A 140,147-nucleotide genomic window follows, 5' to 3' on the forward strand; every position below is an offset into this window, starting at 1 on the left:
CTCTAGCCCCGCCGCCGGCGCCATCATCTTCGCCGTCCCCGGATTCCCCAACTCCCGCCCCTTTCGCGTCTCTGAGATTCCCCAACGAGTGGTCGAGATTCCTCCAATTATACCAAACGCCCCGTCTGGTGCGTCGAACCGCCACGCCACCGCCACCATCTTCCTCTCGCCTCATCTCTCTCCACGTGTCACCATCTCACAGTGCACACACACACACACACAGAAATCATACCACCCCAAGCGTCGCCTCCTCAATTTTCAAACGACCGCAGTGGCAGCGCCGCCGCCATCGCCCTGAGCCCCCTCATCTCTCGTTAAGGATTATCTCTCTGTTTCTCCCTCAAAACAAGCCAACCTCCGTTGCTTTCCTCTCCCGGCCCCTCTCTCTCTCTCTGACTCAACAACAGACACCCAAACCCACCGCAAACTTCATCCTAATTCCTCCTACGAAACCCTAGATCCCCTTTTCTGACTCCTCCATCTTACGATTTTCAACGACCTCAGCAGCCTCCATGGAGCTCTTGACTTAATTAAAACTCAAGAAAGTTGGCAACCTAAATGAGTTTAGAGATACAAGGGGAGGCTGCAACGGAGTGAGAGAGAGAGAGAGAGAGAGAGAGGCGGAGGAAGTAGCGGCGGTGGGAGATGGGGGAAGAGGAAGCGTCCGAAAGAGGTGGAGAAAGGGGGAGAGCCGACGGAGGTCGAGATTCTGGGCGGCTGTGACGGCGGTGGAGGAAGTGAGAGAGATGGTGAGAGCCGACGGGGAAAGGGGGAAGAGGCAGAGAGAGGGCGACGCGGGAGGGGGGAAGAGAGAGAGAGGGTGACATGGGGGGAGGGTGGGTGTGATTTGGCATTTCTGATGCCACGTTGGCACTCCGGCTGCCAACTTAGATTTAATTTAGCCGGAAAATTTATTCAGACGTACATTGCAACAAATTGAAAGCTTGTTGAAATTTTTGCAACAATTAAAAAGATTGTCAAAAAAATAAATTTGGATTAAAGTAGGGTATTTCCATGCAATTTGCCCTTTATTTTATATAAATTTTTAGTGCAACATGCCAACAACAACGCAGTATGTAAATATAAAAATTGAAAAATAATGGCAATGCACAACAAACAATTACTTAAAATCACTACATGCACAATAAATATTTTATAACCTCACGATCAGTTACTTATACAAGCATCATATAAAATAACTATATAAAATAACTACATGCATGACAGCCATTTTATAATACCTAGATCCAATTATTACTTATACAAGCTCCGTGTAAAATAACATGCACAAATATTTTCTATTGGCATGCTCGATATACAATATTGATACAAATTCAGACATCCTACCCTTCTTCCCTTTCTCTAATTTGACTTTGACTTCATTAGAGTCTCACTAGGCAAGCCAACCACTCATCCTCGTGAATACAATGAGGCCTCGCCTTTTTCTGGACTGATGTTGTATAACACTATAAGAAAACACGCGTTTAACGACTGAAATTAACGACCGAAAATTTCGGTCGTTAATTTTTCGGCCTTAACGACCGATTTACGACCGCTTAACGACCGATTTTATTTTTTATTTATTTTTATTTTTTAACGACCGAAAATTCGATCGCTAATTATTTTTTTAATATTTTAATATTTAATTTTTCTTAACGACCGAATTTTCGGTCGTAAAAATTATTTTTTTATATTTTAATTATTTTTTTAATTTTAACGACCGAAAATTCGGTCGTTAATATATATTTTTTTATTTTTTTTTATTAAAAAATTATTTTTTTAAAAAAAAATATTTTTTTTTTAAAAAAATAATTTTTTTTAACGACCGAATTATTCGGTCGTTAATATTATTTTTTAATTTTTTTTTAATATTTTTTAAATAAAAAAATATTTTTTTAATTATTTTTTTTAAAGACCGAATTTTTCGGTCGTTAAAATTATTTTTATTTATTTTTAATTTTTTTATTTATTTTTTATTTATTTTAATTTTTTTATTTATTTATTTTATTTATTAACGACCGAATAATCGGTCGTTAATTTTATTTTTTCAATTTTAAAAATTTTAAATTTCGTTTTTATTTTTATTTATTTTTATTTTTTGATTATATATATATTTAATTATTTTTTATTAATTTTCTATTTAATTATTATTTTCAAATTATAGAGAATATTTTAAAAATGATTGTTATTTTCATAATATTATTCTATAAAAATAGATAATATTGATTATTAATAAAAATGTGATATTATTTGCAAATAATAATAAATTATTAGATTTATTATAATAAATTATTAGACTTATTATAATAAATTATTAGACTTATTAGATTTTCTAAATTATTAGATTCATTATTTTCAAAATATTAATAATTTTATTATTTTAAAATAATAAAATTATTTTTCAAATATTAATTTTATTAATATTGATTATTTGAGTTAATATTGATTTTGTTGTATATTTGATTGTTATTTTTCATACTCATATTTTCTTTTCTTTTTTTAATTACGATAATATTAATTTTTTATTATTTTAAATTCGATCGTATATTTATCGTCAATGTTTCGCCGACACCACAAATCTTAGTTATTATCTCGACATATTATAAGGTTATGAATGATTAATGATATTTTATATTGAATTAGAGTTTAAATGAATTAATAGGTACTATATATATCAATAATACGAGTGTTCTGTACTGGTGACTACTCGAAAAGAACTTCAAGGTTAAGCGTGCTTGACTTAGAGCACAAGTGAGATGGGTGACCTACTGGGAAGTTCGTCAAATGGTATGCAATTAAAGTCAAAATACATTAGAAATACACTAAAAATACTTGTGGGATACAAAGATAAAAAAAAAAAATCGAAAAAAAAAATATTTTTTTTTATTAATTTTTAACGACCGAAAATTCGGTCGTTAAAAATAAAATTTCGGTCGTTAAAAATAAAAAATCGGTCGTTAAATTTAACGACTGAAAAAACGGTCGTTAAAACTCGGGCGACGATGCAAACAACGACCGAAAAAAACGGTCGTTAAATCGGTCGTTAAAAATATTAACGACCGATTTTTGGGTTTTAACGACCGAAATTTCGGTCGTTAGAGCCGCATTTTCTTGTAGTGTAAGTAATCTTTCTACCTCCACGCAACAACCTGTAACAACGCCTTGTAGACATTATCCTCGATCGTCTCATCCCACGTGAAATGTTTCTGTTTAAACAACAAAATATAATACTCCCTTCGTCCCAACTTTTAGTATCCATATTTTCTTTTTTGAATGTTTCATATTTTTGTATCCATTTCTATGTTTAGTAAAAGTAAGTGAGATCCTTACTTCAATTTAATTATTTTAACACTCACATAAAAGGTGAGACCCTTATTTTACTCACAATACATTCAACCACTTTATTAAAACTCGTGTCGCTTTCAATTGGATACAAAAAGCTAGGAGGGAGTACATTTCTATAAACAATAATGTATATTTGAATTGTGAAATAACTTTGGTGGAAGTCGTTTTCCACCAAATAATTCCTGCAATGATTGAACACGATTTTCTGAGAATATATTTATAAAAAAAAATAAGAGAAAAAAATGAAGATATTTTTTAAAATGAGAATAGAGGTCATTATGGTGGGCCATGCACGATGTAAATAATGAATACTGTAAAGTTATTTTTTATGTATTAACTTTTTATTTTGAGAAGTACTAGTTTATTGAATTGAGATGTACAAATAAGAAAATGTGACCTATCGAATTGGGGCATGGGAATATATGATTTAAAACTACTAATATGTGATGACATTAGGGTAGTTTCACAATAATTTTGTAAGGAATTTATATTTTATGTTATTCTTTATATTTGTTTATCAATTATATAAATATAATTAGTGTTATAACTTAATACTATGAACTATGACATGTTGCCCGATGCACGGGAGACGTATATTAGTAAGTTGAAGATCAAGAGACCAAAATCTTCAGAAAGGGGCAAGCTATAAAGAAGTTATTTTTGGTCCTAAGTAATGAAACTTTGCAAATGATTTCAGTCGCAAATGGATGCTGCTAAAACAGATCTGTACCCCTTATACAATAAAAACACTCTATATTCGAATTCTTTTATAAATTTACATCACTAGTTAAATTAATTTATGTTATAAATTTATATATTTAAGCTTATTGTGTATAGAACTCTCTTGCATAATAATAATAGAAATAAGAAAAATCAAAACCCCCAAATACCGCCATAGGAAATTCCACCGTCCAATCCATTGACCTGGAAATTTCATCAAACACTTTGCATTAAATCCCAACATCAACTGAATTACTTGATTAGATTTCAGTTTAATTTAGCAAAGAACCATTTCCGATCCGCCGCCGTCAACGATGGCGGTCCCGTCGTCCACTACCACCTCGAATATCATGCTCGCGATCTTCGAGAAGAAAACCAACTCCGTCGACCTCTACAGGCCTCTGCGCAATTTCATAGTGATCAATTATTCCGAGCGCGAGGCCCAGAATTTGGAAGACGATCTCCGGACGCTGAAGCAGCTGCGTTCTGAAGTCGAGTGCGGCGGCGCTGCGGATTCGCCGCCGGCACGGCGTGATCTGCTCCAGAACTACTACAGAGCGCTCTGCGTGGTGGAGTCTAGGTTTCCTATCTCGCCGGACAAGGATCACGTCAATGCGGTGTCCTTTACATGGTATGATGCTTTCAAGAATAAGCAGAAGGCTACCATATTATTTTAAAAAATTCACTTTGAAATTTAAAATTCACTCCTATCGTGTTTGAAATTCACGCTAATAACCTAGAATTAAGGATAAACATGATAGAATATGGTACGAAACGAAGTCATTTTTTCCATGTCATTTTTAAAAAATAGAATATAAATTATATTTTGGCATCCGACGAGCCACATCACGTTTTTGGAAAACGAAAAATAAATGAAAAATATATTTGATAAAAATCTGATAGTTTGAGGGTTTAGAGAACATTTCAAAAGTTTTAAGATATTTTTGATAAAGTGAATATAGTTTAGAGGTTTTCATGATATTTATCCTATATAGAAACTTTAAAACTTTAAAGGTGTTAGGAAGAGCTTTTGTTGGTGGACGAAAAAAGAAAATTAGTAGTATGAGTTTTCGTGGGCGGAGGGTGTATTAAAAATTAGAAAAGTATTATTTTGATCATCTCATTTGAATTGACCTATATGATGTTTGGATAATTACTTTACCATTACATTTAATATGACTCACGCACCTTTATGCTATAAATTTACTCTCGTGAATAATTGTGCCAAAAAAATTAGTCAAGTCGCTGCAACATAATGTTCTAATAGCGACCTAATTTTTGAAGTATTATGACATTTATAATATGACTAGTTAAATAATATTGTCATATTTTGAGGTGGTTAGTCATGTAGGAATATTAAACTTAATTAATATTCAATTTGTCTGAGGATCGTTTCTTGGATTATCTTAATTCATCATATATCGATTAAATCTAGCATGCTCCTATTAATTTAAATACAGCACCGAGGAGTTCAAAATTACCTAAAGAATTCCTAAGACTTCATCAATTCGTCGCTGAACATGTCAACCATCTTCAACCCTTCGTTTGAAGCCTCAAACGTCCTTCAATTGTATTTTTCCCAGAAATACGATTTCTTCGTCTTCGAAAGAGCTTTCCGTGGTCGCCTGTTTCGCCTTAATCCAAGCTTTGTACAGGAAGTTATGGTTGTTCTTCAGAGACTGCCAGAACTTAATTTCCTGCGAAAATCTGACTCCAGCTCTGATCTTCTGGACTGTATCCCGCTCAATCCTCAACGTCGGATGGACGATGCTCTTTGAGGATGCCCCGGAGAAAACACCCACTCAACAGGCGCCGCTCAACTCTCACAGAAAACCTAATTTCTGTAATCTGAAATTACGTGAATCTTATTCATGTTCTAAGAGCTATTGTGTATTTATAATTTTAAAATACAGGATATATACCAGACTTATGAGTTGGCCTATTTTTCTCCTACTGGGCTCATGAGTCTTTGAGCCAGCCAGGGATCAAATACAAGGAATAAAGATGGGTTCTCAAATGAATTAATTCTTATGATCAGCCTAGATCACAATTACTTTATAAATATTAATTCATTCCACTAGAGAATCAATATTGACTTACCACTTTATTGCCAATGATTAGTCGAGGCTTATATTGAGACTTATCGAACCCCCATATTTAAGATATCCAACATCCATTAATTAATTAAAGCTTCTGACAGCTTATATTAATTAATTTCTTATTAATCCTTAAATAGTACCACTCAACCTTATTATTGCACTTGAACTTAATCAACCTGCAGGGTTTAATTCAATAAACCTTTTGAGCTCTTTAAGGGAATGTTATCATCCTACACCGGATACGGTCACCTAATACAGATTACCAAATGTCATATATAAATTGCTATCACCCAAGATACAGAGTACTCAAGTTAATATGCAACTCTCACCCATAAGTCAAAGTGATACACAAATTTAGGGTTGGGAATCGGGTCGGGATCGGGTACCCTACCCGAAAAAATCAGGTACCCGATCCCGAATAAGACCAAAACCCTAAACCCGACCCTGAACTCAAAAAAAAATCGGGTACCCTAAATTGCCCGATGAAGCAAATTCAATTTGAAGCAACCAATTCAGCCTAAAGGTAATTCTTAAAAAATCGATGCATCAAATTTTACCAAGAATAGGAGGAAATCAAATTTTTAACAACAAGTTATAGTATATAGGTTAATTCTAACAAATCCTCTCTAACCACATTGACATGGAAATCGAAATCTGTATGAAAAAAGAAGAAGAAGAAGAAGCTCAGATGTCGTCGGAGCTCGGAGGCGGCACAGCTACTGTGGGGCGACAAGCTCGGCAGCAGAACGACGACGCGACTGTGCGAGGCGGTGGGACTGGCGGTCTGTGAACGACGGCGACGGCCGAGGAGAACGGCGGCTGGGGGACGGCCGAGCGGGAGTTAGGGCTGGGATTGGGATTTGGGATTGGTTTCAATTCAAAATTAAATGGGAACTTGGGAAATGGGAAGGGCCGAAGGGAAGGGATTCAAGGGAACAGGACAGCTGTAGCAGCAGGCAGCAGCTTAATTAAATTTAATTTTAGTTTCATATTAAATTTAATTAAATAATTTAAAATATATTAAATAAATTAATTCTGGTATTTCAGGTATACCTGATACCCGATTTTCTAACACCCTAAATACCCGATCCCGACCCCGAACCCGAATTTTTTCGGGTCGGGTAATCGGGTACCCGATACCCGATCCCGAACTTCCGATCCCTACACAAATTTATATATACACCTGAAATCTTATTAGGATTTAGGTCTCATTAAGTCACCGAAATCTTGATTCTTCACTTAGGTCAGACAGAAGAATATATCTCTCTGTGATCCTATCAATACGTTTACACGCACCAGTATAGACAAGTAGCCAAGACAAACTACTTTCATCTATACTGCAGCCTAAACCAACAACTCGTCCTAGAGTCATCTCGGTTGTGATCAATTTTATATCTCATAAGGTTATTCCAATTGTATGGTCTTCTGTGATCTACAACACACCATAAAATCTACTTATGTAGAGATAATTGGACATACATATGTAATTACGAACAATTCAGATAGGAGATTAGATAGTGAACTCGAGAATAATTGTATACAAGCATAAAAGTTCTTACTTTTAGTATACAAATCCAACAAGTTATAAATGTCACTAAAGGATGTCACAAAGTTTTGTGACATTTGAGGGTGCATCTAATTTTGTGACATGTAAATAGTGTAGTCATTTTTGTGGCATGTGAACGTGAAATTATTTGACGATGGTCGCCCAGTCAAATGATCTGGCCGCCCAAGACGCTAGATCATCAAGTCGTCCACTGATTAGATGAACCCTTGACTGCTAATTGTCAAGTTGTTCTTTTTTTTTTTCAAAATTTTTCTAACACATTTATGACTGATAGTTGTCAGATCGGCTAAATGTTTAAGATTTTCACAAAAAAATCACACAAAAAATCATCCAAGCATAGGATGTTTGTGTTTATAAAAGAAAACATTTTTTATATACAACTTAAAGAGTATGGTACTTTAAATTTTCACTCAAAATACTTTATTATATCTTTAGATGTAACAATCTTCCGTCGCGCGGTATTTGAATTTCTTTATTTACTTATGTAATTTATCAAAAAAAAAATAGATGTAACAAATTGAGTTATATTGATCAATGTCACAAAAAAATTGTTATACTTTTAAATGTAACAAAATTTATATTGTATTTTATTTGTATTAAAAGTATATAGATACATTGATATAGCTAAATTGTACTTACACTATAACAAATTTTGTGATCCGTTTTTTAATATAACTGAAAGTATTAAGCATATTTATCGTAGTATCGTTGGGACGGAGGAGTATAAATTAGGGTTATTAGCGCCTATATATACCAACTTTTGGGGTAGTTTGATTTTGCACATGAACTTTAAAATATGTAAAAAAAATACATGAATTTTAATGTTGTAGCAATTTTATCACAAATTCAAATATTAGATATTCGAACTCCATAAAAATTTTACGATTTACGAGTTCAGATATGTCTTATATGATATCTTTTAGAGATGTACTATACGATGTCACAAATTCAATTTTTGCTCAAATTAAAGATGACGTGACAAGTCGAAATATCGATGTGTATTCATTGGACATTTTAGAAAATGACATCGTATAGGACATACATCTCTAAAAAATATCATATAAGACATCTCTAAACCCGTAAATCGTAAGATTTTTATAGAGTTTGAATATTTAATAGTATTTGAATTTATAACAAAATTTTGTTACAATATTAAAGTTCATGTATTTTTTACACTTTTTAAAATTCATGTGCAAAATCAAACTACCCAAAATTAGTGTATTTAGGCGCTAATAACCCTATAAATTATTGTAAACTTCAGTTTTATATGTAGGTTTGCAAGTAGAAGTAATAGGTTTTTGGAAAATTCAGGAACAATTGAATTGGTTTACCTTTTCTAAAAGTATATAGTTGACTTACGTGAACCGAAAAGCGACTTTGGGGTAAAAATATCTTATACGTGTTAGTGTACAAAGAAATCGTCACAAATCAGGAACTACAAATAGGGATGACAATCGTGTATGACGGATACGGATAGTGACTATCCATACTCATTCTCATGAACTAAATGGATAGTAGTTTTTAACCACGAAACTATCCATGGATATCAAATGGTATCCAAATCCGCCACCCGCAGATACCCACTACCCATCGGATATCCACGAACCCGTTACCCGTCGGGTATTCGTCACCTGCTATCCGTTGAATACCCGCCACCCACTATCCGCTGGATACCCGCTATCCACTATCCATTGAATACCCGCGAAATAAAATTAAATTATAAATTTACAACAAATTTAACGGGTATTTCACGGATAATTGACGGGTATTTTCGCGGATATTTTTCGCGGGTATGGATAGTAAGTATCCAAACCCATGCTCACAAACTAAATAGATAGTGAATTGCAATCACGAAACTATCCGTGGATATCAAATGCCTCTCAAATCCACCCTATTAGTTTGAATTTTCGCGGGTATCCATTACCCGTGGGTAAATTGCCATACGTAACTATATTGTTAAATAACTAGTATTAACTGTAATATATAGCTGAATTTGGAAATTCTTAACATTTAAGAAAATCTAAACCAAGTTTATACTACACATGGGTCCTCCGTCTCATTTAATGGCTCACTTTATATTTTACTTTTAATTTTTTTTACTTTTTAATTATTCTTCCTTTAGTTTCAATTTAATATAATTTTAAAATAATTAACTTGGCTTTACAAATTCAATCAAGGTTAATTTGTAATTATTCTTTTATAGTCATATTGTAGTTTTTATTCTTGAGTTTTTATTGTACTCCATCTGTCTCATTAGGCTTGTTCTATTTCTTTTGGGCACGATTATTAAGGAGAGTATAATTAGTATAATAAAAATGTGTAAAAGTGTGTGGTCATATTGTTTGTAGTATAAAATCATTAACGAATATAGAAATAGGACAAGATCAATGAGGCAATCCAAAAAAAAAAATATGACAAGATCAATGGGACAGATAAAGTATTTAACTTGGGGAGCGTTCCAATGAGATCCTTCATCCCTCATATATGGTGAGATTTTACATTGCATTGTAGGTGTTGATTTAATTTATTATATGATTAATATTTATTTGAAGGGAGAAATTTTTACCTGGATTCGAATCATGAATGGAGCAAAAATTTTACTGATTTTCTTAATATCGTTATTCAACATTATATACTGCCTTATTCATTATTCTCATATCTCACGAATAATAACAATCTCTCTAGAACCTAACCCTAGTGACATTGCTATTTCTCGTAAGATATAAGAGTAATGAATAAAATCAATAAATTCTACGAACAAGCCAATATAACTGATGAACAGACATATCTATTTAATCTATTGCAAAATTTTGCCACCTCCAGAATTTGAACCCCATACCAAAATATTTGGTCATAAAAATTATTGACTTGTTCATCAAAATAAAATGACTTGTTTGCAACTGTTCAGACGAATTCTCAATTCTCACATTATTTATGAATTCTCAATTTGATAATCTCTCCCTCTCTGTCTCTTAATTGTATTTTTTACCCATTCTCAAAGACAAAAACAAAAAAAATATTCATGCAAACTAAAATATATAAATAATACCCACTTTTTAAAAAACTTGACATTTATATATATCCTTAATAAAATTATAATTAAAAATAACTTAAATTCAAAAAAGAAAAAAATCAATATTAATTGTAATTAAAAATAAACCCATCTCTCTCTCTCTCCAGCATTGTGCCACCCCTTTGTCTCGCTTCATCACTACATCGAGCCTCTTCATCGTCGTGTTTCACCTTGCCTTGCCATGTTGCTGTCGCGCTGATTCTCACACATATATTTGTAGGTAAATTAATGTTCTATGATTTATATACCCACATTTGCCACATTATTTCCACTTTGAGATTTTCCCTTCGGGGTTTTTTCTCAAAGCTGATTTTAACAAGGCTCGGCCCTTAGTTTGTTCCTCTGTGCTCTCAAGGGTTCCTTTGGTTTTTTCTTCTTTTTTTATTTTAATCGTTATTTCATTAATTATTTCTACATCATCATTATACTCTACAAAAATATTTTATGCAGCCTATAAAAAATATATTTAGCGTGACATGTATGTATGTGTTTATGTTCGATATTTTACGTGTCGGTAAAACACTTTCTTCCCTTGAATATATTCACACTTGTTGACATTTCAATTATGTATGGATAAAAAATTATATTGGCTCAAAAATATATTTCAACCACACATATATAGATGTGTGGCCGTGTGGGTAAAATCCTTAATTTCTTGTAGTGATATCTATGCTTGATGCTCGACGTGCAACCAATTAACTCGATTTGTACGATAATTAACTCAGATATAACGTACGAAAATAGAACTATACATTGAACCAAATTAAACAGTAAGTAGTTCTCATTTCAAATAACTCAAACAGACAACCAATTAACTCATTTCAAATTAAAATTTTATTTTTATTTTTTATAAAATATATCCGTACATTTTATTTGTATAGGAAAGAAAAATGTATTTTTCATATCTAAAAACTTTATTTGTTTAAGTTTCGTCAATAATAATAATAATAATAATAATAATAGATAAATTATGAAATTAGTAATGCATAGATGAAGAATTTAGATAAAGAACAATAGAGGATATAATGTTAAAATACATTAGAAATCTTTAATTATGTATTAAATTTATAATAATTTAAATCGAGTGAAGAATTCATATAAATCACCTCATTTCACATTGATTTTTTTATAAGGTTTCACTAAAATAAAACTTATACAAGAAGCTCGTGCTCTCCAAATTAAAAATCTATATTTGATTGGCGGAATGATTGAGACTAATACAGTTTATATTGCTCTACGCGAGATGATTCTCGAAACCCAATTAAATGATGATATTCACAAGTTAAATTTGTTCTTTCAAACTCCAAACGAGATGATTCTTGGAAACCAATTATAATATTTGAAGATAATAATGCATAAAAGTTTGATGCATAAAAGTTCATTTTTTTGTATTTTAAGGTCTAAACGAGATAATGCTCAAAAGTCTGGTGTTCAAACATTAGATGTCATGCATCTTCCGGGCTTTAGATGCTGATATGATCCTACAGGGTGGTTCAGACGAGATGATGCTCAGATGAAATAAAATTTTCAATATTGACATTTTTTCAAAATATTACTCCCTCCGTCCATGAAAGAACTTCCTAGGAGGGAGTGGCACGGGTTTTAAGAAAAAATATTGTTGAGTGTATTAAGAGTGGATAAAAGGTAGTTGAGTGTATTGGGAGTGGTGAAAAGGTGTTATAATTAATATTGAGAGTTGTGAAAAAATGAAAAGTAAGAGGATTATAAGTGGTGAGGTATAGTCCAAACATAGGTAGAAAGTTCTTTTGTGGACGTCCCAAAAAGGAAAGATAGGAAGTTCTTTCGTGGACGGAGGGAGTATTAAATAAAAATTTATATAAAAAGGATATTTATTATTCTAACAAAAGGTTAACATTTAATTGAGGAATATGATTCACATTAATATAATTTCAACTATATTACCTTAAATTAAATTTAAAAATAATTTATATATAAATAATTATTTATACAAAAATAATACTCCTCTGTCCTCCAAAATTATGCATGGAAGTTTGTAGTAATGATAGTGGAGAAAAGGTCCCACAGTGAATGTATTGTTAAATAGATTATGAGTAAATAGTGTAAGTTAAAATGGTAAAATTGTAAGAATTATATGTAGGGTAGTGTCTAAAATAGAGTATGCATAATTTTGGAGGTTATACTAAAAAGAAAAGGTATGCAAAATTTTGGAGTATGGAGAGAGTATCATATAATTTAAAATAATTTTTTATCAAATTACAACAGGTTGCGCTCTAATTTAATATATATGAATTGTTGTCTAAAGTAAAGACCCTATCACCAATTTAATTGAATTGTAGGAAAATTAGCTTAGAAATTGCGAACTCAAAATTCAAAATATCTAGATCCCACCAATATTTATTTTTTTGCTTAGGAATCGTTACTATTTGTAAAGGATTTATTACTTGTGTCTTGTATTTTTTCGACACAATTATTTAAGAAGATGTTAATTAGATTATTATTTGGTGTGACGTAGAGTTTAAAAAGTGATGTGGACCCCAAAGAGTCTCACTTTTTGAGGTTAATTTTTTCCATAAAGAAAAACAAGACATTTAAAGTGGGACAATCCAAAAAGATAAATAAGACACCTGAAGTGAGACGGACGAAGTATCATTTATATATATTTTTTAAAAAGATTATTTGTCAAAAAAAAAAATCATTTATAACATACTTTATGTGCATGATTTTCTTTATTATTAATAAAAGTATCATTTGCTACTAGTTAAAGAATCATTTACATAATATAACCAAATAATGAAGCGAGGCGAGCCAAGCCGACCATGATGGACCGGGCCAAATTAGCTCACCGAGCATCGATCCGCACAGCTGTGGTGTCCACTTGCCCTCCTAGAAAAAGCATTCTCCAACCCTCTTCTTTTCTTTTTGTTTTTTTTTCTTTAGAAATATCTGCAATCGTTAACTCTACTTCTACGTGTGCGCAAATCATTCCTGCTTGACAATAAATGACAACCCTCTTTTTTTAGATAAATTATGCAAATAAATTAAAAAAAATTAAAAAGAGCATAATAGTAGACTCGAACCCAAAATCTCAATACTTGAACATTAATCTCATACCACTTGATTAACAAGCGCACACCTTGCCAACCCTCTTTGACTACAAGTGACGTGAATTAGATTTGATAAATTGCTAGGTAACTCAAACTCTATAATTCAGTGGTATTTTTTGTTATACGTGTGAGTCACTAAAATTTGAATCTTAATTTTCTCACAACTCAAAAGTAAAAATAAAATAAAATTGTGAGGGTATCATATACTCCATTCGTCTCACTTCAAATGACTCAAGTCAAATTTATAAATAAAATTAGGTATTTAACACTACTTTGTAGGTTATTTATTAATTTTTGTGCCTAATTTTTCTGGATCATTTAAAGCGGGGCGGAGATAGCAATATATAAGGGAAACAAATACGTTGTGAAGTAAATAGTTTAAAAGAAAAAATCACCAAAATCTATTCGACTCAAATGGGGGGGAGGTTCCTCCGAAGAGTCAAAGACTTCTTATGGGCGGCAACAGAATTAACTTCCCCACTCCGTTACTTCACTTGCAATTGGCTTATGCTCCCTTCCTCTTATTGCAAATCTCTCATTATTTTTGAGTTTATGAAAATTATTTAAATATTAGATATGAAGTGAGAATTTATTGTCAAAAAAGAAATGATACATTTGTAATGTGACATCCTATTATAAAAAGTGATACATTTGTAATGGAACGGAGGGAGTATATATTTTACATCAATTATAAATTTCAAAGTGGTAGCTAAAAAAAATAAACTCTTAACAATAACAGTCATTTCGTTTTATTAATTTATAATATAAAGCCGCATTATTTTCCACGCTCACACAAGGCTAAAATTACCAAACGTAAATAACTAATAAATAAATAAAAGCAAAAAAAAAAAAAAAAACTCAATACTCACCAACAATCCTTCAATCATCACTATGGCCACATCAACAAGATTTATGCTAATACAACGCTGAAAACTGAAATATGAAGCATGTTGTTTGTCACAGTGGAATTCTGACTTGTTATAATACTACGAGGACATTGTCGACTACGTTGGAATATAAGTGAAGCATGTGGTTTGCAGATGACATCCCATTTGTGTTGTTTGTGATACTGGAATTCAACTTGTTATAACACTAATACTGGTGCTGGTGAGCACGCATAAACTATATACTTCTATCAAATAAATTTACACTATGTAACGTGCAATATGTGCATGTTGTAACCATCACTACTAGAAAATACGACTTTAACGATCGAAAATGTGCATACTTCAGTTTTCCAATGTTGTATTAGCATAGGCCTTGATGATGTGGGAATATTGACATCATCAAGGCTTATGCTAATACAACACAGGAAAATTGAACTATGAATTCCAAGAATCCACTTTCTAATATCAATATGTGGTCACACAGAGACAAACCGGCCATCTTTATACTTTCTTGCTTAAATTTGTTTTCCAAGTTTCTACAAATTGAGCAGTTATGGCTATCTTGCAGGCAAATTCAAACATGCTAAAGCCTGCAACTGACAAACAGAGGAGCAACTGATTCAATAAAACCCCCTCCAAACAATAACAGATCAAAGGCCTAGTGAAAGAATCAGCCCCAAACAAAATTGATAAACATTCAAGTTTGGACAATCATGGCAAAAGAGCTTACAGGAGTGGTAGGGAAACTAGAATTGCTGCAAATAAGGAGTCACAAATACATATCAGAAAGGATAGTCAAGACAACAACAGATCATTAAATATTCAACAACTCAAAACCATAAAGACGGAAAGATGAAAACCAAAACTAGAAAGCCATGTTCAGACTAGCCAGCCAAACTCTTCATCCATTCTTTTCCAAGTTCTTTTTGTTTTTCAATTTTTTCGACCTATAAAAGCTTGTCCAGACTTACTAAAGGGCGAGCTGATCATTTGGCCATCATCACCTTGACAAACTCTTCGTAGTTGATCTGTCCATCACCATCAACATCGGCCTCCCTGATCATCTCATCGACTTCCTCATCAGTTAGCTTCTCCCCGAGGTTTGTCATCACATGGCGCAGCTCAGCAGCAGAGATGAAACCGTTCTGATCCTTGTCAAACACGCGGAATGCCTCTTTTAGCTCCTCCTCTGAGTCAGTGTCCTTCATTTTCCTCGCCATGAGGTTCAAGAACTCAGGGAAGTCAATGGTTCCATTACCATCAGCATCCACCTCGTTTATCATGTCTTGGAGCTCAGCCTCAGTGGGGTTCTGCCCCAGGGACCTCATGACGGTTCCAAGCTCCTTCGTGGTGATGCAACCTGTCCGATGAAAGTAACAATGAGACTCTAGAATGATGATATGAGCAAATCCTAAGTTGGGAGATTCAGATTCTACATTGAGATTATTTCATTCAGCAAGGGATATGTCAACAGATACCATCTTAGATATTGCACATCCTGTGTGGACCAACAGCTACAATGGAATCCACAATCAAGAAATCAAGCTAACTCCCATAAATAAAGAGACGTAGATCTAATCTTGAGCTAAAGGAATAACACGACCACGTTTCCAGATGGATCAATCACAAGGTAAAAGTTGAGCAGTATGGTAGAGCTCAATCACAAATTCACAATCTACGATCAGAATTAAGAACCAACAAAAGATGAACTCTGAAACCATAAACATTCATTTCCCAACACCGCAACTTTCTTAGGGCTTACGCAGCAAACTATAAAAACATCAAAATGCATTAATGCGATGCCTTAATAGCCTCGAATTCGCCATTTTGACCGAAGATTCGCAATCAATTTAACCTAATTCGCAGCCGTACTTCGGATCAACCAAACCAGACATACACAATAACCAATCAGATCCGTGAAAGAAATCAAATCCACATAAGAAGAGCAGGGAGGAAAATGACGAAAAAAGATCATGAATAATCACAGAAACACACAACACGAAGTGAATAACAACGAGAGCAAGGATGTACGAGATCACGAAAAAAAATTAGGGGAAAAGAAGAAGAGGAGCTACGCACCATCGCCATCCTTGTCGAAAAGGCTGAAAGCCTCCTTAAACTCAGAGATCTGTTCATCAGTCAACTGATCCGCCATTACTCCGCCTGTAAATGCTAAATAATTTCAAGGATTCTTTTCCTTTTTCCTTCTCTTGATTTGTGGGTTTTGAAATGGATGAAATGAAAGCGGAGATGATGTGCAAAAACGAGATGGCCTCCTATTTGTAGGAAACAAAAGTAGAAGACAGCGTTATTTACTAATCAGCTAAATTGGAGATTTATTATTTTGAAGGGGGAAGCTAAATTAACGACTTTAAAACGGCAAAAGAAAGAGAGTAATGCTAAACAGCCACGCCGTCCATAATTTACCTAAATATAAAATAATTTAATTTATTTAACTTATTTTTTAAAATAAAAATAAGATTTAGTTATTTTTATCATATTCTCTATATTGTACTAGTTATTTTTTGCAATTTTTTTATAACTTTTTTATTTTTATTAAAAAATGCAAAAAAAAATAAAAAAGTAATAATAAGTACAATGTAAACAATATAATAAAATAACTAAATCCAATTTTTTATTTTAAAAAATAAATTAAATAAATCAAGATTTTCCTTATTATATTATTTTGTGGGTGGCCACAATGTGGCTACATAAATTTATTGAAAGAAAAAAGAAAAACATTAAGATATATAATCCGGTAATTTCGTTAGTTATTCATTATCATATATTCATACAATTTTCATTTTTTAAGGGCATTTCATATAAATAGTCACTCTCCTTTCTTTTCATTATCATATATTCATACAATTTTCATTTTTAAGGGCATTTCATATAAATAGTCACTCTCCTTTCTTTTTTCCACTTCTGCAAAATTTAAATAAAATAGATCGATTATCACGAAAGGGCAGTTGATGATATTTGAAAAGCAAAATTAAAACTTAAATCATTTTTATGTTTCTTGAATTTCTTATGCTTTTCTGTTCTCTTTCCTGCGTGCTTCCATGTTACGTACTATTATTATTACATTTGAAGATTACATTTTCAGTCGTGAGACTTTGAAAATTCTAAGTTCGAAACTTATGTATTTCTACTAATAGTGACAGGATTTGTTGAGAGTTACAACTCACGCACCATTCTTTTAAATAATTCGAGACTTCAATTTATTGGATGAAACAAATATATCTTATTAATTAAACTGCATTTCGTCGTCAATAACAATAGTCAATATTATAAATTCAACACAATTCTATTATAATCAAATATTAATTATGTGTATCCTATAATTATTGGAGTATGGAGTCTGAAGTAACTAAACGCTAGAATCTCATCTCGAGTTCAACTTGTAAATAGATTTAAGATTTAAATTGTTCGTACAATTTATTTTTGAGCATGGATATAATTCTAATGGACTTAAGATTTAAAGCTTAGGTAATTGCTTATAACTTATAAGTAGTTCTGTCATTATATTTTGTATTCGAGAAGCATAATAAAAAGTTTATGGCTTGATATTGCTTCAAACATAATCTTATATAGACGAACTAAGTAACCAATTCTTCTATTCTTTTAATTTCATGATTGTGTGTTTTCTAGCAATAACAGCCATAGCATTTTTTTGAGTTTAGTAACCTTTAAAAGTTCGAAATAGAACAACCCGCATATTGACCTTAAAACTTTCATTCAATATGTTATTAATTTTTATAAATTTAAGATTTAAGATTTAAAAAAAAAAAAAAAAACTGTTGGAAGCTAAAGCCATAATTTATTTTTTTTGTTTTTTTACAATTTGAAGTACACTAGGAAATGGTTAATTCGATTTCCCTCCTCCAATTCTTGTTATCACTTTAGCGCATTATTCTCCTATTTTGGTCATAGTCTCCTTCAAATTGTTTGTCTTTAGAACATACAGTTAAGAGTACATAATTATAGTTTAATATGAATATGTTAGTAATAATTTAGTGATTATCTATCATGGAGGATGGTTTTTATGCAATCATCCCCACGATATACATTATTCACATATTTTAATAAGACATTAATAAATATTTTATTAATATGTGTGACTTAGGAAAATTTGTCTTTTATGTTCTCATGACTAAATTGAATTCAAGTTATTAATTAATCTAGTAGGCGTTTTACTTTGAGGTAATGTCATTGATGTTGTATCTAAATTTATGGGATATATATAGAGATGATTCAATGAAAATACTATCTTTCGTGAGAATGATAATTTATATGAATAAATTAGTATATAAATTAAATTAGTTATTTGTAATGCACGAATAATCATTTAAATTTAGGTTTGAATCCTAAACAATTTTTTTGGGCCCCAAAATTGTTCTGAGATGTAATTTTTTGGGCCTCATTATTTTTTCCAATGCTAGTAGTATACACACACACAAAAATTGGGCTAATAATAATAATAATAATAGGATATAAAATTTTTTGGGCCCCTGAAAATGATGGGCCCTAGGTGGTCGTCCATGCTGGCCCGCTCTCAGAGACGGCCCTGAATGAGACGAAACTTTCGTTAATTAATTGATCAATTACTGTTATTCATGCATTACAAACAATTTAATCAATCCTATTTATCGGTTGCTGTCATTTTAAATGAAAATAATCTATCTATATATATATTTGAGACTATGGTTTATATTATATTAAAATATAATTGTAAGTTGATTGTTAGCAAATATTTTAAAATTGGAAATGAAAAAGCATATTCTTTACTCTTGCACGAGCGTTACGCGTTTTACGCGGTTCCAACGCGGAACCTTCCTGTTGACTTTCTGCGCCCGCCACGTCGGTACTACTCTGAGCTTGCTTCACTTTGATCGGATTGGGCTTCTTCCACATTTTGTTTATGGGCCCAATTTCAGGCAATAAGATATTTTTCTTTATTTTATTTATTGGAATTAGGGTGAGAGAGCTATGTGGATTTAACTCGATTACTCATGCAACTTACAACGCGAACAAGAGAACCATGTGATTTTTAAAATTTTATTTATCCCAAAAAAAAAAACCCAGTCCCATTGATGATTCGTAAAATACCGGAAAGATGTAGTAATTGATAGGGAAAAAACCCCTATCAACCGACCCACAAAGTTTGCAAACAAGACTGAAGGAAATTCGAACTAGGAAATCATAAATAACATAAATAAAAGAAAACTCTTAGACTACCTTTATTGATGATCGATCATGACAAGTCAAAGACGTTAAAAAAATGTTGAAATTGCAAAAAAAGTAACAAATCGATTATTAAAAAGATTGCAGATCAACTTTAACAACCTTTTTTCTTGCTTTGACATGTAGCACAACTTGCCTCATGTGCAGTGGCAGAGCCAGGAATTAATTTGGGAGGGGGCTGAACTTACACGGGGTTCAGGGGTGGTAGCCCCTGAGAATTTATTTTTGACATTCCGTATATTTAAGGTATTATTTTATTAAAAGATAAGCATAATAGTAATAATAAAGAACAACATTTTCATAGATTATATAGTTTAAATATATAACAAATTAGTTTCAATACATTACAATTTTTTTTGGGACATTCTGTATTTTTAAAGCATTTTTTATTAAAAGACGAGCATAATAGTAATTATAAAGAACAACATTTTCATATATTATATAGTTTCAATATATTACAAATTAATTTCAATACATTACAAACTTTTTTTTTGGTCATTTCTTACATTTTAGGCATTTTTTATTAATAGACAAGCATAATAACAATAATAACGAACAATATTTTCATAAATTATATATTTTCAATAAATTACAAGCTAGAATCAATAATAATAAAAGACAAGCATAGTAATAATAGCAAACAAATTTTTTTTGGGCATTCCATCCATTTTAGGCATTTTCTATTAAAAGACAAACATAATAGTGATAATAATGTATAATATTTTTATAGATTATATAGTTTTAAATAACACAATTATCCTTAAATTAATTATAAATGGAAGAATATAACAAGCTAATCAACTTTTGTAAAACAAATTTCTTTTATAATATAAACATATATCTATATATATTTTAAAAAAAACTCAAAATTGGGAGGGGCCGGGGCTTCAGCCCCGGCTACGCCCCTGCTCATGTGTCATCATTTAATAATAGTATAAGTAAATATATTTTAGGTTGAAAGAGGTAGTTAAAATATAGATTGTGTATGTAAAAGAGAAATAAATAATTTTTTTATTAAAAAATTGAATTGGTATAAATTATTGATAAACATAGTCTTAAAGCATGCAACCTTTCACTATGTTATGCGTAACGTGAAGAGATGATGAATGGCCAAGAAAGTAACTGCAACTTGAGACAATGCCTTATATGCTTGGCCAAGAAGGTAACTGCAACTCGAGACAATGCCCAACCATGGTCTCCTCACCTAACAACGTATGGAGATGGAAGGCTTTCATTTTCAGGTTTCATCGGTGAAAGTATATTCGTTAATATCGAATTCTCATCCTTTTCTCTAAGGCCGTCTAAACGGTGAAAATATATTCGTTAATATCGAATTGAATCGTAATCGGATTGAATTTAGTTATTCAATAACTGAATTTTCGGTATTCGATTCGATATCAGTTAATGCTTTAAAAGATATTTTGGGCATTGGTTAACCCAAATAATCAAATAAGTTAATTGATTAACCGAATTTATATGTATAAATAATTCTAATTTTTTAATAATACGACTAAATTTAAAATCAATATTCAAAAGTAAAATAAATAAACAATTCTATTTCTAAAATCTAAATCCTAACGTCTAAGTTCTAACTAATGTTGATGATAGCAGTAGGTAAATATAATTTTTTTTATACGATCATTGATTTGTAATTTTAGAGTATTATTGTGCTCACTATTGTTATTTTTAGGATTTAAATAACTAAGTTGGAAAACAAATGCAAAAAGTTCTTTTTTTCTTCAGTTATTCATGATAACCAGAATCGAATCGAAATAACCGTAATCAATTATCAGATAATCAAATAACCAATTCATTCAGTATGGGTTATTGGATTTAGGGGAATTTCATATTCGGATAACCAAAATTTTTGTATGTGTACTCGAACTTGACCCGCTCGACCCTAATTTTCTCTGTTAAAAATAGTAATGCCTTAATATGTAGGCTATGTTTCCTTTGATGGAAAATGAAAGTAAAAATATATTTTTATTTTTTTTCTCATCATTTTCACATGTTTACTATAATAATAATAATAATAAGAAGAAGGGTGTAAACCAGGGGCGGAGCCAGGGGGGTGCCCGGGGGGGCTAGAGCCCCCCCCCCAAATTTTGAAAAAAAAAAAAAAACTTTTTTTTTTTAATAATATGTCTAAAAATGTTGTTATTATTATTATTATATTTGTATTTTAATAAAAAAAATGTCTAAAATGTATTGAATGCCCCCAAAAAAAATTTTAGCAAATGTTTTGAACTATATTATCTATGAAAATGTTGTTATTATTATTATTATTATATTTGTATTTTAGTAAAAAATGTCTAAAATGTATTGAATGCCCCCAAAAAAATTTTTAGTAAATGTTTTGAACTATATTATCTATGAAAATGTTGTTATTATTATTATTATTATTATTATATTTGTATTTTAGTAAAAAATGTCTAAAATGTATTGAATGCCTCCAAAAAAAATTTTAGTAAATGTTTTGAACTATATTATCTATGAAAATGTTGTTATTATTATTATTATATTTGTATTTTAGTAAAAAATGTCTAAAATGTATTGAATGCCCCCAAAAAAAATTTTAGTAAATGTTTTGAACTATATTATCTATGAAAATGTTGTTATTATTATTATTATATTTGTATTTTAGTAAAAAATGTCTAAAATGTATTGAATGACCCCCAAAAAAAAAAAAATCGGGGGCGGCAGTTCAGCCCCCCCCAAAAAAAATCCTGGCTCCGCCACTGGTGTAAACGCACCCGTAGGATAACATAGTAATATTGAAACACATATAACTCCTGTAGTACATAATGCATAGAATCAGTGTATGATTTTGTGAACTGATGCTTCTATAATACAGAACAGGAAATGGTAAAATGCAAGAATTCTATCTAATTCGTGCATGAAATTACCTTGATGAAACAAATACGAGTCACAAAATACACAACACAAGGATAGTGAGCATATCACAACCATTACACAGAAATCGTTTAAGCATTCAAGGGCTTAAAAGTTAATGGTCTAAAATAAAATGATAAAAAAGAAGAAACCATTGCATTTTTTTTTTAATTAATAAATTCTATGTTTGCAAAGGTTTTCTAGGATGGTAACAGAAAGATACATTATTTGGCCATCATAACCTTCACAAACTCTTCGTAGTTAATCTGTCCATCACCATCAACATCGGCCTCCCTGATCATCTCGTCCACTTCCTCATCAGTCAGCTTCTCTCCTAGGTTTGTCATCACATGTCGCAACTCAGCAGCTGAAATGAAACCATTCTGATCCTTGTCGAAAACGCGGAAGGCCTCTTTCAGCTCCTCCTCAGAGTCGGTATCCTTCATCTTCCTAGCCATGAGGTTCAGAAACTCGGGGAAGTCGATGGTTCCATTACCATCGGCATCCACCTCATTTATCATATCCTGGAGCTCGGCCTCAGTGGGATTCTGCCCCAGGGATCTCATAACAGTTCCGAGCTCCTTGGTGGTGATGCAACCTGTAAATGATGTCCAATGCGCGTTATGTTCAAAAGATCTCAGTAGTAAATTCCCACATAGAGATTTTTATTTTACCCCTATTACAGGTAATTCCCTGTTTGAGCATAGTAAAAATATTGAACCAATAATCAAGAAATTAAACTTTAAACTAAATGCATCAAATTCATAAAAATGAAAGGGTGGTTAGAAAATGTTGGATATGACAAATAAGAAATATAGGTTATGTATGTACTTTGATGTACAAACAAGAAAACAGATGAATAAGGCATACCACCAAGTTGCAGAAAGACTAATCCTTATATATGATAAGATTCAAGCACCAACTAAAATTAACTCTGAAATCTTAATCAGATTTAAGATCAACCATTCCATTTCCCAACACATAAATTCACTTAGGTTGCATTTGGATGGAACAATTCTGAGGATGTGTTTGAAACCAATATTGACAAATTCACTAAGGCTGGTTCGATGAGCTCGTTCTGTAACAGATTTGTCATTGTTTACCTTTAATTTAGTTTTCGAGGAACCCCCAAATCCACATGTAAGGAGTATTTAGAATCATCATCTCAATTCTCTCCCTACATAAAATCCTTCAATTTTCAGGCAATCTAATCATTTTTTTATCTATAGACTGAATCGTAAACCATCATATGATCCAGTCATGAATTTAGTTCTGTTAATTAGAGTTTAAGTCTGCTAGACCACAGTTTTAATCCCCATAACATGCAACATCTATGTCCAATCGCCAATCTTTACCAGACAAAGAATAGATTAAGACAACGACAAAACTACCATTCAAGGATGCTTTCAGTGTTTCTACAATCAATTCGACCTATTTCCAAACATTTTCAAGACAGAAGCAAAACAAACTGTGCATTCCTTTTAAAGACTCCTATCATCATCCTAATCCAATGATGAAGGCATTCAATTTGCTCCAACCCATGATATGCTAATTTCCACATGTAATCAATTAATCACGTATGTCTTTTCGGTAGACGAGTTCGCAACAATCTTCGAATAATCCGTCAACAACAAATCATCAACTCCACAAAAAGAATGCATAAGTATCGCGTAACAGAGCTAAAACATATAGTCAAATTCAACCAACAGCATCCGTTTAAGACAAACAAGAAAACTCGTGCTGAAACACACTCACGAAAAACACATCGGATCTGACGAAGTAACAGAAATCAAATCCAATACACTTAAATATGCGCAGAAAAATTTGCAAAAAATATCACATAAGAATGGCGAAATAAAGAAGAGCTTCGCACCATCGCCATCCTTATCGAAAAGGCTGAAAGCCTCCTTAAACTCGGAGATCTGTTCATCAGTCAACTGATCCGCCATATCTGCTTCTCAAAATTGATAGACAATAATTTATCGGATTTTGTACTAGTCTACTCTTGATTGAGGATGGGTTTTGAAATGGAAGAATTGAAAGGGTATTATTCAGGAAATAAGACTCGTTAGTTGTCAGCGAAATAATTGACACTTCGTTACTGGTTGGGTCCGGCTTTCAAATCAGAATAGTATAAACATTTCTAAATTAGACCAAATTATTTTCAATTTTATTACACTTCAAAACTAGACAAGAAAAATGCGATATCTAGTCTTTGATTGAAGAGCTTGTTACTTTAGACATTGAACCGATAATATTTTCTTGTTTACATATTTACAATTGATATACATAATTTACTTTTCTAACTCTACATCAATTAAGCTAAAAATATTAAAAAATTCAAAGAACATAACTATTCATACATCGATAGTGTTCAACTCAATATTTCCTGATATATTTTTCATATTTCGTTCCGATAATAAGCAATACTGCACATACACATAACACATCAATTATTATGATAATATATTATACTTTAAATGTGATTTCGAAAACAATACAAAAACTACTTGAGGCACTCTCAACTGATTTTTAAATGACACTACTTCAACATACAAATGACACTTGAAGATTTTCAAGTGTCATTTAGAAATATTCAAGTGTCATTTCTCGAATGTGTATCATTCTGAAAACCAATTGCACGGTGCAACTGATTGCACATGAGTATTTGTGAAACTACTTCATGATATATATCAGTCAGGATAAGTAGTAAATTGTTAATGAAACATATGCAAAAAAGAAATACTTATATCAGTAATATATCAGATATTTATTTTAGCTAATCATATAATTATTTTTTAAAATAAGAAATTTTATACTCCCTCCGTCCCATAAAAATATTGACATGTTTTCCTTTTTGGGTTGTCCCATATATAATGGCATGTTTCTAATTTTAGACATAATTAGGACTCAATTAACATTCACACTAATCAACCTATAAATACCTAAAAAAATAATCTAACCTTAAATCTCAAATATCATAACACGCCACTCTTTTTCTCTCTTCAACTTCAGCATCTCCCTTTCGCCGCCTCCATCCTCCCGCCGCCCATGTATCGCCTCCGCGCTCCCACCTCCGCTGCCCTCATGTCGCCTCCAGCCTCTGCCCTCCAGCCTCGCTGCTTTCACCCACCGGTTCGCTCGACTCCAGCCTCCCCTTTAATCTTCAGAAATGTGCCGCCTCCGCGCTCCCACCTCCGCCGCCCTGTCACCTCCGACCTCCGCCGTCTAGCCTCGCCGCTTCCACCCACCGCCTCCGCCTTTCTCTTTCCTTCTCCAGTTCGCTCGCCTCCACCCTCCCCTTTAATCTTCAGAAATTAGGTTGCTTGACAGAGTAGGGGGAGGGAGAGAGCTTAGGACGGAAATTAGGGCTACTCCAGTTCGCTCGCCTTCGGATCTGCGACGTCTCCTCCACCTCCGTCGGATCTTCGCCGCCTCTTCCACCTCCTCCGGCTCTATGAAAAATCAAAGAACAAAGGATTTTGTTAATTTTTTAATTTTTTCTTGCGTGAAAGATGGATTTCTTGAATCAATTGCTCTGTTGATTTTTTTTTATTTTTTGATTTGTCTTCTGTGAATCGATCCATTTTTGTTCGGATCTGTGGATGGATCCATTGTTATTTGAAATATTTGTAGATGGATTTGGGGGTGGAGGGAGACGACGAGGTGAAGGGAAGGCGGCGGCGCCGCCGGCCTCGTCGGTGATGAGAGCGCCGGCGGCAACAACATAATTTTATATGAAAAGATTTTTTTATTAACAATATTTAAAACTAATTAACCATAACATTAAAGATGTGGGTCATACAACTTATCTCTTAATATAACTCTCCTTAATACCCGTGCCGAAAAGAAACGGACCATTAATTGTGGGACGGATGGAGTGCTTAAAAGTACGAAAGAAAAACCTGATAAACTATTAACATTGTTAGTCAGAATATCTAAAAAATATTGTTAGTCCGATTAACTACTTTCCAAAAATAGAAGTTAGTGAGAGGAAGGTCGTAAAGGTCATAGTTAAGATTTTTTCTTTTTTTTTTTTCAGAATTACAGGAGGGTATCTAATATAATCTAATAATGAAGATATGAGATAATTGTTAAAAAAAAAAGATATGAGATAATTTTAAAGATTAAAAATTGATCAATATATGTTAGGGGTTAATAGTATTTTATGTCTCGAACTTTCAGCATTTTTCACAAAATATTCCGAACTTTCATTTTCTCCTAAAAAATGATGAACTTTCAGTTTTTTCCATAAAATGTGCCGCTGTACAAAATTCGATGACGGAAAGATGATAAAAGAAACACCGAACTTTCAGCGTTTTTCAACAATGGTGGTTCCCAATATGGTTTTTCAACGGCAGTCCCCAAAATATTTATTTCGGCGAGATAATTCATCTTTTTGTCACCAAATTTTGTATAGTGAGACATTTTATGAAAAAAATTGAAAGTTCAGGGTATTTTAGGAGAAAATGAAAGTTCGGGATATTTTGTGGAAAACGCCGAAAGTTCGGGACATAAAATACTATTAACCATATATATTAAAATATACCCCCACTACAAGAAAACACGCCTATAACGACCGGAAATTTTGATCGTTAATTTAGCGGCCCTAACCACCAAATTACAACCATTTCACGATCGATTTTTTTAACGATCGAAATTTCGGTCGTTAATTAATTTTTTTTTTTAGAAAATTGGATCGTTAAAAATAAAATTTCAGTCGTTAAACTTAACAACCGAAAAAAACGATCGTTGATGACCGGAACGACAATGCAAACGGCGACCACTGTGAACAATCATTGACATAGTTAACAACCGTTTTTTGGGAATAATGACCAAATTTTCGATCGTTAGAGCCGCGTTTTCTGATAGTTCCCCCGTCCACAAAAAGATGACATAATTTGTCATTTTGTTCAGTTCACAAAAAGATATCTCCACTAACTAACTCGCAGGCAAACACCTTTCTCCACTCACTAACTTAATTAATTTTTTACATTTTTTTTAATTTGTGGTTCCTTTTCCTCCACTCACTAAATAATTGGTAACATAAATTTTCTTAAAAATATTTTTCGTGAATATATATATAAATTGTAAATTTTAAACTTTAAATTATCAATATTTTCACATGTCAATCACCACGTCATCACTTGAGATGGTCATACCTAATCTAATTGTTAGAGATATCTCTTTCTTCATTTATCCGTATATAAAAGTAAATGAAAATACATCCGGTTGCTCAACCTAACTACAAGTACATCTTTTGCAACTTCATCTTCTCCCATTATTCATGTGAAAGTCGTAAAAGCCAAAAATAAGAACTACTCTCACCCACAGCGGCGCACTCTCTCTCTCTCTCAAATATCCTTCAGCATTGGGCAAAACAACACACTAAAAGATGCTCAAGAGACAAGAGAGTTCACTCTCAGCGTCTCGCCGCCAAGCCGCCGCCGCCGGCACCACCCCTCCGCCGCCGGAGACTCACCATGCAAAAGCCATCGGCTGCATGTCAGGCATCATTCACCTATTCTCCAAGTATCAAAATTCCAACAGACGCCTCACATTTGGTTAGAGATTCATTCATTCAATCACTCAATTCTCCCACCTTTTCCCACTGTTCATTCCTTATTTATTCTACGCATAATTGCGGAAAATTTATAACCGCCACAATTTCAGGTAAAAAGCAAGAGAAAAGGAAACCGCCGCAGTCACCAACTAGATCGGCCATTAATGGCGCGAAAAATTCAGCCCGAGACGAGAATTCCACGAAGAAGCAGGCGGCCTCCGACGCCGCCAGCCGGCTAACGTGCGCTGTTAAAGTGCTGAGGAGCCCCACGCTTCCGCCGGAGATCCGGCGATCAAGCGCCACGGGATCGCCGGAGAATTCTCGGACTCCGCCTTCCTCGCTGGTGGCGAGGCTCATGGGGCTGGAGGATCTCGGCGCCGCCTCGAAGCGGCTGGGCTTGGGGACGGAGGATGCTATTACGGAGAAGCGGCAGCGGCTGATGCAAGCTCTGGAGAAATGTAACGAGGATTTGGAGGCGCTGAAGAGGATCATCAAGGCGGTGCAGACGGCGGATGTGCGCCTTCAGCCGCCGCGTGGTGATTCTGTGGCGGCGCAGCCGTGCATGAAAATGTGTACGGAATCGGCGGAGGAGAAGCCGAATATATCGGCGGATGAGTCAAGTCCTTCGCCCGTCAGCAGCCACTGCCTAGAGCAAAATTCTACGGCAGGTTAGTCTCTTTTTCATCCCCTCTTTTGCAGAAATTAATTTTCGTAATAAATAATGAATATACTTTTGTTAATAATTATCTAAAGTCATTTTAGCTGCTCTTGAGATTAGCAATAGGAATATTTAATAAGGAGGAAATTTTGGCTTTTTGGGGGTGTGTCCAAAACAGAAGATACCATTTGATTTTTGGTTAAATTTTTGTTATATATATATATATATATATAATTAGGTTAGAGTGATATTGCTATTTTTGTTGGATATGAGAGTATTGAATAAGTCATTATGTAGTGATGAATAAGGATATAGTATTGAATCCCACACGCATGACGTTTCTCGCCTGCGTGCGGTGATGTTTTCCCACCGTTTGGGTGGTGGTGAGGTCCCGTCTGCGTGCGAGTTGAATAATTGATTATATTCAGATACCTATTGTAATTTCTTTTTTTTTAAGAAAAAAAAGGATATAGTATTGAATAATGATATTCAAAATTTCAACTCCAAGTAAATATCAGCCATATGATACATTAAATCAACACCTATAAATTAATCTAAGATCTCACCATACATGAGGGATACATTAAATCAACACGTACAAATTAATCTAAGATCTTACCATAGATGAGGGATGTCATTGGAACCATTCCCTATAAAATAGGAATAGATTTACCCATAGTCTAATACTCCCTCCGTCCCAATATTCAAGTCCCGTATTCATTTTTGAGTCGTCCCATGTAACAAGTCCCCTTTCCTTTTTTGGCTAAAATTAGGGATGAATTAGTAACTTAATTACCTATACTATAAAACACAAAAATTAACCCTAAAACCTACCCACCTACCCGCTCTGCACTCTCTCTCTCCTCTCCTCTCTGAAATGAATCGTCCCCACTCCCCCCTCTCCTCTTCTTCTTTCACCACCTCCAATCCCTCCACCTTCCACCCCCACCATCCTCCTGCGACGCCTCCACCTTCCTCCTGCTCCGCCTCCAACGCCTCCGCCTCCGCGGGCTCCAACGCCGCCTCTGCCGCAACAGCCGCTGCCCTCCGCCTGGCACCTCCGGCGCCTCGCGCCTTCGCCACCATCTTCCTGCGCCGCCTCCACCATCCTCCTGCTCCGCTTCCAACGCCTCCACCGCCTCGCGCCTCCGCGGGCTGCAACACCGCCTCTGCCCTCCGCCTCCGACTCTCGCCCACCACCTCTTGTCGTCGGCCGCTGCAGAGAGGATATTTGCCCTCCGCCTCCGGCCGTCGCCCACCACCACCCAACTCCACCATTTTTTGTTGTTTCGTCCAAAATGATTAGGGCTCGCCTCCACCCTTTCAATTATTTTTGTTGTTTTAATTTTAGAAATTGAAAGATTTCCATTTCTTGATTTATCTGTGGTGGTGTTTTGGTGGTCCGGCTCAGAAATTGAAATTGTGGCGGTGCGGTGGTGATTTCTTGAAAGATTTCCGTTCACTGTTCTGGCGGCTACAGTGGTCCGGTGGTGCGGTTCAGAAATTGTGGTGGTGCGGTGGTGCACAGGCGGTGGAAGAAGGCGGTGGTGCACAGTAACTTTTTTAAATATACCATTTAACTCTTAATTTTAGTCTCCTAAATACCCGTGCCCAAAAGAAAGGGGACTTGATTAACGGGACGAAGGAAGTATTTGAGATTTAATCTTAGATAAATCATATGAAAATGTATGAATTTTATGTAAAACATGTATAATTCACTTGTAAATGTTTGAATTGCGAAATTTAATTTTTTGCTACCCCATAGAATTCGAACCTCAGGACCATGAATTTATCAAACAAAGTGATGAGCTGAAAATAGTTTATATTTTATATTTTTAAATGTGTTTTTATTTTAGCCTCCTATATATATATAGGAGGCATGAATATATGACATGATGTGTTGATGACATAAAATATACTCATCTTTGTCATCACTTCATTTATAGTAATAGAGTTCACATTCACATACTCGATTCATAATAATAGTGAGATCCAAACTACATTCACAATGATACTCACTATTATCAAGTATCAAACTATTTATTATTTTTTAAAAAAAAATTGTGTCCTCCGTAAAATAACAATGATATTGTAGATGGAGGAAGTAATTCGATTGTGTAACCAAAAATTGAACGTACTATATCTTTACTTCTAATTAAGTTGTGTAACCAAAAATTGAACGTACTATATATTTACTTCTAATTAAGTTGACGCTCTACTTCCTATATATATTCATTTCTTTTTATCAAACATATATTCATAAGTAATATGATACACAATTATATGCCATGTACATTATTAAAGCAAAGCATGAAAAAACTAGTAAATATAGAATATTGGGCAACATATATGAATCATAAAAAAAGTTGAATATATTAAAATGAGAATTTGTATCGTATTTATAGTATGTATGTTATAAAAATGTTGAAGAAAATAGTTTAAAACAAAAATAGAAGGATTTAGTAACATAATAAAATACCTGTATTTAAAATTATTACTACGTGTATATATCTATTCATAAATATATCCAGAGATGTTGGTAAGTATTATTGAGAACAAGGTAGTAATCAGTGATCACTAATCACTAATCACTAGTCACTAGTTCACTATTTCAGATGATTAAGAGGGTGTTTTTGGCTGAGCTTATAAGCTCCTCAAAACAGCTTATAAGCTGTTTAGGAGCTTATAAGCTCATTCAAAGTGTTTGACAAAATAAGTTTTTAAACAACTTATAAGCTCTAAAAATAAGCTCCAAGAGCTTATAAGCTCTCCAAAAAATAAGTTCATCTACCCCAACTTATTTTTTTATAATCTCATATGCAACAATCTTTTTACAAATATTTTTCAACTATAATTTATTATTTTCATCATATATCATTCAAGTTTATTTTTCTTCGATTTTCTCTCTCTAAAAAAATATTTTCTCTCTCTAGCAAAAAAAATCTCTCTCCAGCTTATAAGCTCAATTATCCAAATACTTTGACAACTTATAAGCTCTAAAAAATTACATCTTATAAGCTCTTGAAATATCTTATAAGCTTCAAGAGTTTATAAGCTCTTTGAAATAAGCTCAACCAAACACCCTCTAAGTCGAATGGGAGGGAAAATAAACGACTAAATTATAAGAACAAGCAATTAAATTTCTTAGAAATTTGTATGAGTAGCATATAGTATTACTATATTATTTTCTTTCTTCTTTGGTGGGAGGAACATTTAAAACTTAACAGATACGTGGGCTTGAAGCTTTAACCTGAGGAGAATGATATTTTCATGTTGAAGGCGTGCACAATTTCATCATAACATAAAAAAATATTTCTCTACCACTCCAAAAATATATCCAAAAAAGATTAAAATTAAATTACTATAAAATTGATTATTGCTAAAATTATAAATATATCGCACTATGATACAATTAGCAGGTCAATTTACAATTTAACGTCATAACTTTTTTTTTTAATGTTGCATAAGGTCATTAATTTGTCTTCTCTGGTTTGACACTAATTAAAATACTCTATAACAATACAGATTTATTTATAACACTATAAATATTTATATGTACCACAGATCAAACTCGTAATGTAGCAGTCAAAGATGACTAAAGGTGAATGGAAAAATAAAGTAAAAACAGAATGAGTGAATGTGGGTGCAGTTCCAACAGTAAAGAAAAAAAAAGTTGCATCATTGTTTATAAGAGCTTTTGCTTTTACAATGACACACCACTTTCTTTGGTTTTCTTTATAGTATAATATTTGGGTCCACCCCCTCCACTTTCATCTATTTCACACTTTTTGTCCTCTCCATAATTTCATTCATTAATCTTGGCAACGGTTACTTTTTTCTAGTAATTATGTCACGTAATTAATGCAATCACGGAGATGATAATCATTTTGTATTGCTAACAAAAGTAAAAGGAAAAAACATTCTTACATAAATGTAGAATATATTGTGCTGGACTCCATATAGCGAACATCTGAAACGTAATTACCATAAGTTTATCAAACTTCGTGTGGGTCTATAAGGTTGCTAAAAATAGCAAAACCATAAGGAAAAGACAATAAGCTACTTCCTTTGTTGAAAGATATTTTATTACGTTATTGTGAATTAGTAATATGCTCGATATTCAATTTATTCTTCATGTATGTGGAGAATATGCTTTCGCGTAAAGTTGTGTAAAATTGTTGAATGAATTAATATTTACCAGAAGATACTAAGAGCACTCCCAGCAGAAATCCCAAAATTATGCTCCTATATTCCTCCCTAAAGCTTCCCTATTTAATTTTAGGATCTCAATTTTATAAATGCATACACCAGATCTCCTATTTTCTACATAAAAAATAATAGTTATGTGTGGGCCCTATTAATTATAAGCTTAAAATAAATTTAGGGTGGGTGTAAATTTAAGATAGAATTTAGGTAGGTGTAAAATTTTTTGTGGGCCCCATCCAATTTAGGGGATCTGCTGAATGCATTTTTTATCTCATTTTCAATTGTTTTAGCCTAAATTTAGAGTTAGTGATGCATTTAGGTGATCTGCTGGGAGTGCTCTAAGATCCAAATTATGGATTTGTCAAATCTGATACAAAAAAAAAAATGTGTTTATATGTGAAATTTTGGTTATATAATCAAAACATTTGAATGTATAGTCTTAACCAATATATAGGGATTGGTTAATGTAAAAACTATATTTTTTGTGACAATTGGGAATATTGCATTGAACGTATAAAGTTATTGTATTGGTCATGAAATTAATTTTATTTGTAAAAAGAAATATTTATTTATGGTATTTGAACTCCGATGTTGCATTCATACATTAAAGTAACGCTTCCACTATAGATCCTGGTGATCCAAAGGCTCACGTTCACATTTTAAAAAAGAGTTATCATTTATATATTATAAGAACCATTTTCAACTTATTGAGTTATCATTTCAAATGAATTCGACTATTTATCGTATAAAATAAGAATTATTTTGAGGCTTTAACTTAAAAAAACTCACTATGAATTAATAAAGGGTTAAAGTACAGATCAGCCCCTAAAAAGGACACCCCTAGAGCGTTGGGCTCCCCATACTCGACTCAGGCTCAAATAACTCCCCAAAGCCCATAAAAATACTACACTTAAGCCCACAGTCAAGCAGCCCTTTCACGTCGTTTATTAAATTTTTATTATTTTTTTAATTTTCGCGTGGGGAGTCAATGACAAATGCATATAATATCAACACACACACCCACACACACACACACAAGAGCTTATCGGGAGCTTCTTTAGTCAAATATCTGAATTTTTTCGGCATGCTGCTTTCTCCACGAATCTCCGTCTCTTCATTCCTACTGTTATCAACTGAGCCGCTTTCATTTTGGACTTTTACCGAAAACCCATTAAAGGATTTCTTGAATGAACCGTAAAAGCTGTGGGAAATTTGGAGTTTGTTCAAAGGTTTCGCCTTTTTGGTTAACGGTGAGGATGTTATCGAAAATGAGCTGCTGCTGTGGTGAAATCGAGGGGGATTTTTAGGTGGGGAGAGTTTAACTGGAGTTTTGGAGAAGAGGGTCGAGAGCGTGGTCGACATGATTGAGGGGAATGACGCCGGAGAAGGCGTTGGCTTGTAGCCAAACTTGGGAGAGCTGCGTCATGTTGGATAAGACATCGATCCCGCCGGATAAGCCCTGCAGCTGATTGTTGAGCCAGAGATTCTGAATCTCGGAGCCGGAGAATGAGTGGGGTAGGGGTCCGGTGAGGTTGTTGTACGACAACTGCAGCTTTTGGAAATTGGCAGCGACGCGAAGATGTCGGGGATGGTGCTGGTGAGGCTAGCGTTGCTGGCGAAGAAGGAGACGAGATTAGTGCTTTCAGTGAGGTAAGGCGGGATCTGCCATGGAGGGAGATTGGAGTTATCGCTGATGCTAAAAGATACAAGATTTGAGAGGCCTAAGAGGAAATTTTCAAGGACGGTGGAGAAGCTATTGTCGTCGAGGTAGAGTGACTTGAGGGAGGAGATGTTGTGGAAGGAGGGGAGGAGCCGAAGATGGAGTTCTTTTGGAGAGAGAGAGACTGAAGATTGGAGAGAAGGTTGAGGGTGGAGGGGAGGGAGCCGGAGACGGAGGCGGAGTTGTGGTTGATGGATGTGACGAAGGAGGAGGTGGAGTCGCAGATGACGTTGGACCACTCGCAGAAAGGGGTGGAGGAGGACCAACCTGTGGGGGCGGGTGAGAGGGAGGAGAATGCGGAATTTCGCCATTGATGATTTGGGAACGGTGATGAAGGATAGGGGTTTTGGAAGAACCGGCAAAAGGGTATTATTAGTATTAAAGCTTTTAATTATTTTCAAAAAAGAAAGGAAAAAATGAAAACAACGATTTAATAAATTTCAGAAACGGCATGAAAGGGCCATTTGACAGTGGGCTTAAGTGTAGTATTTTCATGAGCTTTGGGGAGTTATTTGAGCTTGGGTCGAGTATGGGGAGCCCAACGCTCTAGGGGTGTCCACTTTAGGGGCTGATCTGTACTTTAACCCATTAATAAATTATTAATGTATAGAGGATTTATTGTACAATAATGAAGGGAGGGGACATGGGGAGCGGTTGGGGCCCACTGAGATTTACAAACAAATTATTTTCTTCGTCCACGAAAAATTTGTTAAAATTTTATTTTTTGGGCCGTTTATAAAAATTTATCACTTTCAGTTATAATACTCCCTCCATTCCAATAGTAGTGTTCCATAATTTTTTGACACGAAGATTAAGAAATGTGTAAAAAATAGATAAAGTGGATTGATAGAAATTATTTAAATATTAAGTATAGAGAGAAAATATATTATCAAAAATAGAATAAGACACTTGTATTGAAACGTCCCAAAAAGAAAAGTGAGATATTACCAGGGGCGTAGCCAGGGGGGGCTAGAGCCCCCCCCAAATTTTGAATTTTTTTTTTTAATAATATGACTAAAAATGTTGTTATTATTATTATATTTGTATTTTAGTAAAAAATGTCTAAAATGTATTGAATGCCCCCCAAAAAAAATTTAGTAAATGTTGAACTATATTATCTATGAAAATGTTGTTATTATTATTATTATTATATTTGTATTTTAGTAAAAAATGTCTAAAATGTATTGAATGCCCCCAAAAAAATTTTTAGTAAATGTTGAACTATATTATCTATGAAAATGTTGTTGTTATTATTATTATTATTATTATTATTATTATTATTATTATTATTATTATTATTATTATTATTATTATTATTATTATTATATTTGTATTTTAGTAAAAAATGTCTAAAATGTATTGAATGCCCCAAAAAAAATTTTAGTAAATGTTTTGAACTATATTATCTATGAAAATGTTGTTATTATTATTATTATTATTATATTTGTATTTTAGTAAAAAATGTCTAAAATGTATTGAATGCCCCCAAAAAAAAATTTTAGTAAATGTTTTGAACTATATTATCTATGAAAATGTTGTTATTATTACTATTTTATTTGTATTTTAGTAAAAAATGTCTAAAATGTATTGAATGCCCCAAAAAAAAAATTCGGGGGCTACCGCCCCCGAACCCCCGTAACACTTCAGCCCCCCCTCAAAAAAAATCCTGGCTCCGCCACTGGATATTACTATTGAGAAGGAGAGAGTAGTAGAATTCACACAACTTCATTCACATTTTAAGTGAAACTCTTATTCATATACTATAAAAGTTCACTTACTCGTATATATTGTCAAAATAAAACACGAGATATTAGATTGAGTACTTTAATTAGTAGGTTCATAAGTTGATTACTAATAAAATATACATTGACGAAATAAAAGAGGAGATAAAATAGACAGGTTGTTAATTTCCACAGGTGGAGAAGTGCGCGTTCGGAAGCCGACAGCCACAAAGAAACCCGGAGAGGATGACGAAGCCATAGCCATACTCACCAAATCCACAATCATGGAATCATCACTGGAGATGCGGCGGCGGGCAGCGCCGTGGAGCAGCAGGGCCATGGTTGAGAGCGTAGAAGAAGTGTGCAGTGACATTGCATGGGGTGAAAAGAGGGAAATTGGGAGAATAGGCCTACTGCTGCAAGATCATGTGTGCAGAGACTTGATTGAAGAGCTTGTCAAAGACTTGAAATCTTGCTCCATTATTCAACCACTTCCTCTTGAGGCCTGCAAAAGGAGGCTTTGTTTTTGAAATGTGTTTTGCATGTGAATACAATTTCCAGATTTTAATGTTGATGAGAAAATTGTCGATTTTTTTTTAAGTTTACTTATATTAAGGGATAATTGGATGTAAACTATGTCACTCAAATATCGATTTTTTAGTAATGGGATTGGGAGGCAGGGGGAGTGTTCGATTCAACCAACGTGTGTGATGATATATAGGGGTGGACTACCGTGTGAGCACATCTTAAAATAAGAAATAAGAGTAATTTTTAACGTATGAATTTGCTGTATAAAAGGTATGAATTGTGAAAAAATAAATTTTTGCTACCTTTGGGATTCGAACTCAGGATCATAAATCCATTCAACACGATTACGAATCAACCGTAGATCTTGATGATCTAAGGCTGAAAATGATTCTTATTTTATATCTTAAGAAATACTCTTATTTTAGCCCTTCCCATTAACGAGGTATTTATAAGTATTAAAGATATACTCTAAAATAAGTATTGAAGATCTGCGAGAAGAAGTAAAACGGTTTCAAACAATATGTGTGGGCTGGGCTACCTTGAGCCCAGTAACAGTAAGCCCCTTTTTATCAGTACTGGATAAATATTCAATATAAAATCGTGGCCCAAGATTCTTTTTTCTATATGCAAATCACAACACACAAATACTATAATTTAGGAAAATTTTAAGCACATCCACCATTTTTTCACTATAACCCCTTATTTAAAAAATAAATATAATTATAAAATATCCTCCATTTTAAATTTATAATAAATTAATGAATTTATCAAAACTAGTTTGAAATAATAATATGTACAATTTATTAACAGATAAATAACGTATAAGTTATAACCTTGATCTTGAATCTAATATTGAAAATACTTATAAATAACCTTAATAACTCTATCAGTATCATCCCCAACTCAAAATTTTAAAAATGTGAATCTTGTAGAGAACGAACATCAATCTTGTACGTATTATTTTTTCAAATTAATTTTGATAAGTTTATTACTTTATTAAAAATTTAAAATAAGGGCTATAAAGGGAAAATAATATCATTATAATTATTTTTATTATTTTCAAGTGAGGAGTTATAATGAGAAAATTGAAATTTGGATTTAAAATTAGCCAATTAAGTACTCCCTCCGTCCCAAACGAAATGTCCCATTTCTTTTCGGCACGGAGATTAAGAAATGTGTATAAAGTAGATAAAGTGGGTTGATGGAAATTATTTAAATATTAAGTATAGAGAGAGAGTATTGCCAAAAAAGAAAACAGAACATTTCATTTGGGACAGCCCTAAAAGGAAAATATGACATTTCATTTGGGACGGAGGGAGTATATCATAAATTACAACTGTACCGCTAAAGAGACTGGAATATTAATATTCATTGATCACTAATTAAGCATCTAAGCCACCATCTGTGACCAAGTCAAATCACTAATCTCAGTGGAGCATTATCAAGTGAAAAATAAAAAAAGGAAACCAAAAATGTTGATGTGATGGAGCAGAGAGCATTGGGATGAGGAACCTTAAGCCACGTCATACAATTATTAATGACCAACCACTATTATTAATAGTGGAATTTGACTTAGAAAAAGGGCAAAGGCTTAGGTCTTCCTAATCAAACATTTTATCTAATCCACTACGTTAACTACTCTCGCACACGGCACACACCATTACCATCAAATCATTATGATTATGAAACTTTTAGAGATGGTTATTATTATTATTATTAGTGTACTTAGTGGAATTTAGAATAATCTGATCCGACGTTCAAACGAAAACATTAGAATAATTTATAGATGTTCAGTTGACCACCTTAATACACCTCATAAATGTTTAGTTGCTATAGTGACGAAGTAATAACAATATACTTCGAATTAAAAGAAAAATGATTTTTGTAAATGAAATGCATGAATTTATGATTTGTTTGAATTTTCCTACAAATTACTTCCTTCGTCCCAATAAAAGTGGCCACATTTCTTTTTTGGGTGTCCCATTAAAAGTGGCTACTTTCTAAAAATGGCAAAAGTTTATTTTAATTAAGTCAACAATTACTCACTAATTTGGTCAACAATTGTAGGCCACTTTCTAAAAATTACTCACTAATTTTGGTGGGTCACATTCAATTAAAACATAACAATCCCCTTCTTAATCTCCGTGCCCAAAAGAAAGTGGCCACTTTTATTGGGACGGAGGGAGTATTTTTTTGTTCAAATTGATATTATTGAATAAGTCGAAACTATTAATTTGGTCGAATCGATCGATGATCAAGGTGGCACTTTTTTTTCTTCTTCTAAAAGTAGTAGTTCTATATAAGTGGAAAAGGTTAGAAGGGCACCAAATTCATTTAGAGTAAAATTTTGAAGTAGCCAAAATGAAGCATAAAACACAATTTATGGCCACACATTGAAAAAACACAAATTTTGGCCATTTTTATTGATTTTGACGTTTTTGCCCTTAATGAGGCGGACTGGGTAGGATCAGGCACGCGGGTCGCGTGCCGGGTCGGGTTAGGCACTTATGGCACTAATAGTGCCATAAGTGCCATCGGAAATCCAAAATAAAACCAAGTAAAATAGTCATTTTGGCACTTATGGCACTATTAGTGCCATAAGTGCCAACGAAAATTTAAAATAAAACTAAGTAAAATGGTCATTTGGGCACTTATGGCACTAATAGTGCCATAAGTGCCATACGTGCAGCACAAATACAGAAACAACAACATCATTTAAACCCTAAATGGAACATCTAAACCCTAAATGGAACATATAAACCCTAGGGGGAAGTGTGCACTTATGGCACTTATGGCACTACGTGCAGCACAGATCAGATCAGCACAGATCAGATCAGATCAGATCTGCCACCGCCGCCGCCTCATCATCCACCACCTGACCAATCCCTCCTCCACGCGTTTCAGAGGATCGGATCTCCTCCATCGCCGCCGCCTCATCCTCTACTCCGACGAATTCTGCCGCTGACTTCGCTGCGATCAGATCTGCTTGGCACCACCGCTGCGATCAGATCTGCTCCGGTGACTTCTGCTCGGCGCCGCTGCCGCGTAGCCGCTGGAGAAAGAGAGAGGGAGATGAGAAGGAGAGAGGAGATAGCGCAGCCGCTGGAGAGAGAGAGAGGGAGATGAGAAAGAGAGAGGAAAGAGAGAGAAGGGTAGAATAGTCATGACATACAAAAAATGGCTAAAATTTATGTTTTTTCAAATGGTGGACAAAAGTTGATGTTGTATGTTGAATAGGGCCATTCGGCCCTATTGTTTCATTCATTTATATGAATTCAAAAGAATTTACAAAAAAAAAAAATATTGAAAATTGGTGAAGTTACCTGCAAATGACCATTTATTTAATGATGTCCGTAAAAGGAAAAAATTAAAATAAACTACAGCACTATGCCACTCTATAACAAAAAGAAATGCGGAATTGATATTTTTCGCAATTTTTGTTTTTCTTGTTTTCTACCATTCCCAAAACCGATTCTCCACTAACAATTTCCTTCTCTTACATCAATCAATCAGTCAATCACTCAGCAGACTACCAAGTCTTCAGAGAGCAAGAGAGAGAATCCCCCAAAATTGAACTGCAAAGGAGGAGGGGAGAATAACAGAAGATTGAGCTAGAAATCTACTATTGAAAGAAACAGAGCGTAGTTCAAACCGACGGCGAGAGCTATGGCGGGGAGAGATTTACTGGTGGTTTGGGCCCTAGCTATGGTGTCCTCGTCGCTGCTTCTGCCGCAAGCTCGCGGCAATTCGGAGGGGGACGCGCTCCACGCGCTTCGTCGGAGCTTGACCGACCCTGACAACGTGCTCCAGAGCTGGGATCCGAACCTTGTGAACCCCTGCACCTGGTTCCACATCACCTGCAACCAGGACAACCGCGTCACTCGCGTGTATGTATCTGTTTGATGAAATGCCTCTATTTTTTCCTTCAATCGTTCCTCTTTCTGTTCATTATTTTCACCTTGTTCTGTTACCTGTTTGGTGGATTAGTAGTCTGTGTTCTTTGTTTCTCGGTGCTGTTTGGCTCTTGATTTAGTGAAACATGGAGAAGTCTGTTGCCTTTTTGCTGTAATTTATGCTTTACTTCTGGTTTAGTTGCTGAATTTTGAATTTTGGGGTGGTTATCGAAGAACGCTATCTTGATGAAGTTTATCTTGTTTTAGGGCATGAGAAATTTGTGTGATTTATGGTTACAAGATTTTCTAAACTTGTCTAAAAATGTTTCTCAGGGAATACTAATTCTTTTGATTGAATACGATGATATTTTATTTGATTGTATGTTTCTAATGACTGGCAAACAAAACTCTCATGTTTTTCATAGTATTCGGTGTGAAGAGCTTGAGGTAGAACACAGGTTGAGGTGTTTATTGTGTCGTAGATTTAGGGACTATGTTTTGTACCTCCTCTGATTGAAGTTGTGGTTGGGTTAATGGTGTGTTGAAGAGAGGTTGCCTCTGGAAGCTAGGAGATCGCCATGATTATAGACACTGTTCTAACTGATATTATTCATTGGATTATGTTCTTATTGAAACTATTAAGACTTACACAATGGATTTGGAGTTAATAATCTGAGGAATCATAATTATGGACAAAAATTCACATAGGACTACCAAATTATTCAAAGAAGTGTTTTGGAGTTACTGTGATGAATTAGTGTCTGAATTGAGCTAAATCCTTCATTCCATTTACATGGTACAGAAATTGAATGACAGTGGCATATTGTTATCTTTTTGTTTGTGTTTTTAGTTTTAACCTTCCTCTCTTATATAATATTTGGAACTCTCTTCGAATGCATTCTGATGATTGTGGAATAAACTTACACTTGGTTATCACTTGGATAGGGATCTTGGCAACTCGAATTTGTCTGGCCATCTTGTGCCTGAGCTTGGGAAACTTGAATATCTCCAGTATCTGTGAGTATCATCATGTAACTCTCACACTTTATTTCCAAGTCGCAGATATGCTTTTTTCTTTTATTACTTAATTCTGCATAAAGATGCATGCCCATAATCCATGGTTATGTTGTATTTCCTTCTTTCATGACAACCATGTTTATGAAAATGTCTTTAGATTTGCTTTGCAGCCTACTGTCCCTGTTACTGTAGCCTAATAACTACTGACCTTTTCATCTAGGGAACTGTACAAAAATAACATCCAAGGAGAAATTCCTGCTGAGCTGGGTAACTTGAAGAGCTTAATAAGTCTGGATCTATACAACAATAATATCTCAGGGAAAATTCCTCCATCACTGGGAAATCTGAAATCCCTCGTCTTTCTGTAAGCCTTACTTCACTTTCTTATCAGTTATATATACATTTTTCATTTTGAGATTGACTGTGATGGTTTATTTTGTTTACCATCACACAGCCAAAAGACTGCTGTGCTCATTAATGTATTTTTCATTATTCAATTTGAGATTGATGTTGATGGTTCATGTATTTGTGAGATTATTTAAACACTTTTTTTCGATTAAAGCTAACATTTTCTCACATTAAAGTATTACCTCTTTTCCCCGAACGTGATGCAAAGTCCTTGTAAAATTTTGAACGAGTTACCACTTCATTACAATATAACCTTTTCATTCTCTCCCAGACGTCTTAATGATAATCAGCTACATGGACCAATCCCAAGGACACTTGCTGGTATATCTACCTTGAAAGTTGTGTAAGTGCTACTGATTTGACTAGTACTTAGTTCTTTTAGTATGTTTCTAGCTATATGTGTGAGAGTATTGCTAATATTTTCATTTGGTTTTGTAGTGATGTCTCCAATAACAATTTGTGTGGTACAATACCGTCCAGTGGTCCATTTGAGCACATCCCTTTGAACAAGTAAGTTGTTTGAGTCTTGGACATTGTTTGGATATCAATTTCAACTCTTTTTATTTGTTTTATCTATTGCTGTTTAATTATTTTAGTTCATTTGAACTTCTTTGCTGAATATATCTCGATCTGGTGTCGTCCCCTTCTGTCCTGCCTTGCATGATATCAATACACCTTATCTTCTTCTTTTACATTATCATCACAGCTTCTAACTGCCGTTAGACCCTCCTTTATATTTACATCTAATGTGAGTCTGGAATTATGGATACATGGCTTCAATATTCTATACATTTAGAATCTCATTAAGCTATAAGATTTGAAAATGATCTTATAGGCTTAGTAAAATGTCAGTCTAGGAGATCAAAAGGAGGAGAATTTTTGTTCGTATGGTTGTTCTCCCTTTCTTTGTCTGCAAACTGGTTCTGAAGGTTTGGTTACTTCTCTATGTATTTTGCAGCTTCGAGAACAACCCCCGACTCGAAGGTCCGGAGCTGCAGGGACTTGCAAGTTATGACACAAACTGCTCTTAATCAACTGATACGAGACACAGAAGTTTGCAGTAACATATCCTGGATGGTGCTTTTTCCTTCTTAAAAATATATGTATAAGTTGGAGTGTGTTTTGGTAAGATGCCTAGTCTTGTAAGCTTGTTTATATTTTCCGTTGTAGGTGACGGCAATAAACCGTGGTAATTCATGAATATCTGTAATTGGAACTATAATTTATCATGTATTTTTTCCTTACTCTACTCACTTGGAGATATATAGAAAGGTACAAAGCCGAATAGAAAACACATTTAATCACTCAAGACGGTTAACCTCCTCTAACTCGATCAAACAGCACACACTGTACAGATTTAATCACAAAAAACGAACCCTTTCCCCTCAGATAATCACCAGTCTGCACATATATTACAGCACATCCCATAATTAGGATAGTTCAAGACAAAGTTTCAACTCAAAACTGCCCTCAAAAGAAACGCTAAATTTGAAAAAATAAGGCCAAAAAGAAAAACTTCGCCAAACCGCAAAAACTTCAAGAAATCAAATAAATAACTCATTCTTGAAGAAACCATCTTGCTAGCAGAATGAAAGAACCCCACTTGTATCGAGCACGAAAATCATATACGATCAAACTCACGGAGAAGTACCCGACACACTTTCTTTTCCCCCATCTTCTCTATCGGAATCACTGGAACTCGAGTCGGAGCTAGAGCTGGAACAGGAACTCGAGCTTCTGGAGAGCTTACCTTTTCCTTTACCAGAAGATGGAGAATGCAAGTCTTCAACTGCTTCGTCGTCGTGGTTGGGCCTTTCACCCTCAAAGGCACTGCTAAGGCTAGACTTCTCTTCAGAGGGTCCTACCTTATCGTCAGCCTTGACTTGGCCTGATTCATCATCCGACTTCAGCTTCAGCTGTTCTCTCGTTTCACCATCCGAAACTGCACCCTCCAAAGGAACGGCCTCAACAATGTGCAGTTCAGAAGACGCTCCTTGCGTTTCTCTAGATTCAACAACAGGCAGAGCATGATCAACTATAGCTGTTTGGTTACCATTCGCCTCAGCACCATCACTTGGTCCAACTTCAAGAAGTGATGCCTTATTAGTAGATACTGGCTCACTCATATCACTGTGTGGTGCTGTATCCTCAGCATCCTCGGTTATGGTTTCCCCAACATCACGATCCTTGATCTCGTTGGTACCGATATGCTGGAACGCCTGATGAATAGCTTCGACTGAACTAGCCTCAATTTCAGGCATCCCGGAAGTAGATTCCGTATCCACTGGCTTAAAATCAACCGGCTTCTCAATTGCCTTGGAAATGATGTGCTCAAATGCCAGATCAATTTCTTCAACTGTACTAGCTTCGATTTCAGTAAATTCAAGAGTATGGGCTTGATCTTGACTGGATACATCAGCACTTGCCACGGCGACTTCAGTATGCTTGGGAACATCTTCTGCCAATAGGACTTCCTGCTCAGGTGTTCCACAATCAGTATCCTCAGCTTGGGGTGGTTCTAGAACGACGTGCTTCTCAATCTCCACAGAACTGATTTTCGTGGAAGCAAGATCAATATCTTCTTCAGCTTTAGTATCTTCAAGTTCAGGAATCAGAGGTGTATCCGCATCAACGGGCTCCAAAACTCGAGGATTCTCACTTGCCTCGGAACTCATTTGCTTAAGTGCTGCCAGCTCAATATCTTCCACTGTACTAGATTCAGTTTCAATCATATCAGAACTGGGTACCTCAGCAACTGTGGGAGCAGCATCAACGTCAGATTCGGGTACTGCAGAAACAATAACTTCATGATTCTGAAGCTCGGCTTGGGGTGGATCCAAAACAACGTGCTTTTCAATCTCTTCAGAACTGGTTTGCTTGAAGGCTAAATCAATATCTTCGATGGAACTAGCTTCGATTTCAGGCATCCCGAAAGTGGTATCTGTATCAAGTTGACCTTGACAGGAGACCTCAGCAACTTCCACCATGACTTCAGTTTCCACAGATGCCAATTCACCCTTCGTGGCAACATCGACAGATTGCACTTCCATTTCAGGTATCCCAGAAACAGCATCTTCATGATTGTGATTCACAAACGAATCTCCGGGCATGAATTCATTTTCTGTGGACAGTGTTTCCTCGTCGGATGTTTCCTGATGTGGAGAATCAGGGTCCTTTTCGATGACCTCTGAGACCTCGAGATTTTCAGCTCTACTTGTTTGATATGTTTGTATCTCTGAAACATGTTCTGCAGCTTCCTGTGCATACACATCAATATTCTCCCTCGATTCCTCTGGAAGCAGAAATTGTTCCATTTCGCTGACTCCAACCGAGCGAATCACATGATGCGTTGAAGACAAACTTTCTTCTCCAACAGAATCTACGCGCTTTTCAAACTCATTCGTGCCAGATCCCAGCTGTCCGATGCTAAAGTCCCCAACGTTATCCAACTCACACAGAAGCCCTTCATCGATTTCCTTGATCTCATCTGCTTCTTCAACCACTGTCTGCACATCAAAACGATAACTATTTGTCTCGATAGCACTTGATGGAGAGTTGGCGTAGCCATCAAGTTCTTGGACCTCAGGCACGTTCAAATCATGTGTAAATTGATCATCCAAAAATGACTCAACTTGGGTGCTCGATGCCTGCATTTTGTTATCCAAGAGATCGTTGGCTTATTTCTAGATCTGAGGATGTTAATACATCACATGCTTGCAAAAAATTTAAACGATGATCAACACCTTAAACAGGACACGTCGCATGGAAGATACTCTTTAGAATATATGCATGTTATAATTCTCCACATCTCAGCTCAAACAGATAACACATATAACTAAGAAAGGAATTTTTGAGAAAACAAAAGATACAGTATAACTTACTTGCACTTCATTGAGATAGTTGAAATCTGGCTCTTGTATTGCACTCTCATAAAAGAGAGATGTGTTTCCCTCAGATGGGAGCATAGAGATTAACTTTTCATCAGCTTCATGTTCATTATCACCATCGGAATCCGATGGTGGTTCGACAGTCTCATCTATGGAATTTGAACGTTCTGCCGTTCGTGGTAGACCTTCAAGTTGTGTCTCACTGACTTCAATTAGGCCATGAATATTCTTATCATCAGCGGAGACGGAGACTTCATCCGATTCATGTTTCTCCACGAGATGTTCCTCCATCGAAGCCTCACCGTGAGATCTCGATAGAGTATTTCGACTCAAATCACTGCTCATATTTTCCTGATCTCTTATATCAACGACATCAGCTGGCCTAGACTCAGCTGCTATTGATTGGGACATTGAAGAATCAGGCAACATCTCGATGTTACGAGTAATGTCTGTCTCGATTTCCCGGGGATTCCGTTCAGATTCTCCCCCAACCGGAAGCACATCACAAGGAACGGAGGAGGAGGATTCTCCCCCAACCGGAAGCACATCACAAGGAACGGAGGAGGAGGATGGTGCATTCTTACCGAGTCCTCGGGGGCTAGAGTCGTAGACAGGAGCCCGTTGTGTTATGTCGATTGCCAATGCACTTGTGATATTCAGATCACTACTTCCTAAAGAAGTTTGGCTCGAGATGCTTGGTTCTTCGAAATCTCTGCTTCCCTCTACCATTGATAGCCCTTCGCCTTCTGTATCAATGAAGACCCTCTCACTCACTTCTGAAAGTGACGAGGAGCTCGAATCTCTACTGTATCTCGACTCAACAGCTCCCAAGGTCGAACCATGACCAAAACCCTGAGCTTCCACGTTTTGGGATTCTCCAACTTGATCATCCCTCTTCTCGACTTGGGCTAACTCTAGATAATCTTCGTCTCCTGAAGATTGACTTCCATGTCCAATATGCTCGGAAACACTCTCCATCTTGGAGATCATTTCCCCGGTGTCTTCCTCCTCTCGGCTAATCAGCTCTGGATCACGAGAGGGACCCTCCTCAGCGATGTCTCTTGCTTGTTCAACAACCTCTCTCTCTGGCAGACTGTCTGTTTCTGGAAGCTTCTTGTCCTCCATATCTTCAACTGAAGTAAATGATTCAGTTTCAGGAATGGAGCTCACCTTTGAGTCACTAAGTCCACTCGACTGTCTCTGAAACAGAGAACTGCTCGACTCTTCGGAGATTGTTCTCTCTGGAACAAAGTAAGGCCTCATCTTGACATCTTGCCTCTTAGGTGCAAACATCGAAGGTCCGACATTGAAGCTCTCGTGTCTCCGGAAAAACGGCTCCCTGGGTTGGGACGTGAACTCCTCTTGAAACACATCTCCCTTAAGGTCAGGCTTCTCCTCACTTGAGTCGTAAGGAATGTCGAAAGGGTTCCGCCTCTGTAGCATAACAGAAGGAGCTGAACCAGGAATGGGAGGCAGTCCTGAATCATCATAAGAATCTTGAGGGAGATCGAATGGATTCTGTCGTCTAGTTGAAATAGGAGCAATGTTGAAAGGGAGATCAGTACTCTCCAAGTCTATCAAGTTCCTCTCTGCAAACAAGCTTGAGTTTGTGCTCTTCCTTGCTCTCCTCCTCATAATCAGATTCTCCAAACGTTGGTTTCTCTCGATCTCAGAGCTTCCGAGATCCATGAGATTCTTCTGGTCCTGCTCCGTCCATGTAATGGCGGACTTCGTCTCCTCGTCCTTGTCCCCGTGTGCATCCTCTTCTTCGTCTTCTCCGTCTTCATTTTCATCATCATTAGCTTCCAAGTGCTCATGATTTTCAGACTCATCATCCGACTGGTGACTCGATTTTAGTGACTTCTCTGATGCCACATCTGAGCTACCACGAGAGAGACGAGCATTCTGAGGGCCGCCCTCCTCATCCAGCAACGGATGGAGCTCATCAAGCATTGGCATTATGTCAGCCATCGAGGCATCCGGAGAGGAACTCTCAGCACAATCAGACCCAGAATCCAAGCTCTCCTCCTCATCCTCATCTCGCTCCTTCTCCTCCTCCTCCCGCTCCTCGACTCGTGCCCACGGGGAGAGGGGAGGCGAATCCAGAGAATCCACATTCACCTTCTCGGAATCAAAAGAATCTGCTTCTGATTTCTCATCATCTGATTCAACTTCACCATTTACCTTTGCATCCCCATTGTTAAGCCTTTCTTCAATCCACTCACCTTTCTCCTTGTACCTCAGCTCATCTAACTCTCTCTTCCCTCCCCTTTCCTCACCACCACTCGCCTCACTTCCCCTCGATCTCTCCTTAATCAACGGGGCAGTATCATCCAGATCCTCCTCTCTACGAACTTGAGCCGACTTTCCTGCTTCATCCCGCCAACTATTCTCATCAAATCTATCAACAAAATGGTTCTCATTCTCCTCAACAACAGTAGCATCACCCAAAACTCCACTCTTAATCGATGCAGCCTCTATCTTCTCTTCGAATTCGATTTCGGGTATATTTGGTTGCCCAAAACTTAAAAGGGTTCCAAGCAAAACAGCAGTGCATACAAGTATGGGAGATGTAGACACCAATAAGTGAAAAATAAAAGGAGATGATCTGTACAGAAATATCAAGAAACACAGCATGCCCACAAGAAATGGATGACTGCAAACTGTTCTAAAACATCCTCTGATTGTAAATATCACACCTTTCCTCACTTTAACCCCAATCTCCAACAATTCAACACCCATTTTTCTTCTACTTTCACCCAAAAAAAGGAAAAGGAAAGTGTATTTCGAGCTAAATCTGCCAAAAACCCCAATAACATCCCGTCATCAGATCAAATCAAATCACCATAAATAACAAAAACAACAGTCGCATCGATCAAGAACTTAAATTGAAGAGCTATAGAATGATAATTTAAAGAACTTAAAGAATCAGACAGTACCTGAAAACCAAAACAAGAATTCCCAGAAAGCTCAAAGTGGTTATCAATACCAACTTGGATAACAGATCAATCTAAGCTAAATCTTGAATTTTTTTTCTTTGCTTTACAATCACTCTCTGTTCTTTTTTGCCTCAGCAACAGCTACTGATCCAAGAGTCTGTCTATCTGTACACAAAGGCATCAAATCACATTGAGAAAAAAGAGAGCCCACAAGCAGAAAAAAGGAGAATTTGAAAAAGGGAAAGTTGAAATCTCTCTCTTTCTGTCTACTTTCCCTTTCACTTATTCAAATGGCTTACTAGTGTGTGCGTTTTTCAAAAAGGAACATTAAAGAAAAAGAAGAAAAACCTCAAATCATTTCACAAATGTAAGGACATGAGTAGTAACTTCTGGTATACGAAAATAGATTAAAACGAAGAATGTTGAATTCCAACTTCACCTCTCAAAGCAGAGACTAAATCAAAATCTCCTCTTGTAGTAAAGATCAATCAATGAAAGAGTCAATTTTTTATGTTGCTAAATCTGATACATTGGATTGAAGTATAAAGTGGTGAGATTATGTAATTATCTGATTTACAAATATAATCTGACAGCTGTGGTTTGAGGGCTCAGCATAAGTGCCGTGAGGCTGCGTCCACTGTAATTAAGCAAATTAATCATTGTTTAATTGCTGGTTTAGGAATGATGATCATCATTACTTTCTTGGATTAAGGGCTTTATTCTGACTTTCTTTTCCATATCTGTCGTGGTTGGAAGCACAACATAGGGCCACAACCACTTTACAGATTAATGGAACATTTTTTGCAATTTAATATTTCGATTTTTTTTCTGACATTGTAATTATAATTCTTGTTTAGTTTATCGCAGTTTTAATTTAATTAGTTTATTCACCTGGCCAAATGGATTTATATACATGTTCTACCATTATTGTGATCTTGATTTCAAGGAGACAAGATCCTTGTAAGAATATATGAATCAGATCCTCTGTTTGTTTGTATTTTTCATTTTTTTGTGTTTTTTTTTTCGAGAATTGGTAAAACTTTGTAATTATTTTTTGGTATCTTTTTTATTTTTATTAAAAAATAAATTTAAAAAAATGTAAAAAAAAATAAGTACAATGTAGAGAATATAGTAAAATAACTAAATCATTTTTTTTTAAATAAATTAAATAAATCAAGATTTTTCTTATTATACTAGTGTGTGGGTGGTCACAATGTGGCTGCATAGATTTATTGTGGTCACCCAATAAATCTTGGCCACTCACAATTTACTTAAATATAAAATAATTTAATTTATTTAGCTTATTTTTTAAAATAAAAATAAAATTTAGTTATTTTATTATATTATCTACATTGTAGTTATTTTTGTAATTTTTTGATAATTTTTTTATTTTTATTAAAAAAATTAATAATAAAAATGCAATTTTTTTAAGAAAAATAGTACAATGTAGAAAATATAATAAAATAATTAAATCTTATTTTTATTTAAAAAAAATAAATTAAATAAATCAAGATTTTTTTTATTATACTAATTTGTGGGTAGCCACAATGTGGCTGCATAAATCATTTATTGTAATTGTGAAATGCATTATTACATTAAAAATTGTCACAAACTTATGTGGTAATGAAGTACTAAAATGTAAGATTGAAGAGCATATGTGTACTTTATGTCTTTGGATACGATTTCCTGCCCAATCAGTGCATGTAACAAATTATCAAAATGATTTTTGAATTAATAGAAATGTGCTTGGAATTTCTGAAATGGAATACTAAATTTTATGATATAGTAGGATTATAGAAATTCATATATAACAATGGCCTCCATGCATGATTAAATTTAAGGATAATTAAGTGATTAACGATCTATTTAGTCCTTACGATTTAATTTAATCACAAGATAATAGTGTTGCCGCTGAAGCCAAATAATAATAATAGCTTTTGTATGATAATTTATGGGGTATGTTGGAAAATACGCATATGAATGGAAATATACAATAATATCTATATGACGTGCAATGTAGTATTAGAGAAGTCGCATGCAATAAATTTGTAATCAAAAGGTAATGGGATTTAATTAATTTGCAAAAATATTTATTCTTTACACGACTTAAATGGCAAATAATGATTAGCATATCAAGAATGGAAAAGGGATTTCCACATATGAGGGTATGGGTATAAATATAATTATAAAACCTGTTGATACTGTAATTATAATTTTCCAGTAATTATATATGATAATAAACTAATCATAAGAGGCAACTGAACAGAATTAACTAAAATGTACATATATTACTATTCTTAAAAAGATGTACATCTATACTAATACAAAATTTCCCTTAAAAAATAGCATTATTATATTGCAAAATACCTTCTACCATCGTCCAACTGGTTCTAAATTTAACCTATTGTGTGTGTGTGTGTCAAATGAATTTAAAAAATTAGTAAGCAAATTTGACTTATTTAATCCATAATGAGGGCACAAATTTTGTGTGAGCAAACACAGAGGCAGATATGCAATATTAAAACAGTATATGGGCTTAAAGTGCAAATTAAGTGAATCTATTGAGCAGCTGCCACACGTCAGCATAACCGCCGGCTCAGCTTAACTGTTTCAATGAACAGCAAAAAAAAAACTAACTTTTGTCATCAATTTTTCTCGTCTTATCCAATTCTTTTCTCTTCTCACAAATCAAACTTCTTCTTCACGCCACAATTTCTGGTATGTATCTCTCTCTCTTAAAGTCTGCAATTTTTTCAATGTGAAACATCATTAGATCTCAATGTGCGCAGAAAATCACTGTTTGTGATGCAAATTCACACAGTACACACAGTTGATCACATTTTCCCAATGTTAAAAAAAAAAAAAACAGTTGTAGATTTTACATGCTTGAGATTCAATGCTCTGAACCTGTTATACTTGAAATGAGTGATAGCGATAGAGATGAATGAAATCATTCATTTTAGTTGATTCATCACTCTGTGGGAGAAATTATGCTGCTATTAAACAATGCTGAGATTTGCTGTTATTCAACAAAATTTATGTTATATATAGATGATAGATTTATTTACCTTGTTGCGGATGAAATCAAACTCTTTAAACATCCAGTTTTTAATGTTAGGCGAAGAAATTTAAAAATGTCATTAAAAAAATCAGTCGTTGTGAGTCGTCGAATGAGGAGGAGAAAGACAAGGTTGTCTTCTTTATCTATTCCTTGTTCAATAACACAAGCATTAATTCTTCATGTTGAAGATGATGAACGAAATCAATTGCAGATGAACGTTCTTGCGAATTACTTGATATTCGAGACTGAACACATCCCTAAAACTCTAATTATATGAAAGTAGACTCGAATACAGAAGGTGGTTGCTCGCGAAAGTGTGCGAGGTGGTTCAATCGCCCAGAATCCAAAAAGGTGCATGCGGTTGAACTTGTGACATGTGCGTGCAGTTGGGTCCGAACGGGTGTTTCTCTAGACTTTGGGTCAGGGCACGTGCCACTTGTACACCAACTGCCGCTAGCGTGTCTGTCCTTTGCCACGTCACATGTCCACATACGCACTGAACCACACCATGTCTGGGAGCGAGCCGATGTTGAGCCACTGAGTCATCTTCACGAGTCATTTAGCTAAAACTTTTGGCTCCTCAATGCTTCTCGCGATAATGCGCACGTGCGAAGTGCAAAGTGCATCTTTAAAGAGTTCATTGCGACAAGTGCGACGTGCACATGCCTGAACTCGAACTTGGATGGTGTTGTGCACTATTCTCGTGGTCCAATCGCACGCACCCGCCCTGACCCAGAGTTGTCCAACTATACGGGCCCTAACCCACAGTTCAATCGCTCGCACTTGTCCAGAGTTCAACAGCAAGCAACTGTTTGGATTCAGGGTGGCTGAACCACCTCGCACACCTTCGTGAGCAATCACCTTTTGGTTATAAATAGGAGACACCCACTGGTCAGAAAAACACATTCACCATATCGAATCGAACGTATTCGAGTCTACTTTCGTATTTTTCATACAATTCGAGTCTTAGGGATGTGTTTAGTCTCAAATATCAAGTAACTCGCTTGAACGTTGAGTCTGTTAGTGTACAACACCTCAAGTTCACCGGACCGTAGTATCTTGGTGACATTTGTAGTACATATAGCGAGGTAATTTGTATTATGGAGATAGTGTCTAACACTAGCCTCGATTCTTCTGTACCGCTACTTGTATTTATTTATTATTGTATTTTCTATTTTCCAACGCAAAACTATATAGTATATTAGAGCATCTACAACGCGCGTCCTTCGCCCCGATTCGATCCGTGTTGTCATCGCCTTGCCTGCACTGGAGACACGCCCTGTGTCGACGTCGGGTCTCTACGGCGCAACGAGTCGATGGGCGAGATTTTCAATTTTCGTGCGCTACACGCGCTGTAAATAAATTAAAAAAAAACCAAAAAGTTGCAAAATGGAAAGAAGAAGAGAAATGAGGGGGAATAGGGAGGAAAGAGAAAAAAAGAGAGAAAATTGGAGGAAATGGTGGGACCGTGGGAAGGGAAAAAGAGAAAAAGTGGGGGTTGGGGGTTTGGGCTTTCTTTTCATTTTTTTTAATTTAAAATTTTTTTTGAAGCGTTAAATTTTAAAATTCTATTTTTTAGTTCTTTTAATTTTTTTACCTAATTTTTAATTATTGTAATATTTTTAATTTTAAAATTTTATATTTTAATTTAATTATTGTAATGTTGAATTTTAATTTTAATAAAAATTTGAAATTTTAAAATAGAAGTGTAGAATTGAGGATTTTGTGGAAATAAAGATTTAAGCATCAACCTAAGACACAAGGGCTGTAGCCTGTAGAGGGTTGGTGCTTAGGTGTGGACTACCATTTAAGCACCAACCTAAGTGATGAGCGAGTTCTCAACACATCAAAATAATCAGAAAATAATTGATAGAAATGAGAAGGAATTTGAACTGAGACCTGAATAACATACAACAGACTAGAGAGAATTTTACTTGTATTGATTTTGCGGATTAAGATAGCTTACATTACAAAGTGACGATTCCTCTATTTATAAGGACAATTTTCTGATGAGGACTGAAATATGCACCAACGCTGTGCACTATATAATGGGAACATTTCTATTTATGCTTATGATTAGTATTATTATTATTATTAAGCTAACCAGTGCAGGTTTAATTGAAGATTTGGAATAATAAAAGAAATAATAGAGCTTCGGGCGTAGTCAAGCAAGCATAGGCGATTCAGACCAAGGTCAATGTATTAAGGGGGCTTAAGCCCAATTATCTTAGTAAATGGGCTTGAGGCCCTAGGGCTTATTTACATGCTTATAAATAGAGACTTAGTAGTGGATTAGAGGAGGATCATCTCATTATTCATTCATCTCTTGTAAAATGTAATACTCTCTCGATTATAGTGAAAAACCCTCCAAAACCCCCGTGGACGTAGGTCTTCTCGACCGAACCACGTAAATCTTATCTCGTGTAAGCTTTCTAGTTTAGGTGTTGGTTTCTCATTTCACCAACTGGCGCCGTCTGTGGGAAAATCGAGCTAAGGCGTGAGATTCATTGTTTTTCCAGTCACTGTTCGGTACTGTTCATCGACACTGTTCATCAATGTTCATCATTTTTTTCGGGTACTGTTCATTGAGATGATTACTGTTCATAAAAAATTTGGGGAAATGGGGAATTTGGGTTACTGTTCATCGAAAGAAACAAAGGAGGATCGAGGGGGGTTCGGAGGGAGAGCTCCCAGATTCCGACGAGGGGAATCCGTTTTTATTATTCCAGCTTCTAGCAAAAATGATGGCTGCTCCAGCCTTTCTGATCCAAAGCCAGCCTTCTGCCTCTGTTCTTTTTCATAGATCTGGATCGAGTTCCTCCCTGTCGCCGGGCTTTATCCAGAAAATAAAAGCATTTCTCCGATCCAAAATCACAGATCAACATTCTCCACCTCTGATTTTACCGCCGACCATCCTGGATCTTTGGCAATGTCTGCGCTTCAAGGCCGGTGAGGCTCTGCCTGGAAACGTCGCCGCCGCCGCGCACTGTTGCTGCTTCTATTTCTCAGATCTAGTCGTTCCGTTCCTCACCAGTTCCGCCGAGATCGTGTTCGGCCGAAGATGACGCAACTCGTCATTTTTCTCTTCTCAAACCGGCAAATGGTCGACCTGGCCTCCGACACAGGTTAGGGTCCAGCTTCCTTCCCGCTCAAGCGGCTCACCGCCGACCAAGGATGCTCAATCAGCTATTCAGTGACGCCGTGCAATTTGGCAAAGATTCGGATCAGGAACGAACACTGCGAAGCTAAGTTTCTCATCTATTTTCGCTTTGATTGATTTTCTGTTGAATCAATAGCTTGCCTTCTACTGCTATTGTTGTCGATTGACATGTTGTAAAATGCATTTGTGGAAAAGTCTTCATTTAGCTTGAGCTGATGAATCAGCGTTGTTTGTCAAGATTGAGTTCGAATGTTCCCACGTGGTGGGTATATCGTTGGTCAAATTTGCATATGCCTACTTTGAATTTGCGAGTGTTTATCTCTAATTCAATTCAGCTTCGCGAAATCTCTGTTCGATATTTAGTACATGATTGTTGATGATTTGGAAAAATGGGGGAAAGCCCCAAATCAGAATGGGGCTTTAATGGTTTTCAACTGCCATTTTGATCAATGTTAGTTTAATATTTGATGGCTGGTTTGAATTGAGTAATATGAGGGTAAAACATGGAACGAAACGCATTTCTGGAAAGTCTTCTTTATACTTAATCTTCTGTGGGATTATGTTTATTTACATTACTGCTCTTGAGATCTGAATTTGCAGTTTACATATCAACCTTGATGTTTTTTCTGTGGTGTTTGCGCAAGGATTATATCTGCATATATGTACAGGTGTATGGGCACCGAGATGTCAAATATGATGGGTTTGACAAAATGTGTTATACTTTGATCATGTAGCAATTGACTTTTTTAAATTCATCATTTGCCCTGTGCTGGTGCTTGGGATTTTGAACTTGTTATTGTCATGATTTTACTTTGTTTGTCAGCTTGGTGTTGCTAGGATGCCAATATAGTTTTTGGGACGTGATTTAGCTATGATTTTTGCTCTGATTTTGGGGATTGATTCGATAATTTTGTTGCACTAACTTAGCCCTGTCGCATTGTGAGTTCAGGTCCACCAAGACGGATATTTCAACACTTGCTCGTTGTTGAAAGCACTACGATTGCCTAGCTGAGCCAAATATGGTTTATTCATGGGAGCTCTTGACAAAAGGGGACAAATGACAGCTCCGCTAGTTACTTGCTCGGGTCCTAAGCTCAACTTTTGGGGAATGTTATAGCATCAAGACAGGGCTGCTGAACACACTCACAAAAAAGAGACTAATCGTGACATGGGTTTTGGGTTAAAGACATTATTGAATTCGTGGTTTCATATCATATGCACTGACAAATAATTATTGTTTATCCATTATATTTTCTCTTTGAGAATCGTGATTTCAGGATTGTGAATTTCAGCCATTGGGATACAAATATTCTAATTTATGTGTCATTTTTGGGGATTCTCACAACTTTTATTCGATGGAATAAATGTTTAGGGCGGCACTGTTGCTTGGGAAAAGCAAAGCGTACACTTCTTTACTTGTTAATTGATTTACAGCCCTATCTCTAAGGGCTCTCATATTTTACTAATATATATGTGCTTAAGAATTTTTGTAGCACATGATAAACAAATTTGGGGAATGATTTGAACAATTATGGTAAATACCATAATGTAAAACAGGATAACCCACTAGTAAGTGGTAATTCAGGTATTTCGCTGAATTCTATCAATGGGAGGAGCATGATTGGGATATGTGATATTTTATCACTTGGGCATGATTTACATGATCTTTGATGGGATTTGAAATTTGAATGAATTCATCGGTATACGAATATGGGAATCAAGTTGTGGCAATGGATTATATAATCTAGTGTTCGAATTCTCTTTGCAGCCCTGTCTCAGAGGGCTCTCATATTTTACTAATATTTTCGTTCAAGAGTTCTTACAGCACATGATAAACAGCTTTGGGAAAAAACTTGAACAAGTATGGTAATCATCATAACACGAAAAGCTAATCCACTTGTAAGTGGTAATTCAGGTACTTCGCTGAACTTTGTCTCGTGGAAGCATGTGAGCATGATTGGGGAGTATTATGTTTTATCACTATGCAACGTTATGATCTTAGGGTATTTTTATGGGAACATGTAAGTATGATAGGGATTTGGGAAATATTCTACTCCCTCCGTCCACGAAATGAGTACCCATTTGTGGACGGCACGGGTTTTAAGAAATGTATTGAATGTGGTGTTAGTGGAATAAGGGTCCCACTTTTAATGTTATCTTTAATGTTTAATTAAATAAAGCACTTAAATTTAATTAAATAAAGCATTTAAATTAAGAAACTGAAAGGACAACTAATTAAACTAATCTGACGTGGATCAAAAGCTAAATTTGATTGGAATTAAATTGAAGGCACGAATAACTAAAATTAACATCACTTAAACTGATTCACATTTACAGACATGACCAAAATAGTGGAGGGAATTTTTCAACTAGTAATTCAAATTTCCCTCACTTAACACACCATAAATACAATCATTTAAAGGATAAATGCAGTCTGCATTCTAAGCTTCCCTCACTCTAAAGAACATAAATGCAAGAGAAGCTACAATGGCTGAACAGAGAAAGGGAAATCTATCAACACTAGAGCGTAATAAAGTCGCTCAATTTCTCCTTCAAAAAAGCTGCAACGGAAAGCTGAATCATGGAGCTCAAAAAGAGGCTTCTACATCTTTTGGTATCACCCGAAAATCAGTCTACAAGATCTGGAAAGTTGCAGAGCAGCAGCTAGTCTCTGGAAACCCTGTCATATTGCTGCCAAGAAAACAAGGTAATCAACACAAGGATAGAATGAAACTTGATGTAGAAAAAGTTAGAAACCTTTCTGTGCTTCAAAGGTCTACAATAAGAAAGATGGCAGTACATCTTAGTGTTAGCAAAAGCCAAGTTGGCAACTGGATAAAGGACAGGCAGATAAGGGCACACACAAGTGCAATAAAGCCAACACTTACTGAGGTGAACAAGCTTGCCAGGCTACGTTGGAGTTTGAGTCATTTGAGTCCAGATATATCAAATGGAAAGCTGGATTTTACAGGAATGCACAACACAATTCACATAGACGAAAAATGGTTTTATATCACAAAGTGCTCAGATAGGTACTATCTTCTTCCAGATGAAGAAGATCCCTACAGATCATGTAAGTCGAAAAGATTCATCACTAAAGTGATGTTCATGTGCGCTGTGACCAGACCACTATATTCAAGTGATGGGGAGCTCATATTCGATGGAAAAATTGGAATATTTCCATTCACTACAAAGGAGCCAGCAAAAAGAAATTCAAAGAACAGATTAAAGGGCACATTGGAGACTAAACCAATTCAAGCTATCACAAAATCAGTCATAAAGGACTGTATCATCAATCAGGTAGTAATTTTCTGTTTATGAACTACTATCAGACAAGATTTATGTCATCACTTAGTTTATTCAATTTATACTCCAGATTATACCTGCCATTAAAGCTAAATGGCCTCCCTGTGCAAGCAAACACATCATCATTCAACAAGATAATGCAAAACCTCATATTGATCCAAATGATGAGGATTTCAAAGCAGCTGCAAATGAAGATGGATTCAGTATGAAACTGGTATGCCAACCACCCAATTCTCCCGACTCAAATGTGAACGATCTTGGATTTTTCAGAGCCATACAATCACTGCAAGATGACAAGCATGCAAATGGTGTAGATGATTTATTAAGGAATGTCAGCAGCTCATTTGAAGAACTGTCAGCAGAGAAATTAAACAACGTTTTTCTGACCCTACAATGCTGCTACAAGGAGATTATGATGGTGAGGGGAGGAAACAATTACAGAATTCCACACATGAACAAAGGGGGATTGATAATGCGTGGCACTCTTCCTCAAAACATTTCTGTTGAGGAAAGACTTGTAAGGGATTGCTTGGAGTATCTAATGCAGCCTGAAAACAATGATGGTACACTCTACAACATAAACCATCTGGTAAGTTCATTTGGTTACTAGCTAGCTAAATAGGATGGAGTTAGTATTCTCCACTTTTTGGTAAGGTCATGTTTACATCATAAGCAACAAAATGGTCATTTTGTATCTGTTGTTTAGAATGTAAACACTTCTTGTAATTAGTGAATGGCAACTTATCTCATTTCAATGACACCCCTCAGAAAAATGCATCAAAAGACATCACAGGGCATATTAAGGCAGCTTATCTCATTTCAATAACAAACCCACAGAAAATGCATCAAAAGACATCACAGGGCATATTAAGACAGCTTACCTCATATCAATAACAACCCTCAGAAAAAAATGCATGCATCGTTCATCACAGGGCAAGACAATCCACCAACATAAATCTCATCAGACAATCACAGGGCATAAAATAAAATTTCTTAACCTGAGTGTAGAGGGCTAAGACTCCAGGACACCAGACGTCTAGCAATTTAAGGTACCGTATTTTTCTATCATAGGACCAGTCAACGGCCCAACCATCAAGTAAAGATGGTGGAGTTTCAGGCTCCACACTGGCAGATTCGATTGGAACTCAAATCCCATCACCGGCGAAGCCATCAAGAACGAAACTCGGAGTTTCGGGCACCACCGTCTCAGATTCGACTGCCTGAACTCGAATCCCATCATCGGCGAAGCCATCAAGAACGAAACTCGGAGTTTCGGGCACCACCGTCTCAGATTCGACTGCCTGAACTCGAATCCCATCATCGGTGAAGCCATCAAGAACGAAACTCGGAGTTTCGGGCACCACCGTCTCAGATTCGACTGCCTGAACTCGAATCCCATCATCGGCGAAGCCATCAAGAACGAAACTCGGAGTTTCGGGCACCACCGTCTCAGATTCGACTGCCTGAACTCGAATCCCATCATCGACAAAGCAACCAAGGACGAAACTCGGAGTTTCGGGCACCACCGTGTCAGATTCGATTGGCTGAAGTCGAGTCCCATCGTCGGCGAAGCCATTAAGGACGAAAGTCGGAGTTTGGGGCACCACCGTGTTAGATTCGTCTGGAACTCGAATCCCATCACCGGCGACGCCACCAACACCGAAATTGTCCATGGAAGAGAGTAGATCTGAGGTAGGCTCTGTATCGAAGGAGTTGGATTTGAGGCGGCTAGGGTTTGTGTTCTTCAGAAAGAGAAACTCGAATTTGGGTGAGTTTCTTAATTCAGCGGACAAAACTAAATAGAGCTGAAATGGTTTTTAACTTAGTTGTAATTAGGAGTAGTTGATTAATTTTTGTAGTTGAGGTCGGTTAAGTAATTGTAATTAAGGTGGGACCTACAATGGTAGCTATGATAAATAAAGAGCAATATTAAGGGTATTAATTATGTGGGGTCCACTTTCTAAAAAAGGAAAGGAAATGGGTACTCATTTCGTGGACGGACGAAAAAGGAAATACGGGTACTCATTTCGTGGACGGAGGGAGTATTTCTTTACTTGGGCAAAACCATGACTTATATGATCTGTGCTGGGATTTATGCAATAGTAATTATGTCTTGGAAGCTGCACACCTTCTATGTGCCTAGGGCTGGATTATGAATTGACTAAGTACACGAAGCTGCACACCTTCTGCATATGTGCTAGGGCTTGAACTGCAACTTGAATTATGTTACTTGGGAGCTGTAATTATGCTAACTCTCTCACAATCATCACAAGCATGAGCACCAAACACACACACACTTAACATGTTCATGCAGGGCATTGCACATGTCACCAGAGGGGGGAGTAGGGTGTATACCCGTAGTCCCCAATTTACAAATTCAAAATTGCTTTTAAAGCAAGTCAAGGGAAAAGCAGAGGGATGCTATCGTAAGCCACGAAAGTTGGTTGTGCCACCCGGGCCTTCCATGCTCCGCGCAGAGGGAGGGAAGCGCTCGTAAGCCGCGAAAGTTGGTTGTGCCACCCAGGCCTTCCATGCTCCGCGCAGAGGGAGGGAAGCGCTCGTAAGCCGCGAAAGTTGGTTGCACCCCCCGGGTCCTCCATGCTTCGCGCAGAGGGTTACTATTTAATCGTAAGCCGCGAAAGTTGGTTGCACCCCCCGGGTCCTCCATGCTCCGCACAGAGGGTTACTATTTAATCGTAAGCCGCGAAAGTTGGTTGCACCCCCCGGGTCCTCCATGCTCCACGCAGAGGGTTACTATTTAATCGTAAGCCGCGAAAGTTGGTTGCACCCCCCGGGTCCTCCATGCTCCACGCAGAGGGTTACTATTTAATCGTAAGCCGCGAAAGTTGGTTGCACCCCCCGGGTCCTCCATGCTCCGCGCAGAGGGTTACTATTTAATCGTAAGCCGCGAAAGTTGGTTGCACCCTCCGGGTCCTCCATGCTTCGCGCAGAGGGTTACTATTTAATCGTAAGCCGCGAAAGTTGGTTGCACCCCCCGGGTCCTCCATGCTCCGCGCAGAGGGTTACTATTTAATCGTAAGCCGCGAAAGTTGGTTGCACCCTCCGGGTCCTCCATGCTTCGCGCAGAGGGTTACTATTTAATCGTAAGCCGCGAAAGTTGGTTGCACCCCCCGGGTCCTCCATGCTCCGCGCAGAGGGTTACTATTTAATCGTAAGCCGCGAAAGTTGGTTGCACCCCCCGGGTCCTCCATGCTCCACGCAGAGGGTTACTATTTAATCGTAAGCCGCGAAAGTTGGTTGCACCCCCCGGGTCCTCCATGCTCCGCGCAGAGGGTTACTATTTAATCGTAAGCCGCGAAAGTTGGTTGCACCCCCCGGGTCCTCCATGCTCCGCGCAGAGGGTTACTATTTAATCGTAAGCCGCGAAAGTTGGTTGCACCCCTCGGGTCTTCCATGCTCCGCGCAGAGTGCTCAAAGCTTGGATGGGAAGCAGCAAAGGAATGCATACAAAGGAGGGAAGCAACTGAGGAATGCTCTGCCATGATTTCACTGCTCTGCCGTGATTTCACTGCTCTACCGTGATTTCACTGCTCTGCCGTGATTTCACTGCCCTACCGTGATTTCACTGCTCTGCAGTGATCCCAATGCTCTGCCACCGTCCGTGATCCCAATGCTCTGCCGCCGTCCGTGATCCCAATGCTCTGCCGCCGTCCGTGATCCCAATGCTCTGCCGCCGTCCGTGACCTCAATGCTCTGCCGCCGTCCGTGATCCCAATGCTCTGCCGCCGTCCGTGACCTCAATGCTCTGCCGCCGTCCGTGACCTCAATGCTCTGCCGCCGTCCGTGATTCCAATGCTCTGCCGGGATTTCAATCCTCTGCCGGGATTTCAATGCTCTGTCGGGATTTCAATCCTCTGCCGGGATTTCAATGCCCTGCCGGGATTTCAATCATCTGCCGGGATTTCAATGCCCTGCCGGGATTTCAATCCTCTGTCGGGATTTCAATACTCTGCCGCATTTCTCTGCTCTGAAAGGGCATTTCTCTACCCTGACCGGGCTGCTCTGAGGTATATTTCTCTACTCTGAAAGGGCATTTCTCTGCTCTGACCGGGCTGCTCTGAGGGACATTTCTCTGCTCTGAAAGGGCATTTCTCTGCTCTGACCGGGCTGCTCTGAGGGACATTTCTCTGCTCTGAAAGGGCATTTCTCTGCTCTGACCGGGCTGCTCTGAGGGACATTTCTCTGCTCTGATCGGGCTGCTCTGAGGGACATTTCTCTGCTCTGAAAGGGCATTTCTCTGCTCTGACCGGGCTGCTCTGAGGGACATTTCTCTGCTCTGAAAGGGCATTTCTCTGCTCTGACCGGGCTGCTCTGAGGGACATTTCTCTGCTCTGACCGGGCTGCTCTGAGGGACATTTCTCTGCTCTGAAAGGGCATTTCTCTGCTCTGACCGGGCTGCTCTGAGGGACATTTCTCTGCTCTGAAAGGGCATTTCTCTGCTCTGACCGGGCTGCTCTGAGGGACATTTCTCTGCTCTGACCGGGCTGCTCTGAGGGACATTTCTCTGCTCTGAAAGGGCATTTCTCCGCTCTGACCGGGCTGCTCTGAGGGGCATTTCTCTGCTCTGAAAGGGCATTTCTCTGCTCTGACCGGGCTGCTCTGAGGGGCATTTCTCCGTTCTGAAAAGGCATTTCTCTGATCTGATAGGCATTTCTCTGCTCTGACCGGGTATTTCTCTGCTCTACTCTACGGGCTACACTGTTTTGCGCCTCTGCTCTATGGGCTGCTTTGATCTATTTTAATTGCTGCTCAGCGAGAAATAAGCCGCCTTTTGGCGTGCTATTGTCATCCGTCGGGCTTCTCATGCGCTGATGTTCCTATGCACGGATTGTCTATTGGTTTTCTCATGCGCTGGATTTTTTACGCGCTCAACAACAGGGTATATTGTTCAGACTTGACAAATATTTATGACGGGTTTCTCTCACATGATCAGAGTATCATATTTCTCAACTTCGACATGGGTCTCCCTATGTTATTCGGGTATTCTTGCAGCGGTCTTCTGATTCATCCAACACAAAACATTTATATTGCTTATCTATGCAAAATATTCAATATGGGGTATTCTCAGCGTCGGTCTTCTTATGCGCCCAAAGAAATGGAAATTATTTATCTTTGTCAACATTCAACAAACAAGAAGGAAATCTAACTTGGAACTACAATTCCAAAGTCAAGGGGAAAATGCTTATCTTTGCTTTCTTACAGTATTAAAACTCTTATGTCTTCATAATTTGCAGGGATTAAGGAAAACAGCACAGCGCTGGCTTTAACAATACTTGACTGGCTGAACACGAAGAATACCCGGTTCAACCAGACCAGGGGGGAGTAGCTGATGAGGACTGAAATATGCACCAGCGCTGTGCACTATATAATGGGAACATTTCTATTTATGCTTATGATTAGTATTATTATTATTATTAAGCTAACCAGTGCAGGTTTAATTGAAGATTTGGGATAATAAAAGAAATAATAGAGCTTCGGGCGTAGTCAAGCAAGCATAGGCGATTCAGACCAAGGTCAATGTATTAAGGGGGCTTAAGCCCAATTATCTTAGTAAATGGGCTTGAGGCCCTAGGGCTTATTTACATGCTTATAAATAGAGACTTAGTAGTGGGTTAGAGGAGGATCATCTCATTATTCATTCATCTCTTGTAAAATGTAATACTCTCTCGATTATAGTGAAAAACCCCCAAAACCCCCGTGGACGTAGGTCTTCTCGACCGAACCATGTAAATCTTGTCTCGTGTAAGCTTTCTAGTTTAGGTGGACGTAGGTCTTCTCGACCGAACCACGAAAATTTTCAAACCAAACCGCACCGTTTTCGCTACAAAAATCGAACCAAACCGCCCGGTTTGGTTTGTTCGATTCGGTTCGATTTTGCTCAGCCCTAGCCAGGACCAAGATCTTGATTGAGAATTACCTTGGCCAGGAACACGATCCTGATTAAAAATTACCTTGGCCAGGACTAAGATCCTGGTTGAGAATTACCTTCTTCATCATTCCACCGTGGCAAGTAGGGTCTAATAATGTAGCTCCAATCGTAGCAAGAGAGGCTCCATTATGACAGAGAGAGAAAACCCCATTTTGTGAAAGCTCATGCTCCACGATGGCAGGGATTCCACCGTGGCAAGTTTGTGTGACCCGGTCTTGACCCTTTCACCGTGGCAAGGGAATACTTCTTAAATCATCTTACTCCCTTTTTGGCATCCTGAAATTCTTTTTAACTTTAAACTTTAAATATTTATATTGAGAGATGGGATTTGGTAGGCTGATGTAGGATTTACTCCTCATCACTAAGATACAAGGGTCGTGGATGCTCTTATTATATATAACAGGAATGTGTCGAGCACATCATTGAAGTTGACGCGGAAGACTGCTCGGGTGTTGCCCCGAGAGGCTTGGCCTCGCGCTCTTGTACAATCCCCCTAAGGTCTTCGAGTCATTTTGGTCGGCGAGTAGCACTAATGTACTTATCGAGGGGTGGATAAAATTGACTCGAAATTGAATTCCGGACAGTTATTTTTGGCCCAATTCAGTTTTGGGATCTGATCTCTGTTCGAACCGACCAAAATTTAAGGGATTTAGTTTATTTTCTTTGTTTAGTTGTTGGGTACTTCATTCTTGGATTGGTTTGGTTTATTATGATTTTTGGGCACATTGTTGGCCTTCTCCAAGTTGTAGTTGGAGCGGTTGAGTGCTAATTCAATTATTCATGTTGAAAAATCGAAGAGGCCGAATAGTCACCCACTTGCATCTTCTCATATGTTGGATATAACATGTAAGATATAATGTGCAGATGGTGAAACCAAGACATACAAGAAAGTAAAGTTGATGAAAGCTCTCTTCGAGATGAACAACTTGGAGTTTGAAGATTATAGCAAGTGCCAAAATGTAATATGTTAGCTCTGTGTCGTCGCCTAAGTTTTTAACGATGATGGCCATGGCCTACCAACCCAAAACCCAAGTGTGATTGGATTGAGAATAGAGGGAGTTGAAAGATTGTTTTTTTCATTCATCTAAATATTCAATTACACTATCATCAACCCAATTACTGCACCAAACATTGTTGATTTGCCTACTTGAATACACTTTTGCTTCTTGTAGATTGCTGATTTGTTTTTGTACCCTTGTTTTCACATTGTTGAAACGTCAAAATATGTTCTATCCAATTTATTATGATGGTTGGTGTTCTATTTTTTGTTTCACAAAATTCAACTACACCAACAATATGAATCATGCTTGTACCAAGTTATAAAAAAAATTATAATTATTCAGATATAATATATTTTCATAATTAGTCTACCAAAAGTCTATCTCTGCACAAGACCAAAAAATATTTCGAATTTTTTTTTTTTGAAATTACAAAAGGCATCTAAATATAATCAATTATGCAATCCGCACGCAGGCGGGACCTCACCATCACCCAAACGGTGGGAAAACATCACCGCACGCAGGTGGGGAAAAATATTTCGAATATTAATCAATAGAGAATTGTTTTTTTTTCTTTTCAAATCAATCGACATAGATGTTAATCCTAATGAATTAGTATATTAAAATTTAAATATTAAATTATACACATCTATACTATATTAAAAAAGAGAGTTTCTAATTTGAAATCAATTTCAAATGGATTTCAATGGTAATTTTGTGATTTCTTTAAAAATAATGACTTATTGTATATATTCAAAAATTGAGTAAATAACTTAATTAAAATTGCAATCCCACGTTTAAAAGAAAGGCACCAAAAACTGCTTCTTTCCTTTTTAGCAATAGATTGAGAAATTGCATTTGGATTTAAGAAAATGAAAATAGCAAATAATTTTGTGCATAAAAAGATCAGCTTTTTTAATTTATTTTCTTTAATTTTATTATTTTTTTTAAATCTTCGTTCATAAAATTATATGCAATATGGATCTTGAATTAAAGATCAAGATACAAGCTTTAATTTGATATATCTATACTATATTAAAAATGTAACTTTCAATTTGAAAATTGATTTCGAATTGATTTAGATGAAAATTTTATAAATAATAGAAAAATTAAAGTTGTAACTTTTACAAAATTCAAATTAATATAATTGTAAAGTTAGTTGACACGTTTAATTATGCCCAAAGAATTAACTGTGATTAACTTTTTTTAAGAAACCGCCATTATTTTCTTAATATTCCATTTACATACTTCCATTTAAATATGCTATAATAAGAAAAATAAAAATAAAAATAAAAATTAAAAATAGATTAACTTTTCAACATATTTAAGGTGTGATTTAAAATTACTATGATAAAATGAGAATGAACAAATTTGGTAAGAAATGAAAATGAATTATTAGTGTTAGATTTTCAAATTATATGACTCATATTTTATTTAGAGGGGCCGAAAATTTACCTATGTTCGATTTTTGGAAGGAGCGCGCGCAAATTTTATCAACTACTAATTGAATAGCATTATTCAGTCATTACAAGTAGCTTATGCAACACTATAACTGAATTGTGCAGTTTTCTCATTTCGCACATAAAAGACCATTCTCACTATAATCTAACTAACTGACTAACTAACTATATATAGCCCTATATATATATTTGCTATTGAAATTTGTAAATTTATAATTTTAGGTTCTTTACGTACATCATCTATATAATTTTATATATAATTTAAAGTTTTTAAAATATAAAATATTTTTTTGAGATGAATTCAACAGTTTAAGATTATTTAGACTTTGAATTAAGATTGTAGTGGATTGGAGTACACCAACTATGAGTCTATCTATGACTTATTTCACCAACCACATTTGAATTCAGCAATTCATTTCTTTGAGGTTATCGAAATTAAAGAGAATTATATGCTTGAGCTGAATACTACGTAGCTACACCAATTGATCAGAATTGAGCAACCAAAAGCATGGCGGCGGTGTGGCAGACTGTGACGGAGGCGATCAACAACTACACGGGTCTGTCGCCGACGGCGTTCTTCACTATCCTGGCGCTCATGTACGTCACTTACAAGGTGGTGGCCGGCATGTTTGTGGCGGCGGACGACTACGCCGCCGTCAAAAGGGCTAACGAGATTGCCCTCCGCGAGCCGGTTCAGATGGGCGATGTCACCGAGGAGGATTTGAGAGCATACGATGGCTCCGATCCCAACAAGCCCTTACTCATGGCTATCAAAGGACAGATCTACGACGTCTCTCGTTCCAGGTCAATTATCCCCACCTTAGTAATCAATTTTCTGTCTCTCTCTCTGTGAAGAGTAGTACAGCGATTGCGATTGTAGTATTTTGACAAATTGGGGGTCGGGTAGGGCTAAATCTCGCCAAAGTTTTCTACAGACTTGCATATAAGAAGATAATGGAGAGTTGTCGCTTATTTGAGCTGTGTTACTTTGTGGTCTTCTCAAGTTGAATTGAATGTTTAGTGCCCTTGACTCAGAACGTAGTCGAGATAGGGGTTTGTTTGATTAGGGATTTATGAGATGTGGATTGGAATTGGAGAAATCTTCTTGTGTCACTGTTCATCTAAGCTTTATTTGTCAGCTGCAATGTGGTAATGTGTTACCAGCAAGATAGGAATATAGAAACTAACGGACATCAATCAGCGACCAGGAAAACCGTTTGCCCTTTTGATCTTTCAAAATCGAGAGAGACAAATTCTTGCTGCATTAACTTTCACGTTTCATGTATAAACTGGATTTTGATGCTATGTATGCATCTTTCTGCAAGTGTCAACATCTGTTGGGGATTTTTAAGTGTTGTAATGTAGTGTTATGTTATTATCATATTCATATAGCACACAAGTTATATTTGGTTCCATGTGCGGTAATAATTCTATTTTCCCCCTTGTTTGTTCATAAGAATAACATAAGTCTGTTATGGCAGGATGTTCTATGGGCCCGGTGGCCCGTATGCACTGTTTGCTGGTAGGGATGCAAGCAGAGCCCTGGCTCTCATGTCGTTCGACCCCAAAGACCTTACTGGGAATATTGAAGGCCTGAGTGAGTCAGAGCTGGAGGTTCTGCAGGACTGGGAATATAAGTTCATGGAGAAATATGTTAAGGTTGGTCAATTATTTTCCAAGAATGCCTCATCGGGATCCAAAGAAACTGAAAATGTTGGTGATGAAGATAAATCAGAAGAAAACAAAGCAGAGAAATGAATTGCAGCAGTAGGAGACATCGATGACCAAATACTTCTCCTCGCCTTTTTGGGCTAACAGCATAGTCTCGCATATCTCCATCGAAACTGTCTTGATATTTTGTTTAGAATGCTTTGATCAGTTATGGTGACTAGACTGGTTTGTATGGAAAATTGGTAATAAATCTCACTATTTCCTCTACATGCATCAATGGTTTCACTCATCATCATTACGATGCAACCATCTAGACTTGAAGTTGAAGATATAAGTTGTTGGCTGCGTACTGCCACTAAAAGTAAAGAAATCACTTAGGATGACTTTGCAAGCAATGCATCTAAAAGGTTCAACAACAAGGAACTGGCATTCCTCGACGTATAAAGGACAGCATCGAAATCATCTTTATCTAGAACATCATGTACCAGGATCGAACTAGATATAACAGCGTAGTTACTTGAATTTCTGTCTTAACCTTGAACTACTCTAGTTTCCACATAGGTGTGCATCGTGCTACTATCATTTAGAGTCATTCCAAGTTTCATTCTCTCAAATGATCATAGCACCATAAAATTAACAGAGAGACAACACTATGCTGATGAACAATTTCCGCTGATTGCATTTTCAAGACAAACATATCAACAATTTTTTTAGGAATCAATGAACAAATCAGACCTGTGATTGCAAGAAGTTTTCCGTAAGTGTAAGAAATGGGGCGGAAGCATTCATTGTTACATATGCCCCTTAAATCAGCAAAAGTTATCAGAACATGATCAAATTAGTAGAAGCCCCAACAACGAACGGCTCCATGAACAGCCTGGTCAAGAAGTAAAATACGACCCCCAAAGTAATCGAAATAGGAAGTGCTGGCAATGCATGACGACAGACAGCCAGCAATATGAGCGTGCATCCGAGTCCTGATATGATGGCGAGATAACAAGCATATACAGTCATCAGATCATACATTGCCGCCCTTCCCACAAGCACGCTGTAGAAGATGAAATCCCCCATACCCAGCTTTATCCCTCTCGGATTCAAGTCCTCCATTTCAATCCCTTGTCTCTCACTTCCTCGCCACAATCTACCATTTGGATGAGACCGCCTTTCAATTGAATCGCCATCTCCCATCAACGCTGCCATCTCTCCTGCTTCTTCTCTCACCTCCTCAATCTCACCTCCACTACTCCTATCATCTTCATCAACACCAATCACCAAATGCTCTCTCTCAATTGCAGTGTCGTTCCTATCCCCATTCCTCAATAATTCTTGTAACTCTACCGAGCCATTAGAGTTATCACTATTACTAGTGTTGTTATCACTACTCATACCAACCCCTGCTGCTACCAAAAACCCCAAATTTGAAACCCTAGCTCCAGAATTCCTCCCTACATTTGGTCTACACTCGTAGACCAATGCAGGCAATTCCTCTTCCCGGCTAGATGCAAGCTCTACCAGTAACTTCAGCGGCCCGCCTGGCGCCAAGACGGCGGCCAAATCGTACAATGCCAGCGCCACCAACACAATCCACGTCGTCCACTCCGGCAGCCGCGAAAACCACGCCGCCACAATAATCCCCAACACCACCATAGTGCTCTGCTTCACAATTATAGGAATCCCATCCGAGAACACGGAGATCGTGCCCAATACGGTGAAATTGAACAGCAAAACGTAGAACGTGGCGGCGTCGATGGGGATGTTGAATCTCTGGACGATGGAGATCAGAATCGAGCTGCCCATGGCGGAGAAGATCAGGAACACGGAGAAGCGGGTGTAGTAGAGGAGGAAATTGTTGAAGCGGTAGTAGTAGAGGAGGACTAGGAGGAAGGTGACTAGAGTTATGATGACGATGAAAACAACGGCGTTGAGGATGGCTCCCTCGAGCTTCTGCGCGGTGGAATCGGTCGGGGACTCCATGTAGACCAAATTGGCGGCGGTGCGGATGGTGGTGGCGGCGGCGGAGGAGGAGGGGTTGTAGACAGTGTAGACGAGGAGGACGACGAGAAGCATGCAGACGGAGACAGGCGCCATCACGCCGATTATCTCTTGGCCGATGGTTTCCAGAACGCTTCCACTCTCCATTTCCGCTGTCCGTTATCGGCGACGGGGAGAGCGGCGGCGGGATCGGTGAGGGAGCGGTCGAATTGGGGGCGGATTGGAGGGGAAATCTGTAGCGGATTAAATTAAAAAAAATCAGAGGTTTTGGAGCTTTTTTGTCTCAGGGGGTAGGAACGAAGACTAGTACACAACTGCGGTATTTATTACTGTTGAAAATATAGATCACACATATTGGGAAAGCTCACTTTGCTTATTTTCATTCTGATTATTAATATTAATAATAGCTCCCCTCTCAAATACAATTGTGAATTAATACAATTGGAAGTTTGCTTGCTTCGTTACACAGAAAAATTCATGGCGAAAAAGTACACTAGGCATGACATGAAGTAAAAGTGGGAAATATAGATTAAAATAGAATCAGGAATCATAATCTTACATTAGTGTTGCAATCATGCTATTAAAGCAACTACAATTAGAGAGATATTAACTTGAAGTTCTGCTACAGATTAACTTGATAGAAAAATCAGCTGTTGATAATCCGCAGAAAGTAGCTGACTTGTTTTGTCAGATTAACTCCATAGATGATCTCTTGTTTTGTCAATGATGCAGCCACTGTTTCTCTTTCTATGAAGAGGATCCGACGACACAGATGAAGAAATTTTGTGACTAGGCAAAAGGGTTTCCACCAACGGAGGCAACAGGGCCTTCAACATGGATACTCCTGAAAGAACAAGAGCAATCTGATGAGACTAAAATCCTAAGAAACAAAACAATAGTGACAATCTAAGATGTATTATTCTCTTGAGGTTTTTCATATAATTCCTGCATTGTGTAATCTCCTTCTGCTGCCCACCCCACCAAAAATGAGAGCTGGCTCACAACATTTTGATTTAATTTGGTTTTTAACTGATATAACCTAACTCAATGTAAAATACTTAGAATAAAGGGGCTCACGCTATTGAGGTGTTTGGTGCTTGTCCTGCTATAAATCCCAAAGAGCCTGCAGAAGAAGAGCGTAGTGTGGAGTGATGGATAATAGGACTTTAAAATATATATATATATATATATATATATAGTTGTTGAAGAGGAACTTACCACCAGATGAGTCGAACGAAACTCCACCAGGGACAAAGGAGGGAACTGAATTTTGGGGAAACCAGGGTTGATTTATTCCACCATCGTAAGTAGCTGGTATCTGGAGATTTGGCAAAGCTACTTGCAAAGAGCTCATGTTCCAGAACTGAGACTATATACAAAACATCATATCATTATAACAGTACAGTGTCCTAATAGAAGTTTTCCCAATATACAAAAACAGAAACTGAGGCCAAATGTGATTGATTGATAGATAGATAAATAACCAATCCAAATAAGCTAAAGAATTGAGGAAGATTAAATATATCCAAATACATTTAAAGAATGGTCATTTCAAAATTTATAACATGCCCTAATAAGTCATGCAGCAAGCACAAAGTGTACGAACCATATTTTTAGATTCCATGTCTGAATCATAGGGCAGATCAAATGGATTGCTAGGCTTGTGATCGGTTGCAAATGAATCCACGCCAGCCTATACCAGTAAGAAACAAGCCATCAAATACTGAATGGATCACTAACGACAAAGGAGTCCACCAGATACGATTATTAAGCTCGATTAAAGAAAACAAAAGTACCACTGGTGAACCCATGGGAAAGTCATTTAGTGTTATATCGGAGTGTGACAATAAGCTGGAAGATGGTGGTTCACTCTCACTTGAAGTTGTTACCCTGCCATGATCATTCAAAGACTGAAATAAAGGAAGTTAGTAAACAAATCCAAGAAGAGAAACGGTTTTTTAAAGATTTAAAAGGGATGTGGCAACCTCATATCCACCATCGCCAAGCAACTTCTCAGCATCAGAAGCAGATTGCAGAGCAGCTTGTTCATTAATTTCGAGAACATTTTGGGTGGGATGTCCTTCATCCGCAGCATCAAATGTATTCCAGTACTGCAATATACATTTGAGCTAAATTATATCTACAAGTGTTTGTTTATTATTACAAACAAATTTGAAGTGGTTTCCATACATGACTCGAATGATGTCTTGAAATTCTATAAATTGTCAAGCAAAAAAGGGGAAAATAACTGCTAATTCTAAATTATAATAGGATAGTACTCACATCAGTGGTTTCAAAAGTAAATGTAGATGCCGAAGGTTCATGACCAGCAGTAGCTTGAAATGAGGAACTCTGATCGGTGGAAAATGGGTTAAAGTTTCCTAGAACACTTCCATCAGAAGATGGCACTGCAGTCGGAGCAGATTTTTCAGTACTGATGGGCACAATGTTCTGAGGCATATCAAAAGTTGCCCATCCTCCATCATTTGGCATCACCATGTTAGAGGCATTTTCCTTGTTAGATGCAGCAGATTGCTGCTGAAACGGTGAGGTGAACAAGTCTAGTGGTGAAGGTTGTAGGATTTCTGATGGTTGTTGCTTGGAGAACGATGGAACTGTAGAGGTGGCAGACTGTTGGATGACGTCAACAGATTGTGCCAATGATGACCCTGGAAATTGAGAATTACTACCAGTTGGAGGTGTAGAAGAGCAATTTTGTGGTGCAAAAGGTGAACTGAAGAGGTCCAAGCCATCAAAGGCCCCAGACACTGAAGATTGGGGTAGAGAAGGGACAGGTATAGATTTTTCATGGGAAACCTCAGCAGAATGTCCAAGTTCAGACCCAACTTCAGGAAAGCTCGTAGAATGAACTGATTTGAAAGACGTTGAACTGCTATCAAAAGATCCAAAGCTTCCTAAGGATGCAGTTCTCTGCCCAGAAGAATACACTAGAGTCAGTTACAAGTGTCTGAACTATTTGACCAAAATCATTATAAGTTAACACATAAGTGTATAAAAATAAGGAAATTCTTCAAATGGTTGGTTTCATCATAGAGATGTGTTTTTCTTGTGATTGAATCAGACCATATATAGTAAATGGTTTTCTCATTTTATCATAAATATTTTGAAAAGGACATAAAATGAGCCTTCATAAGGATATGTTAATATTTCAACAAATAAAAAAGCAAGATAACATTATTTTCTCAAAGAAAAACAGTCAAGATATTATTTTTGAAGCACCAAATTGTTCAAAATGCAGATGCGACACAGACAATATTACCTGAGGCTGAGGATGGAATTTGCTGTTAATTGCATCTGATTTATGTAACGAGGGCGCTTCATTTGAGATATCTCTTGAAGCTTCACTAAATGGGCTTCCAGTTTCTTTCTGGGAACTAGTTGATAAAACATCAGATATGAAAAGATCAATTCCACGATTACCAGAATAATCTGACATTCTGGAATAAGAACCGTCTTTCGAAAACCTGTCATTCTTTGCATAATCACTTAAACGGTTGGGACTCAAAAAACCAGCAAGCTTTCCCTCATAAAGTCCTCGATCTGAACCAGGCTTTCTAGTGAGTGAGGGTGCATGTTTCCCGTACCGCCTTTCTTCATATTGAAAATCATATGGCGGACTTTGAGAGTACGAATGATATGAGCTTGCTCGCCTCATTTCGTCGTCTTGGCTTCTTAAGCTCTATCAAATGTAAGTTCAGCGTAGTGTTAACGTTGATGGAAAAGGTCTTCACAAATTAAAAGGAAAACATAATAAAGAAAAGAAAAGAACAAAACATAGTTGTCCAAAAATCATACAGTTTTTGGTCCAGAAGTACAACCTGTGGATCTCTTGGAGGCCTATCAGAAGACTTCTCCATGGAATACTTTTTATCAACGTATACGTTCTTTATGAAGTCTCGAAGTTTATCAATATTGCTGAAAGAAAGAAACACAAGTTAAATTCCAATGTTCAAACAAGCAGTTCTATCATTTAACAAGATGATATAACTGTAACCTATTATCCACAAGTCTGTTCCTCTCAGGATCCCAGGCCTTCAAAAATAACTCCCTCGCACGCTGCAAGACCAATGTTCATATATAGTCAACGAAAGCCATCATCTACGTACAGCTAGATGAAGCTTAGAGAATTTCTTTACCTGATTACCTCCTTTCTGAAGAGCATCCACTTCTTGAAAAGTAAATTTGGCCATGGAAACTGACTTGACACGATGTGTGAACTCACGACTGCAACAGAAACAGAGTCAAAAAGAGTTTAGAAGATCGCAGTGGCAGAATTAGAAGAACGCAGATAACCATAGCTTGGTGGCTAGGGCAAAATCAAATCTATAAAAATAAAAAATCACAGGCCTATAACCAAATATCACACAGCACAATGATCTAGTTGTCTTTTATTTTACTTAAATTATCTTATGCTCTAGAATCCAACTACCAATGTTATCTTCATTCCAACAGAAAACGAGAATGCGGCCCTCAGCCCTCTAACCATATGCAGCATAAATTGTTAATGCAGTGATTCCCATTATAATCATTGACCATAAAAGGAAATGAAAAAAGCATTATCGATCATGAATAAACAAATTCTGAGCATTTCAAAACTTCCTAATTCACAAAACATAAAAAATTTGAAAATTACTTACTGTATTCCACTACATGTAGTACAAATAAACGTCCAAAAGTTTGTGCATACATATTGAGGACCCTGCACCCCACAAAATATAAGTTAAACGTCAATCTCCTTCGCACAAATAATTAACCTAATTATTCAATTTTTTTACTGCATATTCGTACAAGCAATGCAACTACATAATGAATTAGCAGAAGCTCAAGGAAACTTTAAAGGGAAACAATAATACCAAGCTGTTGCAGTTAATGCATCGACGATTAGGAGGAAGCTTCATGAGACCCCTTATAATCTTCTCGTTTCTCTCTTCTTCCCTTTTGCTACCCATTTTCGAAACAAAAAAAAATCGAATCCACTAAGAAGCCAAATAATCTGAAAGGGAAATTTGTTAAACTGATATTCGAGTGTGTGTGAGAGAGAGTTTCCTTTTGTTTTCAAATAGAATCGACAGAAGCTAGCTTTGAATCAGCTATGGCTCTCTCTCTTTACTATCTCACTCTCTCTCCTATGTCGGGTAATTCAATTTTGGGTAATGATGTTGATGATTGAATAATTATTGGCCGTTTAAAAACCCTAACGCCAGGAGAGATCCTGGCGTGCTGCGCTTCTTTTGGCTAGTACGATATGCTTTAGGGGTTGTGCGTCGGTCTGGAGGGAGGGGATTAGTGCTGGCAGTGGCAGATGTATATTTTTGCATGCCGCTTTAGTAAAAAGTAGGCGTTAATTAGAACCCAAATCTTGAACAATGCATCTGGATTCCGCAGGCTGGAGCTGGCAGTTAAATGAGACAGCTGTATTATTTAAAAAGATAATTGAATCTCCACAGCCATTTCAAAATTTTAGTACTAATTGTTTTGTTTTAATTATAAAGGTAGTGGAGTAAATTTTTTGGCCACCTATATGCAACATACTTTTATCAGCTTAAATGAAACTGTTAATAGGTAAAAATACCTTAATTCTTAAATTATGAGAACTATATAAAAAATGTGTTCTTATATAAATATAGATATACTTAAATTAAGTGGAAAAACGTAAATAAATTTAAATGATGATTTTGCTTGTTTTTTTTTGTACTCCATTTCTTAGTAAAAAGTACTACACATTTCTTATACAAATACAAAATCTAAAAATGAGAATTTGAGACCTTAATCTAAAAATGAGAATAATTTGATGGTTATCAGTCAAAGTGCATCTATTCGTCCAAGCATTCAGATCATTTGGTTGGATGTTAGATGAGCTAGTCGAAATGTGTGAAAAAAATCTGAAAAATAGAAAGATTTGGCAGCTATAAGTCAAAAGTGTATCTAGTTGATGAATGGATGACTAAACCATCTAGTTGCTCGAGTAGCAACTATATGTATCTTTTTATAGTTGTCAAATCGTTCTCTTTTTAAAAATTGATCAAAAATGTGTAAGGTATTGTTTATTAAGTACAATAATAATTGAAGCATTAGGGGTAACTTAGAGTGTGTTTGACTAAGCTTACTTTAAAGAGTTTATAAGTGTTTGAGTAATGAGTTTATGCATTAGAGAGAGAACTTTCAATTAGAGAGAGAATCTTTGTTGAAAATAGGTAAAATTAGAATGATATATGATGAAAATAAAAAATTGTAGTTGAGTTATTTTTGTAAAATGAGTATTGCTAAGATAATGAGAAAATAAGTTTGGGTAGATGAACTTATTTTTTTGGGAGCTTATTTTATAACTAATAAATTCTTTAAGAGCTTATTTTACCAAACATTTTAAAAAGCTAAGCTTTTTAACAATTTATAATCTATTTTAAGGAGCTTATAGGCCCAACTAAACATCCTTTTAGTCCATTTAGACATAAAATACATATATTTATAAAAATGAATATTTTTCATATAGATTTAATGAACATGGGCATTTTAAATTTTCAGATTGAAATAAAATATGTGTGTGGTTATAGTTTAGTGGAGTTATTAGTTAGTTAATTGCTAAATTAGAGATGGGGTTTAAATTTTAATAAAGTCGACTTCTCTAGCTGACTTCGTATTAATTTACCTGTGCTGTCTCTTTTCATAATAACTTGCTTCTAGATACATTTTCGCTATCTAAGAAAACTCAGACGCACATATTTTTGGCAATGTTTAATTAGTGCGTAAAGTGTTGCACTTTACTAACAATCTGAAAAGTGACCAATAGTTGACTTAATTTTTTTTTTTTTCTGACGCATGTATTTTTTGTAAAATTACGTTTGTTCTGGAAAATGTTACACATGTATTGCAATTTTTTTTTATAAATTAATAATATTAAATAAAAAATTTAAAGATCACGTCACATACGATTTGAATCCAAGACCTTTGGCCTTAAACATTAACTCCTTATCGTTTGGCCAACACACGCACACATGTAAGTCATTGTACTTTATTCATAGTTTGATAAGAATATGTTTTTCAATACTTTCAACAAATATATATCATCAAGATTTACGGTTGATTCGTAACCCTGTTGGATGAATTCGTGGTCCTAAGTTAGAATTTATTTTATACACTTAAGACTGTTTTTATTCTAGCCCACCCCTATATATATATAGGGAGAGGTTCAAGAAAGAACCATAAATAAAAGAAGACCGGAGAACCATTTTCAGCCATTCGATCATCAAGATATACTGTGGATGCATCATCTTGTTGGATGAATGCAGATTTTGGGTTCGAATCCTGAAGGGAGCATTTTTTTTTAATTTTTTTAGTGCATTACTTTTAACAGCGAATGCATTAATTTTTACAGTGGATGCATTAGATTTAATGGTTCTCCCGTTCTCACAAAGTAGTTCTCTCTAGAACCACACCATATATATATATATATATATATATAAGATAAATAAATCGTTATTATTAAATTAACAAACAAGTACACCCGAAATAAGGAAGATCAACGACAAAATTTGGTGGCTCATTCTAATGACTATCCATCTAATAAATTGAATAGTTGTTTCCGTTTTTTTTTACCCACAAGAAATTTTATATCCAATGACTATGCTTCCTTTTTTTGAGAATATATGTTGATTTCAAAGACAAACAAAAAAATTGATATATACCTACGTATATGCTAAAAACAATTAGAATCTTTAGTTTAGCATAATAAGATAATAATTATAAACTAATATATTTATGATAACTATTCTAATTTCGAAGGCATGGCTCACGCACATGATGTGAGGGGTTTTCACATTTAGTACTGATATATGTTCTTCAAAATACTGTTTAAATTCATGTAAAAAAAATTATATTATTTTTATATAAGCACTCGTATAATTTGCTTCTCAATACTCTTATTTTAAAAATAATGGTTAAATAGTTAATTTATCTATTGTCATCTTAATTACGTTCCGAAGTAACTAATATTTGATTGACTCGTTAAACTCTTTATTATATTAAGGGAGCCTTTATTTGAAAGATTAGTTTTGATAGATAAAAAATAATAAGGCTAATAATTTGTTTATTTTGATGAATTGAAATTTTGGGAATATTTCAAGATCTTTTATTATTTATATTATTTGAGTTAGTTTTATTTGATTCTTATCTCATTGAAAGGATGAAATTGAAGAAATCTTATTTTTGAAAATAAAAATATTCAATTATGCAAAGTAAACGCCCCTTGAACGAAACCAATCTAATTATCAGGAGATTAAGAAATTTTCGTTATACATCAAGGACTTATATATTTGGTGGGATAAAGTTTGACTAGATACATATTGTTGTTGTATGTTGTATAGAGTCAGATAATTGTAACCTAATGATAGGTGAATGATTCATTTGAAAAAAAAAATTATAATATATATATACATGTGTCATATTTATTTTAACGTAAACAAATTAAATTATCTAGAATAGCTTGAAAAAGAATACAAATCAAATCTAATGGGATGGATAAAATCACACGTCTTTAGGGCTGTAAACGAGTCGAGTCGAACCAAATACTAACAAGCTCAAACTTGACACGTTTAAATATTCGGGTGTTCGAGCTCGGCTTTAGCTCGATTCGAGCTTTAATATTGTTGATCGAGCTCGGCTCATCGCCTACTTATGGAGCTCGAGTTCGGTTTGAGCTCAGCTCGGGTGATGCTCGATAATATCGAATTCGAGCTTGAGCTCGAACTCGGCTCATTAGATGTCCGTATACATGATGTTCGAGTTCAACTCGCTAAAAATTTAGGAAAAACTTCTTAATTAATATGCTACTCGAGCTCGACTCGTTTAAGATTCGATTGAAGGTTCAACTGAATGTTCGTGAACAGACTCGCAAACATGTTCGCGAATAATCGAATTCGAACATATTCGTGAGCTCAATTAACAAGCAGAATTTAGTTAGGCTCGAGCTCGGAATCAGGCTCAAGCTCGACTCGTTTACTATCAAATCAAGTTTCGAACGAATTTTTTTCGAATCAAATCTCGAATAACTTGTGAGTAGCTATGTTCATTTATAACCCATCTCTTACTTAAATATTTGATTCATCAAAATAAAAATACCCTTTAGCTTTCACTAAAAAGTTGCAATTTTGTTTATTCCAAAGGGCAATGACCATGTAAATATATTAGTCGGATCACCTGACGTTTTCTTTTCTTTCGGGAAATTGGGTCAATGTTTTTTTTTTTTTTTAAAAGAAAGGTCAATGCTTTTTATTTCTAGATTTGATTAGTAATAGTGTGCTACCGTGAATCTGATGGAAAGTTGAAGGATACCATGTTGGGCCAAAACTAGTAATGGGCTGAACCATTGAACATAGGAAAGTTGATATACTAGTTTTTTGGGGCAAAATTACCGTTTAAACTCTAATCCTAAAATCCCAACTTTATTTTTCCAGGATATATATAAAAGGGGTAATTGCCCTTAAATACATTATCTTTTACCATTTTTTGAAATTGCACATCACCTTTAAAATCCGCCTTATAATTACATTAATATTTTTGTGTTCTTTGCTTGTGAAATTGCCCGATCGTGGTATAGTTTACTAGCCAACCATCAACCGAAAAAATGACGTGGATGCCAGAAACGCCACATATACACGCCGAAAAAAAATTAATTGATGTGGCAACCATGTAGGGTTTTTTTTTTTGGCCATTAAATTCGAATTTCCAGAATATAGAATTAAGGCATTAATTTATCAAATCCCCAATTTTCCCCTAGTTTTACAATTTCCCCATTCGCAACAAATTATCGAACGGACGGATCTTTATCGACTTGCGCCGAACCCAATGGTTGGCCTCCTGACATCGCTGATCGCAACCTTCCCTCACTAGATCCCACGAAAACAGCAATTTTCCATCACTCATGCAATTCTACCATAATCAACAACACGACAACAATAAATGCATTTAAACCAGCCAAAAAAGGATTATATCAACTAAGTTTTCAGCATAGTAGGCCCTGGATAAAGAAAGCAACCCACGCCAAATGCATAATGAATAATTCAAATTGTCGGCTTGTTCGCTTTAATTGAGTTTGTGGAATCTATGCAAATTAGCAGTTGATGTTAGGGGAAAGATCGCAATCTAAGTTAAATCAACGGCGACACGTTCGTCTCCCTGCTTGGTTCGTCCTGTGCACCAGAGCCTTAGTCGTCGGTTCGTCGCGTGCGCCGAAGCCTTCGCCTCTGGTTCGTGTTGGTGTAATTGCTAGAGCAAGTGTAATCGCCGGAGCTGAAGCCTTTCTTGGTGTTGGTGTAATCGCTGCAGCTAGGGCCATGTGGAGCAGATCGCTGGACGCTAGGACAATTGTGGAGCAGATCGAAATTCAAGTCTGGACGCTAAGGCAATTGTAAAAAGTGGGAAATTGTAGAACTAGGGAATTTAGGAGAAAATTGGAGATTTAAGAAATTAATGTCTTAATTCTATATTCTGGAAATTCGAATTTAATAGCAAAAATAAATAAAAAAAATCCTACATGGCTGCCACATCAATTAATTTTTTTTCGGCGTGTATATGTGGCGTTTCCGGCATCCACGTCATTTTTTCAGTTGGTGGTTGGCTGACCATGTGCAATTCCAGAAGAAAAATAAAGGTTATGTGTATTATGAGGCGAATTAAAATTTAAAGGTGATGTGCAATTCCAGAAAATGGAGAAAGATAATTTATTTATGGGCAATTACCCCTATATAAAAAACCTTTCCTTTTACCGTTGGCCAAGCCTTACGAAAAATTTATGTCAACTTTTTATGATAAAAAATTAGAGATATTGTGTCTGTGAATCTAGCGGTAAGAGATTAATGCCCAATACCTGAGATTTTTAGTTCGAATCATCGGTCGTGCGTGCGGTCTTTAATTTTATTTACTTATATAATTTTTATATAAAAAATAGAGATATTAATTTCATAATAAATTAAAAGATCTTACTATTATTTTAAAGGTAAAGTAAATGTTTTGGCCACCTATAATAACATACTTTTATCAGCTTAAATGAAACTGTTAATAGGTACAAATACCTTAATTCTTGAATTATGAATACTATATAAAAAAATGTGTTATTTTATAAAATATAGATGTTATATGCTTAAATAAACTGGACAAACTTAAATACCCATATAATAAATTAAAAGGTCTTACTATTACTTTAACGTTTCAAAATTTATGTTAAATTTTTTAAATTGAGTAAAATTTGTGAATTATTTGATAATTAATGCTTAAAAAAGCATAATTATTGTTGTACAGTAAATAAAAGAAAGACAATGATGTTAAAAAATGCTTAATTCAGAAGGAGAAAAGAAGATACTCCTCTTAGTCCTCTATCCCGTATAATATAGGCTTGTTTTCCTTTTTTTAGATGTTTCATTTATATAATCTTATTTTCATAAAAAAGGAATGCTTTTTTACTCTTTCATTATTATATTTTATTTAATTTTTAAATTTATTCTAATTTTAATTTATCATTAAATAATAAATATAGACATATTAGGAAGTTTACGTATATATTTTAATTTTCAATGATTTTTCTTAATACTCCCTCCGTCCATGAAATAAACTTCCAGTTGGGGATTGACACGGAGGCTAAGAACGCTGGAAAATGTGTTATGAGTGGGATAAAAGGGTAGTGTTAATGACTTTTGATTACTTTTCTTAATCTTTAATTAGCATATAGGTATTTACACATTTTTCATTCTTTTTCCTTTTGATTTACTTAAATTATTTACATTCTTTTTATTCCTTATTTATTTTAAAATCCACTGATTTTCTACCATTAAATAAACTTCATTAAATAAATTGCACATTGTTTTTATTCATTTATCTACCAGCTTCTCCAGAGCATGCGCACAGTGGACCATAATCGCTTCTTTTCAAATTCCTTAATTTTTCATTAACACACTGAAAATCAATAAAAATTGGATAATTGAAGCAGCTTCGAAAATTGGAGTTCGTTAACCAGAATCCCTATCAATCAATGGCATGGCAGATCGTGAGACGACTTGGTCGGAGCCGAGCCTCTGGTCCCTTCTCCTCTGTGAGCCCAAATTTCTTGGGTTGGAGTTTTTTTGTCAAGGGTCGAACCCTCTGGTCTCTTCTCCTCTGAATCCAACCTGATATGCGCCACTCTCTTCCCTGGAGATGGAATCGACCGGGGAACTCCGATTCGGACAAACAGGTTCGCAAATGCTTCAAGCCGATTTTTATTCGCGAATGCTTCAAGTTAATTCAGTCAAACAGAATCAGAGAAATATTGAACTGAGTAGAAGAAAGAAATATTGGAGAATCAGTCTCTATCTTTGACGAGAATCAAAATTGAATTCAGAGTTGCAATTTGGGAGAAAAGATCGAACTTAGATCTGAAAATTAGGGCTCACATCACAAATTGGATTTGAGATGTTGGGGACAGTTGGAGAAGAACCGCGTGGGATGGCGTTGAACTGAGCGATGGGCTTACGGCACTGATCGAACGTCGGCGGAGGCGCACCAGGCTTGCGACGAGGGGTGGCCGGAATCCTGTGCGGTCGGCGCTGGTAAATTGCTTGGCAAAGAGGAGAGTGATTTTGATGTTGGGTTAGTAAGTGAATTAGTGGGTTAGTTGATTTAGAGTGGGTCCCTCATTGGTAAGGGTAGTAAATGTATGAAATAGGAGAGGGTATAATTGCCCAAAAAATAGAGTAAGAGTTTATTTTGTGGACAAATTTTTAAGGGTAAGTAGGAGTTCATTTCGCAGACGGAGGGAGTACTTATTTAAATTTCAATCAGTCTATATATATGGGATGGATGGAGTATTTCTTTTTGAAAAGTAATTAGAAATTATAAGTTTCTTTATATAAATTCACATGATAACAAATTTCTCCAACCATTTTTTAAAATCTCTGACAGCACAATTAATTTGAGATACACAGTTTATAATATCTTTGCAACTAGTAATTCCTAAAATCCAAACTCCATATTAAAAAACTAAAGTTTTTAATTTTCCTTTTTATGAGCTGATTATATAGGAGTATTATATTTGGAAAATTTGGTAGATTCTAGACTGCAGTGGAGCTGTAGCGACTAAACCCTCAAATTCAATCCTCTTTTATTCCTCCAGCCATTTATCCTCTCCTGTCCTCAACTACTCTCGCTCTCTCTCTGCAATGGCCACAGCAATGTTAAAAACGCCACCAACCTTCTGTACGCCGGCGGCCTATCTTTGCAGTACCGCCGCCGGCGGTTCCTCCGTCAAACCTCACAATATCCCTCGCATTTCCTTTACATCCAGTAGGATCCCACTGCCTTTGATACGGTGTCGGATTCACCACTCCAGACACAAGAAGAGTGGCGTCAAATTTCCCAGCCGCTCCGCTCAGAAATTCTCGACCTACGCTGCTAATGGAGAAACCGCGGAGGCCGAAACCGAGATCCAAGAGAAAGAGCCAGCTCAAGGATCCGATTCGGGGCCTGAAATTGAGGTAGTTTTTGAATTTTTGGTATTATCTTGTTGTGGATTCGAATTTGTTTGTAACTCTGGTTTCCGTTTTAGCTGTGGATGAGCTATTTATGTGGACTGTCGCACCTGTTATTCAATTTTGATTATTTGATGTTTTCTACGGAGAAATTTAGACTATTGATGCAATTATTGTTATCACTGTTGTTGTAATTGTTATTCTGGTGAAGCAATCGGTTACACAATGCGAAACATTGTGAATGAAGGAGGTGTTGTGGTGAAATCTTGGAAAGTGAAGTTTGAAGGTCTCTGGCAACTTGTTAGTCCTCTAATTTGTTATAATGGACGATAAGTAGAGATTTTTGTGCAAAGATGTGTTTAGTAATTGAATTTGTTTCTTGTAAGATATACTCCATGTGTTACTTTTAGCTTGTATTGTACATATAAACTAAGTATTGTTTGTTTACATGGTCGATGATTTGATGATCATTTGACTGCAGAGGTGAATAGTTAAACGTATACTGGTTTTGCTGATTCAAGTTTCAATAGCCAAGGCTCCTGTTTTTTGGAATAGTAATTTGATTTGGTAGGCAATTCTGAATAAATATTTATGCAGTGAAAATGAGAAGTAAAGCTTATTAAAATGTTTCAGCAGCCAGAGGAATTTGCATCTTCTACTTAATGATTTACTAATTCTATTTTGTTGGGCAGGGGGACACTGATGGTGCTACTGACGTTGATGGTTCTAGTGAGACTAATGATGCAATTGCTGATGAACCGAATTCTGTGGTTATAGCTTCTTTAAAGGTATATAAGGAGGCTTTAGCAAATAACGATGATTCAAAAGCTGCTGAAGTAGAATCATTCCTAAAATCCATTGAAGATGATAAAAATGATCTCGAGAGAAAGGTGGCTACTTTATCTGAAGAATTACAATATGAGAAGGATCGGGTTCTTAGAATTAGTGCCGACTTTGACAATTTCCGTAAGCGGACAGAGAGAGACCGACTTTCCCAGGTGTCAAATGCACGAGGAGAAGTTTTAGAGAATTTGTTACCTGTCCTGGATAATTTTGAGCGGGCTAAAGCTCAGATCAAAGTGGAAACTGAAGGAGAAGAAAAGATCAACAACAGTTACCAGAGCATATACAAGCAGTTTGTGGAGATTCTAGTATCCCTGGGCGTTGTTCCTGTGGAGACTGTCGGGAAACCATTTGATCCAATGGTGAGTTCCTACTATTATTTGGGTATTTTTAAATTGGGAAGTAATTCTAATAGGCGGCATTGCATTAATGGCATTCCTATGTTATATACATATATGTATGTATAAAACTCATTGAGAAATCTTGCACTGACAACAAGTTGTATCAGTTTTTTGATGATGTTTCCCCCTTAGAATAGCAAGGGTTTTTATCCACAGAGTCCTTTCAACAGCCTTGTTATTTACAATCATTCTCTGGTCATTGGCTCGATGCAGGCAAGCTCCCGAGTTGGCTCAGAATTCAGTCGAGTTATAACTGATCTCTTTGAAAAGCTGTATAAAGTCGGTTCAGGTTTTATGAAGAACCGGATACGCTTTTAGGTCAAACAAATTATCAATTGAGTCGAGCCAACTCGGTGAGTTAGTTGACCAGAGATGGTATGGCATCTTAAATATTGCAATAGATTTCTCTCTTGCTCTCTTCTAGATTTAGGAGATGTGTTTAGGTGGTCTCTCTCTCTCTCTCTGTGCCCCATTTATTATGTATTATATTAACTAAATGATGCTTCAGTTTTGAATATCCTTTCTATATTGTGCCATTTGTCCTTGAAGATTTTTCACTTTTAATCTACATTGTATGAAGCAGGCTGTTATAGTCTGCAGTGAAGTCGAGCTGAAATTGGCATTGTTTTCTTCCTTTTTCTCCCTTTACTTAAATTATGGATTCTCTTTCATAACAGATTTCTGACTTTAACTCTCTTTCCAAAAAAGCTGCATGAAGCTATAATGCGCGAAGATTCAGCAGAATATGAAGAAGGTGTTGTTATTGAAGAATTCAGGAAGGGGTTTCAACTTGGTGAAAGACTTTTGCGACCCTCAATGGTGAAGGTGTCAGCCGGTCCTGGACCTGCAAAAGCCGATACTGGAGACCAATCTGAGGAAAAAGCAGGAGAAAGTGAAACCAGTGAAGAGGGCAGCTCCGAAACCACACCAACTGAGGGATAATTAGCCTGACAGCCAATTTTGTGGTAAAAAAAATCATCTCTTACTAGTTAAGTTCACCAAAGAGTTTGTGGGCTATCTATACCAGCTCTAGAGAACACAACAATCACCTCCCGACCCGTGAAAGTGCAACAGATAAGAATATGTGTTTTTGAATGGAAAATCCCCTCATGGCATTCATTCATTGTGACCTTAGAAACAACAATTCGACCGACTGTAATTTGTTAGTTTCGCAGGATTCTTACTATTTATGGAACAACAGGTGTTCAGTAAACTTGCTCTCTGTTTCTCAGGTATTTTCTTTTGGCTTTCTTGCATTTATTCTCTTATGTTATTTGGATCCTCCTCGTCCTCGCCCCCCTCCGACCTTTTGTCTTTCTGGACATCAAACATCGACTATCGTGGTCGATTAAGAGTTACTATATAGTACTCCATCCGTCCCAATATTCAAGTCCCCTATTCCTTTTTGAGCCGTCCCATTTCCTTTTTGGGTAAATTTTAAGGGCAACTAATTTCTAATTAAACATGATTTCCTTTTAATCCCCCCCCCCCAATCTACCTCACACACTACTTGGCTCTCTCTCTCTCTCTCTCTCTCTCTCTCTCTACTAGAGGTGAGCATTCGGTTATATGGTTCGGTTTTTGCTAAAACCAAACCAAACCATATTTTAGTTCGGTTTAAAAAAAAATCGAACCGAACCGAATTAACCGAACAAACCGAACCGAATTAACCGAATTTTTTATAATTAAAACCGAACCGAACCGAAAAACCGAATTAATCTGAAGAAAACCGAAATTTTCGAAAAAAAAACCGAAAATTCCAAAAAGAAACTATAAAATTAAAAAAAATATTAGAAGTTAGATGTTATAAAATTATAATTAAAATATTATATATTTATATTTATATATATATATATATATTATAAATATAATTCGGTTTTTCGGTTTTGTTCGGTTTTAAAAATTTCGAACCGAAAAACCGAAATTTTATGAAAAAAAAATCGAACCGAACCGAACCGAAAAAATCGAACCATATTTTAAAATTTCGGTTTGGATCGGTTCGGTTATTCGGTTTCGGATTTTTTGCTCACCCCTACTCTCTACCACCTCCTCCCTTCCCCTCTCTCTCTCCTCTACGAATCTCTTCTCTGGCGCTTCCATCGAGCCTTCCTCCTCTGCCGTCGGCGACACTCACGGCTATCCGCCGGCCTCGTCGCCCTCTCTATCTCAACCACCCAATTTCATCCCCACCCTCTGCTCTCTCTCTCTCTCTCTCTCTCTAGCCGAGGGGAAGCGACGAAGGTGGAGCTCCTGTTGCCTTGCCGGAAATCGAGCACAGCAGCGGCGGTTCGCGGAGCGAGGTGTTGTTATGTTGGCTTGTGCTGTTGGTGTTGCTGTGTGAGCGTCAGTCGAGGGAGAGAGGTGAGAGTCGGGAGTCAGGGCGGCAACGGCGGTGGCTATTAGCTGTTGCTGTCCGGCCGAACAATGGGAAGAGGGAGGGGGAGCTAGGGAACGGCGGTGCGGACGCCGGAAATCGAAGCTTGAGGGGCAGATTTAGGGATCTAGGGTTTCAGTGTGATTTAGAGAGATGAAGGTTAGAAGAAAGGGGGAGGCGATTGGCGGCTTTGGGCGTGCGGTGGTGGTTGGCCTTGCTAACTGCTGCGGCCGTTGGAGTTCAGAGGGAGGCTGGCAGCGGAGTTGCCGGAGGAGGCGGCTGCTCTCTGCTCTGCGATTGAGTGTATGTGTGTGTAGGTGTTAATTAAGAAATAAAATAACATTAATTAAAGCACTAATTATGTGGTCCCTACTAATTTTACATCTATTTTAACTCTCTTAAATACCCGTGTCCAAAAGAAATGAGACTTCATTATCGGGACAGAGGGAGTATTTCTGAACCAAAGTTACAGTCAATTGTTTGATAATTGCCATATATAAAAAGATGGGATTATGGTAAAAAAAAATGCACGAATTTTAGTGAAATTGTATTTTTCACGTGAACTTTTAATTAAGTCAAAAAAATACATGAATTTATATTTTAGTTGTAATTTTCATGAGTTTGATTTTCGCCGAAATTAAAGTCTAGTATGATCCGAAAAATCAAATTTAATTTAATATTTAATGTTTTGATTATTTATTTATTATATTTTGTATATTATATGAAAATTTGATTAGGGTTTGAATTAAAAATTGATTTTTTTTGGGTTAGATTAAGCTCTAATTTTGTCAGAAGTTAAATTCAGGTGAAAATTACAACTAAATTATAAATTTATGTATTTTTTGATTTAATTAGGGGTGGTAAACGGTTTGGTTACGGGTTAATTGAATTGAAATTTCGATTAATCGGAATTGAAATGGCTCGAAATCATTAACTATAATCGAAACCGATTTGTGGATTTGTGATTCGTAATCGAAATCGATTTGCGATTGATAATAAAAAACTGATTTTACAACTTGATAAAAAAAAAAGAAAAAGAAGTTGATTTTACAGGTTGAGAATTTGGATTGGTTCAACTATTTTTGGGGATGAGATGGGCTGTGTACAAACTGATTTTACAACTTGATCTGGGCTGAAAAGAGATTTATTGTTTAGTCGTAGAAACGAGTTGAATTTTGTTGGTGTTTCTTGTTTTTCATACAATTAAGGTTTGTCAGCAAACATGTTAACGTGCCAATCGCCAAACTTCGTTTATTTATGATGATCAAACATTAAATATAGGTATGTTTAAATTTTAAAATAAATAATAATTTTTAAAAATTAATCGATTAATCAATTTAATTGATCGGTTAAATTGATTTATTGAATTCCAATTAAACTTAAAATGGATAGAATTCGTAAATTTGTGTTATTGGTTAACCGATTAATCGAAATTTCGATTCGATTATGGTTATAATTAAATCCGTTTTACAACTGCCTAGGCTTAATTGAAAGTTTGAAAAATTGAAAACTTTCATTAAAATTTATGTATTTTTTTGCCATAACTCCTAAAAAGATCTTGTTGGAAAAATACCTTTTTGAAAATTGGAGTATCAATTTGTATAAAATTACTACTTCCTTTGTCCCATTATTTTATTGCATGTAAAATAAGAAAAAAAAAATTAAATAATTAAAAGTGATAGGATATATATATTCTTTGAATTAAATTTTATCTTTTATGCAAAAAATGAAACAATTCATAATAGAATATAAGTAACCAGCCACTATTAAACTTTTGACTACGACGCCTCTGTCTTGCTGTCGCCAGCTCTAACTTACGACATTGTTTTTAATGTTTGAAAATGAGAATTGAATTATATTTTTGGGAGTCATGGAGATGTAACTGAAAGTTAGGCCTTAGTAAAATAAAATTGATGAAAATAATAAGATTTCTTTTAGGTGTTTGACGAGCTGAGATGACCTTTAGGGCTCGTTTGGTTTTTAGTAAAGGATTGTGTAGGATAATTTGTAACCAGGATATTTAACGTGGATAATGACAGATTATTAATACTGAGTTGATGCTTGCTATCATGGCTAAATACAGAATATCCTGGTTTAAGTTAATCCTAGGGGGGATGTGGTATTATTAATCCTAAGAAATCTGGATTAATAATACTGGGTCGTGGGATTAAACCGGGTCATCCGCATTATTACTAAATAATATCAAATACTAGTCTGATCTGTACTAAATTAGCTAATACAGTGTATTAGCCAATATCAAACACGCCCTTAATAATTTCAGCAAGATTGTAGAAAAAAGGGGTGTCACGTTCCCCTATGTGTAGAGGTTTCAATTCAAAAAAAGAAAAATAGATAAATTTTCAGAAGATCCAGGATTGGAGCTGGATTTTAATATGGTTGATTTTCAAGGATATTCTATCTATGTTCAATCTTGGTATATTATTCAAAAGTTTTTTCTTCCTTCTTTTTCTCTTCACAAATCTGTTTTGTCTACAATCCTTTTCATTTTTGACACAGATTATAAAGAAACCTTTAATATTCTTTAAAGATTACTAGTATAATTTTATATGCAATTCTATTTTACCTTATTCATTACTCTCTCCGTTCTAATAAAATGTAATCTAATTTGTCATTTTCGTCCGTCCTCACAAAATATATCAAATCTATTTTTGGTAAGTTTTCAACTCATAATAAAATGGGATCCCTTACTCCACTATGTCATAACATATTCAACTATTTTATTAAAATTCGTGCAATTTACAAATAATTACTTTTTATAAGGACAGATGGAGAATTACTTTTATAAACACTAAATAAGGATATTTTAGTGAAAGAAAATTTTAATACAATTCAAATAAAAAAAGTACATTATATTTTGAAACATGTTTAAAAACGGATGATTAATTTTGAGTATAAGAATGTGGCTTCTGAAAAAAAGATTGAGTATAAGAATTAGCTCATCATTTAAGTTAATACTACTAAAATTAGTACGGCGGGGTGGTCAACTAAGGTTTTATTCCATTAGACACGACGATAGCCGAATCAGTCGCCAGAAACTCCGGTAATGACAATGTCGAATAAGAGTAATTTTCTTCATTTGTGCAAATGTTTCTTTTATGATATCAAAATTTATACTATGTCATTTTTCACTATTATAATTGTAGACAATCGATACAGTTACCTCGGAGAAAAGAATAATATTTCATTTTATCACATCCTTATATTACTATGCCTGTATTACAAATATTATGTGTTAATTATATTGGCTTATTTTACTTTTTCACATGTCATAATATATAGATTGGTTTTCATAACAAATAATAGTATATTTTTAACTTATTTATTAATATATACTTATTTTATTAACTCTTAACATTAATGCATTGTCAAAGAATAAACATGATTATATAAACAAAAATATAATTATGCACTTGAGGACAAAAGAAATATTTATATAAAATTAAATTAATTTATATAGTTAGAAGTAAAGAAATAATAATATCTATAAATACCAGCGGTAAAAAACTACAAGTGGTTGAGTCGCTGTGAAGAGTGCGCAATCGGCAAACCCATGGCTAAATTGTTGACCTAAAATGCTCACAATATGCGCCAACTTCCATATTATTTGTAGTACACTGTACCTTCCACGTTGAAATAAATAGGTCCACCAACGACAAAAAGCAGATCCAAAAGTATGTTATCACATCCACCAAAATGCATTTATGTACATCACGATATTTAGAAAACATCTCTATGTAGTTTTCTGGATGCATTTTAAACCTAACTAAAATACTCCATCCGTCCCATGAAGCATGACACACTTCTTTTCGGCACGGGAATTAAGAAATTGGTATTTTGTGTGTTAAATGTGATAGGTGAAAAGGTGAAAATGTGAATAAAGAGTAATTTTTTTGCTATTTCTAGAAACGTGTCATGCTTCGTGGGACAGACCAAAAAGGAAACTGTATCATGCTTCGTGGGACGGAGGGAGTATAAAAACAGTGTGAAGATGAAGCTCAAATAAACAGTGTGTCTTAAATTATGAATATTATATATATATATATATATATTGTTTTATAAATAAATTTATGGTGTTAGATTCAAATCCCATAAAGCACAAGAATTTTAATTTTAAAATTCATATATTTTTATAATGATTTTACGGATTCATAATCCGTATTTTAAAAAGGATTTGTCGCCTAACACTTTCCTAACGGCGCAAAGTGCCGCATATCTGCTCAAAAAGAAAAACACTGCTTCAATTATAATTTGACCAAAAATAGATTAATGTTTGATCGTAACTAATTATAAACATTACTTCCTCTGTTTAATAGATCATATTTTTTTATTTGAACGTCTCAATTCAATAAATCATTTATTACAATGGAAAATCATCTATACTACAACAAACTCGCTCAAATAACTTATTATTTACCTCAAACACTATTGTGGTCCGTACAAAATTATATCTTCTTTCATTTTAAAAATAATATATTCATTTATCTCTCCTACTTTTTAACAAATTTAACTTAAAAAAAATATTATCTCTTATATTTTATTATAAATTATTTATTTTTTAATACTTGTGATGGTCTATTGAATTGAGACAGAAAGAGTATATTTAGGGTAACAAAATGTGAAAAACGTTTTCAAAACCAAAAACGAGTAAATGAGTTTTCACTTTTTGAGTGCTATGACTAAAGGGGTGTTCACTTTTTTCTTTTCTTCTTTGAAGCCAAGGGCCAGGGGGGTGTTCATTTTTTGAGAGATATACCAGATAAAAATAATCTAAATTTATTTATTATTTATTTTGATAAATTTATTAACTTTGAACTCGTTTAATTATTTTATCCTTCAAATATTCAATTACTCCTAATATAAATTATAAGATCATTTTACCCTTCAAATATTCAATTACTCCTAATATAAATTATTTTACATTTAGATTATTTACATAACTTTGAACACACATAATCTGTTGACTTTTGAATCAGGATGATGAAGACCCTAAAAAAAAAGGGGAAAAAAAAGAGAGGAAGGATGATGAATTAAAAAAAAAAAAAAATCTGACATGCATGGCTGAAAAAAATCTTGATATATTTTCAGGAAATTTGTATTTTGCTATTCACGCATGAACTAGTGAGGATAAAAGACTGAGAGCTCAGTGTTGCTTCCTTCCACACGCTCAATTGTAAGTATCTCAACTCTCAACTTTGGCTTCTTTCATCCCATTTTTTTTCGACTTTGGTTTTTATCTTTTTAAAAGAAACTCGTGTGCTTATTTTGCTCATTCAAAAATTTGTTCTGCACCGGTGAAGATTTTTTTTTCTTTCTAAATTTATAAGACAAGATGAATTATGATGTGTGTGTGTTTGAAGATTAGTGAATGGAACCTGAGAATGAAGAATCGCTGCTGAAGGCAGTAGAACCGCTTGAAAATGAAGAGAATTTGAAGAGGAAGCTTTTGGAGGAGAACAAGAAAATGTGGGTGGTGGCCGGACCGGCCATTTTCACCCGGTTTTCGACGTTCGGAATCAACGTCATCACCCAAGCCTTCGTAGGTCACATCGGCGCTACACAGCTCGCCGCCTATGCTCTGGTTTTCACTCTCCTCACAAGATTCGGCACTGGTTTGCTCGTAATTTCATCATACCCTCTTTAATTCAGAGCCTTATTAGGTTACAAGAGAAGAGATCATGTGTGCGTGTGTTGGTCTTATGGCACTGTGATTATTGCTTGATGCCAAAGCTTACGAGTTTGAATTCACTGTCACGAGATCTTTAAAATTATTTGTTCAACAATAAAAAAAAAAGAGAGAGGAAATGATATGATGTTGAAAATTAAGTTTAGTGATCAAAGATTTTAGTTCCCCTTTTGTAGAATAGACTATTGAGGGTGTCTGTGAGAACATGTGGAATTTTGAATGTTTGTTGTTGTAAAAATGGGAATTGTGATTAGCTTGGGTTTATATCTGGGGAAAATTAAATAGTATGTTTTCTTTGATCTTTCTATATATACTGTTGGAGGCGTTTACTTATGATAATTTGCTTAGATAGATAAAAATAGTATAGGCTAATCCATTGTTTACTAAGAGGGTGCTTATTTTTTAGGATTAGCCTTGTTTACTTTGATGGGTTGAAACTTTGGGATATCACAAGGCACTCGATAATTTCTATCATTTGAGCTAGTTTAGCTTGATTCATATTCCATTGAAATGGTGAGATTGAAGAAATCCTAGTATTGAGGATAAAAATACTCAATCATGCAAAGTAAACGCCCATAAGTGATTAAAACTTGGGGATATCACTTTTCCTTGAATCATATCCGATTGAAAGAGTGAGATTGAAGATATCCCAATAATGATTGAGAACGAAAAATACTTGACCATGTGTCTTATCAATCATGAAAAGTAAACGTTCCTCTTATGTGCAGCTAGGAGGGGCGAGTGGGTTGGAAACTCTATGCGGGCAAGCCTATGGTGCAAGGCAGTATGAAATGCTAGGGATATATCTTCAAAGATCATGGATTGTTCTGACCTCACTAGCCACTCTACTCGTTCCGATCTACATCTTTGCAACTCCTATCTTAACAGCTCTAGGACAGGACGAAGTCATTGCAGAGGAGGCAAAGATCATCGCTCTGTGGTTCATCCCTGTGATATACTCATTCGTCATCTCATTTAGCTGCCAGATGTTCCTGCAAGCACAGAGCAAGAACATGATCATAACATATCTGGCTGTGTTTTCCTTGTCAATCCACATTTTCCTGTCATGGCTTCTGACAATGAAGTTTGGTTATGGTATAACTGGGGCAATGGTCTCAACTATCTTGGCTTACTGGATTCCCAATATTGGGCAACTAGTGTTTGTCACCAGGGGAGGATGCAAGGAGACATGGAGAGGTTTTTCGACCTTAGCCTTTAAAGATCTTTGGCCGGTAGTCAAGCTCTCGTTGTCCTCGGGCGCCATGGTTTGGTGAGCCTAACTTATTTATTTTTTATTTGATTGCATGATATATAAGAGCTAGTGTGTGTAGAATGAGATCTTTAATCGTGTGGCAATAATCGACAGTTTGGAGCTCTGGTACAATGCGATACTGATTCTCTTGACAGGATATATGAAGGATGCTAGTGTTGAAGTTGATGCTCTTTCAATCTGGTATTATTCTCAATCATAGGCTTTGTTAATCATAAAATGTTGCTTATATTCATTCTTCGATTGCAGCCTCAACATCAACGGTTTGGAAATGATGATATCTCTTGGTTTCTTGGCTGCAGCAAGGTGTGTATGTGTATAAACTAGTTTCACTTCAGTCGGGCCAAAAAGGGCCAAAACCTCATGAAACAAAGCTGCTTTTTATGACAGTGTACGTGTCTCAAATGAGCTCGGGAAGGGGGATTCTAGGGCTGTGAAGTTCTCCATTGTGAATGTAGTGCTAACCTCATTTGTCATAGGGGTTTTACTGTTCACATTCTTCCTGTTATTCCGGGGACGCGTAGCTTATCTGTTCACAGATGATGGAGACGTGGCTGCTAAGGTTTCCCATTTGTCGCCTCTCCTGGCATTTTCGCTTCTCTTGAATAGCATCCAACCGGTTCTCTCTGGTGAGACATGCTCTTCATCTTATGTTAAAACCATTAAAAATCAACAAAAAATGTGTCATTGAAAGAGATAGTTGTGTGAATAGGTGTGGCGGTTGGAGCTGGATGGCAGAGTGTGGTGGTTTATGTTAATCTTGGATGCTATTATTTGATAGGAATTCCTTTTGGAATATTGCTAGGCTATGTGATAAATCTACAAGTGGAGGTGAGTTTCCAAGTTTCCATTTATGTTGACTAGGTTAATCAATTAAATTAATGTGTGTATTTGCAAATGCAGGGGGTGTGGATTGGGATGCTGATAGGCACCTTCATTCAGACTCTAATGCTTTTGATCATAACTAAGAAAACAGATTGGGATAAACAGGTACTAATTTGATCTCTCTCCACTTTCCTTCTCTTTCAAGAAGAATCTCAACATCTGCTGCTCTAGGTTTGTGTTGCGCGACAGAGGCTCAACCGTTGGGTCGTGGATGATCAGTCTGATGTGCAGTCGAGGTCTTCCTGATGACGACTATGATCAATATATCGGAAAGTGCAGGCTGGCGAAGAACGCGTTTCTAGTCCAAAAATCGACCTGCGGCCTTCATTTCTCTGTGTTATCTTATGATATGTTGTTGTTGTTTTGTTTTGTTTTTTTATTCCATCATTTTCTTACTATACTTTTTTTTAGAACATGATCTAGAACTATATTATACTATTAATAAAGGGAGTCGAGTTTTGAGATGTTATAGTAACTATCATGTTCTAACTTCAAAAATCCACTCCTTGTAAGATCAATAGATTTCAGAATCCTCACTACTAACCTCAAATATCTCGATTTTATTGAATTAATTTCACATAATAAAATCCATATATACTTTCTTAAGACCTCTAATATAATAATTTTCTTAAGAAAATCAAAATATTTTTTTTGAAAGAAAAATAAAGCATTTATTGCAGGGCATACTTTCTATTTATGGTGATTGCATGAAGTAAGCTACAGGAGAAGAAGATTTGATCAGCTCCGCTCCTCCCTTTTTTCTACACTTATATAGAAATCAATCGACTGAAAATCTCGAGTTAGGGTTTTTACAATCAACCTCTTCCTTTCTTTTTCACATTTTTAAACGATTTGTGTCCGTGTGCTTATTTTACTTAATCAAACAATTTTTCTTCTCCTAAAAGTATTACAAATTCAAGAAAAGATTTGGGGCAATTCTTGTTACCATGCATGCATGCCATCGTGAACGTGCGTGTTTTCATGTTATTCATTTCGTGTTGTAAGATATATGAGGTCAAGTACGATTTTAAATTAAATTGGGGATTTGTAATTTCGTATTGGATATGTTCCCCAGTTCAACCTAGCTTTTCCATATCATCCCTAATTCATATATATGTTCCTTGATTTTTTAGTAATCTTGGAAGTGTTAAATAGAAACACGTACTATATATTTTTTGTTTTGATTTAAAACCCTCCATTATGTAACTCAAGGCAGAGGAAATTGGTTTGTGAGTGAAGAAAACAAGGCGAATAGATGAGCAATGGAAGGTAATAATACTCAAGAAGCACTAACCAAGGCAGCAGAGCCTGAAACAAATGGGAGCGATGAGGAGAGCTTGAAGAGGAAGATATTAGTGGAAAACAAGAAAATGTGGGTGGTGGCCGGCCCAGCCATCTTCACCCGATTTTCGACGTTTGGGATAAATGTCATCAGCCAAGCTTTCGTAGGCCACATCGGTTCCACTGAGCTTGCTGCCTATGCTCTAGTTTTAACACTCCTTACTCGATTTGCCAATGGATTGCTGGTAATTTGATACTCTCTCTATAGCTCTATCGACCCTCTTTAGGTAAACATAGATAGTATGGTTTTGAAAACAATGCCTCAAGATTATGTTTTCTTGAAATTATTCCATTTGTCATGGTTTTACGCTATCAAGAATGACACCCTTTAAAGGGCTTATGTTGTGTGTGTGTGTCCAATTTGATTGGTTTAGTGGGATGGAGAGAATATATAATAAGGTGTCAATCTTGATTGTATGTGTGTTGTGTTGGTGTCCAACTTGGTTGAATTAGTGGGATGGAGAAGAATAAGATATGTAACATGGATCATATTGGGATAATATGCAAATATTTCCTTCTGTTTAATTATTGAATTGCAATTTTTTGCAGCTTGGAGCAGCAAGTGGATTGGAAACTCTATGTGGGCAAGCCTATGGTGCAAGGCAGTATCACATGCTTGGAATCCATCTTCAAAGATCATGGATTGTTTTGATTATTATGTCTACTTCACTAGTCCCTCTCTACATATTTGCAGCCCCTATCTTAAGAGCTGTAGGGCAGGATGAAATTATTGCAGAGGAGGCCGGGAGAATCGCCCTCTGGTTCATCCCCGTGATGTACTCCTTCGTTGTCTCATTCAGCTGCCAAATGTACTTGCAAGCACAGAGCAAGAACATGATCATAACATACCTAGCAGTGTTTTCACTGTCTATCCATGTTTTGCTGTCATGGTTTTTAACTGTCAAGTTCCATTTTGGTGTGACTGGTGCAATGGTGTCGACTATCTTGGCGTACTGGATTCCGAACATTGGCCAGCTCATCTTTGTCACGTCTGGTGGATGTCCCGAGACATGGGCAGGTTTTTCAACCTCAGCTTTCAGAGATCTTTGGCCAGTAGTCAAGCTTTCTGTGTCATCAGGTGCCATGCTTTGGTAAGAAGGAACTAACTTCTTTGAAGAGATGCATTAAAGATTTGTTATTTTCCTCATTTGATCACATACGTTGTATTATTTGATGCAAAAAAATCCAAACTTTTTTTGTGGGAGTTGATCATTTTCTTTGATTCTTGGCAGCCTCGAGCTCTGGTACAACGCGATTCTGATACTTTTGACAGGAAATTTGGAGAATGCTATGGTTGAAGTTGATGCTCTTGCAATCTGGTATTGTTCAATCTGAGGAGTTGTTAATCTAATTGACAAAAGTTAGATGTAATAAATTCAATTTCGCGCAGTCTCAACATCAATGGCTGGGAAATGATGATATCTCTAGGATTCTTGGCTGCAGCAAGGTATGGTAGCTAGATAAAACCAAGTGCTATAAGCCTACATGATCAGTCTTGATTGATCCCATTATCTTCCCACAGCGTACGCGTGTCAAACGAGCTTGGGAAGGGTGATTCCAAGGCTGCAAAGTTCTCCATTGTGAACATAGTGCTGACTTCAATGACCATAGGGCTCGTGCTGTTGGCGCTCTTCCTAGTCTTTCGCACACGCCTGGCTTATATATTCACCGAGGATCATGATGTGGCTGCTGAGGTTGCTCGCCTCTCGCCTCTGCTGGCATTCTCCATCCTCATGAACAGTATCCAGCCAGTTCTTTCTGGTGAGTGAGGCCTAATCTATGTCTTTCTTCTTTGCTGCAACTCCGCACCATTCGCTAGAGCAACGAGACATCCTTAACAGTGGTCTGAGAGATTAGTGTTGTGATCCTAAACAGGAGTGGCGATTGGGGCAGGTTGGCAGAGTGTGGTTGTGTATGTTAATCTTGGATGCTACTACTTTATAGGAATTCCTGTTGGAGTTTTGCTTGGTTATGTCATGAAATTACATGTAGAGGTCAGTTTCTAGACCCCCTTTTTCTTTTTGTTGTTACTACAAGGGTGGAGTACTCGAAATTTGGAACCTTTTTTGAAGAATGACCTCAACTTGGTTTATTTTTAAAAACTTGAAGAAAGTTTCAATTTTGGCTTGCGGCTGAGAATCTAACATCAGAAAGCTAAATCAGTTGGACGGATTCTTTAACTGAGAAGCCAACAAGTTGATTCAGCTTTCTGATGCTCCAACTTTCTGCAGAGTTGAGGGTTTTAAAAGATAAATGGAAGTTGGGAATATTTTTAAAAATGCTAACCCTAACCATAATGTGTCTTGTCATCAAATTTGTGTATGGTCAGGGGGTCTGGATTGGAATGCTGATAGGCACTTTGATTCAAACTATAATGCTGATGATCATAACTGAGAGAACTGATTGGGAAAAACAGGTAAAGCCTCTTAATTTCCATCTTTAGTCCTCATTTCCACGAAATTCATATTTTTCGTTTTCTGGCCTTTTAGGTCTCCGTAGCCCGACAACGGCTTAACCGATGGTTAGTCGACGATCAACCTAATGATCGGTCAGCAGAGTCCGCCTGACGAGCATGCGTTCGCGTTCGTGTTCGTGTTTGGTGCATCAGAAACCTAGTATGACTGATAATCTGTTACATCCCCTGTTTTAGTATTGTGACATTCGCTTTTTTATAAGTTGCATTATTTTGTGTTGATTTAGAGAATGGCCAGCTCATTCTTGATGTGATCAGATATGTTTTGGTGATTTTCCATAACCATTGTATTAATTTCAACTCACAATCAGCAGTCAGCACCTGAAATTGTCACGTTTGTCGTTCAAGGTAAGTTGTATATCTCTTTTCAAGATGCCACATGCATTATCATTATGTCATGTTGTTTCTATAATTGAGAAGACAAAAGATACTTGTACATGGTAGAAGAAGTGTTACTTTCACCATTTGGATTTTTGTTGATGTTATAATTATTCATCTTATAGGGTGAGACCAACTCACACGACATTCAAATAATAAGTAAACGACGCAGATATCTATTTTACGTAGAAGAAACGGGATCTAAAACAGTGAAATGTTTAATTTTTTATGAGCCAACCGTCACATTTTCTTTCTGTAACTCTAATTTACGGTTAACTAGTATGTTCATCCGTGCAACGCACGACAAACATTAAAATTAAATAATATATTTAAATAAATAAATATTAATGTTAAGTATAATTAAAATATAAGCAAATGTATAATATGTTTTAAAAACTAAAATAAAATTATCCACGCTAATTACTCAATCTAAATTTGAAAACGTAAATTTTCAACTTTGTTTAAAATTTAATAATAATTATAGTTATTAAACAATTGAAAATTAGTATTTTATAATGAAAACTAGCATTACACATTATTATTATTATAAAGTATTACGCATCATAATAAATAGATAAATAAATAAATATTTTCATACACAAACATAAATAAAAATTTAATTTAAAATTATACTTTTAATATATATAACTAATTATTCATCTACAAAGTTATATTAAAATTAATACAAAAAATATTTTTTTAAAAAAAGAGTAATAAAATGAACCAATATATTTTTCTTTACCTCTATTACATTCTAAACTATAACAATTAAAAAAATATGTATAACATAAAATATGATATTTACTTATTTTCCCTTTAAAAACACAAAAGAAAGATATGAAAAGAAATTAAATAAATATAATAAATATATATAAAGTAAACATGTTATTAAGGAGGAAAAAAACACTTAAATAGAGTAAAGAGGAAAGAAAAAAACAAAAATAACTTTAAATTACCATAACGTATTCATTCTAAAATTATTTTTTATGCTTTTTTTAAATTAAAGAGATCTAAATTGAACCAATAAAATTTCGTTCTCCGTAATGGTACTAAAAACTACTTTCTCTGTCCTAATAATAACGTCCAAAAAAAATGGAGCACACAAATTAAGAAAATGCATAAAGTAATAAAAAGACAAAGTAAATGAGGAGATAGATAAAGAGTTTAGTGAAAAAGTAAGAGAGAAATAAAATAAATGAGAATAAAGATACAGAGAGTAGGTAAAGTAATTTTTTTTTGGGTTGAGAGATTATAAATAGGACGCTAAAAAAAAAATTTGGGACGTTATATTGGGACCAAGGGAGTATTATAATTAAAAATATATAAAAATTGATATAGAAAATAACATAAAATTAACTCAACACATAAATATTATTATGTTTTATTTTTAAATTTTTTTAGAGAAGATAGATAAATTTTGTAAAAAGTCTCATATATATATATATATATATAGGGTAGGGTTAATATAAAAACTCCTCTTAAGATGAAAACTATGAACCAATTTAAAGCCATTGATTTAAATAAAATAAAGGGTTGAGATTAAACTACATATGCACAATTTCGATTGCATAGATGCACAATTTCGATTTGCTTGAGTATTTTGCATTGTTGGTTTCAATTGCATAAATTGCATATTTTTTAAGTGCACAGTAAAATATAATAAATGCACAATTTCTTTTATTGACTAAATCCTAACCATTAGATCTAATATTTAAAAGGTCAAGATTAGGTTCCTAGTTCTCATTTTAACATAGGTTTTTATTAGAACCCCTTCCTATATATATATATATATATATATATATATATATATATACTTCAATGGAGACCACTATATATATAGAGAATAGAGGTCAAACTAGAGCCCTTGATCTCACCAAAATCAATGAATCAGATTAATCTGAATTCTTCAAGTTTAGGAAATCTTGTAAATTCCTCATTTTTCAATTATGGGAATCAACGAACATTATTATGAATTTACGAACATACTAATGTTCGTCGATGTGTTCGTGTAAAAAACAAATGAACATACTAATGTTCGTCGATATGTTCGTATAAAAACAAATGAACATACAAATAAACATACTTATGTTCGTAAGTTCATAATAATGTTCGTTGGTTCCCAGAATTGGAAAATGCGAAATTTACGAGATTTCCTAAACTTGAAGAATTCGGATAAATCTGATTCATTGATTTTGGTGAGATCAATGGCTTTGATTTGATCTTCATTCTCTATATAGGGGAGTGGTCTCCATTGAACTCTTCCATATACATACATATATATATATATATATATATATATATATATATATATATGGTGTGGTTTTAGAGAGAACTACATTATTTGTGAGAACGGGAGAACCATCAAATCTAATGCATCCATTGTAAAAATTAATGCATTCGCTGTTAAAATTAATGCACTAAAAAAATTTAAAAAAAATGCTCCTTCAGGATTCGAACCCAGGATCTGCATTCATCCAACAAGATGATGCATCCACCGTAGATCTTGATGATCGAATGACTGAAAATGGTTCTTCGGTCTTCTTTTATTTATGGTTCTTTCTTGAACCTCTCCCTATATATATATATATATAGGGGAGGGCTAGAATAAAAACACTCTTAAGTGTATAAAATATAAATGATTTTCAGCCCTTAGATCATCAAGATCTACGGTTGATTCGTAACCCTTTTGGATGAATTCGTGGTCCTGGATTCGAATTCCAAAGGCAGCAAAAATTTATTTTTCACAATTTGTAACCATGTTGGATGAATTCGTAACCCTGTTGGATAAAATTCGTACATTAAAAAACGTTTATATTTATATTTTAAGAAGTGTTTTTACTGTAGCCATCCCCTATATATATATATATATATATATATATATATATATATATATATATATATAGGGTGCGGTTATAGTGAGAACCACACTTATCGTGAGAACATAAGAACCATTAAAATCAATGCATCTACTATATAAATTAATGCATTCGCTATTAAATTTAATGCATCCGAAAATAATAAATTTTTTGCTCCCTTCAGGATTCGAACCCAGGATCTGCATTCATCCACCAAGATGATGCATCCACCGTAGATCTTGATGATCGAATGGTTTAAAATGGTTCTCTGTTCTAATTTTATTTAATGGTTCTTATTTGAACCTCTCCCTATATATATATATATATATATATATATATATATATATATATATATATATAGGGGGAGGGCTAGAATAAAAACACTCTTAAGTGTATAAAATATAAACGTTTTTTAATGTACGAATTTTATCCAACATGGTTACGAATTCATCCAACATGGTTACGAATTGCGAAAAATAAATTTTTGTTACCTTTGGGATTCGAACTCAGGACCACAAATTCATCCAACAGGGTTACGAATCAACCGTAAATCTTGATGATCTAAGGGCTGAAAATCATTTATATTTTATGCACTTAAAAGTGTTTTTATTCTAGCCCTCCCATATATATATATATATATATATATATATATATATATATATATATATATAGAATGACTAAAATAAGAGCATTTCTTAAGATATAAAATAAGAATCATTTTCAGCCATTAGATCATCAAGATTTACTGTTGATTCTTAATCATGTTGAATGGATTTATGGTCCTGAGTTCGAATCCTAAAGGTAGCAAAAATTTATTTTTCACAATTCATACATTTATACAACGAATTCATATGTATTCTACATAAAATTCATACATTAAAAATTGTTCTTATTTCTTATTTTAAGATATATGGTCTCCTGTATATGAGCAGAGATATGAATGTATATATATTAACCAAATGTGATTTATTACTAGCTAAGCACCTAGTTCGGTTGGTAGACGTTGTGGTAAAAATTCACAAGGTTGTGGGTTTAAATCCCACAATTTGCACATTTTCACAACTTTTTCATTCGGTTTGGGTTCTGAGCAACTCGCTCGGTCTAGTTTTTTTACTTTTTAATATATTTTATTTTTTAAATTATTTTATTTTAGTTTTATTTTTGGCTATACCTCTTTTTGGCTCATTCAAAAATATAATTTGCATTCATTAAAAGTTTCATTTATAATATATTATTTATTTTATCCAAAATATTATTTGATTTAAAAAATTATTAATTACACATATAATCATATTATTAAAAGAATAATCATATTATTAAAAAATAATCAAATTATTAAAAAGATAAATTTGACCTCAAATTTATTTATAAATTAATGATTATATAACTATCCATCCACAAAATTAGAATAGTACTCATTATATTAAACACTAACTCCTTAAATCTCGTGCTCAAAAGAAATACCGCACCTATAGCGGAACGGAGTGAATAACAAAAAATGATATATGAATCCAAATATATATAATATGAAATATGAATCATTAGAGCATTCATTGTGGGAGGCTCGGGTGCCGGTGGCCCGTTGCACACCGGGCCCATCCGATCCCCCTCCCTCGACAGGTTGGCGCGCTCTAGGCGTACTTGTGCGCTCCCGGTATAGAGACGAGGAGGATTTGGCGTGTACTTCGCACGGCACAATCAGAAAAATACGCCGAATTAAAAAAAATGTAACAATTGAAATTTTGAATTTTTGGCAGATTTTTTTTTATACTCCCTCCGTCCCAGCTTTTAGTATCCAATTTTTCTTTTTTGGCCGTCCACATTTTAGTATCCATTTCTATTTTTGGTAAAAGTAGGTGGGGCCCTTACTCCACTTTAATTATTTTAACTTTCACATAAAATATGAGACCCTTATTCCACTCACAACACATCAATCACTTTATTAAAACTCGTGCCGTTCTCAACTGGATACCAAAAGCCGGGACGGAGGGAGTATTTGTTATTAGTCGTTCCACGGCTTTGTTACTTTTCCTTTTTACTTCTATAAATACCACCCTCTTCTAATTCAAATTCACGCTAAGAGTTTTATTTAAATGAAATCTATGTTGTTAAATTTAATGTTAATTTTAATTGAAAACAAATCAAAATCAAAATTTAAGAGTCAAGCGGAGGCTCTCCCATTATGGAGAATGAGGTATTAAATGGTGGAGACCACTTTTAGGAGCCCATATTAACTCTCCACTATAGATGTTCTTATAAATTTATATAGTGAATTTATAATTATTCAGAGTTCGAGTTTCGACGTTGATAATTTTTTTAATTCATTACTACATATGTCTTATTCTAATAGGCTCATTTTTTTTGGGCAACGGAGATTAAGAAATTTAATTTTTAGGAGGAAAATGGTGTTGTCCATATCACTTAAATACATTTCTTTTTGCTCAAAATGGAAAATGAACCTATTCTAATGGATTGTTCCAAAAAATAAAACGAGTGGATTAAAATGAGACGAGGGGAGTATTTTTTTCCAACTCACACATTATATGTAATTTCATAGCAACATTTCAAAGCGATTCATTTTATATGATAAATTTAATTTGTATGATAATCATTTCGTATGTACAATAGCATGCATAAACATTCCTCGAAAACAAGTGAAGTAGATTCGTGTTATTCTAATTTCAAAGATTAGTCTTAATAATCCACTCATAAATGGACACCAAACTGAGTTAAAATAGTAATTACATATTAAATGACAAAGGGGAAAAAAGTATTTACACAGTAATTCATTAATTACATACTCATAATAGAGAAAATCTATATTAATATAAAAAGTGTTTTGAGCACCAATATATATTACCTATTATATTTCTATTACATAGTATTTTATTTTAAGGATAATTTTGTAAATTAAATATCATATATTTATAAAATATATTAAATCATTAGACATTACACTAAAATATATCTAGATCTCATGATATCATTATCTTAATTTTACATTCTTGATCGCGCGCTATATTAAATCATTAGATATTATACTAAAATATAATCATTCGATGAGAAACGTGAATTTATTAGCTATAATTAAACTAATATTTGATCGTTCTATTAAAAAATATATTTATGATTTCGCTTCACTTGTCTATTAAAATGAGAAGAATTAGATCCCAAAATTACTATAACAATATATTAAATTCATTAAAAATATAATAAAAATTTATCTTCAATTTTACTAACAATTACTCCCTCCGTCCACGAAACAAGTACCTACTTGGTGGTGGGCACGGAGACTAAGAAAGCTGAAAAAGGTGTTGTGAAAGACTAAAAGGGTAGTGTTAATGACTTTTACTTACTTTTACTAATTTCTCATTAGCATAAAGACATTTAACATTAGTTTTATTCATTTACTTATTTTGACTTCAATTTAACTTATTTGTAATTTAATTTTAGTATTCCTCTATTTACTTTATTTCTTTTTTTATTTATTCTTTTATTTTCTGGAAAGTGGCAGATTACGTTCAATTTAAAAGTGGGCAGATTACATAAAATTAAATAATGGCAGATTACATAAAATGAAAAAATGACAGATTTCATAAAATTTAATAGTGGCAGATTATATAAAATGGAAAAATGGCAGATTACATGAAATGGAAAAGTGACAGATTACATAAAACTAAAAAGTGGCAGGCTACACATAGGCAAAAAGTGGCGCCACTTTTGCCAAACTTTAACTCCAAAAGATTGGAGGGAAATTTAAAACTACAACTACCAATGCTAGAGTCAATAAATACAAGTGGGAGTTGGGTGAACACATTAATTTCACCCAACTCCTTAAAATGGCAGAAAATAGAGAGTCTTCAAAGTTAAATAATGATGAAAGAAATCAAGTTGCACAGTGGTTGTTGCAACGGAGTTCCAACGGCAAACTTCAATACGGCGCAAAGAAGGAGGCAGCCACACTCTTCAAACTTAGTTTGAAGACTATTTATCTCATTTGGAAATCGGCAACTGCCCAACAAGCGCTCGGACGACCTATACAATTGAAATCAATGAAAAGAGGTTCAACACACAAGGATAAATGGGCGATCGATTCAGAAAAGGTAAAGAAGTTAAGTGTTCTACAAAGATCTTCAATTAGAGTCATGGCATGTAATCTAGGAGTTAGTAAGTCACTTGTAGGTGTGTGGGTGAAAGACAAGAAACTTAGAGCACATACCAATGCTATCAAACCGCTTTTAACCCCTCAAAACAAGATATCAAGGCTGCGATGGAGCCTTAGGCAGCTTAGTGACATAAATGTGGAGGGATTTATCAAGTTTCAAACCATGTTCAACACCATACACATAGATGAGAAGTGGTTTTACTTAACCAAAAGCAAGGATAGATATTACCTTATGCCGGGTGAGTTGGACCCGTATAGGGCTTGCAAATCAAATAGATACATACCAAAGATTATGTTTAGTTGTGCAAGTGCACGACCTATCAAAGCCAAAGGGGACAACAATTACAAAATCCCACACATGAACAAAGAGAGGTTAGAAAGGATTGGCATGCTACCAGATGCAATTTCAATTTCACAACAGCTAGTGGATGAGAGTATGGAGTTCTTAGAGGGAAACAATCATGCTGACACAACAGAATACACAGATGGTCAAGCTGAAGAATTTCAACAGAATATGTCAGACATCCTAGAGGGTCTCACACATGTAAACATCAATTAGGAGTTTGGCTGAACATACTTTTGGATAGGGTTTACAGAACCAAACATACTTTTGGCTGAACTTGTTTGGAATGTAAACTTCTTTTATTGTGCTTTTGTTTATTAAATACGCATTTCAGACCATTTATCTCTTAAGTATGCATCCAATACTAGGTTACAAACCTAGTGGTTGCTCACTTAGTAGATAAACAATCACCCTCAGATAAGATATCATCACAGGGCACAAGTAGTAGTATCAATGTATCCAATATCAGTTTAATAACTTAAATGAGGGCATCACCAGCCACCAATAATACCAAATTTAATCACAGATTGCAAACAATGGCAGAACAGATGGATTCAGAGCCAAATGACATCACCCTCAGATAAGATATCATCACAGGGCACAAGTAGTAGTATCAATGCATCCAATATCAGTTTAATCACTTAAATGAGGGCATCACCAGCCACCAACACAATATAAACACATAACACAAACAAGTGACCAGCCACCAACACAATATAACCATAGAACAGAAACAATGGCATCACCAGCCACCAACACCCATCAAATGGCATCACCAGCCAAACCAACATGAACCAAGCGGCATCACCAGCCAAACCCACAACGAGAAAAAAACATAGGGTTTAGATATCACCTTATTAGCTCAAATCCGACAACATAGGGAAATAAACCCGTAGGGTTTGAAGACGGCGGCAGCGGCGGGCACAGAGCTCGGCCTCCACTGTCACGAACGGCTGCGGCGGCGGCTCTACATCAGGGATGAGGCCACCGGACGCCACCTACGAACAAATCGGTCTCCGGCACCATGGATTCAGTTGGAGGCGTCGGATCTACGAACGAATCGGTCTCCGGCACCAGCGATTGCGTCTCCATCACCGCCACTGATTCCGGCGCATCGGACGACACGAACGCCGCATAAGATATGACCACATCCTTCATGCAGGGGAGGCCGAATTCAACTGCGTTTTCAACCGATTCAAACTCCAAATCCCATGAACAATTGGGAGGAGAAGTAGGAGCAACATCCATTGGAAGAGAATCAGTGAAGAAGAAGATGAATCGGCGAAGCAGAATCGGCCAAGAAGAAGAAGCGGCGGAACAAATTGTAGGGTTTTTCGGATGAGAATGTTTTTTTCCCACTTTTGGGAATAAAAATCTAAAATAGTTGGATGGGGTTGGGCCGAAAAAGGCAAAAAAATTAAGGAGCCTTAATTAAGCAGCAGCCCACATGTAAGTAATTGAAAAATTGGATTAGTGATGTTAAATAAAAATGGGTGGGTCCAATTGGTAAAAAGTGTAGTAATTTTAAAAGTAAGGGAGGGTAAATGTGTCCAAAAAGCAGAGTGGGAACTTGTTTCGTGGACAAAAATTTAGAGGCAAGTAGGTACTTGTTTCGTGGACGGAGGGAGTAAATTATATTGTGATTTTTTTAAAAGAAGAAGAATTATGATTTCGCTTCACTTTCCAAAAAACTTAATATTATTAATAAATCTTTATATATTGTGAAATTTAATTATAATTATTCAATTTTAATAATTTATTAATATAAAGTTTATGAATCGTGTGCAATGTACACATTCTCTGCTAAAAAGATAATTTCTTCGTCCCAACTAAGTTGATCAATTTCGTTTCGATACTGAAATTTAAAAAATTAATGTTTTAAGTGTGTTTAATAATAAAGTGAATAAATGATTAAATATTTTTTATTTATATTTATTATATATAAAGAAATTGATCAAATAAGTTGAAACGATTAAAAAAATACTTAAGTTTTAAATAAGTTAGTTGGGAGTTAGAAAATAATGTATTTGAATTGGGGTAACTATTGATAATAGCAACACTTTAGATTCTTTGAGTCTGTCACTATAAAGCACCCATTTTTATTGAGACTGCATGAAAGGAGCTTCTGCTTGGCGAAAAGTAGTCCACAAAGCTCACCAGACTCCCTACACGTATAGCATATCTCTACCGCAAATCTCGAAATTCGGGTTTCCGATCCAACTCTAGGCGTGAACTTTTTCCTTCCCGAATCTACTTTTTCAACGATTTTTTTGCCCGTGTTCTTATTCTGTTTGAGTCCAATTTTCTTCTGCTGCCGGAGTTGTTGGAATCCAAGATTCGACTTTTTTTGAGTGAGAAATTAACGGTGTGGAGTTTGTTGCGTGGAACAGGTGAGTAAATGGAAGGTGATCCTCGAGAGGCGCTGGTGAAGGTAGTAGAGCCTGTTGAAGATGGGGGAAATGGGGAGAATTTGAAGACGAAGCTATGGGTGGAGAACAAGAAGATGTGGGTAGTGGCGGCCCCCGCCATTTTCACTCGATTTTCGACGTTTGGAATAAATGTCATCAGCCAAGCTTTTGTAGGCCACATCGGTGCTACTGAGCTTGCTGCCTATGCTCTGGTTTTTACTCTCCTTACTCGATTTGCCAATGGATTACTGGTACATTTCAAGCTATATTTTGAGCTTTATTAGCCCTCTGCAAACCCTTTTGTAGGAAAGACTAGTTCGTGTGTGTTGTTATGTCGAACTTCTCTTGATTTGCATAATCTAGGAAATGAAAAGTTCACATGAAACATTATTTTGACTTTGGAATTGGGAAAGAACTTAGGAGCTACTGGTAAATTTTATGCTCTGTGTAGCTCTATCGGTTTTGAATTTTCAGTAGGTAGCAAGAGATATATGATGTTCGAGTTGATGCTCAGTTATCAAGAATTTGTTGTTTTACAAAAGGCACCCTTTGAGCTGAATTATAGTTCCCCTTTGCTAGGGAGGGGTCAAAAGGGTGTGTGCGTGCGTGTGTATGTGTGTTTAATTGAGTGATGGAGAGTATAGAATATGGTTCATGAGGTGCAAAGAATGAGTTCAATCATCTTTTTGAACTTCTCTTTGAGCTTTGGATTCCGGATTTGCAGTTGGGGGCAGCCAACGGATTGGAAACTTTATGCGGGCAAGCTTATGGCGCGAGGCAGTACCACATGCTCGGGATATATCTCCAAAGATCGTGGATTGTTTTGTTTGTCATGACGACTGCACTAGTGCCGATCTATATTTTTGCAACCCCTATCTTGATAGCCCTAGGACAGGACGAAGTCATTGCAAAAGAGGCGGGGAAGATCGCCCTCTGGTTCATCCCTGTCATATACTCCTTCATCCTGTCATTTACCTGCCAAATGTACTTACAAGCACAGAGCAAGAACGTGATAATAACGTATTTGGCTGTGCTATCCTTAACAATCCACATATTCCTATCATGGCTTTTAGTTGTGAAGCTTGGTTATGGTGTACCTGGTGCAATGATGTCCACTATCTTGGCGTACTGGATTCCGAATATCGGCCAGCTAATTTTTGTCACTTCGGGAGGATGCACTGAAACGTGGCATGGCTTTTCGACCTTAGCCTTCAAAGATCTTTGGCCAGTGATCAAATTTTCCATGTCATCTGGTGCCATGCTCTGGTAAGGCTTTACTACTTTGTTGAGGAGCATAAACTTTGGTTCCTCGTTTATCGCATTATGTTTACCATTTAGGCATGATTTTGGATGATTAAAGCATTACCAGCCTACATGGCTTCTTTAAGCTTGTCTACAGCCATTATATGAAACCTTGAGCATTTCACATAAGGAAACCGAGGATTTTCATGGAAGTTTATTTGTTCATTATGCAGTCCTCAATTTGCATCTTTGATTTCTTTGTTTCCTCTTATGTCAGTCTCGAGCTCTGGTACAACGCCATACTAATCCTTTTGACGGGCAATTTGAAGAATGCTAAGGTTGCAGTTAATGCTCTTTCGATCTGGTATTATTCAATCTGAGCTCATGTTAATCTTCTTGACCTCAGCTGTATCATATAAATATTGCTTCATTCTTTAATTGTTGCAGTCTTAACATCAATGGTTGGGAAATGATGATATCTCTTGGTTTCTTGGCTGCAGCAAGGTATGCGACTTTTGCTTTAACAAGATTTCTATTAGGCCACAGTTTAATTGGATCATGTTCCTACTCTTTTGTCACAGCGTACGCGTCTCAAACGAGCTTGGAAAGGGGGACACCAAGGCTGCAAAGTTCAGTATTGTGAATATAGTCATAACTTCATTGACCATAGGGCTCGTGCTGTTTGTATTTTTCCTATTCTTTCGTGAACGTCTAGCTTACATATTCACGAAAGATGAAGATGTGGCTGCTGAAGTTGCTCATTTGTCGCCCCTGCTGGCATTCTCCATTCTCATGAATAGCGTCCAACCAGTTCTTTCCGGTGAGGCCGGCCTATTATCTTCTGTGATGATCCTTCACATCTTTATTGAATTGGAAATCCTCAACATTTGATGGTCTGGAACAGGTGTGGCGGTTGGGGCAGGGTGGCAGAGCATCGTGGTATACGTTAACCTAGGATGCTATTACCTGATAGGAATCCCTGTCGGGGTCGTGCTAGGCTACGTCATCAAGCTAGAAGTCAAGGTGAGTTTCCATCTCTCTCATTAATCGCGTCTTGCTCCGAATGCTAGTATGTTTTGTGTAGTTAATCTGTTTGTATGCACAGGGAGTGTGGATTGGAATGTTAATGGGCACCTTTATTCAAACTGTAATACTAATGATCATAACTAAGAGAACAGATTGGGAGAAGCAGGTACTAAGCCCTCCCATTTTACTCCCTAATTTCCTTCTCGTTCGAACAATCTGACCTCGTTTTGCAACTCTGCAGGTCTCCGCTGCACGAAAGAGACTCAACCGGTGGTTCGTGGACGATCAACCCCATGACCGGTCACCGGGTTCCAGCTGATTCCGGTCATGTATCTCATTTGCCCTAGCCCCACTTAATTTATGTTTGTTACATCAACTGTCACTACATTCCCCCGTTCCTTTTTTTGTCCCTTCATTGCTTGTCGGGGAAGTAGCTGGGTTTTGGCGAGGTTCCATCAATTTGCATCATCTTCTTTAATGACATTCAACTATTTTTGTGTGGTTTACTTTTACTCAGCCCCTCTACAATAAATTAGTAATGAATTGATGGGCTTCTGAGATCTGGTGCATTTTTGGTGGATCATAGTGTTCATCTTAAACTCGTCTAACTACATTTGTTGGTGTAATTGTTGCTAGGTATGGTATGGTCGTTGTTCTCATTATCACACATTTAACCTACACTCATTAGTCATTATTAGACTTGAATTATCAAATACTACCAATCATGCCACTGCAATTTGAATCAATAATCTCTTGGAATAGAGTCTTTAGAACCTTAGCTTTGCAGCTTGGGCTAGGCCTTCTCGACTCTTTTGTGAGATAACTTAAGATATAATTCAGTTTCTAAATTTAAATTGCACTAACAAATTCTTTTAATAAAATAGCCTTTATTTAATGTTTGTGAAGATAACATATAGAACAATAAATATAGACAAGACTATGGTATAATGTACTCCTTTCGTTTCACTTCAAGTGTCCTATTTTTTTTGGTACAATTATTTAGGAAGATGTTAATTAGATTATTAAGTGGTGTGGTGTAAAGTTAAAAAATTGATGTGGACCTCAAAGATTTCACTTTTTGAGATTAATTATTTTCATAAAGGAAAACATGACATTTAAACTTATGTAAATAATATATTAGTTAAATGTATTGGTTTAATTTAGGGTTAAAGATAAATAATATATTTATTATTGTTTTATTAAATAGATAAGTATAGTAGAAAAATGACAGCTATGGATAAAATTATTATAACCTAAATACAATAATCTGTAACATAAAGGGTGCACACTGCACAATAATATTCCACCGCAAAGAAAGGTAGAATAAGGCCAGAGGTGTCATCACCGCCGCAGCTAGAGACATTATATACTCCCTCCGTCCCGGTAATCTTGTCCCCTTTCTTTTGGGCACGGAGATTAAGGAGTGTTGAGTTAGTGTTGTAAATTGTAAGGGCCCACTTGTTTTAGAAAAAGTAAGTATGAACTAATTATCTTTGTGTTTGACTTCATTAAAATATTGACCAACTTATTTTAAATTTAACAATTTAGTTTATTTTTAAATTCAATTAAATTATAAATATAATTAAATTTTTTTTTGACTGAAATTAAATTACACTCAAACTGAATTAAAAAGTGTAACAGTTCGGCTGTCACCCTTTCTTTTCACCTGTAACTAAAAGACTTCAATACCAAACTGAATTAAAAAGTGGCGCCAATTGAAGACTTCAATACCAAAGTGAAATTAGAGAGGGAACATTTGGCTGAAAATGAAATTTTCATTCAAAACAAGGAACATTCGGCTGACAAGTATTCCCACCAAAACACAAGTTCCAACATCTATAAAATCTGCCATTCACAATGCCTATTACATTCACAATCTGAAAATTGAAGAACCTACTATAAAATCACCAAAATCACTTCAAAATCAACAATGGTGAGGCGCAACGATCTAACCACGGGAGAGAGAAACTCCATCATCCAATTTGTGCTTGAAGACAGCCACGGTGGGAAGCCAAAACGTGGCCGAATGAAGGAGGCTGCTGTCAAGTTCGGCGTTTGTCGGCGGACGGTGACTCGCCTATGGAACGCTGCCAAAAAACAGAAAAGCCAAGGTGAGCATATGCATTCTTGCAGTGGGAAAATCAACAAAACAAGGCGCAAAAGAGTTGAAATAGACTTGGAATTAATTTCAAGCATGGAGTTAAACAAAAGAGCAACTATTAGAAGGCTAGCACGTGGAATTAATTGCAGCAAGAGCACAGTTGGGCGATGGGTAAGCAAAGGTTTGATCAGGGCTCATACTAGTGCTATTAAGCCCGATTTAACAGCCCCTAATAAGTTGTTACGTCTAAAGTTTTCTCTTGAAGCAATCGAGTATGATAGAATACTCAAGGTGCTTCAATACAAGAGCATGCACAACACGGTGCATATCGATGAGAAATGGTTTTACCTAACCAAATCAAATCATCGATACTATCTCACACCAACAGAGGCTGAACCACAAAGGAGTTGCAAAAATAAAAAGTTCATCACTAAGGTCATGTTTATGTGCGCTGTATGCAGACCGCTAATTGCAGAGGATGGAACAGTTCTTTTTGATGGGAAAATAGGGATTTTCCCATTTACAGAATATGTACCAGCCAAGAGGAATAGCAAAAACAGGGAGGCTGGTACACTCGAGCAAAAGCCCATTCAATCAATCACGAAGGAAGTAATTAAGGACTGCATTATAAACAAGGTAGTTTACTCACATGAAATATGTCCTGTATGTCACTCTAGTATGATATGTATTGAATTAAGTTGTGTTTTAGATGGGTTGTCCATTAATTAGGGCTGAACTTAATGTTCAATTTGATGAACTATCTCATGTAACATTAATGAATGCTGAACTGTTATTTCAATTTAATGAATGATGAACTGTTATTTCAATTTAATGAACTAGAGCATGTAACATTAATGAATGCTGAACTGTTATTTCAATTTAATGAATGATGAACTGTTATTTCAATTTAATGAACTAGAGCATGTAACATTAATGAATGATGAACTGTTATTTCAATTTAATGAATGCTGAATCTTTATTTTAATTGTATGTTGGCAGATCATTCCTGCAATTAAGGCCAAGTGGCCACAGTTTGCTAGTAGGGTCATCTTCATTCAACAAGACAACGCAAAACCACACATTAAAGACAGTGATCCTGATTTTAGACAGGCTGCCAGCTCGGATGGCTTTGACATAAAGATTGTTCATCAACCACCGAATTCACCGGATACCAACATTAATGATCTAGGTTGGTTTAGGGCTATTCAAAGCCTACAAACTGAATCAGTTTGTACCAACATAGATACATTAGTGGAGGCAGTCAAGAGTTCATTTGATGAACTATCTCCCATAACATTAAACAATGTTTTCTTGAGCCTTCAAGGCTGTTTGACTGAAATTCTAAAGGTCAAAGGGCACAACACCTACAAAATTCCTCACATGAAGAAAGGAGCACTTATTAGACAAGGAGAGTTACCACTCAACTTACAAGTTCCCCATGATTTAGTTAAGGAGGCAATTAACTATCTCATGGAAAATGGAATAGTAAGTGGCATGGATCATCTAAGGCATTCACTTGGCATAAGTTCAATTTCTTTAGATGAAATTGAACTCCAAATGAATGGGTTAGGTATTGAAGTAGCATGACATTTTAGAGGCTGCCACATTTTGTAAAGAATAGCAGTTCATGCAGGCTGCCACATTTTAGAGGCTGCCACATTTTGTAAAGAATAGCAGTTCATGCAGGCTGCCACATTTTAGAGGCTGCCACATTTTGTAAAGAATAGCAGTTCATGCAGGCTGCCACATTTTGTAAAGCATAGCAGTTCATGTGGCTTTTTTGTAAACAAAAGGATGTAATGCAGATTGCCTCACACTTGAAATGCATTTTTAGTTTTGTAAACCTTAGACATTGTACATATGGGCACACACCAATCTATTGCACTACATATGGGCACACACCAACATATGTAAGCATAATTACAGCTACACATGGGCACACACCATCATATATAAGCATTTAGGGCACACACCAACATATGTACACCTATTAGGGGCTGTAAACCATGTTTTCTCATTGTTTTTTTGTTAATCATAGAATATTTTACTTCACACAATAATCGAGCATAATTTCATCATCTCAAACACATTATCCATCGCCCAACAACTCATTGACAAGCACATTACACATGCAAAGCCAACAAACAGAGGCTGCCAAGTGAGCCTATACAAAGCACACACACATGTAAAGCCAACAAACAGAGGCTGCCAAGTGAGCCTATACCAAGCACATATACATGAAAAGCCATACAAAACAAAGGCTGCCAAGTGAGCCTATACCAAGCACAAATACAGGGAAGACATCAAATTGGAAGGCCTCACCCAATATTCGGGAAAATAGAGCAGGCCATTCATGAAGGCCAACATCGCAGGAGAGTGCATGAACTTCCTCACAGGGGCCTCCGGACCACAATAACGAACAACCTCGTCCCAATTTTCCTCACAAAACAAGGAACCATCATCAAAATCAGAATTTTCAGGTTCAAATGAAGGGTTAATAACAAATATAGATGGATTTAAAGGCATGGGACGCCTAAACAAGGACCACCTTGGTTTCGCCGGAGCTAGGGCTCCGGGCGACTCACGCCCAGCTTCTGCCTCCTCCACCACTTCCGACTCCTCCTCTATCTCCGAGAAACTCGCCGAGAACGGGCAATCCACCGCCGGCGGGACACCCCACAAAGTGTAGTCCTCATCTTCCGTGTCTGGAATGTAAGCGCCGCTCAGGTAGGCTTCCCAAAGGTTGCTCATCACTGCGGTTTACCGATCTAAGCCGGCTTGGCTAAGATCTGTGTAGATCTGAACTCAAGCGAGTATGCCGATCAACAGCTACAAGAGTTAGATTTGTGTCGATCTGAACTCAATCGCTGAAAGATCGTAACGGGGCCGGTACACCGTTCGGTAAAACGGCGCGAGGCACCGTGTAAAGGAGGAGAATGGGAGGCGGCGCCGGTGGGAATGAGGGTTTCTGGAGGAAGGAGAAGTCGGCAGATAGAGAGAGAGAGAGAGCCGAGTGAGAATTGTGATAGACTAGGGTTAGAATTAATTAATAGATGTTGACTTAATTAGGAACTTAATTAAAATCAGCCTTCATTAAGTTAAGTAATGCTCCCCTAATTTTTACCCAAAAAGGAAATGGGACAAGATTATTGGGACAACCCAAAAAGGAAAGTGGGACAAGATTATTGGGACGGAGGGAGTACATTTTTTTAAAAAAAGGAAAAAGAAAAGAGACCTTTTTACAAGTGGAAAAGGTATGTTTTCTTGATAAATACTCTCAAAAGGGGTTTACATTTATGTTTTCCCTTTCTGAATAAAGTGCATGTGTATTATATGTGTGAATAATACTCCCTCCATCCCAGCTTTTAGTGTCCATGTAATACCCCGTTCCTTTTTGCTAAGTTTAGAATAATTTTTGAACTTAGATATTAAGTTGATTCACGCCGGATAAAAGAAAATGAATTTATTTTTAATTCCAACAAAAATGATTTACAAAAATATTTGTAAATTTAGTTATTGAATTTATATGCATTGCATATTTATTTAATTTAGCAATCTTTCACGAGCTATTTTTTTTTCGAACCCTGAAGTATTATTACAGTCCCGGTATTTTATGTTCCTAATAGCCACCCTATATCATGATTATTTTTTTTTCATACATGTCACAATCAAATCATATCTTATCAAATTTTCCACTTTCTTTCCTCCCACCATACCCCCTTCTCCTACTAATCCGACAGCCAAATCTCTCTTTTGTTTCCACTTTCTTTTGTTTTATGCTGTCAAATTCCACCTAACAAATCAGCCAAGTTCTCCTTCACTCACTTAATCCACCAAATTATTTCCATCGGCCCCAAGCTCATTTCACCAGAAATCAAGTATTGAGCAAACAAGCAGAAATCAAAATACCAACTGAAATCCTCGCCAAGGTAACCACTTGACTTTTTCGCCTACCTCTGTTTATACATTACGCCTCTAGCTCCAAATTGGTTTAGCAGAAACCACAAATAAACCTCACGATTTACACAGCAAAACATTTCAAGCATACCATCTGTGCAAAACCAATACCAACAAGATCAGACAAACAATTGAAACGAAACCTCTTAAGGTTCCCTCTTGAGTCCTTACCTTATTTGCTAAATTGAAATTCAGTTTCGTGTATCAAGTTTTTGAAACAAAATGACATTTACATACATGAGCATACAAATATGTATTTCTATATTCATGAAACATTCTTGTTGAAAAGAAGAAAGAAAAGTTTGAGCCTTGATTTTGTTTCCTTGTCTGTCGAGTCTGGGCTCTGGTCGAAGGCGGTGGCTCGGCGCCACTGTCGGTCGGCTGGCGAGTTGAGGGAGAAGATGACTGAGGCGGATGAGAGAATGGAGGGAAGCAGGGCACGGCGGCGGTGCCACTGCTGTCCGGCCAAGGGCGAAAAACTGAGAGGGGAGGGAATCATGGTCTGTGTGTGTGAGCGTCTGTGAGTCAGGCGAGAGTCGACGGCGACAGCCATGGCTGCTGTCGCCGGATGTTGCACAGAGGGAGGCCGAGGGAGGCGGCGGCGTCCGTCGTGGCCAAGGGAGAGAGGGAGAACAGAGGCTGTTCCCGCCGGGTTCGGTGAACAGAGGGGAGAACGGCTGCGGCCGGAACTAGAGAAGAGAGATGAGGATCGGAGATCTGAGCGGAGAACGGCGGCGGTCTGGGCTGCTGTCGCCGGGAGTCTGCTAGATGGAGGGAGGTGGTGGCGTCTCGCCGTCGCCAAGGAGGAGAGAGATCGACGGGTGGCTAGGTAGAGGGAAAACGAGGGAGAAGAAGATGAGGGAGAGTGAGAGGGCCGGTCGTCGGCTTCTCGCCGGAGGAGGAGCCGCGGCGGCGGAATTTCGAGGGAGAAGGGGCGGATATGGCGGAACTGAGGGAGAAAGAGAAAAGCTATGTGTGTGTGCGTGAGAGGCGTGTGATCTGTGAAGAAGAAGAAGGGGGGAGGGAGTGTGGGCTTTAGGTTTGGGTTAGGGGTTGGGCTTTAAATTTGGGCCGGGTTTTTAATTAATAGTGGGCCGATTTTAATTAGAGTGGGCTCGAGTTGTGGGCTGATTTTAATTAGAGTGGGCTCGAGTCATGGGCCGATTTTTATGAGTATTTGGGCCGAGATTTTATTTATTTTTGTTTCAGTTGGGCTATTAACTAATAAATTTGTTGGGCCTTATTTTATTTAAGGATTTTGAATTGCCTTCAATTAATTAAATTGGGCTTTCTTATTTTTAATTAATTGAACTATTATTAGTTTGATTAATTTATTTAAAGGATAATTTTCATAATAATATTATATTATTATTATTATGTGCATATTTTAAGTAATTACTTATTATATGCTAAGCATGACATGATTTGCATTATATTTTGCAATAAAAATATTTATGATTTAATTGGTTTTATTTATAATTCCAATTATTAATTAAAGATGAGTAAGAATATTGTTGGTGTTCTTAACTCAAGAGAAATGTTTTCAATTATTTATTTATTTAAATTTTGAAAACCCGGCTAAGTGAATCATAGAATATTAAGCACTACACCTTGACTTAAGATTAGAATTCAAGGAGACCTATTGAGAATAGATTTCTTGTAGGCTTTGAGCAACAGGAGGATTAGCACTGCTATTCCGATTCAGAGATAAGGTTAAACGACAGGCTTTGCCTAGACAAGTGGGCTTATTTTTCAAATGTATGATTTAGCTATTGAGCTTAAATATTCGTGTAATATAAACTGTTTATCCAATAAAATATTTTTGTGCACTCTACCATGTTTAAGGCTCGTACAGTTAATCAATTGAGGTTCTCTTATGACCTAACACGTTGTTTGAGAATTGTGTACACTTGTTAGCTGACTCGGTGGGTTGATCTCCATCGGGCACTAACCAGAGGCGTTATAAGGGTGCTCGACTGGATGTGTTCCGGAGCATAGTTATGATAGGCCTGTCTGGATTAATTTCCGAGGTTTATTTTACTTGACTGGGTTACGCCCTCAGTTCAAGTCAGCGGGAGACAGAGATCTGTCGGTGGCTAGAGGTCCGGGATCACAGCGAGTAACAGAATGGAGTGTGCAAACGCGCGCAAAATAATTAAGTATATATATATATGAAAATGTTTTAACATGCATAGAAGTTATTTCTCTTTAAAACCTTCTATGTCATGTCAGTAAGATTGGATAAACTGTTCTTCAGATTATGAAATGCTTTAAAAGTTGCAGCCCACTAAGTACATTAGTACTTAGCCCAAAATTTCTTTCAAATGTTTTCAGGTTAATGGCTGGTGATGACGGGGCAGAGCTGAGGCTAGGGTTCAACTCCGTATTTTGTCTTCCGCTATTGCACTAGCATTTATTTGTCTTTTGTTTCTCCAACTTAAGACTTTTATGTTAAATTCTGAATTATGTTTTTATCGAGCTTAAACTCTCAACTTCTAGCTCTATGTTATTTAACGTTGGTTATCGGAAGCATGAAACCGAACTTGTGATCCTAAGGCTTTGAATGTTGTTGATTGATTAGTATCACTTGATTTCTATCTTTCTTCATTCAAAGGGCATTGCCCAACATTTTATTCTATTATCTGAATTTCACAAGGTTCTTCCCTTGTTCATTTATATGATTTTAGTCGTACCCCAGTTATAGTTTATTCCTTCAAGAATTGGGGTGTGACAGAATGGTATCAGAGCATGAGTTTTCTTTCATGTTTCTGATAACCATAAGCTTTTAAATGTCGAGTCTAGAATAATACCTCTAGACTTCTAAGAAAGTTGTTGAACCTCAGCTCGCCGTCACACTGCCGCAAGAAAAAGGTACGATTTAAAAGTTTCAAAGTTATTAAATGTTTTAGAGTTTTCAAGAAGTGCGCGCTTCAGTAAATGATGCTATGTGAATTGCTTAACGCTTTCCATATGCTATAAGTTATGAATTGCTAATCGCTTTCATATTGTTATTTTGAGTCTCCGACTCATATAACCAGCTAAGTATCGTGTTTGGGACAACCCGAGCCCTTAACGATAAGATGAAGTAAAGTCGTGTTTAGGACTATCGAGCCTTTCACGAATACCAGATGTATGGTCGAGTTAGATTCTTTGAATCTTTCCGGCAATAGAAAAGTTTCATGTGACATTAAATGTCCACATGTTTCAGGTTTCAAAGAGAATGAACGAATAAGAAAGTTATGTTATTGTTTTAGGTTCACTGCCTATACGATCAGAATAATAAGAACTCTTACAACTGTTTGAGTACCACCCAAGAATGCCTTGGGAATGTTAGTCGTGACAGCTATGCTTGATCGATTTAAGTAAGGACTGGTAAGATAGAAACGTTTAACATAGATATGTTATAACGTAGCAGAAATGAGATAAGATTAAGGATTCACTTGAGTATTCCACCAAGATAGATCAGTTTCCACATAGAGTTAGCCTTTCATAGGGTTACACTATAGAAGTAATATACCTTAAGTATATCTATGTATGTATATATGTATGCATGCATGCAGAATAAGTCTCACTTTTGTGTTATTTTCGTTCGTAAATCAGAATGGAAGACGCACCAAGAAGACGCGGTAGGGGACGAGGACGTGGTCGTGGTCGAGGACGCGGCAGGGGATTTATCCCTGAAGAGCCAATCCAACAAGTAGCACCAAATCGTACTGCTGAAGAGAAGTTTCGCAAGGAAAAACCTCCAACATTTGACGGGCTGGGCGATCCAACAGACGCCGAAAAGTGGGTTAGGGCCATAGAGCGTATCTTTAACTACATCCGTTGCGATGACGAAGACAAAGTAACTTGTGCAACCTACCAACTGGTGGACGAAGCCGACTTCTGGTGGGAATCGGTGAGGCGCACAATGACTGAGGAACAGTGGGAAAATTTCACTTGGGAAGATTTCAAGACTGAATTATATGAGAAATACATACCGGGATGCTATAGACAGAAGAAGCAGAATGAGTTCTGGAATCTGAAGCAGAGGGCTGGGACAGTTACTGAGTACGATAGAGCCTTCAATCAGCTATCAAGATATGCTCCGACGCTGGTGGACACTGATGAGAAACGTGCAGAAAAATTTAGGAATGGACTGCGCCATGAGATATCAATCTCCCTAGCAAGCCAGGGAGGTCTCACCTACGCACAAACTTTGAGCAGGGCTCTTACCATTGAGTCATTGCTACCAAAAGAAAAAGGGAAAGCTCCGGGACAGTCTGGATTCGTACCACCTCAAGATGGTGGTAAAGGAAAAAGAAAGTGGAACGAAGGAACTGGAGGAAACTCTGGAAATGGAAATGGGAAGAAACCATGGGTTGCTAACCAAAATCAGAATCAACGTCAGAACCAACAGCCGCAAACAATGGGACGAACACTCTGCCCAAAGTGTCAGCGACCTCATTCAGGGGAATGCCTGAAAGGAATGAATATATGCTATAGATGTGGGGAAACTGGGCACTATGCTTCAGTATGTCCGAAGAAGAATGGAGGAGCACCTCAACAGCAAAACCCCAGAAATGAACAGCGACAAAATCAGGGTCCTGGAGGACAACGGGGACAGCCACAGAATGCTAGGGCCTATGCCCTTAACCAAAAACAAGCAGCGGGAAACCAAGGAAACTTGGCAGGTATGATTAATGTTTTCGACGTGCCGATTATAGCTTTGTTTGATACGGGAGCGTCCCACTCTTTCATTTCACATGCTGCTTGTAAGATATTAGAATTGACTCCACAATTGGCTGAGACAACTTTAGAAGTTAGCACCCCTGGTGGTGGAAGATTGGCTGCTAAGGACATTATCTCGAACTTAGAGCTGAACATAGGTGCTGAAACATTTAAGGCAGATTTGTATGTCATCACTATGATAGAGTTTGACATAATCCTAGGGATGGACTGGCTTACTCAAGTCGGTGCCACGATACTGTGTAGCGAGAGAAAGATCTCTTTCCAATCCGCTGGAAAGGAGAAGGCAAGTTTTCATGGCATAAGAATGGGAGGAAGAGTACCAGTGATTTCGGCGATGAAGGCCACAAAGATAATGAGAACGGGAGAATGTCAGGCTTTTCTGGTCAGTTTGACAGGAGAACATGAAGTAAAGAAAACGATCGAAGAAGTTCCAGTGGTGCGAGAATTCAAAGATGTTTTTCCCGAAGAATTGCCCGGTATGCCACCGAACAGACAACTAGAATTCACGATTGATCTAGAACCCGGGGCAGCACCAGTGTCAAAGGCACCATACAGAATGGCCCCGCCAGAGTTACAAGAATTGAAAGTGCAACTACAAGAACTGTTGGATCTAGGTTTCATACAGCCTAGCGTGTCACCGTGGGGAGCACCAGTCTTATTCGTCAAGAAGAAAGATGATTCACTAAGGATGTGTATCGATTATAGAGAATTAAACAAGCTCACGATAAAGAATAGATATCCTCTTCCAAGGATAGACGACTTGTTTGATCAGTTGAAAGGAGCCGGTGTGTTTTCCAAGATTGATCTAAGATCTGGTTACCATCAACTTAAGATGAAAAGAGAAGACATCCCAAAGACAGCATTTCGAACGCGTTACGGACATTACGAGTTCACAGTGATGCCCTTTGGATTAACGAATGCCCCAGCAGTTTTCATGGATTTGATGAACCGAGTGTTCCATCAATATCTCGATAGTTTTGTCTTAGTTTTTATTGACGACATCCTCATCTACTCTAAGACTGAAGAACAACATGAGGAGCACTTGCGCATCGTACTCGAAACCCTGCGTAATGAGAAATTGTTTGCTAAATTCAGCAAATGCGAGTTTTGGTTGAGAGAAGTGATGTTTCTCGGTCACATCGTGTCGACTGAGGGAATCAAAGTAGACCCCGCCAAGGTCGAAGCAGTCAAGGAATGGAAGGCACCATCAAATGCCAATGAGATCAGAAGTTTCCTCGGTCTAGCAGGATACTACAGAAGATTCATCGAAGGATTCTCGAAATTGGCTAGGCCAATGACTCAGCTTTTGAAAAAGGGAACTAAATACGTTTGGTCTGAAGCATGCGAACAAAGTTTTAAGGAGCTTAAGACTAGGCTGACTACTGCACCAGTGTTAGCAATACCAGAAGAGAATGAAGAATTCGTGGTGTATACTGATGCCTCGAAACTAGGATTGGGTTGCGTGTTGATGCAAAATCAGAAAGTGATAGCATACGCGTCTCGTCAATTGAAGCCCCATGAGCTGAAGTACCCGACTCATGATTTAGAACTAGCAGCCGTCGTGCACGCGCTGAAGATTTGGAGACACTATCTCTACGGAGTTAAGTGTGAGATCTTTACAGATCATAAGAGTTTGAAATACTTCTTCGAGCAAAAGGATTTAAACATGAGACAACGAAGATGGCTCGAATTAGTAAAGGATTATGATTGCACCATCAGTTATCATCCAGGAAAAGCGAATGTAGTAGCTGACGCCCTGAGTCGAAAGACGAAGGCTAAGCTAGGGTATTTCATCACCCAGCAGAAGGAACTGATTCGTGACTTCGCCTCACTCAGTTTGGAAATTGTTCATCCTCCAGACACAGTATCGGGTTGTGTTGCTGCATTGATAGCTAAACCTGATTTGAGAGAAAGAATTGTGCAAGCACAAAAAGAAGATTGGTTCTTGGAGAAGATGCGTCTAGCTGCAAGAACGAATGAAACGAAAGGATTCACTGAAGCAAAGGATAATGCACTATTGGTTGGTGAAAGATTGTGTGTGCCACACAAAGAAGAATTAAAGAATGAGATTATGAGCGAGGCACATGATACTCCTTACACTGCACATCCAGGCAGCACAAAGATGTATCAGGATTTGAAGAAAATTTTCTGGTGGAAAGGAATGAAAAGAGATGTAGCGTTGTTTGTAGAGCGATGTCTCGCTTGTCAACAAGTGAAGGCCGTGCATCAGAGGCCGTATGGAATGCTGCAACCACTACCTATCCCTGAGTGGAAGTGGGAGCACATTAACATGGACTTCGTAGTGAGCCTACCGAGGTCGGCACGTGGAAACACTGCTATTTGGGTCATAGTGGACCGATTATCAAAGTCAGCGCACTTTCTGCCAATTCAAATGACTTTTGGATTGGAGAAACTTGCAAAGTTATATGTCAAAGAGATAGTACGCCTTCATGGTGTACCTGTATCTATCACATCAGATCGTGACACCAGATTCACATCGCGTTTCTGGAAAAGTTTACAAGAAGCAATGGGCACTCAGCTAAATTTCAGCACAGCGTACCACCCTCAGACTGACGGGCAGTCAGAAAGAACGATTCAGATCCTAGAAGATATGCTGCGAACGATTGTCACAGACAAAGGTGGAAGTTGGGAGGATTTGTTACCTCTTGTAGAATTTGCTTATAACAACAGTTATCAAGCAACAATTGGAATGGCTCCATATGAGGCTTTGTATGGCCGAAAATGTCGATCACCACTTTACTGGGATGAAGTGGGCGAGAGAAAGTTGTTAGGTCCTGAACTGGTCCAACAGATGGTTGAGAAGGTCGATCACATCAAGCAAAGAATTAAAGAAGCTCAAGATAGACAAAAGTCTTACGCCGATAAACGCCGATCGGAGTTAGAATTCAATGTTGGGGATCGAGTTTTCCTCAAAGTTTCTCCCTCAAAGGGAGTTATACGTTTCGGAAAGAGGGGCAAGTTACGACCCCGTTTTATAGGACCTTTTGAGATCCTAGATAAGATAGGCCCTGTAGCCTATAGGTTGGCATTGCCGCCCAGTATTGGAGACGTGCACAATGTGTTTCATGTCTCTCAGTTAAGAAAGTATGTGTTTGATCCAAAACATGTGATTAAACATGATGAAGTGGTCCTAGCTCAGGACTTAAGTTATGAAGAGAAACCAGTCCAGATACTTGATCGCAAGGTTCAAGTTTTACGTAACAAGAACATCGTTCTCGTTAAAGTGAAGTGGAACCATCACGGGATGGAAGAGGCCACATGGGAACTTGAAGATTCAATGAAAGTCAAGTATCCCCAGCTAGATTATCAAGGTATGTAATTTCGGGGACGAAATTTTTTTTTAAGAAGGGAGGGATGTAATACCCCGTTCCTTTTTGCTAAGTTTAGAATAATTTTTGAACTTAGATATTAAGTTGATTCACGCCGGATAAAAGAAAATGAATTTATTTTTAATTCCAACAAAAATGATTTACAAAAATATTTGTAAATTTAGTTATTGAATTTATATGCATTGCATATTTATTTAATTTAGCAATCTTTCACGAGCTATTTTTTTTTCGAACCCTGAAGTATTATTACAGTCCCGGTATTTTATGTTCCTAATAGCCACCCTATATCATGATTATTTTTTTTTCATACATGTCACAATCAAATCATATCTTATCAAATTTTCCACTTTCTTTCCTCCCACCATACCCCCTTCTCCTACTAATCCGACAGCCAAATCTCTCTTTTGTTTCCACTTTCTTTTGTTTTATGCTGTCAAATTCCACCTAACAAATCAGCCAAGTTCTCCTTCACTCACTTAATCCACCAAATTATTTCCATCGGCCCCAAGCTCATTTCACCAGAAATCAAGTATTGAGCAAACAAGCAGAAATCAAAATACCAACTGAAATCCTCGCCAAGGTAACCACTTGACTTTTTCGCCTACCTCTGTTTATACATTACGCCTCTAGCTCCAAATTGGTTTAGCAGAAACCACAAATAAACCTCACGATTTACACAGCAAAACATTTCAAGCATACCATCTGTGCAAAACCAATACCAACAAGATCAGACAAACAATTGAAACGAAACCTCTTAAGGTTCCCTCTTGAGTCCTTACCTTATTTGCTAAATTGAAATTCAGTTTCGTGTATCAAGTTTTTGAAACAAAATGACATTTACATACATGAGCATACAAATATGTATTTCTATATTCATGAAACATTCTTGTTGAAAAGAAGAAAGAAAAGTTTGAGCCTTGATTTTGTTTCCTTGTCTGTCGAGTCTGGGCTCTGGTCGAAGGCGGTGGCTCGGCGCCACTGTCGGTCGGCTGGCGAGTTGAGGGAGAAGATGACTGAGGCGGATGAGAGAATGGAGGGAAGCAGGGCACGGCGGCGGTGCCGCTGCTGTCCGGCCAAGGGCGAAAAACTGAGAGGGGAGGGAATCATGGTCTGTGTGTGTGAGCGTCTGTGAGTCAGGCGAGAGTCGACGGCGACAGCCATGGCTGCTGTCGCCGGATGTTGCACAGAGGGAGGCCGAGGGAGGCGGCGGCGTCCGTCGTGGCCAAGGGAGAGAGGGAGAACAGAGGCTGTTCCCGCCGGGTTCGGTGAACAGAGGGGAGAACGGCTGCGGCCGGAACTAGAGAAGAGAGATGAGGATCGGAGATCTGAGCGGAGAACGGCGGCGGTCTGGGCTGCTGTCGCCGGGAGTCTGCTAGATGGAGGGAGGTGGTGGCGTCTCGCCGTCGCCAAGGAGGAGAGAGATCGACGGGTGGCTAGGTAGAGGGAAAACGAGGGAGAAGAAGATGAGGGAGAGTGAGAGGGCCGGTCGTCGGCTTCTCGCCGGAGGAGGAGCCGCGGCGGCGGAATTTCGAGGGAGAAGGGGCGGATATGGCGGAACTGAGGGAGAAAGAGAAAAGCTATGTGTGTGTGCGTGAGAGGCGTGTGATCTGTGAAGAAGAAGAAGGGGGGAGGGAGTGTGGGCTTTAGGTTTGGGTTAGGGGTTGGGCTTTAAATTTGGGCCGGGTTTTTAATTAATAGTGGGCCGATTTTAATTAGAGTGGGCTCGAGTTGTGGGCTGATTTTAATTAGAGTGGGCTCGAGTCATGGGCCGATTTTTATGAGTATTTGGGCCGAGATTTTATTTATTTTTGTTTCAGTTGGGCTATTAACTAATAAATTTGTTGGGCCTTATTTTATTTAAGGATTTTGAATTGCCTTCAATTAATTAAATTGGGCTTTCTTATTTTTAATTAATTGAACTATTATTAGTTTGATTAATTTATTTAAAGGATAATTTTCATAATAATATTATATTATTATTATTATGTGCATATTTTAAGTAATTACTTATTATATGCTAAGCATGACATGATTTGCATTATATTTTGCAATAAAAATATTTATGATTTAATTGGTTTTATTTATAATTCCAATTATTAATTAAAGATGAGTAAGAATATTGTTGGTGTTCTTAACTCAAGAGAAATGTTTTCAATTATTTATTTATTTAAATTTTGAAAACCCGGCTAAGTGAATCATAGAATATTAAGCACTACACCTTGACTTAAGATTAGAATTCAAGGAGACCTATTGAGAATAGATTTCTTGTAGGCTTTGAGCAACAGGAGGATTAGCACTGCTATTCCGATTCAGAGATAAGGTTAAACGACAGGCTTTGCCTAGACAAGTGGGCTTATTTTTCAAATGTATGATTTAGCTATTGAGCTTAAATATTCGTGTAATATAAACTGTTTATCCAATAAAATATTTTTGTGCACTCTACCATGTTTAAGGCTCGTACAGTTAATCAATTGAGGTTCTCTTATGACCTAACACGTTGTTTGAGAATTGTGTACACTTGTTAGCTGACTCGGTGGGTTGATCTCCATCGGGCACTAACCAGAGGCGTTATAAGGGTGCTCGACTGGATGTGTTCCGGAGCATAGTTATGATAGGCCTGTCTGGATTAATTTCCGAGGTTTATTTTACTTGACTGGGTTACGCCCTCAGTTCAAGTCAGCGGGAGACAGAGATCTGTCGGTGGCTAGAGGTCCGGGATCACAGCGAGTAACAGAATGGAGTGTGCAAACGCGCGCAAAATAATTAAGTATATATATATATGAAAATGTTTTAACATGCATAGAAGTTATTTCTCTTTAAAACCTTCTATGTCATGTCAGTAAGATTGGATAAACTGTTCTTCAGATTATGAAATGCTTTAAAAGTTGCAGCCCACTAAGTACATTAGTACTTAGCCCAAAATTTCTTTCAAATGTTTTCAGGTTAATGGCTGGTGATGACGGGGCAGAGCTGAGGCTAGGGTTCAACTCCGTATTTTGTCTTCCGCTATTGCACTAGCATTTATTTGTCTTTTGTTTCTCCAACTTAAGACTTTTATGTTAAATTCTGAATTATGTTTTTATCGAGCTTAAACTCTCAACTTCTAGCTCTATGTTATTTAACGTTGGTTATCGGAAGCATGAAACCGAACTTGTGATCCTAAGGCTTTGAATGTTGTTGATTGATTAGTATCACTTGATTTCTATCTTTCTTCATTCAAAGGGCATTGCCCAACATTTTATTCTATTATCTGAATTTCACAAGGTTCTTCCCTTGTTCATTTATATGATTTTAGTCGTACCCCAGTTATAGTTTATTCCTTCAAGAATTGGGGTGTGACAGTCCAACTTTTCTTTTTTAGCCGTCCCATATTTTGGTATCCATTTCTATTTTTAGTAAAAGTAGGTGGGGCCCTTACTCCACTTTAATTATTTTAACTCTCACATAAAATGTGGGACCCTTATTCCACTCACAACACACCAATCATTTTATTAAAACCCGTACCGCTCTCAACTGGATACCAAAAGTCGGGACGGAGGGAGTAGTAGATTCTTTTAACAGCATATATACGTATTCTTTTGTTTAGTTTTTTTTTTTTTTTTTAAGTATTAGCTTAAAAGAGCTTTTTCTATAAAAGTTATTCGGTTCTTTATATAATTACGATAAATTCAATTGAAATTTCTTATTTTTCTTCCAATTATTTTCATACCTTGTATTATTGTATAATCTTATTATTTTAAGTGCCAACTTATATACATGCTCACACGGTCACACTCACATACATTAAGTGATTCGAACTTCAAATCTTTAGCTAAAAAAAAAAAAAAAAACTTCAAACTTATTACTATTACTCATTGATAATTTGTCTCTGTGTGTGTGTCTTTTTTAGCAAGTTTCGCTTTGAATTTGATGCTATTATTATTATTATTATTATTATTCCTTTTTTGGCTTACTATTCCACGAAATATTGCTTGACCCGATGTGCATCTAACATTAGATTGTTAATTTTTTTTTTTTTTTGAGACAAACATTAGATTGTTAAATTGTTTATTTATTTTATTGCCCTTTTCGTTTAGTTAGGTCACGTGGCATTTAAATTTCCCACCAACCATTCATTACCTCGTGTCGTGCCGCAACCCGCACGTTACAACCATGAATGAAATGTGTGCGGATGTATCACGTGACATGTTACTGAATATCCCCTCAATTTTAAAATATAAAATATTTTAAATTTTTGCACTAAAATTAAAAAGAATTAATTAACATCAAATTTTTTAACAGCTCGTTCTTTTTTCTCACAAACCTAAATTTAATATATTTCTTCTTCTACTACATATTCTAATAAATTTAAATGAAATATTGATAGTGCTTTTCTTTTAAAAGAATATATTAAAAGCGGAAGAGATAAATTAATTTAATTACTCCATTCGTCCGAAAAAAAATATGATATTTTTGTCATTTTTTGTATCTTTTACAAATACTCTTTATTAAAAAAAAAAACCCCTTAGTTCAATCTCAAGCAACCATTTCATTAAATGGTGGAACTTTCTCCATTATATAAAAATTACAACCCAATTTATTAAAGTGTTAATAGGGGAATCTACCCACTTCAATAATATGTCTTGCAAAACTACCCACTTTCAAAGTCAAAGACCGAAAAGCAAGTTTGATGGTGATGGGTTGCTTGGTTTTTTGTGTAAAAGTTGATGATGATGGAAATTGTGTAAGAGTTGTGTAAGAAAACAGTTAAAATTGGTACAAAATGTGAGAAAACGTCACTTTCATGCATTATAAGATTAAATAGATTTGCAAATTTTGAATAAATTAGGGGACGTTTGTGTGTTACAAACATTAATACGAAGGCCAAAAAAATCACGAACATGTCAATTCTTAAGATTTTTTTTTTTGAAACCATTAAACTATGTAGCCGCCAGTAATTCGTAGCCGGCCGAAGTAGCCGCTGAAGTTTGTGACCGGCGGCTACTATTCAACGGCTACTAATTACTGGCGGATACTTGTGTTATTCGCTTCAAAAAAAATACTTTGTTCATAATTAGTATGATTGTGAATTTTTATCCTTCGTGATTTTTTATTGTTACATATGCACCGTTATTTTTAGATTTTTATTTAATTTTACAAGGGGAAATATGAGAGATAGTGAAATATGTACAGTACAAGAAGTACACATGGATGGGAAATATGAGAGATAGTGAATCTGCCAAAATTTGGATTATAGTGGGGGTAATAACACTCACTTTATGCATGATTTGACTACACAAAAAATAATAGACTTGCACATAAAATAATAAGAAATTATATACCAATTATTTGGAAATTCATATATTCGGTAATGAAATAATATTATATAGCCAAAAAGTAAAGTATCCGCCATTAAATTATTTGATTTATCAGTAGCCGCTAACAAAAAATATATGGCGGCTACTGAACTTTTTGTACGATTTTCTGGCGGATACTTGGTCTGTTAGGCAGAAAATAATATTTTATGTCAAATTATGTATAATTTTTAATTTTTCAGCTTGTTATGAATGTTTAAATATAACATACGCATTCCCCTTTTGTATTTGTTGCGATTTTTTACTTTTAATTTTTTAGTTTTAAAAATTAAAAGTACATACTGAGAAGGTGACTCTGCAAAAAATTTGGTTGTAGTGGGGCATTAATGCTAATTTTATGCATGCGTGAGGTGACATGCAATAATAGATTGAAGCCGTATTGAATGAACACTGCACTTCACGTGAACTTTTTGTAAGGAATCAAGTTTAGTCCTTATAAGGCTGCATTTGTGAATGACCAAAACACAAATTGAAATACTCACCTTGAATTTCATAAATTCAGGCATACCCTAAAGATTTGAGTGGTTTTGTGCGAGAGGAGGCAATTTGTGTTGAATTTCAGCCCGAAAAGGTGATTCTCCTGTATTGTTTGTATAAATTATAGTTTGCATGTTTAATCGTACGTTGTTTTTAACGTTGAGAGCATGTTTTACGTTATTTTAATGAATTTCTTTATTATCTGAAATTTAAAAGCATATTAGGGAAATATTAAACTTTTTTCTAATATAATTGAATGTTTTGAACCCAAAAAATAAAGTATCCGCCAGAATATCATTAGAAAACGATAATAGCCGCCGACCCTACAAGGTCAGCGGCTACTGGTGTCGGATAATGATTTACTGGCGGATACTTCATTTTTCGAGCTTATTGTGATGTTTTGAACTTTTTAAACGTATTTTAATACTGTATTTTATGTGGTTTTATAGATGGAATTCGTGAGATACATATATGTGAGATACAACGGAGTCGTCGATGGTATACACTATGTTGGCGGGGCTACGGAGGTCCTTCCCCTCTTAAATGAAACAGTTGCGAGCCTGATATACAGCATCAACAATGTGCTGACAATGCATTCGTTGAGCCCGAACTATCAATTGTATTATTTGGCGACCAATCGATTTGGAAGGGAGACGAAATGCGTAATAAGTGACGACGATGATGTGCAAGGCTTGTTGGAAACTGCCGAATATCCCATGGTGTACGTTGAGCACAACAACGACCCGGTCGAAGATGCGTACATCCCTACTTTTGATTTTGGCCAGGCTTCGGGATACGGAGATGATGAAGCACAATCTAGTCAGTATGAGACGTCGTATCATGCTCGCGAGAGCGCGCCTCCAACACAGTACTTTTCATGGGATGGGCAACTGTTGGACGAATCCGCATGGAATCTGAATGAAATGTGCGGGAGATTCAACCAGGTGCGGACAGATGACGATTCTGATGAAGAAGCCGTACAACCTGAAGACGAAGCCGAAGAACCTGATGACGATTCTGATGAAGAAGACGAAGAATACGATCCAACGAACGAGTCGGGCACAGATTCTGCCGCCTCTGAGGATTTATTAGACGATGATCTGATAGAGTTCACGGCGACCGAGCGAGCAGGTTGGATCCGACAAAGTAGAACCCGTCACGGAAATCCGACGGACTCGACCGGTGAACTATCTAATTGGATAGTTCCGTTGATTCCAGTGGACGCCACGACTTCGCTCGTTGCTCGCGAGAGTGAGCTGTCCAGAGTTGCTGATTTGGGGAAGAACTCTTTTTACAACAGTAAAGAAGAATTGGTCCTTGCTGTTGGCTTCTGGAATATGAAGCAAGGGGCTGAGGCAAAAGTTGTACGCTCAGATCAGGGACGCCTCTATTACAAGTGCAAGCACTCTGATAAGTGCAAGTTCGATGTGCGTGCATCTTGTCACGGCGGAGGGATGTGGGGAGTGCATAAGTTTAAAGAGCACTCTTGCGAAGGGGAGTTGGGCATTTTGAAACGAATAAAGGCACATTCGAATGTGGTTGCAGCTTATGTGGAAAAAAGAATACGCGATGACGGAGAGGTCATTAAGCCGAAATCTATTATGTCGGAGTTGTTACGTGAATTTGGCGTCAGAATCAAATATGATGTCGCGCTGCGTGCAAGAAATCTCAGCTTAGAGAAGATATACGGTCGAATTGATGATTCGTTCCTTCTTCTGCCCAAATATTTGTATGCCCTAACTCAAGCGAATCCAGGCACCGTGATGGATTTCGAAGTAGACGAAAACAACCGGTTCAAACATCTGTTTCTTGCTCTTGCGGCTTCCATCACACCTTTCTTCTTTTCGCTTCGGCCAGTGATTGTGGTCGATGGCACACACTTGAAGGGGAAGAACAATGGCATTTTGTTCGTCGCCGTGACAAAAGACGCAAACGAGCAAGTTTTTCCGTTGGCATTTGGTGTCGGGCCGATCGAGAATGATGAGTCATGGAAGTGGTTCCTCTCAAATGTGAGACAAACTTTTGGTCAGCCCGACAACTTACTAGTTGTCTCTGATGCGCATGTCTCCATTGCTAATGCTGTGAAGAGCGAGTTACCAAATGCTACTCACGGTCTTTGCTACTACCACTTGCAGAACAAAATTAAGGGCTACGGGCAAGCTGTTGTTGAGCTTTTCCGCCAGGCTGCATACGCCTACACGGACTCAGAATTTTCACGTGCAATGTCGGCTATGGCTCAATTGAAGCCGGCGGCGTACGGGAAGTTGATGCGCGTAGGCCCTGAGAAGTGGGCACGATCACAAAGTCCGGTGACCCGTTATAGTTTTCTTACATCTAATGCTGCCGAGGCTTTGAATGCCCGTTTGTTGTGGGCCAGACGCCTTCCTATATGCTCCATGCTGGAGGCAATCAGGATGGTTCTGGAGCAGTGGTTCAATGACAGACTTGCGTCTGCGGAAGAGAGCGATGACCTTCTTACTCCAGAGGCAAAACAGAAGATAAGTGCGGAGATCTCAAAGAGTCGTCGCTACACTGCGAAGAGGACCTCCGAGAGAAAATACAGGGTTCGTGCTGGTGATCGTCGCTTCATGGTTGACCTTCAAGCGAAGAGCTGTGAATGCAATGAATTCGACCTTGACAGCATGCCGTGTTCTCATGCGATCGCAGCCATTACGTATGCTAAATCTATTTTATTATAAAATTACAGTTATTAGATGCCTACTAAATATTAGCTTTCTTTTCGCAGTGAGGCGAAAGAGCCAGTGGAAGATTACGTGGAAGCTTACTACTTGCGGAGTTCACTGGTTCAAACATACTCCGGAGCAGTAAATCACTTGCCTCCCTTAGAGCACTGGGAAATTCCGTTTGAAGTTGCATCTGATATTGTTTTGCCAAACCTTTCTCGGCGACAAGCTGGTCGACCAAGAGAATCTAGAATTCCTTCAGCTGGTGAGAGGCCGACTCAAAGGACCACAACAGCGGATGCATCAAGTAGTCTGGGAAAACGAGCACCCAAAACCTGTGGTCTATGTGGCTCGCCTGGCCACACACGTAGAGCATGCAAGGGTACGGGCTGGGAGCAGTAGCTTAATTACCTTTTAAATTAAATTTTGATGGATATTGTTGTTGGGAGTATTGGATACTGATTGAATATTCAGTAGAGCTAGTTCATTCCAGTAAGTGATGTTCTGAAGTTGGGAGTATTGGATACTGATTGAATAAATTTCGAAGCGGTTTCATTTGCATAATATCGATGAACTAGCAAACACCATGGAATGCTCACTATCCGCCAGTAATTAATGGTTTATCACTAGTAGCCGCCCAACAATAAACATCAGCGGCTACTGGCCGCGGATATGTATTTACTGGCGGATAGAATGATAATTAGCGGTTTTTTGATGTTTTAGAAGCTATTGTGTTGCCTGATTTGAAATATTTGAAGCAGAAAACACACGCCTTTAGTAATGACCAACATGGACATGTCTTAACAATTATGAGTTGAAATTATGAATGAGACTTTGGAGAAGTGAACAATGTTTTATATAAAAGTTTAGTTAATAGCATAAAACACCCAAAGTATGCTTTTTTATGCATTAAACTATCAAATAAGACGTTTAGCCCAAGTAGCCGCCAGAAATTAATTACCCGCCGTGATTAGCCGCTGAAATGTATTCAAGCGGCTACTGCTTGCGGATAATTATTTACTGGCGGCTAGTTTCATTAATCATCTTATTTCATAATTTTATCTAGGATGCAAGTGGAAAATCATAGAAAAATACTCAAAAAGATACTGCAACCTCTAATCAAAACGTCATTTGCATAATTATCATTTAAATGTACAAATACATAAGCTATTTCGGTGCGGGGATGCAAAACTCGTAGATGCTACTGCCTATCTTGCGCCTATAGTCGGCGGCGTGCCCATTGCCCCACGCAAGGCTCGGCGAGCCTGATATCAGACGCTCCACATACATGCACGCAAAAACACCGGAGCTGCATTGATCTGGCTGCTGAAACTGCTCATTCTCGTCGGCATATTGGATTTTCAACCTTCGCCATTGGAGGTTTTCCAACGGGTTGTCGACAATCGTGGTCCTTGCGAACCACTGGGACACTTCAAGCATCTTACCCAACAGGCACTGCAGCGGATATAGGGCGGCGATCACATCGAAGCGCGGCTGCGGCATGGTCTTGAACAACTGCGAATCGAAGATGTCGCAAACTCCACTCAGCAAATCCACTCGGCATGTAATGTAACGTCCACACACATGTATAGGCAAAATGAGCTGCACGCGCAAATGCAATTGGTGAAGAGGAAATAAAAAATGAACTACTCCAACATATTGATACTGTAGATATATATGTGTACCGTTGTGGCATTCATCCAATCGCCATGAGTCGAAGATACCCCCTGCCCATGCACCATATACATCTTCTTGGCATGCGGTTGCCACGTAGCAAAAACTCCGTCGGAATATATAAACCGCCCTTCTGCCTTCGCGGGAAACATTTCCCGCCACGCTGACTTCAACTGCGTGAATTCATCATCGAAATATTTCTGCAGCAATTAAACATTATATTAAAAGCATATTTGATTATAATTCTGTATCCAATAATAATATTTAATTAAATGCTTACGAATAACTCTGTATCCAATACGATGGTGGTCCTCGCATCAACACCGTCTATCAAGTCATCACCCCTCATCAACCTCGATCTCATCGTCATCATGTAGCAATCAACAGCCTGCACGTACTTAAATGTTAGTAACAAGTGACCAGACTTTCATGATAACAACTGATTCATAAATTAACCAACATTGGACGAGAGGTCCCTCCTCGTGTTTTGCATAGTGGTCCAAAAGCTCCACGGGAGAGGGTGTTCGCTCTCTGCCACCGACATCGTCCGGTAGTTGCCACGGTTGCCAGCTTTCATCATACGGTCAAACCCGTCAACATACTGTGAGTCCACGGGTCTCGGCACGGCGCTGTGCACGTATGGTGATCGAAGTGCAGCCGACGGGTTCCGTTCTCGGCGACTTCTGCGTGGAGCCTCCGGTGCACAAATACTGAGGGGAACAGCAGCTACTGCCTCAGAAACTGCCTCAGAAACTCCCTATAATTCACATAAAACAACGCAAGTTAAACAATGTTGACATAATTTAAATTAAATGACTTGTAAATTTAATGCAACGACAACATACCCCTCTAAACTGCTTCCAATACTCGTGCATCTCATCTTGAGTCAGGATCGGAGCCGAAGAACGGGCCGGCTCAAAAGGGTATGCTGAACTCGTGCCCGGCTCAGCCCACGAGTAGCGTGGCCCGCCATAAGAACTGGACGCCTCGAATGTGGGCATGTGGTGGACACCCATGTGCGGAGTCTGCACATGCCCAAAACTAGTCGGGCCACCAAACGGATCATGCTGCCACTGCGGGGTGTGCATGGCATCACCAGTAGTCTGTCCCACCTCTCGTGCAGGAGACTCATGTGCAGGGGATTGGTGATGCGATGGGGCCTCTGAGGATGTAGGCTGCGCCGGATCGGAGTCGGGCTCGGGCTGGGGCTCGCGTCTCCTGTCAGAGTGAGATCGTGGAGCAGGTCTGGGCACGTGAACATCAGTGCTATGCGAGCATCGGCAACGCATAGCATCGAACTTGTCCTCGAAATATCTCTTAATCCTCCTGAACAGGCTGTCCTCCACGGTCCTCGCGACCCGTTCCTCACTCTCGCGCATCATGTGCTGCATGCGCTGCCAATCCTCCTCGCTCCACTGTGAAGGTGCAGGAGCATCCTCGTGCCTAGGCCTCGGGGCTCTGTGACTGTGAGACCTTCGACCAGAATCAACGGGGTGATCGCCCCCAATGCTCTGATCGTGATGGCTGCTGCTCGATGAGGTGTCCACTATTTGTCCCCTCGGGCGCTTGCCAGTATCCTGTCTCATACTGCGACGCCGAGGTTGATGCTCAGGAGCATCCTCGTTGTGGTCCCCACCAGTGTAGCGCTGCCGAGGCTGCCTATGACCAAAGACTGCCGGCTCTGGTACTCGAACCCCTATCCCGGCATTGACGCCTGCCACCGATAGCCAGTAAGATGTCTTGGCCTCGTACTCATCGGGGACCATCTCCCATATCCCGTTCTCCTAGAAACAAAAAAAATGTAGTCAAACATTAATATTCATAAACTAAAATAATATTAACAAATAAACAACTAAATTATTACCGGAGACTCAAAATAACTCTGTAACCCATCCAACTTGGTCTTCACGAACGTCCACCTCCGAAATCTAGGGTAAACCCCCGCATTGCATATGGCTATGGCTGGGCCCAAATAGGGAATTTTCTCAAGACCCCAAATGAATAGGGCCCAAGAAGGACCGTAGAAGTGATACTTTTTACAATCCTTTTTGATTGTGCTGTGCTTCAACCTGTAGTTCAAGCTTCTATACGCGCACGATCCCCAAGGAAATCTGGAAAATGTCGGCAAATCATCCACCAGCTTCCAAGTCCAGGACTGCACGGGTCGGCGCACGTCCACTCCTAATACAAATGCGTGTAGCACCAACAAGTGGGCCACACGGAGGTACAACCCGCCGTCGGTGTCAACCACTGGATTGACGGTGTCGAAATATATATCCGCCAGCTCCCGCACTGACACCGGTTGAGAGCGGCAAAATTGTCTAAATGTATGAGCCCGACTAAGATCGTGCTCAGCCTCGGGGTCAAAAGGATCATCCCCAAAGGACAATCCTGTCACGAGAGCGAAATCTCTCGGAGTAAACTCAACGTTCCTCCCGTTGATGTAGAAGCAGATCTCATCATCCTCATCGTCTCTCGTGATCTTAAGATGACGAGAGACAATATGGTGCAATGCAGCATTGCACTTCTGGCCCGGCTGCCAATCCAACATCATCCCAAAGCACCCATGCCTGAACGTATTCTCCAGTGCAAAACCGCCAATTTCGTTTAGTCTCGAGACTACTGTCGATAGGTAAGTAATATTGTTGTACGTACTGATCTCAACTGCCACACGATTGATTTGCTCGCGCCTCGAATAAGGGACCTATTCAATACAAAAAATAACTCAATTTACAAAGCATAATGAATTAACAAACATCAACTAATAATAATGCATAATTAACTATTAAATTACTAGAAACATAAATAAAAAAATATAGAACCACAATAAACAAGTATCCACCAGTAATTAATTTTTTTAAGAAGTAGCCGCCTGGTGTTTTCAAACCCGGCGGCTACTTCTTAAAAAGATTAATTACTGGCGGATATTAGGTAATTATGGTTCTATATGTTTTTATTAGTATGTTATAAATTTTTAAATTCTGAATAACCAAAAAAACGTTATTATTTTATGCGTAATACAGTAAAATTAACCTAATGATCTAAATAGACGATTAAATATATCTAAATATGCTTCAACTAAATAAAAATTCTAACAACACTGAAACTATACTCAAACTTGTAACAGCACTCAACTACACTATATCTAACATATACGAAACATATAAATAAATCTAACAAATACTATATCTAAATCAAAATTCAATACTATACAAAACATATGAAAATTCGAAACATATAAATTGTAACATACAAACATATAAATTCTAACATAATGATTCTAACATAAAAATTCACCCATATACAAAACATATAAAAATTTGAAACATACAAAACATATACTTACTTAAAAATATACAAAATTCGAAACATATACAAAACATATAGATTCTTAACATATAAATATATCTAACATATACAAAACAAATAACAAGTATACTTACTTGGTTTGAAGAAGAAGCCATGGCGTGAATTGTGTAAAATATTGTGTAAATGGGCTGATTTTTTCCTTCTCTCAAGTGGAGTGCGGCTGATTTGAAGAAGAGG

General features: G+C 36.7%; 18 protein-coding genes across 29 annotated transcripts; 11 read left to right on the forward strand and 7 right to left on the reverse strand.

The window, feature by feature from the left end:
- Positions 1–15,439: 15,439 nt before the first annotated feature.
- On the reverse strand, positions 15,440–17,131 carry LOC131004035 (calmodulin). Its single transcript, XM_057930609.1, has 2 exons — positions 16,857–17,131; positions 15,440–16,137 (listed from the first exon to the last, which is right to left on the reverse strand). The coding sequence occupies exons 1-2, from the start codon at positions 16,930–16,932 to the stop codon at positions 15,764–15,766; spliced, it is 450 nt and encodes a 149-aa protein (XP_057786592.1). The 5' UTR covers positions 16,933–17,131; the 3' UTR covers positions 15,440–15,763.
- A 5,753-nt stretch (positions 17,132–22,884) lies between these two features.
- Positions 22,885–25,166, reverse strand: LOC131004042 (calmodulin). Its single transcript, XM_057930615.1, has 2 exons — positions 24,787–25,166; positions 22,885–23,511 (listed from the first exon to the last, which is right to left on the reverse strand). The coding sequence occupies exons 1-2, from the start codon at positions 24,860–24,862 to the stop codon at positions 23,138–23,140; spliced, it is 450 nt and encodes a 149-aa protein (XP_057786598.1). The 5' UTR covers positions 24,863–25,166; the 3' UTR covers positions 22,885–23,137.
- Positions 25,167–28,139: 2,973 nt separating this feature from the next.
- LOC131003724 (uncharacterized) lies at positions 28,140–37,479 on the forward strand. Of its 2 annotated transcripts, none has more exons than XM_057930275.1 (3): positions 28,140–28,477; positions 28,587–29,144; positions 30,546–30,907. In XM_057930275.1, the coding sequence occupies exons 1-3, from the start codon at positions 28,309–28,311 to the stop codon at positions 30,572–30,574; spliced, it is 756 nt and encodes a 251-aa protein (XP_057786258.1). In that variant the 5' UTR covers positions 28,140–28,308; the 3' UTR covers positions 30,575–30,907. The 2 variants fall into 2 exon arrangements, with proteins under 2 accessions (XP_057786258.1, XP_057786252.1); XM_057930269.1 differs by lacking the exon at positions 30,546–30,907 and adding an exon at positions 36,977–37,479 and having other exon boundaries at positions 28,143–28,477.
- A 3,089-nt stretch (positions 37,480–40,568) lies between these two features.
- LOC131003920 (leucine-rich repeat protein 1-like) lies at positions 40,569–43,876 on the forward strand. The gene is made up of 6 exons (XM_057930493.1): positions 40,569–41,196; positions 42,148–42,219; positions 42,440–42,583; positions 42,899–42,970; positions 43,066–43,137; positions 43,586–43,876. The coding sequence occupies exons 1-6, from the start codon at positions 40,976–40,978 to the stop codon at positions 43,656–43,658; spliced, it is 654 nt and encodes a 217-aa protein (XP_057786476.1). The 5' UTR covers positions 40,569–40,975; the 3' UTR covers positions 43,659–43,876.
- A 36-nt stretch (positions 43,877–43,912) lies between these two features.
- On the reverse strand, positions 43,913–50,113 carry LOC131003107 (uncharacterized). 3 transcript variants are annotated; one of them, XM_057929594.1, is made up of 4 exons: positions 49,893–50,113; positions 49,454–49,618; positions 46,509–49,311; positions 43,913–46,274 (listed from the first exon to the last, which is right to left on the reverse strand). In XM_057929594.1, exons 3-4 carry the CDS (start codon positions 49,254–49,256, stop codon positions 44,265–44,267), a joined length of 4,758 nt encoding a protein of 1,585 aa, XP_057785577.1. In that variant the 5' UTR covers positions 49,257–49,311; positions 49,454–49,618; positions 49,893–50,113; the 3' UTR covers positions 43,913–44,264. The 3 variants fall into 3 exon arrangements, with proteins under 3 accessions (XP_057785577.1, XP_057785583.1, XP_057785570.1); XM_057929600.1 differs by having other exon boundaries at positions 49,802–49,938; XM_057929587.1 differs by lacking the exon at positions 49,893–50,113 and having other exon boundaries at positions 49,454–49,777.
- An 8,048-nt stretch (positions 50,114–58,161) lies between these two features.
- Positions 58,162–59,590, forward strand: LOC131011370 (uncharacterized). The gene is made up of 2 exons (XM_057939177.1): positions 58,162–58,974; positions 59,051–59,590. The coding sequence occupies exons 1-2, from the start codon at positions 58,162–58,164 to the stop codon at positions 59,588–59,590; spliced, it is 1,353 nt and encodes a 450-aa protein (XP_057795160.1).
- LOC131003957 (uncharacterized) lies at positions 58,231–60,830 on the reverse strand. Of its 3 annotated transcripts, none has more exons than XM_057930539.1 (2): positions 59,979–60,830; positions 58,231–58,365 (listed from the first exon to the last, which is right to left on the reverse strand). In XM_057930539.1, the coding sequence occupies exon 1, from the start codon at positions 60,617–60,619 to the stop codon at positions 60,017–60,019; it is 603 nt and encodes a 200-aa protein (XP_057786522.1). In that variant the 5' UTR covers positions 60,620–60,830; the 3' UTR covers positions 58,231–58,365; positions 59,979–60,016. The 3 variants fall into 3 exon arrangements, with proteins under 3 accessions (XP_057786522.1, XP_057786517.1, XP_057786531.1); XM_057930534.1 differs by lacking the exon at positions 58,231–58,365 and adding an exon at positions 59,126–59,263 and having other exon boundaries at positions 59,862–60,830; XM_057930548.1 differs by lacking the exon at positions 58,231–58,365 and adding an exon at positions 59,137–59,263 and having other exon boundaries at positions 59,979–60,829.
- A 6,835-nt stretch (positions 60,831–67,665) lies between these two features.
- LOC131003981 (membrane steroid-binding protein 2-like) lies at positions 67,666–69,326 on the forward strand. Its single transcript, XM_057930556.1, has 2 exons — positions 67,666–68,192; positions 68,870–69,326. Exons 1-2 carry the CDS (start codon positions 67,897–67,899, stop codon positions 69,144–69,146), a joined length of 573 nt encoding a protein of 190 aa, XP_057786539.1. The 5' UTR covers positions 67,666–67,896; the 3' UTR covers positions 69,147–69,326.
- Positions 69,327–69,715: 389 nt separating this feature from the next.
- On the reverse strand, positions 69,716–71,427 carry LOC131003519 (presenilin-like protein At1g08700). Its single transcript, XM_057930031.1, has one exon. It carries the CDS (start codon positions 71,196–71,198, stop codon positions 69,882–69,884), a length of 1,317 nt encoding a protein of 438 aa, XP_057786014.1. The 5' UTR covers positions 71,199–71,427; the 3' UTR covers positions 69,716–69,881.
- Positions 71,428–71,556: 129 nt separating this feature from the next.
- LOC131003218 (probable ADP-ribosylation factor GTPase-activating protein AGD14) lies at positions 71,557–76,381 on the reverse strand. Of its 3 annotated transcripts, XM_057929704.1 has the most exons (14): positions 75,926–76,373; positions 75,710–75,771; positions 75,209–75,296; positions 75,067–75,128; positions 74,891–74,987; positions 74,537–74,751; positions 74,332–74,446; positions 73,335–73,982; positions 73,037–73,162; positions 72,848–72,961; positions 72,658–72,744; positions 72,270–72,420; positions 72,129–72,174; positions 71,557–71,895 (listed from the first exon to the last, which is right to left on the reverse strand). In XM_057929704.1, the coding sequence occupies exons 1-14, from the start codon at positions 76,019–76,021 to the stop codon at positions 71,841–71,843; spliced, it is 1,962 nt and encodes a 653-aa protein (XP_057785687.1). In that variant the 5' UTR covers positions 76,022–76,373; the 3' UTR covers positions 71,557–71,840. The 3 variants fall into 3 exon arrangements, with proteins under 3 accessions (XP_057785687.1, XP_057785681.1, XP_057785692.1); XM_057929698.1 differs by having other exon boundaries at positions 74,332–74,751; positions 75,926–76,381; XM_057929709.1 differs by lacking the exon at positions 72,848–72,961 and having other exon boundaries at positions 74,332–74,751; positions 75,926–76,376.
- A 7,757-nt stretch (positions 76,382–84,138) lies between these two features.
- Positions 84,139–87,022, forward strand: LOC131003706 (uncharacterized). 2 transcript variants are annotated; one of them, XM_057930259.1, is made up of 4 exons: positions 84,139–84,571; positions 85,258–85,770; positions 86,023–86,162; positions 86,518–86,658. In XM_057930259.1, the coding sequence occupies exons 1-3, from the start codon at positions 84,257–84,259 to the stop codon at positions 86,125–86,127; spliced, it is 933 nt and encodes a 310-aa protein (XP_057786242.1). In that variant the 5' UTR covers positions 84,139–84,256; the 3' UTR covers positions 86,128–86,162; positions 86,518–86,658. The 2 variants fall into 2 exon arrangements, with proteins under 2 accessions (XP_057786242.1, XP_057786238.1); XM_057930255.1 differs by lacking the exon at positions 86,023–86,162 and having other exon boundaries at positions 84,253–84,571; positions 86,518–87,022.
- A 6,120-nt stretch (positions 87,023–93,142) lies between these two features.
- LOC131003392 (protein DETOXIFICATION 21-like) lies at positions 93,143–96,517 on the forward strand. Of its 2 annotated transcripts, XM_057929922.1 has the most exons (9): positions 93,143–93,374; positions 93,562–93,821; positions 94,616–95,157; positions 95,254–95,340; positions 95,407–95,463; positions 95,548–95,786; positions 95,870–95,988; positions 96,061–96,147; positions 96,214–96,517. In XM_057929922.1, exons 2-9 carry the CDS (start codon positions 93,570–93,572, stop codon positions 96,286–96,288), a joined length of 1,458 nt encoding a protein of 485 aa, XP_057785905.1. In that variant the 5' UTR covers positions 93,143–93,374; positions 93,562–93,569; the 3' UTR covers positions 96,289–96,517. The 2 variants fall into 2 exon arrangements, with proteins under 2 accessions (XP_057785905.1, XP_057785904.1); XM_057929921.1 differs by having other exon boundaries at positions 93,322–93,821.
- Positions 96,518–96,670: 153 nt separating this feature from the next.
- On the forward strand, positions 96,671–100,214 carry LOC131003343 (protein DETOXIFICATION 21-like). Of its 2 annotated transcripts, XM_057929871.1 has the most exons (9): positions 96,671–97,568; positions 97,933–98,474; positions 98,616–98,702; positions 98,774–98,830; positions 98,906–99,144; positions 99,259–99,377; positions 99,713–99,799; positions 99,873–99,998; positions 100,084–100,214. In XM_057929871.1, exons 1-8 carry the CDS (start codon positions 97,305–97,307, stop codon positions 99,948–99,950), a joined length of 1,473 nt encoding a protein of 490 aa, XP_057785854.1. In that variant the 5' UTR covers positions 96,671–97,304; the 3' UTR covers positions 99,951–99,998; positions 100,084–100,214. The 2 variants fall into 2 exon arrangements, with proteins under 2 accessions (XP_057785854.1, XP_057785849.1); XM_057929866.1 differs by having other exon boundaries at positions 99,873–100,214.
- A 6,714-nt stretch (positions 100,215–106,928) lies between these two features.
- LOC131011382 (uncharacterized) lies at positions 106,929–107,813 on the forward strand. The gene has a single exon (XM_057939184.1). It carries the CDS (start codon positions 106,929–106,931, stop codon positions 107,811–107,813), a length of 885 nt encoding a protein of 294 aa, XP_057795167.1.
- A 1,837-nt stretch (positions 107,814–109,650) lies between these two features.
- Positions 109,651–112,831, forward strand: LOC131003359 (protein DETOXIFICATION 21-like). Of its 2 annotated transcripts, none has more exons than XM_057929882.1 (9): positions 109,651–109,768; positions 109,988–110,256; positions 110,730–111,271; positions 111,525–111,611; positions 111,695–111,751; positions 111,829–112,067; positions 112,152–112,270; positions 112,353–112,439; positions 112,515–112,831. In XM_057929882.1, exons 2-9 carry the CDS (start codon positions 109,996–109,998, stop codon positions 112,590–112,592), a joined length of 1,470 nt encoding a protein of 489 aa, XP_057785865.1. In that variant the 5' UTR covers positions 109,651–109,768; positions 109,988–109,995; the 3' UTR covers positions 112,593–112,831. The 2 variants fall into 2 exon arrangements, with proteins under 2 accessions (XP_057785865.1, XP_057785863.1); XM_057929880.1 differs by having other exon boundaries at positions 109,653–109,823.
- A 1,372-nt stretch (positions 112,832–114,203) lies between these two features.
- Positions 114,204–115,961, forward strand: LOC131011387 (uncharacterized). Its single transcript, XM_057939197.1, has 2 exons — positions 114,204–115,010; positions 115,374–115,961. The coding sequence occupies exons 1-2, from the start codon at positions 114,204–114,206 to the stop codon at positions 115,959–115,961; spliced, it is 1,395 nt and encodes a 464-aa protein (XP_057795180.1).
- Positions 115,962–122,739: 6,778 nt separating this feature from the next.
- On the forward strand, positions 122,740–127,713 carry LOC131011394 (uncharacterized). Its single transcript, XM_057939206.1, has 3 exons — positions 122,740–122,914; positions 123,038–123,538; positions 127,550–127,713. Exons 1-3 carry the CDS (start codon positions 122,740–122,742, stop codon positions 127,711–127,713), a joined length of 840 nt encoding a protein of 279 aa, XP_057795189.1.
- Positions 127,714–136,065: 8,352 nt separating this feature from the next.
- LOC131003782 (uncharacterized) lies at positions 136,066–137,201 on the reverse strand. The gene is made up of 4 exons (XM_057930337.1): positions 137,062–137,201; positions 136,882–136,989; positions 136,613–136,801; positions 136,066–136,529 (listed from the first exon to the last, which is right to left on the reverse strand). Exons 1-4 carry the CDS (start codon positions 137,179–137,181, stop codon positions 136,095–136,097), a joined length of 852 nt encoding a protein of 283 aa, XP_057786320.1. The 5' UTR covers positions 137,182–137,201; the 3' UTR covers positions 136,066–136,094.
- Positions 137,202–140,147: the final 2,946 nt, after the last annotated feature.

The sequence above is a fragment of the Salvia miltiorrhiza genome, chromosome 1 (genome assembly GCF_028751815.1).
Source record: "Salvia miltiorrhiza cultivar Shanhuang (shh) chromosome 1, IMPLAD_Smil_shh, whole genome shotgun sequence".
Classification (NCBI taxonomy): domain Eukaryota; kingdom Viridiplantae; phylum Streptophyta; class Magnoliopsida; order Lamiales; family Lamiaceae; genus Salvia; species Salvia miltiorrhiza.

Coding starts and splice junctions, on each gene's coding strand:
- LOC131003359 (XM_057929882.1), top strand. CDS start 109,996: ATGGAAGGTGATCCTCGAGAGGCGCTGGTGAAGGTAGTAGAGCCTGTT. Junction 110,257..110,729: donor GATTTGCCAATGGATTACTG/GTACATTTCAAG, acceptor CCGGATTTGCAG/TTGGGGGCAGCCAACGGATT. Junction 112,271..112,352: donor TCATCAAGCTAGAAGTCAAG/GTGAGTTTCCAT, acceptor TTGTATGCACAG/GGAGTGTGGATTGGAATGTT.
- LOC131004042 (XM_057930615.1), bottom strand. CDS start 24,862: ATGGCGGATCAGTTGACTGATGAACAGATCTCCGAGTTTAAGGAGGCT. Junction 23,512..24,786: donor TTTCGATAAGGATGGCGATG/GTGCGAAGCTCT, acceptor CATCATTTACAG/GTTGCATCACCACCAAGGAG.
- LOC131011382 (XM_057939184.1), top strand. CDS start 106,929: ATGGCAGAAAATAGAGAGTCTTCAAAGTTAAATAATGATGAAAGAAAT.
- LOC131003519 (XM_057930031.1), bottom strand. CDS start 71,198: ATGGAGAGTGGAAGCGTTCTGGAAACCATCGGCCAAGAGATAATCGGC.
- LOC131003706 (XM_057930255.1), top strand. CDS start 84,257: ATGGCCACAGCAATGTTAAAAACGCCACCAACCTTCTGTACGCCGGCG. Junction 84,572..85,257: donor ATTCGGGGCCTGAAATTGAG/GTAGTTTTTGAA, acceptor TTTGTTGGGCAG/GGGGACACTGATGGTGCTAC. Junction 85,771..86,517: donor GGAAACCATTTGATCCAATG/GTGAGTTCCTAC, acceptor TTTCCAAAAAAG/CTGCATGAAGCTATAATGCG.
- LOC131003957 (XM_057930539.1), bottom strand. CDS start 60,619: ATGGGATTCGAGTTCCAGACGAATCTAACACGGTGGTGCCCCAAACTC.
- LOC131004035 (XM_057930609.1), bottom strand. CDS start 16,932: ATGGCGGATCAGTTGACTGATGAACAGATCTCTGAGTTTAAGGAGGCT. Junction 16,138..16,856: donor TTTCGACAAGGATGGCGATG/GTGCGTAGCTCC, acceptor TTCATCGGACAG/GTTGCATCACCACGAAGGAG.
- LOC131011394 (XM_057939206.1), top strand. CDS start 122,740: ATGGGACGAACACTCTGCCCAAAGTGTCAGCGACCTCATTCAGGGGAA. Junction 122,915..123,037: donor TGAACAGCGACAAAATCAGG/GTCCTGGAGGAC, acceptor TGCCGATTATAG/CTTTGTTTGATACGGGAGCG. Junction 123,539..127,549: donor TTTTCCCGAAGAATTGCCCG/GTATGCCACCGA, acceptor TCTGTGAGTCAG/GCGAGAGTCGACGGCGACAG.
- LOC131003981 (XM_057930556.1), top strand. CDS start 67,897: ATGGCGGCGGTGTGGCAGACTGTGACGGAGGCGATCAACAACTACACG. Junction 68,193..68,869: donor TACGACGTCTCTCGTTCCAG/GTCAATTATCCC, acceptor CTGTTATGGCAG/GATGTTCTATGGGCCCGGTG.
- LOC131003724 (XM_057930269.1), top strand. CDS start 28,309: ATGCTCAAGAGACAAGAGAGTTCACTCTCAGCGTCTCGCCGCCAAGCC. Junction 28,478..28,586: donor CAACAGACGCCTCACATTTG/GTTAGAGATTCA, acceptor CCACAATTTCAG/GTAAAAAGCAAGAGAAAAGG. Junction 29,145..36,976: donor AGAGCAAAATTCTACGGCAG/GTTAGTCTCTTT, acceptor TAATTTCCACAG/GTGGAGAAGTGCGCGTTCGG.
- LOC131011370 (XM_057939177.1), top strand. CDS start 58,162: ATGGCTGAACAGAGAAAGGGAAATCTATCAACACTAGAGCGTAATAAA. Junction 58,975..59,050: donor AGGACTGTATCATCAATCAG/GTAGTAATTTTC, acceptor TTTATACTCCAG/ATTATACCTGCCATTAAAGC.
- LOC131003218 (XM_057929698.1), bottom strand. CDS start 76,021: ATGGGTAGCAAAAGGGAAGAAGAGAGAAACGAGAAGATTATAAGGGGT. Junction 72,962..73,036: donor TTGGCGATGGTGGATATGAG/GTTGCCACATCC, acceptor CCTTTATTTCAG/TCTTTGAATGATCATGGCAG. Junction 72,745..72,847: donor TTCCCATGGGTTCACCAGTG/GTACTTTTGTTT, acceptor TTACTGGTATAG/GCTGGCGTGGATTCATTTGC.
- LOC131003782 (XM_057930337.1), bottom strand. CDS start 137,181: ATGATGAAAGCTGGCAACCGTGGCAACTACCGGACGATGTCGGTGGCA. Junction 136,802..136,881: donor TATTGGATACAGAGTTATTC/GTAAGCATTTAA, acceptor TAATTGCTGCAG/AAATATTTCGATGATGAATT. Junction 136,530..136,612: donor ATTGGATGAATGCCACAACG/GTACACATATAT, acceptor TTGCGCGTGCAG/CTCATTTTGCCTATACATGT.
- LOC131003392 (XM_057929922.1), top strand. CDS start 93,570: ATGGAACCTGAGAATGAAGAATCGCTGCTGAAGGCAGTAGAACCGCTT. Junction 93,822..94,615: donor GATTCGGCACTGGTTTGCTC/GTAATTTCATCA, acceptor TCTTATGTGCAG/CTAGGAGGGGCGAGTGGGTT. Junction 95,158..95,253: donor TCCTCGGGCGCCATGGTTTG/GTGAGCCTAACT, acceptor AATAATCGACAG/TTTGGAGCTCTGGTACAATG.
- LOC131003107 (XM_057929594.1), bottom strand. CDS start 49,256: ATGGGTGTTGAATTGTTGGAGATTGGGGTTAAAGTGAGGAAAGGTGTG. Junction 46,275..46,508: donor ACTATCTCAATGAAGTGCAA/GTAAGTTATACT, acceptor AACAAAATGCAG/GCATCGAGCACCCAAGTTGA.
- LOC131003343 (XM_057929866.1), top strand. CDS start 97,305: ATGGAAGGTAATAATACTCAAGAAGCACTAACCAAGGCAGCAGAGCCT. Junction 97,569..97,932: donor GATTTGCCAATGGATTGCTG/GTAATTTGATAC, acceptor AATTTTTTGCAG/CTTGGAGCAGCAAGTGGATT. Junction 98,703..98,773: donor GTTGATGCTCTTGCAATCTG/GTATTGTTCAAT, acceptor AATTTCGCGCAG/TCTCAACATCAATGGCTGGG.
- LOC131011387 (XM_057939197.1), top strand. CDS start 114,204: ATGGTGAGGCGCAACGATCTAACCACGGGAGAGAGAAACTCCATCATC. Junction 115,011..115,373: donor AGGACTGCATTATAAACAAG/GTAGTTTACTCA, acceptor GTATGTTGGCAG/ATCATTCCTGCAATTAAGGC.
- LOC131003920 (XM_057930493.1), top strand. CDS start 40,976: ATGGCGGGGAGAGATTTACTGGTGGTTTGGGCCCTAGCTATGGTGTCC. Junction 41,197..42,147: donor GACAACCGCGTCACTCGCGT/GTATGTATCTGT, acceptor TCACTTGGATAG/GGATCTTGGCAACTCGAATT. Junction 42,971..43,065: donor ATATCTACCTTGAAAGTTGT/GTAAGTGCTACT, acceptor TTGGTTTTGTAG/TGATGTCTCCAATAACAATT.